The sequence below is a fragment of the Micromys minutus genome, assembly GCF_963924665.1.
Source record: "Micromys minutus genome assembly, chromosome: 29".
Lineage (NCBI taxonomy): Eukaryota > Metazoa > Chordata > Mammalia > Rodentia > Muridae > Micromys > Micromys minutus.
The window spans coordinates 249,359-375,000 of NC_137964.1; the positions used below are offsets into that span (position 1 = coordinate 249,359).

Sequence of the window (125,642 nt, forward strand, 5' to 3'; positions counted from 1 at the left end):
TATGTGGATCCTTGAGGTCAAACTCCGGGCCTCATGCTTGCACTTTTCTGGCTGAGGAATCTCCCCAGATCTCTCTTTGTTATTATTATTTTTTATCTTCTCACAGGACTAGAAATGCCAGTGATAGAATTTGAAAGGATCTCTGTAGGAGCAGTGGAGTGCGCTTCTCAGAACGCCCCACCCCATGCCTGTTCTTGAACACAGTGACTAGGCAGGAAGCAGTCGATTTAGGACGTTTATTGTTACATTTAAATTTTTTTTTTTTTTTTTTTTTTTTTTTTTTTTTTTTTTTTTTGCAGTAATAGATGGGGCACAAACACCTCCTGCTCCTCCAACACTGCAACAAAATAGTCATGGGTAACAGTGAAATTAAAAAAGAAAAAAAAAAAAAAGCCTAAGGCCTGGGAGAAAACCGGACTACAATCTACGTGTAGAAACTTGTACATGACTCCAGCCTCGTCTTCCGACTGCACACTTCACAGATCACAGAGTAGGGGTCCTTACAGAAAGGACACAGCCAGGCTTGGCTCACCAGGGGGTGGGCCTCTGCCCATCCGCCTGCACTCTGCTCAGCAGGCTGGAGTTCACATCTTGCTACTCACATGCTGCCGGCTCTCAAAGTGATTATTACACATGGTCAGGCTGTCAGAGGGACAGTGCTCTCCCTGGCCACCCCACACCCACCTCGGTCACAGCGGCCCCAGCAGCAGCTGGGAACAGGTTGTATCTGGGGTCTCAGCACTGACAGATACATGGGGTACCTGGCAAGGGATGCTCACTGTGTGTGGACCTGAGACCCCCGCAAGGAGCCCTGAAAGGTTGCTGATCCCTGGTACTAGCCTGGCCACATGCCCTCAGCTTGTGAAGACTTGGTGAAGCGGGCAGAGAGGCTAGCGGCAGAGGCGGACGGCTGTCTCCTAGTCAGAGCACCGCAATAACCAGGGCTCCAGGAAGCGGTCCCAGCCCATCTCCTGCTTAGCATCTGCTCCAAGAATCCTATGTGTCTGGTGGCTGAAATGAGCCAAGACCAGGATGCAACGGGGATCAAGTGTCAGGAGCAGTTCAGTTGCCGACAGGGCTCTTGGACGTGTTAGTGAGCCAAAAAACACTCTGGGGAAGTTAGAAGCCACACCCCAGCTCCCAGAAAGTAATTCATGTACAGAGGGGCAGGTCTGGAATGCAGTATACTGTAAAATAGTGTGACACCTGCCAGGAGGCTGGCCAGGTCAGGCCGAGGCTAGGCAGGTTGTGCTGATGTCCCTCGCCTTCTGCACCTCAGGACCAGGGCTAGGAGAGTGCCCACCGGCTTTGTGTGCACAGCTGCTCTGAGAGCAGAGCACACTGGGTGAAGGCAATGGTGAGGGTGGTGTGCAGAGCCCAGGGCTTCTCCTTAAGGGCCAATGGCTGGGGCACCAAACAGCCAAGACGTGAAGATGCTCTAGAGAGGCCGAGCATCTCTGGCTTTCTTTCAGAGCCCATAACAGGGGACGCTATATGCCACCAACTGTCAAGTAAGGCAAACTACAAGGCCACTTGGTTGTGTGTCTTAGCCATGGGCTGTGGAGGGACGGGGGTAAGGAGCAGTGAGCACCACTATGTGTGTACAGGCTGGGCAGAGCTGCTTCCCAGACCACCTTTCCACACTGTGGCCCGCTGGGCACGGAGACACGGTGAGTGGCGCCGGGACAGTAAGGCAGGTTCACAGCTCCACCTTGTTCTCTACAGGAGGGAGTGTGGGCACTGACTTGGCTCCTTTGCTCATCCTGACATGCCTCAGAGTAGAGACTCGGAGGGTGCTGGCACAATTTTAAAGGCAGTGTGTTCACTTTGGGAGGTGGCCCTGTGGCCTGAGCTTGGATACTGAGCATAGCAGCATCGCACACCCCTCCACAGCCTGACATGAGTTAGTGTGTCTCAGTGAGAACCTGCAAGTCAGAGGGAAGAGCTGTCTGCAAGGCTGCTGGGGTTGTGTTTCTGTCATTAATGAGAGCATGTGTGTGTCTGTGCACACCTGAACCTTGGTTAAGTGTGTCAGCAAGGAAAAGTTTCTGTAGGGAGGGAGAAAGCTGTGTTCCCAGGTCTTACAGATCAACACCAGAGCGATGGCGTGGATTCAGTAGTTTCACAGTCCCCGATTCAGTAGCTATCACTGACACTCCCACGTCCTCTTGCCCGGAGCTCGCTGTGTGGATTCGAGGTGCCCACTGCAGGTCCATGCAGGCAGCAGACACTCAGGCCACGGAGGCCGTGAGAGGACGGCACAGGGGCTGTCTCTCACTGCAGCATGATGTCTTTCAGGTTCTCCTGCAGGATCGTGTCCTTCACAGCATGAAACACGAAACGGATGTTCTCGGTGTCGATGGCGGTGGTGAAGTGGTGGAACAGGGGCTTGCTGCGGTTCCTGCGCTTCCTGTCAAAGCACTGCACCAGGTAGCGCTGCACGTCCTCCAGCCGGTGCGGGTCACCCTTGAAATCTGGGAAGTGCTTCTTGATGCTCACCGACTTCACCTTCTCCACCAGGAGGTCCATCTTGTTGAGGAAGAGGATGATGGAGACGTTGAAGAAGAGCTTGTTGTTGACGATGGTCTCGAAGATGTTCATAGACTCCACCAGCCGGTTGGTGCGCCTGTCCTCCATGAGGACCTGGTCATACTCACTCGAGGACACCATGAACAGGATCGATGTGATCCCGTCAAAGCACTGGAACCACTTCTGGCGCTGCGACCTCTGGCCGCCCACATCTACCATCTTAAACGGGATTTTCTTTATCACGAAGTCATGTTCCACGATTCCCTTGGTGGCCTTTCTAGCCAGCAGGATGTCTTGCTTACTGGGGAAGTAGTTCTGGAAACCATGAGGAAAGGAGACATTTGAGAAGGAGGGAGACCAGGAAAGGGCGTGCATAGGAAGCTGGCAGAGAGGCAGCTGCAGGACAAAGATACAGGGCTTCTCTGCAGGAACATCTAACCAAAGGAAAAGCAAGCCGCACCACAGAACTTTAAATCCATCTTGCAACAAAGTAACAGGATCGAACTCCTCATTTCTTAACTAACACAAGCTCGCTGGCTGGAGACAGAATGGCTCGAACCTGCAGTTGGAAAATGTAAAATCTTGTCCAGTTTTCTTCAGTAGAAGAGATTAAAGACTTCAATTGTTTCTACAACATAAATATCATTTGTTTTCCAGCTTCCAGAGCAAGTATGCTCTAAAGCCTTCCCACTGACTAATCTAGGTTGTGTAATGTGATCGGATGTGATCTAAGTGAAGCCTATGCAGATATTTAGTGTGTTTGCCTTGGAGACTTTACTTTTTTGGTGCTGAAGATAAAACACAGAGTCTCTTGCATGCTCTCCACCGAGCCACTCCCCAACCCCCCTGGGGTTTGCAGGCAGGTGCTCTCCCACAGAGCCACTCCCCAAGGTCCTAACCATGGCAATTCTCAAGGCCCTTTAATTCTGCATTTTGAAGGCCTCAGGGATTTGTCCACTCATGTCACAGGGGACAGAAGGTATCTGTCTATCTGTCCACCACACTATGAGGTTAGAACAGTGAGATCGGGAGAGACACTCGGACGGACGAGTACTTCAATCAATAAATCAAAAGGAGGAAAAACAGCAGGCAGGAAACAATCTGCAGACAGACAGACACTGTGATGACACTACCCAGTGATGACTGGGGCTCATTAGGATGTCAGTTCAAAATGTTACAAAAGCAACAACACCACCAAGGCAAATTCACCAGGTGATGGGGAAGTCTCCAAACTGCCTGGTGCTGGGGGGCACTGGGGCTCTGCTAGTCTTTCAGGAGCACCATGGTAGTGATGAGCTTCTGGTTCTGTCAGCCATATGCACTCTCCTTACGTGTATGTTTTACTGAGACAGGTCTCCCAGGCTGGCCTCTAAGCCTCACTCCTCCTGCGAAGGCCTGCGGAGTGCTGGGCTCCCAGTGCAGCCTTGGCATATGCTAGAATTTCTCTACCACAAGTGACAGGAAAGCCTCCTTTGGCCCTAGTCAGGGCTCCCGTGTTTCTCACAGGGACTGGGGTGAATGAAGCCATTCTCACATCGGTAATTTCTTCCCTAAGCACAGGTGTGTAGAACTGAGCAGGACCATGACAGATGTCACAATTTGCAGGAGTCATGTGATGAGCTGGCTACAGTACCGCCGGAGCCCCTCCTCTGCTTTAGTTTCCATATCAGGTTTTCTAACCCTGGACTGGTAATGGAGAGGTGGGTTACTCACCAGCTGGCCAATCCGGTCTAAGTTATCCAGGAAGTACTTCACTGACTCACCCTGTGGTGAAGAAAAACAGTCACAGCTCAGGCTTGGCGAGGACACCATAGTAATGTGAAGGGACTGGGGGGGGGGGGGGGGGCAGAAGGGGGCGGGGCTGTTCTGCTGTGTAAACAGGAAAACAGAGACTAAGAAGGCAGAGACTGGCCGGTGATGCTTTATTTTCTGGTTAACTCACCCAGGAAGAGGGACTATCAATTAGGAAGTCTCCTCCGCCAGGTTGGCATACAGGCATTTTCTTGATTAATGACTGGTGTGGGGGGTGCTGGGCCCACTGTGGGTGACGCCACCCCTGGGGAGGTGGTCCTTCGGTTGTACAAAGGAGGAGAAGTGAGGCGGTGGGCAGTGCTCCTCCATGGCCTCTGCATTCGGTCCTGCCCTGCTGCTCAGGGACGGACGGTGTAAGCCAGAAAACCCTTTCCTTCCTCAAGCTGCTGTGGGTCAGAGCAGTGGAGAGCACAACAGGACAGTCCTTGTCAGTTAAAAAGAACCCCACACAGGTGTGGCAGTCACATCTTAAGGCCAGCTTTTGGGAAGCTGGGAGGATTACCAGTTCTCGGCCACCTCGGGCCAGAGTGAATACAGTCCAGGCAGGCTTACAGTGCAACACTCTAGTTTGGAGAAACCAAACAACCAAGCGAAAACAACTCCCAAACTCCACACTTTAAAAAAAGAAAGAGAAAGGGAAAAAAAAGCTGTTTGAGGCCTGAGCTGTGGCTCAGTTGCTAGTGTTTGTCCAGCACGCAGGCCGAAGCCCCCAGAGCACTACACAAATTGGCTGTGGTGTGCACACCTGTGATCCTAGCACATGAGAAGTGAGGCAGGAGGATCAGGATTCAGGGCACTCTGAGCTACAGTGAGGCCAGCCTGTGATAGGAAAGACCCTGTCTGAGAACAAGCAAACCTCAAACCCCATCATTCCCACAGCTCCAGCCCAGATTTAGATCCTCCCTGTGGTGCTTCCTGCTGCCCTCTGGTGTCTCCAGGCCACACCAGCAGCAAGGGCTGGGGCACCACTTTACCTCTGACACACATGGCCCAAGGGACTTCAGGTGCTGTCTGTAAACTAAGTCCTGAGGAGAGGAGACAAGGAAAGATGGGCAATCCAGCTTCTAGAAGCCTCTGTATGACTCATGACACAGAATGAGGAGAATTGTTGGTGATGGGTCTTTCTGTTGGACACACACTGAGCCAGTGCCCGTCCCTGTTGTGCGTCACTCATGGCCCTCCCTCTAGGCATGGTGGGTAACTGAATGCAATGGTACTCACAGGGCCAGAGAGGAGCCAGAGGCTTCTAAGCCTTGACCAATGGGAGCGACATGAAGTGCTTCCTTTATAAATCAAAGGCTGAGCTGGCAAGATAGCTCAATGGTAAGAGCACTTGCTACCAAGGCCGATATTTGATACCTGAATCCTATGAAGGCAGAAACTGAGAACCGACTCCACAAACTTGTCCTCTGACCTCTACATGTGTGTCATAGCATGAATGTGTGTATATGCATCCACACACAAAATAAATGTAACAAGAAGAGGGAGGAGGAGGAAGAAAAGGAGGAGAAGGAAGAGGAGGAGAAAAAAAGAAAAGAAGAAGTAGGAGGAGAAGGAAGAAAGCAAGTAAGCTGAAGGCTAGCAAGCAATTCCTCCAAGAATCCCAAAGAATGTAGCTCTCTAAATTCCACGAGAACCGTAGTCTCAAAGATGACAGTAGGCTGGGTTCACCTGCTGTCTTCACCGTGTACAAAGAGGGTCACACATATGTGCAACAAGATGGCATTAAAACAAAAATTATTTTCTTTGATGTGTGTATGTTGTGCATGCATGCATGTGCCTACATGCCTCTGTGTGTGTGTGTGTGTGTGTGTGTGTGTGTGTACATGCTCGAAGACAGTCTGGGGTGTCATCCTATGACACAGGGCTCCTTAGTAGTCTGGAGATATCAACTAGGTTAACTGGCCAATGAGCCCCAGAGTTCCTCCAGTCTTTGCTGCAGATGCTGGGATTAAGAACACGTACCACCACTCTCAGTTTCCTGCGTGGGTTCTGGGGCTCAAACTCAGGTTGGAGTGCTTGTGAGGCAAATACACTGCCACCCAAGCCATCTCCCAAGTGACATTATAGGTCTTGGGGAAGGATAGGCCATGACAGGGCAGCCATTATAGCTTGTGATTTTCTCACAAAAAATTGAGAACAGGGACCATCAGCCTCTAAGTGTGTTGTTTTTGTTGTTTTAGTTTTTAAACCTTTGAAATAGGAAATTATGAAGCAGCCTAGGCTATCCTGAACTAATAATCCTCTTGCCCCAGCCTTCTCTGTGCTGAGACGGCAGATGTATACACAAAGCCTAGCTCATTTGTCTGTCTCTCTGTCCCTTGTCCCAGATGGCCCAGAGGAAGAGGTGAACAGTCACTTCCTTCCTGCTGTGGAGGGAAGGTCATAGGGATAATTCAAAGGAGAGGATTTTGTTCTAGAGACAGCAGTATTGATGGTTCCCTGCATCAGCCCCCACGATAAGAAGCCAAGGCATCCCTGGTGGTTGGCAGCCAGGCTAAGGTGGGAGAGGCACCTGAGGCCCAGGACAAGCTCTCACAGCTGTGCTCCTGTGCTCCTCACACAGCTGTCCCACCATGCTTGCCAGGAAGACATTTTAAGAGACTAAGTGGGTCAGCTCCTGTGCTGACTTCCCCCTCTCCTGGTCCTGCCTCCTCCTGCAACACAAAGGCAGGAAGCTGCCTGATCACAGTGGCTCGACCATGTCATCCCAGCAGGCTGGGCAGGGGTGACAGCTCACAGCCTGGGCCACTCCTTCTTGGTTCTACTCAGAGAGTAGTATAAGCAGAAGGAAGGAGAAGTCCTTATATGGGGCTTTATGTGCATGTGTGTGTGCATGTGTACTTGTGTGTGTGTGCATGTGCATACGCCAAGTAGGCTAAAAGACAGTCTTGGGTGTCATCCTCAGGAACACCGTCCCCCTCCTCTGACCAGTGTGTCTCAATGGTCTGGAGCAGTGTATGTTTTCAAGGCTGACTAGTGTTGGACATTTCCCTGTTTGCTAGTTTAGGTGGTGGCATCAGCAGAAGAAGGGGAGTCCGACTCAGGGTTGGTGAGAACACAGAGGTGTGCGCAGGGGCTTTGGCCAGCATCAAGGGTGGTGGGTAACAAGGAAGAACTGAGAAAGGTCTTTACTGGCAGCTACAAGAAAATGGTGCCATCAGTCACACACCTAGATAAGGGCACAGAGGACACACGGAGGATGTGAGAGCACTGAGAGTCCCTGACTGTAAGCTCACATGTCCTGCCTGTGTGCTGGGCATCTGTGGCCTTCAGTTGCTACACTGGCTGTTTGCTCTCCAGCTATAGAGAGGAGTACTTTAGGGGTAAAAGAAAACGTCATGCTCCCTAGTGTGCTCTCAGCACAGCAGTCCTTCGAGCCTCAGAGGTCCTGGTTACTGCACAAAGATATACATCTTTCCCCTTAAAACCCTTTAGAGATTCTTTGTTGTTGTTTTGTGAGACAGGTCTCACCATACAGCTCTGGCGTCTGGAATTCACTCTGTAGACCAGACTGACCTTAAATTCAGAGATCTACTTGCTTCTGCCTCCTGAAGGCTGGATCAAAGGTGTGGTCACACACTTGCACACATGCATGCACGCACGCAGGGATGGGAGGAGGGTGGAGGAAGAAAGACAACATGCAGGGATAGCTCCAGGGGCTGACTAGCACCTTTATCTGCTGAGCCATTTCGTCAGCTCAGTGTACACTTTCAAGGCTGATTACTCTAGACATTTCCTACTTTGTGACCCCTTGACTGTCCGCTGTCTAGTACTGGTGTGGACTTGCCCCAAGCAGTGAGGAGAAGGACCTAACACCCACTGACAGAGCTCCTAATAAACAATCAGAAACTCTATCGCCTGCTGGGAAGTTCTAGCCTTGAAAACGGATGAGTCAGCACCTGTTCCTCAGCTCCTTCTGGAAAGCCCCTGGATTTTTTACTTCATTCCCAAATAAAGCAAAGACTTGAAACCAAAACACTCAGTATTTCATGCTTCCAGTAACCCACTGAGCTGGGCAGTGATGACTCACACTCCCAGCACTTGGGAGGCAGAGGCAGGTGGATCTCTGAATTTGAGGCCAACCTGGTCTACAGAGTGAGTTCCAGGACAGTCAAAACTACATAGAGAAACCTTGTTTCAAACACACACACACACACACACACACACACACACACACACACACACACACACACACACAAGAGAGAGAGAGAGAGAGAGAGAGAGAGAGAGAGAGAGAAATGAAAACAGAGTAAGCTCCCCACCTCCACCCCCAGCTGGGCATTGGACCTAGAGCCTCATATTTGAATGCTAGGCAAGGATCTACCACTAAGCCCCAACCAGAGCCTTCTATATTTTTCATTTTGAGATGGGCTCCAGGCAAATTACCCAGGCTAGCCTTGATCTTGCAAACATCCTGTCTCAGCTTCCAGAGTAGCTAGGATAACAGGCCTGTGCTACCAGGCTTAGCTCTGAGAACATTTTCAAAGCCAGTAATATACATATACATGCATATATACACATATGTATATAATATAGGTAATGCCCCCCCCCCCCCCGTATGGTCATCAGAGCAAAAACATCCTGACACTCTTCACAAGTGAGAGGTGATGAGCCAAAGATGTCTTGCGTGTTATTGTGGGAAGGGAATTTTGACCCTGAGGAAGTCTCAGAAACAACGAGGCTGGTGCAGGTGGCCCAGCGTGAAGGTGGCCACCATCCACTCTAAGTTCAGTGGACATCTTGCTTATCCCTGCCATTAACATAACCCATCTCAAAAAAAAATTAATGTTTGACTGACAAGTCAGGGTAATAATTTCTTTTTTGGGAAGCGTGGTGGTGGCAGGCTGGCTTCACACTCACAAAAACACATGACCACACCCAGCTAGTAACATTTCTCTTTCTCTTTTTTTTTCCTTCAGGGTCATATGTGGCTTCCAATTCACAGAGTACTGGGGTCACAAGCACGTGCCGTCATGTATTTACAGGTGCCTTACAAGTATTTATACACATAAAGTTAAAACACAGGCAGAACTAAACATAACACTAGTTATAAAAATTAGTAGATAAGCCAGGCATGGTGGTGGCACACATCTACAATGTCAGCTCTTAGAAAGACTGAGACAGGGGCATCCCAACCCAGCCTGGGATACACAGAGAGGCCCAGCTGCAAAGACAGCAATAAGCGAAACCAAGCCTCCCTAGTGCATACGCCTTGCTTCCTATGAGCCACAACCAGTCGAGGCCTTCGGCTGCCAACAACCTGCTGCAACAGGAGAGGCAGGTGCCACTGTTTTCCAGCTACAGATGCCAGAATAAGCTGGAGGTTAAGGGGCTGGCCCAGGTGCAAGCTGTATGTTTCTGCAGTTTGACAGTTAGCAATACTTAGGTGACAAACACAAGAAAGATAAAGGAGTCAGTGCTCCACTCAGGACAGAGGCTCTGCAGGCTAGAGGCTGTGGTATTTACGAGTTTAAGTCTTCACTAGTATTTTTAGTATCAGTGATGGTGCAGAACTACTTGGCTGTTTCTAAAATGTATACATGCCTTCAGGCCAAATCTTGCATTTGTCAAGGATGTGAGAGGTTTGTTTTATTATTGTTGTTGTTGTGTGTTCATGCATATGCAGGTGCATAAAGTTTAGATGAGTTGGTTCTCTCTCCTGTGAGTTCCAGATCACACTCAGATCACACAGCTTGCAGGGCAAGCTTTTTTAACCTACTTAGTCAGCTCTTCAGCTCCTATATTAACTTTTCAATATTAGGTCACCTTACTTTCCTGGAACAAGCTCAGTTTAACCGGGACTCACTGTATGTACATGTGTGTGTGTGCAGACGTGTACATTGTGTGGAAGCCAAAGAGCAACTCTGGCTATCTTCTATTGTTTCTGACCTTACTTTTTCCTTTTCTTTCTTCTTTTTTTGTTCCACATTATTTTTTAAGACAAAGTCTCTCACTGAACCTAGAGCTCACCAACTGGGCTAGACGGCTAGCAAGCTCCCTGTCTGCCCAATCCTGCCAGTGCTGGGATCTGAACTCAGGTCCCCACACTTGTGCAGCACCCCTGCACCCACCGAACCACCTCCCCAACCCCTATTCTGATTAGGCCTTTTTCTGGAATAAGGTTTTACTATACAGCCCAGGTTGGCCTGGGTCTAGTGATCCTCCTCCCTCAACTTTCTGAGTGCATGTACCACCATGCTTCGTTGAGGTTGTTTTTAACCAAAATCAAACGACTCGGGTCTACTCTGAGAAGATTTTTTTTTTTTTTTTTTTTGGCAGCACTACGCCATTCCTGTCCTCCTGCCTGAGTGGGTCCAAATACTCTTATGATTTGACCTGCAACACGGACGGTATGACCTGGCTCAGGACTGGTTCCACAGTAAATCAGGGTGACCAATCCCAGTGGGCAGTGGTGGGGAGCTCCAGATGCCCCTCCAGCATCTATTCAGACAACACTGGTGCTACCTCTTTCTGCACATGACTGTGAAGACATCTCTGATGAGCCCTGTGGAGGTGCAGTCACAAACACACCCTAAACCAGGACAGTCTGCCTGTCCTCTGTCCTGGGTCTTCCTAGCCACCCCCCCCCCCACCCTCACTTCTTTCCCCAGGCCGGTTGTGTGGAAAGCTTACTCTTTCCCTCAGGGATGCAGCAGCTGGCTCCCTCAGAACATAGTTTTCTCCTTCCTACCCCAGCACATTCTGGCCTGGACCTCAAGACTCCCCAGTTTTCTGCAGACCCTGTTGCTGCAGGCCCCATGACAGCTTGGCTCTGCTGCCTCTCCAGATCTCAGTTTCTCCCCTGATCCCTTTGCTGACTTTAGGCTGACAAGGATGAATGTTTGTTTGGGGGTGGCTGATATGACGGTAGGATTTATGACATTGCAGAAGGAAAGAAGGAAAACCTATACAAGTTTCCTCATTTTATCGGATGCCACTGAGTTCCATAGAAAGAGAAAGCTAAGAAAGGCATGCTTCCTGCAGGTCAGCCAAGGCTACTGCCATCTCCTCTAGTTAACTTATCAGCAGACGTTAATTTGTCAGGCATCCTATTTCACAAATGGCGTGCCTTTATCATGTGTATGTATTTTGCCTGCAGGTATGTATGTGCTCTGTGTATGTGCCTGGTGTCTGTGGTGGCCAGAAGATGTGCCAGATCCACTGGAACGAGACTTAAGGATGGCTGTAAGCCATCCTGTAGGTGCTGGTCATCAAACCTGAGTCCTCTGTGAGAGCAGTAAGTGTGCAAGTATACCTTCAAACCAGTCTCTCAGCTTAAAGTTCCAACTGAACGTTACTTGATTTATACCTTTTGGTTACTGGTTTCTTATTTATTTACAAACAGAGTCACATGTAGCCTCAGCTGGCCTCAAAGTTGCTTTGAAGCCTAAGCTGACCTTGAACTTCTGATGTCAGGCATGAGGATGAAATCAGGTGTCATGCTTTACCACTCTCTGCCTCACTCCTTTGGGACGGGATCTCCTATTGAGCTGAAAGCTGGTCTGGCAGTTAACAAGCCCCAGCCATCTGCCCGTCTTGGCCTGGGTAATGCTGGGGTCACAGGTATGTGCACAGGCACACCTGGCTTTTTATATGGGTGCCAGAGATGTGAACCCAGTTCCTCATGCTCGCACAGCAAGTGCTTTAGCAACTGTGCCATCTCTGTGGCTCTTCAGTTTTTTTTGTCTTTGATTTTTAAAGTCCAACAACAAGCATTTGTCACTACAGTGGGCGACTGGAAAAGAAAACAATGCTGGTAAAATGAAAAGCAATAGCTACTCAGGAGGTTGAGGTAGGAAGAACACGTGAACTAACCTGGGCCAGCAACAGCCCAAACAAATGAAAAGCTGGGGCTGCTAACAGAAGTGGTGGCCACTGCATAAGGGAGGCTGAAGTAGGAGGATCAAGACTACTCTGAGCTACACAGGGAGACTGTCTCAAAAGCCATGACTGAAAATTCAGGTTAGTGGTAGAATGCTTGTCTAGAATGCCAAGCCCTAGACCCTATTCCCTAGGGTACCAACACACACACACACACACACACACACACACACACACACACACACACACACACACGCACGCACGCCTGAACTCTTCAGGGCCTCACTATGTGCATGCCTGAGAGAACAGAAGTATGGACTACGAAAGGTGGCTGCACAGACTCTGCCTGCACATCAAGTGTAACTGTGTCTTCCACAGACTCCACTAGGCCATCTAAACAAGGGCAGTAGCTCCTCTCTGAAAAGAACAGGGACACAGAGCAGAAAGACAATGAGGGGCCAGGCATATGAAGTCCCTCCCATTTGGTGGTGGAAGCTTGCCAAAGGGAAGGGGTCACAGTATCTTCCTGACAAGGCCTTGACCCCCCCCACCTCCAGGCTGAACAAAGGGGAAAGAAAAAGGCTCAAAGCAGCTTCTGCCTGCCAGACACTGAGTCATCCCTGATGTGGGGGCAGTGGGCTCTCTGAAGCAAGGAGAGGCAAGCTCTGCCATGTAGCCCAGGCGCTGTGGCCAGCTGGGAGGCCAGGCTGAGGGCAGGGAGGCCCAGGCTCCCTTGTAGGGCCTGTCCAGGCCTCCTACTCTTCATAAAGAGCCCTTGTGCTGTGTCTCTTGTCTGATGCTCTGGCTCCTGGGCCTGTGTCCCCAGGACCACTGACTCAGCAAGCCATCCCTTCAACTAGCACTCTTGACTTGGGACAAGGAGCTGAGATCTCCTTCCTGGCTTCTGACCAGAGATAACAAACAGAAGCTGCCTTCTCCTCTCATCTCAGAGGTTCTCACTTCTTGAATGTTCTGTTGATGAGAGGGTATCAGGATTTTATGAGACCCTACCCTAACACACACACACACACACACACACACACATACACACACACACACACACACACACACACACACATACACACACACACACACACACACACACAGTGGTGTAAATAGTGGAGTTGCTGTTCCTGTGTCCCTCTTGGGATGTAGACACAGAATGACCTCATCTGACCATGAATGGCAGCACACAGTTGCCAACTTGCCACTGTGACAGCTTTACATGGCAGATGCTCAGCTCCAGCACAAGTGGCCCTCTGAGAGATGCTTCCCTTGTTTGGCTCACGATGAGTCAAGGCCTTGTCTGACACAGCAAACTCCCTTCATCCACTCCTGCTAGTGTGTGAGGCTAACACTGTGACACACCTGCCACTCACAGACCAGATCCATGTGTACCAGGAGGGGTCTGATACCAAAAGGCCCAGAGTCTAAGGCTGGCTCAAAGAAGAAGAGGAGGAAGAGGAGAAGGAATAGAAGGGGGGAGGAAGAGGAGTAGAAAGGGGGTGGAGAAAGAAAAGGAAGGGGACAGAGATGAAGATGAAGAAGAAGAAAGCAGCAGCAGCAGGCTGAGGCAAGAGGACCCTAAGCTCAAAGTCAGCCTGTGCCTCAAAATACAAAGCAAACTGAGGGTAGGATAGAGCTCAGGTGGAGCACTTGCCCAGCATGTATAAGGTCTGGATTTGACTCCCAGCACCACCCTTCCACAAAAGAAACAAAGTTCTGCTCATTTGTCACCAGCAGACAGCTTCCACACAGATCCCTGTGGAGGGAGTGCACAGGCCCAGGCAGGAAGGACTCAATGAATGAATGAATGAATAAAACTAATTACAGGAAACCAACTTGCCCAACAACCAGAGTACAAACCGTCACTAACATTTAAATTTCCTGATTATCCCTGCCTTTCCCCTTTATGGATGTGAAGCAAACACCCCACCTAGCTTTTCATCTTCTAGAACTGGTGTTAGCCAGGAATGGTAGTACACATGTGTAATCCCAGTACTTGAAGGGGGGAGGGCTGAGGCAGGGAGATCCTGAGTTGGAGGCTGGCCTGAGTGATGGAGGGACAAGTCTGAACCAAACTGAACCAATGTTCCAGCCATTCGAGAATGGAGACCTAGGGCTCCTCTGACAGTAGCACCACTAAGAAGGCTGTTCCCAGAACAGTCTGGAATGCTCAGAAGCCAATGCCAGGCCACCTCGGGGTACCTCCTTGGAGCAACATTAGGCATTTACGCAGGAATAGTGCCAGGTGAAGTGTCATCTTCCCATAGCCTGAGCAGCAGGGACTTTTTGGACAAAGAGGACATTTGAAAGGTGTCAATGACTTGTCTCTCAAAGCGACATATTTTCCACATTTTGGAGAATTTAACTTGATTTTTTTGAAAAATGTCAAAGCTTGGTAAATAGAAGTACAACACAGAGTTTGGCTTCTTGAAGCGGCTGGGGAAGATACACTATTTTATCCCATTCTACCCTAGCCGGTGAATTCCTTTTAGAAGAGAATGTTCATTAAGAAACTGGGAGGTGGGAGTGGCGGCTAGAGCACTTTACTGCTCTTACAGAGGACCAGAGTTTGGTTGTCAGCACCCATATCAGATGACTACTCATAACTGTCTGTAACTCTAGCTACAGGGAATCCAACATCCTCTCTGGCCTCTGAGGGTAGCCACAAGCAAGTGTACATGCACACACATGTGTGAGCATGCTTGCTCTCTCTCTCTCTCTCTCTCTCTCTCTCTCTCTCTCTCTCTCTCTCTCTCTCTCTGAAAAAAGTAGTTTTCAGGTTCAGTGTCTGCAATAGCAAGGATAGAAGGGACATCACCGCAGGCCTGTTTGTGGCTCATTATTCACAGCCCTCTAAATGTTTACCTAGAAAGACAAAGTCCTCCCCAGAGAGCAACCCCACCTGGACAATCAGCAAAGTTGCCATTACCAAGGGATCCCAGTTCTCAGAGAAAACAAGATAATGTTGGAGAATTATTGATCCAGCCTAAAAGAATCAAGCCCAGCCCTTAGTGAGCACTGTCCACATTTATTCCCCATTTACAAGTTTTCTAATAATATGGTCTGGTGGTTTAGGCCTGCAATCCTAGCCACTAGGAAGGCTGACACAGGGAGATCTCAAGTTCATGGCCAGCCTGGGCATCTGAGTGAGACTGTCCAAGAAGAGGGCTGGGATGGGCTCAGCTGTATTCCTGCCCAGCACAAAGACCCAGGTCCGAGCTTCAGTACAGAGCTGCTCATAGCAGCAGCATCCTTAGTAGATAAATCATTGTTCATTCATACAGTGCAATACAGCAGCAAAATAACCTGAGAGAATCTGAACCATGTTAATGCTAAGTCAAAGCAGTCATCTATGGCCTGGGATGGCTCAGCAGGGAGTGTCCTCAGAACTCGCAGAAAAGCCAGGACATGGAAGCGTGAGTCTGAAATACCAGCACTGGGAGTGGTGGTGGTTAATAGTCAGTCAGTCTGACTATTGGTGAGCTCCAGGTTTAGTGAGAGACCCTTCCTCAAAATTTAAGATAGAGAGAGCTGGAGTTGACTCAGCTGCTCAGAGCACTGGCATCTTTTGCAGAGCACTCGTGGTTCATTCCTAGCACCTATGTGGTACCTCACAGCCCTCTCTCTGCAACTCCAGTTCCTGGGGGGATCCAATGGTCTCTTCTAGCATCTTTTGGGTACCAGGTATACACACGATGCACAGATACACATGAAAGCAAAACACCCCCCCCCACACAAAAAAAAGTAAGACAGAGAAATCAGGTATAGTGACATACTCCTTTAATGTCAGCACTCAAGATGCATCTCTGTGAGTTCAAGATCAGCCTGGTCTACTTAGTGAGACCAGGGCTACATGAGACCCTGTCTCAAAACAATACAAAGCAAAGATGAAGAGCTGACAGAAGATAGTGACATTAATCTCTGGCCCCTATCTGTACATACACTGTGAGTCCTCCTCCTCCTGCCCCACAACGGCACAATGAAACAACAACAGAAAGAAGCCAGTGATTGTATGACTGCATTATAGGAAACACCCAGCCATTTGCAGGCAGAGGCTGGCTGAGGAGCTGTCTGGGCTGGGAGGGCCAGTGAGCATGGGTGGGATGGATTTCACTGGCGTGATGGAAATGTTTTAAAAATGGTTTTAGGGGGATGTTTGCACAACTTGGGGAAATTTACTGAAAAGTGCTTGAATTATACACTTCTTAAAAAAACTGGAGAGAAAGAGCAGTTTCCACAAAGCCAGCTTATTTATTTACGACAGCTCCTGCCTTGCTTGTGAGGAGGATTAATCATCTCTGTTTAATAATTCTGAGTAGCTCAGTGCGGGTTCAGGGCTAAGATCTACTTCAGAGCCTCAGCTTGCAGGGCAGGAACACTCCAATTATACAGCGTTACAGGCCCTGTGCATCTTTATTAAACCACAGCTATTGACAAAATAGGAGCAGGAAGTTAAACAGACCCCGAATGTCAAATAAAAGGAAACTAGGTAAGAGCTCTAAATGGAACTACAAGCTCCAGCAAGTTCCCTTCAAAGGTCCTCAGAGGAGAATGGCCACCTCCCCCCCCCCCCCCCCCCCCCGCCTCTAGGAAGGAAGGTGGGGGAAAGATGCAGCCTGTGCTGCTGGAAGGGGATTTCCAAAGTGGATCCCCATTCTTCCATTCCTCAAGGCAGTGAGGAAATGAAGCCTGTTCCATAGAGAACTGGCATTTTCTGTAAGAGCAGCAGGTGCTCTAAAGCACCAAGCCATCTCCCCAGCCCCACAGAATTCTTTCTTATGTAAGGTAGAGTCTTCCCCTAGATGAAGATAGAGTCAGATGTGGTGGCCAGCCTAGTCTGTAATCCCAGCACTCACTGGCCCAGCCAAACCAAATTAAAAAAAAAAAATCACTAGGGTTCAAGACCAGTCTGGGCTTTGGAGTGTGACAGTTTCTGAGACAAAATAAAAAAGTGGGAGGGAAGAAAAAAAGCAACATTTACAACATGTATCACAAGAAAGGGAAATCGGGGTAGAATTACTACAACCTTGCTGCCTGTTAGAAGTCTATCAAGATCTTAACTCGATCCTTATAGCTGTAAGGTGGGAGGCCGCAAAGTTAGGAAACACCAATGAGAAAACATGACAAGGGAAAGATGGGAGAGAGATGAAGGGGGCAGGGAGAAAGGAAGAGAGTGGCCCAGACAGCTGGTCCACGGGAGATCTCAAAACAGCCCTTGCAGCTCTTCTCCAGACCTAACATTAACTCAAAATAAAAAGCTACCCCTTCCCCCAAAACCCAACCAACCAACCAACCCACTCACCCACAGGAAATGATAATAGAGACATTTCGACTTCATGAACATCAGCATAAGAACAACCAAAAAACCACTGGACAGTGCTTTCAAGCAGGAGTCACCCTAGTTTCCAAACCAGAGAAGTAAATAGGGAACACCCAGGGACTGTACCTTCAGAGTGGCTTTCCCATCCAACCTCTGGCCCTCCCCAGCCAAGCAGGGCCTTGTCAACAAGGTCACTAGCACCTCCTAACTGATGGACAGATGAGCAGCTGACTTCAGCCCTGCTATGAAGACAACCAGAGGATGAGCACAACTTCCCCTCTGAGGCTGGCCTGCACTTTCTAGAGAGCTTAGGTCCCTGGGACTATCCTAACTCTCATGGCAGTTGACATGCTGTGTGGTTATGGCTCAAGAGCATGACTTCCACATCATTCCAATGACACTTTTCACAATTTGCTGTGCTGGGGCTCAGTGTTGACTTCAGGATGCCCTGCTGGTATCATGGCAGCAGCGTTTGGCCTTGTCTCTGTGCCACGTCTTGGGGACTTCAGAGACTATCAGCTAGCCTGGTCAAAGCCATGGCCTGCTCAATATGTTGGATTCCACTTGAGTGTGCTTGGGGTTTTCTCAGATTCTGAGCATGTGTTAGTGGGTCTTGTAGAGATTGGTTACAGCTGGACCGGTCTCAACCCTCTCCTCTTAGTTGATGAAATCCTTAGGAAGCATTAATTATGTTAAATGCCAATCTAGGCTGGGTGCACAGTGCTGAGGTAGGAGGACTGGAAAGCAATAACCAACTGTGTCACAAAGCAAATGACCTTTCTTTAAAAGAGAAGCATTTGGATCCCAGAAACCTAAGTGACTCTCTCAAACTACAGCTTCTGATACCTATAACCATTTGTGTTCAGGCTTAAGGAAAAAAAGGTTGTCCCCCACTCCCCAGGATGATGGCAAACAGTCTCAGTGTAAGATCTGCCAACTGCCTGATCGGGCAGAGAAGCCTGTGCAGACTGGTCAGTGTTCTTAGACTTCCTCCATGGGGAGGATGGAAGTAGTGAGCCAGACTGTTGAAAACCACAGGACAGAACCAGAGTGACGAAGAACTCAGTAGCTGTCACATGCAAATTTAGTTTTCAAATAAAAATTGCCCTATACTTTAGTTTTATATGCATGGGTATTTTGCCTGCACCTTTATCTGTGTACCACATGTGTGCCTGGTGCCCACTGAGGCCAGAGGCAGGCATTAGATTTCTTGGGACTGGAGTTATAGTGTTGAGAATTGAACTATGATCTTCTGGAAAAGCATCTGAACCATCTCTCCAGTCTGTCACTTAGCTTTCTAAACATGTAAAACAAGTTCCCTTCTAATCAGTTTCTTGGGTGTCTAAGTTTATTCTAGTAGACATGCCTGTTGGGATGTAGCTTTGCTACTAGAAAGCATTTTTCTCTGTAGCCCAGGCTGGCCTCAAAGTTGCAATCCTCCAAACTTTGGCCCCTTTACTGCTGGGATTATAGACACGCATGGCAGAACGCAGTCTTCTATTTTATAGCCTTAATCTGCCTGAAATCTCACAAAGACTGGACTGAAATGAGACAAGGGTCAGCTTGAGCTGCTCTGGGAGACAGAAAAGTAAGTGATGGGGCCTGAAGACATTTTGGATAAAGATCAGTAAGGAGAGACAGAGGTGGGACTCGATGTGAGCATCAAGGCTGGAGGCCCCACTGTGACTCGTGTCCATAATTCTAGCACTCTGGAGACAGAGGCAAGATCACGAGTCCAAGGCCAATACCATGAAACTCTGCTCAAAAGGGAGACATGGTTTAGGGGATTGATTTCCATCCTTTTGAGTCATGAAAGCCTACGATCCCGATCCCTGTGCCCAGTGTCTTAGCTGGTAGTTGGAGGCCTCTGCTAGCTCTATCAATAAACATAGCAGAGAAACAGAACTGCCTGGTCTTTGTGCATCTGAAGAAGCCTGGGTACCAACTGTTGGATAAGTTAGATCACTTGTTCTAAGTGGTGGGCTTTCCTACCGTGATGCCTGGGAACTATGGTAGGCATGGTGGAGACGGCAGGGTGTTCGAGATGCCCGAGGAGCGTCCTACAGATAAGCTGAGTCCTAACTCAGCCCCCAGACTTGATCCAGGGGTGAAGGGCCCAGACTGCACTCTGAGAAGATTCGGACAACTAGCATGGCAACATATTCTCTGCCAGCAAGAGAGACAAACGCAGTGGTGGTGGCGCAGTCCTTATGGGGGACACGGACTGGAATGTGAGCTGGACAGTACAAATGGGTCTCCACAGGCATGGGCACTGACTCTGCACAGGACTTGCTCATGTTCATGGTGCCAGAAAAGAAAAAAAAAAAAAGGAAGGTGCTGGTGTGGGGAGGGTGGCTAGGGAGATGTCTCAGTAGGCAAAGTGTTTCTATGCAAAAACACCTGGACTCTGTAAAGAGTTGCCATCACTGGTAAGCTCAGCCCTGGAAGGTAGAGACAGGCAGATCCCAGAGACTGGCTAGCTTGATAGTCTAACCCAAACGCAGTGAGACCTTGTTTTAAAAAACAAGGTGGAGAGTAGAATTGGTGGGGGTAAAAGTCCAAGTCTAATGAGCTGAGTTTGATTGCCTAAACTCACAGCAGAGAGAACTGACTCCTCAGAGTTGTCCTCTGTCCTTCACAAGTGCACGGTGGCATGTGTGTTCCTTGCTGGCCCAATGACGAGATTCTGAGTTGGCATTAGTATGATATATTAGTATGATATCTGATCTGACCGATTTTATGGTAGACAGTGATATCCAGTGGCACTCAACAGGCCCCAACAGCAGAGGTGTGCACACCTTGACCTGTACTTTGTAAGACTGTTCAGCTAGGAAGAGTTGGTGTCAAGCGACTGCAGAAATAGAAAAGCACATTACACTACAATTTAAAACAAAGACAAAAGGCACCACGAGCAGGTAAGTCAAGCATCTCCCTGTTCTAAGGATGGCCACCTGGACCAGGGCAGCAGACCTTGCTTTTCTGGAGTGATTATTACCCAGGCTTTATTAAGGACAGTGTTCCCTTTCTCACTTCTTTGGAGAATCTTTAACCTCCTTGAAAGGATAAAGCCCCACTTCCTCCTGTGATCTGACCTACAGTTTCCCTCGCATGGAGCTGTGAGGAATACGGGCTGCTGCAGGCTCCACTGTACGTTCAACTCCAACACTCTCTGGGAAGCCTTCCTTCCAGAATTCATCTCCCAGGCTGGAGCACAATGGGAAATCTGAAGGAGGGATTCCAAGGAGGTGCTGGACATGTCTATACATCTCCCAGAATTTACCTTAAAGAGACCGCTGCCCCACACAGCCAGGCCCATGGTGGCTTCAATGATGGGCACAGACTTGGAGGGCACAGGCTTACTTCCTACCTGCGGAACTGGGCAAATGGAGGTGGGACTTCCACACAGCACGTTACAGCTAGTCAAAGGGAGCTAAACCCAAAGCCTACTTTTGTAAATGCTACATGGACTTCATAAAACATGTTTCTGCAGGGTCTGATTTTTACAGTCCATCCTAAAATGTCTCATGGCTTTTATGATTAAAAAAATAATATGCTTTGAGCATAATTAAAAATAAAAATAATTCAGGGACTGATGAGAAGGCTGAGTGAGTAAAGTACTTGCCATCGAGCCAGATGGCCTGGGTTTGAATTCCCAGACCAACAGCAGGAGAGAACTGATTCCCAATTATCTTCTGAGCTCCACATGCCTTTCTCAGCATATGAACACGTACACAGGAACAATAAAGAAATAAAACAGAACTAATTTAGAGCTGGGTACGGCAGTGCACGTGTGCATTCCCTATTCCCTTAGGGGCTAAGGCAGGAAGATCATTTGAGCCCCTGAGAACTGGAGATGAGCCCAGGCAACTCTTTTTCTGCGACAACAGTCAGGTTTTATGGCTGCGGCATACACAACGAGATGGGAGCAGAGGCAGTCCAGCCACACCAGGCTGTGCTTGTCAGTTGTCGGGGACAGGAAAGACAGATGTGTTCTGCTTCCTGCCACATTAGCACCCACTGCCCGCTGCTCTTCTGCCCTTCACAGTGCTCGAGCACTCAGAGCTCTAATCTGGCTAACCAGATCCTCGGAAGTGTTTGGGTTACCTCCTTTCTGTTTGCTTTCCCTTTATAAACAACACAACTCATCTCCTTACAAATCCACTTTGCATATTCAGCTCATCACTTTCCTTTTTAGTTCTTAACATTGGGAATCATGACAGACAGAGAAAGTAAATAGAAGATACTAATACACCAGATACAACAGAACTCACGGGGCCAGGGGACGTGGTGCACCCTTTAATCCCAGCATTCCAGAGGAACAGGCATGCGAGTGTCTGAGTTCCAGGCCAGCCAGGGCTACAGAGTGAGAACCTGTCTAAACAAGCTACAAAGTGGGACATGACTTGAACCCCAGATGTGGCCTCATAAAATCCTCACTTTAAAAGGTAACCTGTGTCAACACTAGGAATCTTTCTTTTTACTTCTGTGTAGCTGTGTGTGTGTGCGCGCGCGCAGAAGCTAATGGTGCTCCACGTGCTCCAGTCATCCATTCACGTAGGCCGGCAAGTCCCAGAGACACTGTCTCTATCTCTATAGGAAGCTTACAGGCGTTTGTTGCTGTTCAGACATCTCTTCGTTTTTGTCTCTGTATGCCTTTAATCAAGCCTCATTACGCACTGCTCCACAGTGCGGTCAATTTGTACCATCTGACCTTTAGACTGGAGCTCAGGTGGGCAGAGTGTCTGTGTGGTAAGCCCTGAGTCCATACCCAACACAAATGGTTGTGGTGGAGTACACCTGAAATACCAGCATTTAGGCAGGAGGACCAGGAACTTAAGGCCAGCATGGGCACATTAGACTGTCTAAAAAAGAAAAGAAAAGAAGGAAGAAAAAGAAAGAAAAATGAGAGATGCTGTGGGAAATTCATACGATAGCATGAACGTAAGTATCGGAATCGTCTGTGGGACTCTGGCAGTGAGTTCGCCATCATGATGAATTCTAAGAACATCGGGGCATCTGTGACTATTTAGCAACACCGCTGTACACCTTCTCTTATACTTTTCTATACTTTGTGCACACACCCTCACTTCAGAAACACAACCTGTCTTGTAGACTGGGGTGCACCAGTGTGGAGAGCTGCAGGATGCCATGCCCTACTGCACTTTAGAATCCTCAGATGTCTTGGTGCCTGCAGTCCTGGCAGGCGCCTGTTTGAGGCTTTACCTAGTTTTCCTACGGAGCTGCCTGTTTCTTGATGATACAGTGTGGAAGTTCCTAAAATGGCCTAGGCACTTGCACCTGAGCTCACAATTGTAGACAATCTCACTTCCATGGCTGCGGTGCCTCTGAAGGCTGAGAGGGCTTAGTTTAATGGTACGTACCTTACTAATCTTTCCTTCTTGAGTTCGCATGTTTGTTGTTGCTTTCAGACAGGGTCTCAGATAGCCTAGGCTGGTCTCAAACTTCACATTCAGGTTAGGCTGGTCTTGAGTTCCTGATCCTGCTATGTCTACCTCCCAAGTGTTAGAATAAAAAGTGTGCAATTCTTTGCCTGCCTAGACGTGTCTTTTAAAATTCTCCTGGGGCCAGATGTTATCCCACACATCTGCATTCCCAGCACCCAGAAGATGTCCATGAGCTACAGGTTAGCCTGGGCTACTGAGCAAGAGCTTATCTTAAAATGAGGGCAGAGGCAGAGGTTTGTGTGTGTGTGTGTGTGTGTGTGAGACACAGAGAGAGAGACAGACAGACAGAGACAGAGAGGGAGAGACAGAGACAGAGAACGAACAGAAAGAGTGAGCTGAGTTTAGGAAGATCCTCTGGCAAGGCTTGCCTCTGCTCTTTCTGTGCTAGTCTGTGGTCTTCTTGGAGCTGGGTGCCGCTGTGAGTTCACAGAGACCACAATGTTCTGCCCATCTCCATCTCCATCAGCACCCCTGCTGCCCTGATTAGTAAAGATATTTTAAAACACATCTTTATATCTGGTCAACAAAAATCTTTGATAAAGAACCACTTATTCTAGACTTTGTGGGCTACAAACTTTTTTATTTTTATTTTTTAAGCAGGGGTGGTGAACATACTAAAATGACATTATCCTGCAGGCTGTAGTTTGCTGATCCCTGTGACTGGTCCATCCTTGTGTGTCTGTGATGTTAAGAACAGAATTCAGATGCTAGGCAGGGGCTCTACTACTGAGGTATGCTATCACTGCACCGCAATTCTGCCTCTCATTTTAGCCTTCTTAATGAATAACTTGCTGGGTGTAGTGTTCTTTTCCATAATTCCTGCACTGAGGAAGCAGAGGCAGGTGGACCCTGTTTCAACAACTCCTCCCAAACAATAAATAAGTAAACAAGAACAGCAGCAACAACAAAACCCCTGACATCACTATCCTCTAAGGAAACTAAATGGAAGCCATAATAAGAGGAAACTAAAGTTGGAGACTCACTTGAACATTTCAAAACTCCAAACTCACTACACAGCCTTGATCCCAAGTGTGGATCTCCAAAAGATGGGTGCACAGGCCAGTGAGCAGAACCGAGTGTCTCAAAACAAGTCTAAGCTTCTGGGGCTGCTTTTCAACAAGAGTGCCATGGCCCTTCAATGGAAGAAACACAGCTGTCAACACCCTCTGTTGATACTCACAGTCCACACACACAGAACAATGAGCTTGGGCCTCGCTGCACACAAAACCAACACAAATGCGTCAATATCCTACAACAGGATAACCCAGCTCTAAGAAGAAAGCCTTGGATTTGGCAAGGACACCAAGATGAAGGACAAAAGAAATAACAGATAAGCCATTATCACTGTTCCCGAGGCCTCAGACGTCATTATGGAATCTCTTTCCTCTACAGATCCTTTCTGAGTTCTTTCCTGAAGTCTGCTATTGGCCAGGCTCCTGATGTAGTCTGAGACAATCTTCAGTCTCGGAACAGGCCGGAAGTCTCTCTCAGACTCACCTGGAGGTATGATTCCTTGAAGCTCTCGACAAGTGTCAGCCTGTCACCTTAAGTTATAGCTGCCCCAACACTTTTTAAATGTCACTTTCAATACTGCTCAGTTTTAATCCCAGCACTTAAGAGGCAGAGGCAGGTACAGCTCTTGAGTTTAAGGCCAGTTAAGACTACATATTGAGATTCTGCCTAAAAACAAAAAAGCACTCAGTCCCCTCTAAAGTTGTTTGTTATCAGTCCTGTAATCACCATGCCCAGGAGTGGCATCTATTCAGTGCATGTTTCTGGCACCCAAGACTTCATGTCTCTGTGAGCTGGTCTTGGCTCATTACAGGGGAGTCTCTGGTGAGATCCCTAGTGCTGACAATCTGAAATTGCCATTCCCCACACTAGAGCCATGGTCTTGACCTTGTAATCGTCCTGCTTCAGTGTCCCAGGTGTCAGCAGACATGTACCACCATACCTATCAATTCCCTTTCAAGACTCTAGCTTAGAGGGTGATTCAGACTCTAAACATCTCAAGAAGAGCAGTTAGCTGCCAGGGACTACCACCTCCTAGGCTCTCATCTCTCAATTCCTTAGCACTTAGAATTTCATAAAATGATTTACTGATTTATTTAACGTATATTTATTTAATGTATGTGTCTGGAGGTCAGAGGGCAACTTTTGGGAGTTGGTTCTACCACATTTCCCAGGGGATCAAACTCAGGGTCTCAGGCTTGATGAAAGTACCTTCACCTACTGAGCCATCTTGCTGGCCCTCATAAAATTAGTTTCAATCTTCTGTCTAGCAATAAAAATTATCCTAAGGTCTTTGGATAATTATCTCATTCTAAGCCTGAAACCTTAGAATGATCATTTTAGGATAAATCTCTTGGGTGAGGTATAGGCACAGAGCAGAACATGCTGTTTTACTATAAGCAGAGAAGGATACCACTCTATACGCCCATCACTTGTGTAGGACAGTGGCCATTCCCTGCAAACCCCGTCAGCCCTCAGCTGTATTGTATAAGTTTACTAGGGCTGGGGCTGGTGGTCAGTGGCAGAGCCTGGCACACCTTCCCCAACACTACAATAAAAAGTTACACTACCAATATAATTGAAAATCAATTTAAAAACTATTTTGTGCATGTGTATGGGCATGCACATGCTATGGTATGAATGTAGATGTCAAGGGACAACTTATGAGAGTTGGTTCTCTCTTTCTCCCATGTGGATCCCAGGGGATCAACTCAGGTTGTCAAACTTAGCAGGAAGCACCTTTACCTGCTGAGGCATCTTGCTTGGCTCTCTGGCTGTAAGTTTTTTTTTTTTTTTTTTTACTATTGCTTTATTTTCTATTTTTAGACCTTATAGGAAATAAGGTTGGGAACTTTATTTCTTCTTTGCCTATTTTATATGGGGTGAAGGGGACAGACACTAGATTCTGCTGTCTGTGTCTTCAAGGTGCTGGAATGGCAGACATGTCAATGTGCTATAATGTCAGGCCCCAAAGTACCTTTTGTGTGTTGCATGGTGCATGCAGGCATGTAACAGGATGCACACCAAGTATGTGTCTACTCAGTGGCCAAAGCAGGAGGCTGGGCATCCTCTTCATTGTTTTCATCCAGTTGCCTAGAGACAGGGTCTCTCACCAAACTGGAAACTTGCTGGCTGACTGCTTCTTAGGACCTGCTTGTCTCTGTGCCCTAATACTGGGGTTAGAGGCATGCAAGGCCATGTCTGGCTTTCATGAAGTCCCGGGGTTCTGAATTCAGGTCTTCATACTTAGAGTGAACATGTGTTCACTGAGCCACCTCTCCAGCCCCACAAGGCACCTTTTGTGTATTACATTTCCCTGAATTGAGCATCTGTTAGTTTTCTTCATGCTGACTTACACCATATAAAAGCCGAGACTGTTCCCATCTACCCCATTACTCATTCTCCTTGAGATTTCTGTTCTCGCTGTGCACACTCTACGTCTACACTGTATCGTGAGCTGACGAACCCTTCAGAGGTAAAGACTCTGACGGCATATTCCACAAGGATCTGTGGTGAAGCACGAGACATGTGTATCCTTCCCACAGTGGTGGGTTTCTAAAAGTTTCCACACTTGTGCTATCTGTGGTCAACGAAATGCAGGGAACCATGTGCACCAGAGCAGGTAGCAGGTTCTTAGCAGCTTGAGACCCAAGAACTCATAACCCAGCTTTCTGCAGCCTTGTCCCCAGGAAGAGCCACCTCAGAGAAAAGCTGCAAGTCCTATCCTGCTAGTGTAAGCTGAAGCCACCAGTGTTTCCATTTCCCATTCCCTGTGACAGGACATTAGAAGGCTGTGTCCTTCCAGGACTGAGATGTTCTGCAAATGCAGGACTAAGTCAGTGAGCTTTTAAAGTCCCAACAATGTGTTCTAGAACAATATATTTTAGAAAGCCAATCTTCTGAGCTGGGTGTGGTGACATACCTGTAATCTTCCATTTAGGAATGGCTACCACAGATGGGCTAGGGCCTTCTCATTGCCTTCACCTCCTCTTACCCAGGTGACTCCCCCCTCATTTTATTTAACCTGGACACCCTCTGCTACAGCCAAGTCTTTCCAGGGCCTTTGTGTATTGCCACAACAGCTGCCTGCCGCCTTGACACCTTTCACTACACCACCTGAGGTTCTATCTTACCTGTCTGCTTCCCTGCTGCTCTCTGCACACCTCTACCCCTGACCACCCCTGAATGTCACAACCCCTTCATCTTTCTGGGAAGCTGTTCTAGTTAGGGTTAGGGCAAGGTCAGAGGCTGGGGCACCATGGCTCCAGTGCTGTCAGATCCCTGACTGGGTCAGCCAGTGGGCAGGAACAGAGGCTAGGCGAATGCTCAGTGATTTATAGAGTAGTAAGCACATAGTCCCATGGCTGCACCAAACCAGAGTAGGACAGTCTATTTACTGTCTCTTCCTGCGGACGACAGTCAGATTCTCTAAGAGATGGGTCTTGGCTGCTACAATTCCCAACCCTCCTAAGAACACTAGATCCTCAGTGGCTCATCTTGGAGCATCAATGGGATGACTGAAAGAGATGGACAAGATTTCAAGTCACCTGTGCTGAGCTCCATCAGCCTTCAACCTACTTCACAGGCTGCGCTAGACACAGAGATAGTAGAATAACTCAGCAGAGTCCAACTGTGTTCTCTGTAGTTTGGGCTCAGCAAGTCACACTGACTTCCCAGGCCTCAGATTAGATATGAAAGGCCCCAAAGGGACAATGGCTGACGTTACCAGGCACCTTCTCCATTGTAGTCTGCCTTGGTGACAATTTGCCAACTGAGGTCAACTGCATTGCCAGTGGGTCCAGATGATGTGACTTTTCAAGGGCTCTTGTTGGATAGGGCTTCTGGGAAGTCACCAGGAGAGCAGATGGTAGATGCCTGTCCTTTTCTCATTCTGTCTGTCTGGAGTACAGTGTCATGGTTATGCCTTAAAGCAGGATTCTGAGATTTTTATTATAATAGGGAGAAGATATTAAAGCTCAAGTCAAGTTTTTGAGGACAGCAACCAGCTTGAATAACGAGTACTGGCCCCAGGACGACTCATTCCCTACTGGCAGCAGGGCTGTGCAGATTCTGCACAATATTCTCTGAACATACAAGAAACATCAAGGCCCGGGCTGTGCTCACCAGCTCTCCAGCCTCTTCCTCTAGTTCAGAGCCTGAACTATGTTAGAGAAAATCAAGCCTGTGGACTACCTACATGGCAGAGGAAAAAACAAATGACCCCACCTACAGACAGTGATGCTGACCACTGGATGGTCAAAACTAACAGTCCACAGGGAGCTTGTTGTTTCTCATGGAAATGCGGCTACTTTAAGGCGTCCTAGTGCTCCAGCTACATGGAGAGTCTCCGTTAAGTCACTGCCAAGTCAATCCCAGCTCTTTCCTGTGCACAGCCATGAGCAGTGAAGACACTTTCTTCCTGTGGCTTCACACCCATTACAGAAAGCTGCTACCTGTAACTCCAGCTCCAGGAAATCCAATGTCCTCTTCCGGACTGTGAGGGCACCTGCATGCACATGGTACACACATGCTCAAAAATAATAAATAAATCTTAAAAACTTTAGAGAAAAACACTTGTTTACTTACTTAGTGTATCTATGATGTATATGTGTAGGAGTGTGAGTGTGTGTGATCAGAGGACAGCCTGTAGTGTCCGATCTCACCTTCTAACTAGTTTTGAGACAGTCTCTTGTTCACCGATGTGTACTCCAGGCCAGCCAGCCTCGGGGTTTTGGGGACTCCCTGTCTGCACACCATCTCACTGGAGTGCGGAGATTACAGATTACCATGCCTGCTTTCTGTGGCTTTTTGGGTTTCAAACTCAGGTTCCCATAGTTGCTTGCCAAATGCTTTATCCATTGAGCTCCCACCCCCACCCCACCCCTGCAGAAAACATTTTGAGAGTTAATTAAAATAGTACTGATCTGCTTGGTGTGGTGTTTTATGCCTGCAACCCCAGCTTGGGGAGTGGCTAGAGTAGGAACATTATAGGCTAGAGGGAGGAGTGGGAGACAGGGACGGACAGGCCCGGTGTGCTCATGTCACTCAGCTGGGGGTCCTGTGACTTTCAGAGCAGGATGTCATCTGTGCTTAGCACTGCTCCTGGTGCTGTGTGTCTCCATCTCACACTGCTGAGTCTTAAGGCCACACAACCACACTCTTCCCACACCTGAGATCCACCAGAGCCAGGTGAGGTAGTGCAGGCATGGCATCCCAGCACACAGGAAGCAGAGGAGGAGGAGCATGAGCTCTATGCCAGCCCGGGCGACTCTGTGAGAGGCTCTCGGGGCAGGGTGCTTGCCTAGCATATGCAAGGCTCTAGAGTTCCAGCCTTAGCACCAGACACATGGACGGATGGACACACACAAAGCCCCATGCTGTGACACCAGCTCACCCCTGTGAATGGAGTCCCCTACTCACACCTTCCAACATCAACAATGCAGACCCTGCAAAAATGCTCAGGACCTTGCCACTCTGAAATAAGAACTGACTGGGGTGAATGACTCCCAGTTCAGTGACTTCTCTCAATGTTCAAGAAGAAGAAAGCAGCAGGAGTACTCAAGGAGAACACAGGAAAAACCAGCCTTCTTGTATGAAGCATGTCTACTGGTGAGGCCTGTCCAGCTTCTGACACAAACTGCCTGGCTGGAAACAGTCATGGAGAAGTCCAGAGAAGACACAGACACATGTGCAAACTCCTGGGCTAACTGCCCTGGCCCGTGAGAGTGAAATGTCCACCTAACTTCTGGAGCTAAATCAGTCATTTCATTTACTTGGTTTTCATGATTTCTGGGGCACATTCTGAATTAACAGCTGATGAATGCTGTACCTAGTCATACTTGCTCTCAGGACCTGTTTTGGGGAAGTACAGAATGGAACATGCCAGTTAACTAGACTGAAAGCAAAGGACATGGCTGAGCTAGCCTAGAGACTGCACAGACACAGTGTGAGCAGTCAAACTGCTGCTGCAGCTGCGGCTCTCCCACCAGCATGGCTGCCATCGCTGTCTGCCGTCACTTCAATACCTCAGCCTCCTGGCTGCTATGAGTCCACATTGCTTAGTGTGATCTCCATGGTCACAGCAGAAGGCCACCCTCCTCCCCCACTAGTCTGAGTCTGAACTCATAATTAGTGGTGCATACATATCAGACGGTCCTGCTGACACTATGAGATGTCACAGACACCAGTCCAAAACAAGTCAGCCCTGTGGAGTGAGGGACAGACCTGGGAACAGTCTAGATACACCCATGCCCCTAGGCTTCTTCTCCTTTGAGCTCTGTCAGCTTCTAGCCAAAGGTCTTTCTGTGGATATGCCTGGGAGACAGCCCAGTAGGTAGGAGGAGGTAAGCTATGTAAGCACAAGGGCCTGGGTTAAAGCCCCAGCGCGTCTGCAAAATGAGAAGGTGTACATGCCTGTAAGCCCAGCACTGCGGGTGGGGGAACAGGGGCATGGGGCTTGAGGCCGCCAGGTTCAATGAGACACCCTATTTGAAGGAAATACGGCTGAGAGTAACAGAGCTAGACACATGTCGTCTTTTTGTGGCCTACATGGGCACATATAGCCACACACATGTATATATATACACATACCACACACACAGAACACAGGTATGATCACATCCATAGCCAGTGTACTTACGACAAAAACCTTCTGTTCAATGTCATGTTATGCTTCCTCTGTTCCTGTGTTTTATTTTTTAAAAAATTTAAAAGCCCCCCCCCCCGTGCGTGTGTGTGTGTGTGTGTGTGTGTGTGTGTGTGTGTGTGTGTGTGTACATGGCAAACCTTGTGGTCAGAGAAGCACTTTCAGAAGTTGGTTCTCTTCTTTCCACACATGGGACCAGGGACAGAACTCTGGCTGAGCCACTTTGCAGGCAGGCGCCTTCCTTGTGCTTTAAGAAGTGAGATGCCACTTAGAAAGGTCATCTTCCTGACACTGAGGCACAGGCACATTCACGTCAGTGGATCATTGTGGCACTAGGGACGGGGACAAATTCACACTGACTCAAGTGTGGAGAGGGAAGATCCCTCTTCTCAGAGGAGAAAAGATGTGCCAGGATGGTCAACAGACTCATCCCTCTCTCCTCGGTGCAGCAAAACATCTGAGAGGGCAAAGGACAAGGAAGCTGTCACTTGGCAGAGTTCTCAGAGCAGCAGGCATGGAAAGAGCCCAAAACACAAATGGCTGGAATATGGCCAGGGACTATGCTCTGCAAGTCACCACTTGATGACAAGTACAGCTCAGCACCAGTGGTCAGCCACTTTCCTAGAAGAAAACTACAGAAATGTGCCAAGCTTAGGGATGAAACACGCATGTACCTGCAATCTAGTAAACAGGAAGTCAACCCTGCCTCACTGGTCTGTAGTTAACTTTGTCTCTGAAGTCACAAGGCGACTTGAAGCTTCAGCTGAAGCAGATGATGGAATAGGAGATGGCTGTTGTCCCTTGTGAGGGGAAGCCTTACCCTGAATGTTAGCCATGCTATGACTGCATTGGGAGCGTTATGGACAGACATAATTTTGGTCTACCTGCTGTGTCTCTAGCACCTGGTTCAATCCCCAGCCCTGTACTTGGGAGCCCACATCACAATGGGCACACAGTCAGTGTTGAGTACTTAAATTTGTACAGGGATGAGTAAGCAGATGGGAATCGGAAGCTCTAGTTTCTCAGTGACTACCAAGAAGTGTCCTTAACCATCCTGCCACCTTTCTGGGCTTTATTTCCATGCTGCCTGTCCAGGCCAGGGACCCATCCCAGCTCTACAACACTGTACCCAGAGGGACAAGGCAGGCAACATCTGATCAGAAAACTCCACTCTAACATCTAACAAGATGAGGAACTTGTCGAGCAGCCATTGGAAATAAGAACTCTGGAGGGTCATTACTCCTTCCCTGGTGTACCCTCCACAACTGGACTAACTTCCACTTCAGTGTCAGGTCTGAACCTCCTTTCCCAGCCCAGAGGACTTGATGGGGAAAGGCCAACAGTCAGTTCCACATCAAAGAATAACTTCTACTCGACTCCTAGGCCTTTCTCACATTCCTATCCTGTGAAGAGGTTTTCCCTAAGGCAATGGATGGCATCCTCTGTTCTTGGTTCTCTCCATAGCAGCTAGCGTGAGGAAGCACATGCAGATGAGAGGGCTGGTTAAAGCGTCATCTTTACCTGGCTCAGTGTGTGCACCTGCACCTGGAAGCAGAGGCACGAGGATCTATTTGAAGCCAGCCTTCAGCTACCGTAGTGCTCTGCAGATGGCCTTTAGAATAGTGTGTAAAGGTTGAAGGCAGGGCTGGGAGGTGACTCACTGGATGAGGTACTTGTGTGAGGACTGGACCCCATGGATACTGCACAGGCGTGGTGACCCAATGGCAATCCCTGAAAGGCAGAGATGGGGTCCCAGGAACAAGGGGACTTGCTAACGTAAGTCACACCAGTAAACTCTGCCTCAATGTATAAGGCTAACAATCGAGGGCGATAGAGATATCAGGTTCTAGCGTTTGCAAATGTGTGTGAAAACACACACACATACACACACACACACACACACTCGAAGAAAAAGAAGATACACACAGTCTCGTAGTGTCTCCAGAGATATGCATGAGGAAAGAACACAGAGAAAATAACTCTCCAGGAGACAAAGGCTGTTAGACAGTGCTGTAACCAAGTAACTGAGCACCTTGGTATCACATGCCCTGGGACATGGTGTCTGGGCACAAGGCCAGATCTTTGGCTTTCCTGCCCAAAAATGCATTATTATTCTTTTAACCAGATACATTGCATTTACTATGTGTGTGTGAATGTGTCTGTGAACACATACATACATGTATGCCTATGCGTGCATGGAGGCCAGAAGAGGGCAACGGATCGCTCAAAGGTAGAGTTTCGGGTGTTTGTAGGATGCTGGGGTCTGACCTCTAGTTCTCACAGTTCCTCAGCAAACATTCTAAACTACGGGGCTGTCTCTCCAGCCACTAACCTCATCCTCTTCTTTAAAACCCAGGCTGCCCTTAAGCTCACAATCCTCCTGTCCTGAGTTTCCCCTCACACCTCCTTTCAGTGATGAAGAGACACTGGACATACACGGACATTCTACAAACAACTGGCCAGTGGCCTTCAGGTGTCTAGGCCCTAACAGACAGGGAGGATGGAAGAGATCAAGGGTGAGAAAGCGCCACACAATTGGCATCCAGGGCTAGGGTGCCCCGGTGTGAACTGGCACTGATGTGAACAATGTGAAGGCGTTGGTTGGTTCTGACCACTGTAGCACAGCTGTGGGAGATGTCACTGTAGGGACTGAGCTGGAGGGAGTGTCAGTGGACTGTGAGCAGCACCTCTCAGATGACCGAGGAAGCAAAGGCATGACAAGAGACAGAAGCAGACACTTGGATGAAGAGAAAGCAGCCGTCACAGACGGATTGAGCAACTTCAAATGAACCCTAAGGAGATGAGCCAATCCCCAGGCTTGTCGACAGTGGATGCCACTTGTATGTGAACAGTGGGGTCCCTCTCTACCTCCAGAAGCAGCACAACCAGTACAACTGCTGCTCCGGAAAGAGTGTGTCACAGTGTCTATCTGGAGGCAGATATGCCTGTGACCTCCGGTTATATTCTGAGGTGGACATCCTAGAGCAGCCTTGAGCATGTATACCTGGAGATAGTTAAGGAGGTAACAGCACTTTCTGAAACAAAACAAAAACATACAGAAAGACACCAGTGAGAAGCCACAGACTTCTTGCACAATGGAACAGTAGAAAGCAGTGGAAGGAAACCACGGAGGGTAATCTGAATGGGAAAAAAACAAGTTACCAAAAAAAAAAAAAAAAAAAAAAAAAAAAAAAAAAAAAGCCTTATGAAACTACTGATAGAAAGTCTGAAAACTCTCAAAAGCTTAAGACTGCATTGCTTTAAAATAAGAAACTATTACAGCAAAAGCACAGAAAAGGGCTAGGCACCAAGGAGGTGGAACAGGACCCTGTTTGCCCAGAGCAAAGATATAAGGATACTGAGGCGCAGAAACACGAGCATAGCGACCGGCCACACACATCTGGCTACTGGACAGATCAGCATACCTCTCTGAAAACTGTCAATGCTGAAGGGTTGCTGCCCCCCTGCAAAGCAAGCAGGCAAAATACTCCACATTTTCTGCTATGTCCTTAGCAGCTGAAAGAGCTACAGTGATTGGCCTTTCTGAGATTCTAGGCCATCAGTGGGAAGAACAAAGCTGTAGAGGTTAGACAGCTGCCAAGGGGATCAGAGAATACCTGTGACCCATGGCTGCCCCACTTCCTGGAGGAGAAGCTGCTTTAAGGGTAGACAAGGTAGTCCAAACACGGAGTCCCGGCACTCCCGGTCTGGACTGTTAAGAATCCTTAGCTCTTTGTGTCACAAGAAGTATGCCCTCTCTGGGACCAATGAGATGACCAGGTCTCTGCTGTGTGTTTTGTTTAATATTAGGGTTTGTAGTAAAATACAGATCACTCCTGTTAATGCATTGTTTCCTGTTTGTCTGATGGGCCCCCTATAAAAGCCAGGCTGTCCTTGAGCATGAGGTCCTATTGCCCCAGCCTCCTGAGTGAGTATGGGAATGTCAGGACTGGGTTTTAAAGGAATTCTCGGGGGAGGGGGACAGGACCAGCATGTGCAAGTCAAAGGCTCCCTCACCAGCTGGAACTCGCTTCTGCGGCTGAAGGCTTCCCTGATCCCGGAGTCTCTCCAGAGTGCACTCAGGGCTGGCACGTAGAGCTGGAAGGTGGCAGGCTCCACAGGCAGCCCTGCCTTGTTCTCGAAGGCCATCAGAAACATCCCGTGCTTCTCATTCTCAGAGTGCTGCCAGGGAATGCCGAGCTTGTCCCGAGCATCCACAAGCACCCTGGAGCCCTGGAAGAGAGTGAGAACAGAAGAAGTTTAATTGTGCTGAGCCCACAGTAGAGACCCTTAACACTGGCTGCCACAGCAGGACACTCACATGCCATCGAGCTTACAGCCAGTGCAGTCTCCTTGTCTGCCCTGGCACAAGCGTCTCAATTCGCAGGCCACAGCTAGAATCCTGAGAGGAAAGCCTCAACTGGGCAATTGCAGAGATCAAAGTAATTTGTGGGGGATTTTGTTGGTTAATCAATGTAGGAGAGCCTACTGTGGGCAGCACCACCCTGGGCAAGGTGCTGTTTTAGAAAGCTAGCTGAAAGAGCCCAAGAGTGAACCAGCCAGCCATATTCCTTTATGGATTCTGCTTCAAGTTCCTGCCCCGACTTGCTCAAAGATGCACTGTGACCTTCAAGTGTAGGATGAAATAAACCCTTTATTCCCCAGATTGCTTTGGTCAGAGCATTTTATCACAATTAGTGGAGAGGAAACTAGAACAGCCTATAACTACAAGCAGAGGTTCTCCTGCAGTGTCTCCCTCCCCTCCTGCCAAGGAGCTGGGCTGGAACAGCTGCATGGGAAGGAGTGCCAGCACATTTAGCCACACTGTCCTAGGGCTGTCAACTCCTAACAAGATATAACTGCTTGTCCAAACTGAAAACAGGCAGGAAGTCATGAACACAGGCAGTGAGCCACCCCAAGACAGGAAAAGACGGAGCTGCTGTGCGCTGAGCCCATCCCGCAGGAGCCAAAGTCCCATGCACTGTTCCTGTGTGCTGCCGGCAGAAACTGCTGCCCATTCTTGCTCTCGCTTCCTCTGTTAAAAATACACTGTGCTTTCCTGACCTTTCCTCCCCTTGCAGACAGGGCCGAGAGGATGGAGCCTAAATCAAACCATGCTAGGGGACACCTGGCCTGGAAGAACTCCATTTCAGCAGAGGCTTCTGGTCACCCACCTTCCAGACCACTACTTCAAGATTGGCCAGGCAGAGCTTGTGAGGTCTGCACTGAGTGCCCAAGGAGCTCTCTCTCAGCTCTCAGGAGGGTTGGGACAGTGTAGAGTAGTGGAGTCACCAAGAAGGCTGTGGTGGGAAAGACTTTGCCTTGCCTGCCTGCCAGTCTACAAATCACCAGTTCCTTTCCTGTCCATGTGATATTTTACCTGTTTTTATTGTTGTATTTGTGTGGTGTATGTGCATGCGGGTGCACACACCTGTGTTCTCATGTGGAGGCTCTATTGCTCTCCATCTTACTTCTGTATCTCACTGAACCTGGAGGAAGGCTTGCAGCAGTAAGCCCCAGAATCCTCTTGTGTCCATCAGCACAGGCCCAGTTACAGGCCCAGTTTTCATGTGGGTGCAGGCGATAAAAACTCAGACCCTCACACATGCGCAGCAAGAGCTCTTACCCACCAAGCCAACCACCTGGATCTACTTACTTACTGACTTAACTAATTTATCAGACAAGGACTCAGGCAGTATAGGCTGCTCTTGAACTGTGTAGCCTCCTATGTCCACCTACTGAGTGCTGGGGTGACAGGCATGTATCACCCCATTCCACACACTGACATACAGCTTTGTTGTGCTATACGCATTAGCTGCCTGGTTTGCCCACGAGAAGTGCACGGCTCCATGGTTTCAGCTGTCCTTTATCCTAAATTACCTCACCCTATCCCTAGGCAGGCCTTCATCAGCTATGTGCCTTCACAGTCGTAGCTCAGCTGCAGCTTTAGCTTCTGCTCTTACCTTGACCCACTGAGGCAATGCAGTGATACCTCAGTCTTCACCGCACCTCTAACTGACAGGAACCACTTGTGGAGGTATTTCCTCCTTGGAGTTGGGGTGATCGCATTCACATTATCATTCACTCAGCATTGGGAGAAAATTTTTGCCAAGCACACAGCTGACAACAGAGTTAGAAACGAGGTGAAGAACATCAAGGGATGTCAGAAGAGCAGGCCCAGCCAGTGAGTCAGCAGATGCCCACTATGGCCAGCCTGGGAAAGTGGGGCAAGGCTTTGGCTAAAGACACTCCCACTTACACAGGGAAGACTGGGTGAGGGTGAAGGTGCTGGGAGATTCAGAAGCATCTCAGAAAACTAAACACATTGGGACACAGCCCAGAAAACTCCCTCTCTATCATCCACCCTGAAACCAAAACTTGTTCACAAAAACCTTCGCAAGAAGGTGCATATGGTATGGATGGTGGAACATTCATGCCATGGAATACTACTTGGCAATTTAAAAGGAATGGCCAGTGGTAGTGTGTGGCTTATGGGTGGAGTGTTTGCTTAGCATGCAGAAACCCTCGTGTTCTATTCTCAGTATTGCAGGAAAAAAAAGCAATGGGTTTAACTCTGGAACCCATCAGTGGCCATGGTAACCTGGAAGGACTTCAGGTACACTACTCTAAGAGGTCAAGTTACACTACAGTTCATATGATGGTTTCTTCTCCCTCTCCAGGCGATGACGTAAGGATGGATAGTGTATGGTGGCTGAGGAGGTTGGTGATGGGAGGAAAGAATGCTGATGACAAGGGACAGCACAGGACCTCTGTGATCCTGACTGTGATGGTCATGCAGCCACCATACCCATGTTCATTTCCTGGCTCTGCTATTGTACTGTAATTATGTGTGTCACAACATTGGAGAGCACTGGCTGACACTGCTCAGACTAGCTAGGCAACTTCCTACAAACCCGTCATTATTTAAAATAAAAAGGCTTTAGAAAGTTCCCCGGCAACCATAGCAATTTATGCTCCAATGATGGGTCAGGGGACAGGAATAGAGAAGTCAAAGCAGAGCACAGGAAAAGGTGAGGCTCCTGAGGTTCTAAAGCTCTAACAGGAGCTGGGTCTTCAGCAGACATTGAGTGTCTGAGGAAGCCCTTTACTCGCCTACCTTACTGCTCAGCTCACCACTGCCTCTGGGCCCTCCCTGTCTCTGCTTTCTCAGATCACACCATCTTGTCTCCACCTTTCCCAAAGGACAGAGCCTGGAGGATGAGAATGGAGCAGAGATGACCCCTCCTTTGCACATTATTTACAACATAACTTAACCTGAGCATGCACAGAGGCCCTTCTGCTGAAACCTGCCAGGCAATGGCAGCCTGAACCTGGCAGAATAAGAAAGCAAAGAAAACCTAAAAGCTCGAATACACCTAAAGGAGAAAGAAAGAGAGAGAGAGGGAGGGAGGGAGGGAGGGAGGGAGGGAGGAAAAAGCCAGAAGTTGACAGACTGAGAGTCTTTAACAGCCAAAGAAAAGCCCCAAGTGACTCTTACTGCAGATTTAGTCTGTAGACAGCTGTACATTTCGGTCAGTTGTGAAAACATAAATAAGGTCATAAGCAGTTTGATGACTTCATCTTACAACAACGGAGCATTTTAAACTGTTCAAAGGGCACCTTCAAGACAATTTATAAATTTAGCCATTTAAATGTTGAGAACAGAGCCCCTGTCTGCTGGGCATGTAGATTTGCCCCCCACCCCCTTTTTAAAGATGAGGATGCAAACTTGAAAATCCTAGTCTCATTTCCAGTGGAATTTTAGTCCCTGGTCACCCAGTCTTTTTAGAGTAGTGAGTCCTGAATGAAGTCTTTCCAGAAAACACACTTATGCTACGCTGGACATCGAGGGCTGGCAAGGGGACTTGGCTACGGTGGTGCACAAAGGCCATGCTGGGTTTGGATGTGCTCTCACAGCGCATGTACACTTGGAAAGCTGTTGGTTAAAAACCCACAAGGGCTGAGCGGCTAGCTGTTGGCCACCATCCAAATCAATGAGAGACTGCCAGAAATGTAAACAGGATGCGTTTCTGTAAGTTGATGAATCCGGCAGGCAGAGGCAGTGCCTCTCAGTTCTCTCTGGAACAAGCAACAGGACTGTTTCCATTTGAAGGCCAGGGTGATGAGAGAGTAAAGGCAGCCAGGACACCCCAGCCACCCATTTACAAGAAGTGGATGGGACCCCTGATGGCTCTGTGCACTGCCTCTCTCTGGGATACACAAGCACATTATTCTGCTAGGAAAGCCACCCACAGAGTTCTACCAGCAGCCCAAGGCAAAGAAAAGTGCCAGGCAATGGGAAAAGATCCAAAAGGCTAGAATGTGCTCCTGCTCCCAGGGTGCTTTCAAAGACTCTCAGAGCAGGACAGAGCAGGGCCCTCAGATGGAGTCTAGAGATAAAGCTACAAAGGAAGGTCAGAACAATGGAGGGATAGCCAGAAATGTCACAGATGGTGGGAGGCGAGGTTTAAAGATAGATGATGGGCCAGCTAAAAAATCTGGAACCTCTTTGGTAAGAAATGGAGACAAACAAAGGTTTTGGAAAAGGGGACATGAGGCCTAGCTCTGCCTCCAGATCTGTGGAAGGAGAGGCTTCCAAGAAGGAGGGACAGAAGGCTGGGCAGACACAGGAGGTGGTCAACTGCCCCAACTGTGAGCCAAACAAAGGAGAGGAGCAACCACTAAGAGAACTCAGAACAAGCTGGGGTGCAGAGGGGTGATGAGGTTTGGCAAACTTAAATTAGTGGGTCAGTGGGAAATTCTAATCAAAGTTTTGAGAAAATAGATGGAACTAGAGGCCGAACGGGACTTTGCTGAGTGAGGCGGGACATGCCTGTGAGCCCCACACTGGGGAGGAGAAGGCAGGAAGATCAGGCTACATAATAAAGTGGCTGCCAGGCTGCAACACATGAGACCCTCAAACCCAAAACAAAACTTATAAACTGACATAACCTTTAAGGTTTATGACATGCAAAGAAACAGGGCATCACCACCCATCTTCAACTGCCTACCACAGGGTTTTCTGAAAGTTAAAGGAAGGGGGGAAAAGAGAATTCCCTGCCTGCTCAGGTTTCCTCAGTTCTCCCCAAGCAGTGTGTGAAAAGCTGGGTGAGAGCTCAGGCTCCATCCGGAGGCTTCCGAAAACCACCACCTGCAGCAGGCCAAGGCCCTCCTTGCTGTTCTCCCAGGTGTCAGGCCAGAAACCCCGGAATCTTCTAAACATTTTGCCAAATGTTATAAAGACAAACACAGAGGGAAAGGAGGCTTTCCTGTTAATGCGCTTAGCACTGACAAGCAAGAGTAAACAAACACCCAGCCACTCCAGCCCCATGTGCTCATTCCATGTTTTCTGATTCAAGCCTGTGAAATAATCTCCGTGGCATTTTAAAGGAAGGAAATACGATGCAATAGTAAATACTGGAATAAACTGTTCATAGGATTTTTTGTTCACAGTGAAACAGCCATATGGAGCATCAAACCTCAGTGAATATATACAAGTGTTCTCTCTCCAGGCTGAGCTGTGTGACAAGCTCTTCTGTAGGCCCCACAGGGGCAGGGCCTTGCTGGTATGCGGCATCTCCCAGCAGGGTTAGGGGCAAGTTTTAGGAAGAATGAGAACAGGCTGTGAGCAGTACAGACAGAAAAGTAAGTAGTTTGGGGTTATCCTCAGCACAGTGAATTTGAGGCTAGCCTAGGATGTAGGAGATCCTGTCTCAAAACTCAACAAACGTACACTCAATCAAACAACCCAGAATCATTTCCAGTGGATGAAGAGTTGACAAACTGTTCAGGAATCCTCTTGATACTGGCACTCATCTAACTTTCTTTGAGAAAAATTACAGCTAGTTAAATTATGGAATTTCTGGGTTGAAATTTATGCAAAAAAGCTGGAAAAATGGCTCGCTGTTAAGAGTGCTTACTGATGTTGCAGTTCAGTTCTCCACACCCAGGTAGGGGACTCAACCACCTGCCACTCCAGTCCTCCTGCCTCTCTTAAACACACACACACACACACACACACACACACACACACACACACACACACACACACACAGCATATTATGGAGAGATGGCCCAAGCCACCTGAGTTGGACTGAGCTCTGACCTCTCTCTCCACATCCACTGCAGCAGGTGCACGCCCCTCCACACAGGCAGTTACTAATGTTCAAAAATCCTTAAAAAATAAAACAATATGCCCATTTGACACTTGACAAGTAGTTCTAAAGTACTCTCCAAAAAGATTATAACAATTTATATATTGACACTCTGTAGTTTTTTTCTACTGTCTAATTTTCCCAAATTAAGATTTTTTTTCTTTTTCTTTTTTGGAGACAAGGTTTCTCTGTGTAATAATCCTGGCTGCCCTGGAACTCCCTCTATAGACCAGGCTGGCCTCAAATTCACAGAGTCCCCCTGCCTCTGCCTCCCAGTGCCACCATGTCTGGATCCAAATTGTTGTTTATTAAATTTGTTTTACTGAAATTGTCTATCAATATCCATAAAGTCATCTTCAAACCACAGGCCAGAAAACCCACAGCAGAACTGAAAATGCAGCAGGCCCACTAACCCTATCCTGACTGTACAAAGTAGAAAAGCCAGAAAAATAGCAGATATTTGGGTTCTATCCGTTAGACAGATGCTCACGTTCAATCTTTATCTCCGCAGTAAGTGGCCATTACTAAGTAATAAAGTGATGCTTAAAGTAATAAGGTCTCTACTTAGTAATCAAAATGCCCACTGTTGGGAGGCCCAGCCAACATTTCCAACAGAACAATTGTGTCAAGGCATAAAGTGAAATGAAAAACATTCAGTCTGATTCCAGGGAAGCCTTGATGGGCAAGCTACCAATAATGACTGTCTATGTGAAACCCTGACACATTTAAGTAAGTCTAAGGGGGAATGAGCTTGCTCACAGTCCTATCCCTTGCCTCTGGAACTATGTAGCACAGAGTGGGGAAGGTAGGTGAAGCTCCGTCCAGCAGCTATGAAACCCCAAGTTCCAGCCTCAGTCCTTTAAAACCCAATCTGATAAAACTCTATGAACTAGAGAAAAACTCACAGAAGATAAAATGATGAACACAGAAAATAAACTCAATGCTAACATAACATCAGCAAAAATGTACTAGGGCATGTCAGTAAACTTAGGATCAGCACTAAGTGGCCTCTTGCTGAACTATCACACTGAGCAGCATTTCAAGTTAAGTGGCAGGTTTCAGACATAAACAGACTTGGGAGTGTGGCTGCTTGGCTCCTAGGAAAAAACTCGGGGGAACATAATACCACCTTGGCCATGGCAGAGCCACTGTACATAATTAGATGGGACAGGACTACTGGCACCCAACTTCCACCTCAGCACTCCAGAGCCTGAACCACCAGGAGCCAGAGTTGAAGGCCAGCCTGGGCTATAGAGTAAGGTCCTGTCTCATGCTACCTTCGCTCATCTACTCTGTCTGGTTTGTTTATGGCTATTTCCTGCAGTTTAGGACTTCAGCAGTAACTCGCACACCTGCCTTCCATGGACTGGATGGTACCAGCCCAGGCAGCTGAGAACCAAAGTCTTAAGCTGTACCTAATTAGCACTTATGGAAGGGCAGGGTTGGTCCCTGCAGTTCCAACATCTGTTTCAGGAATCTGCTGATGTATTTTCTTTCCACTGAGCCTCTCCTCCCATCTTTACAGTGATTTCCAATTTTCTACACACCTCAGTCCATGGAAGGCTCAGGCTGGGCTCCATCTGAAAGTCTAGGTCCCTGCCATCAGTATGTGTTTGAAAGAAAAAAATTACTCCAGGGCTCTCTGTAGATTGCCAAAAACAAGCTGCCAAAAGGCTAGTCCCCAAAGCACATGCTTCCCCTGTAGGCTAAATGGGCTGCAGGGAGTTCCTAGCATTCAAGTTAGGAGACTACATGTACTTAGAGGGCTGCAGTGACTACAGGTGGGACTAACACAATCCTTATGTCTCCTGTCTAGCTGTTGGCAAACTACAGCCTCGCAGCAGGATGGCTGGAAGGCTGGTGTCCTTGTAGCCACATTTGTCCCATCTTTCTACTTTCAAAACCAGCAAATTGAACCAAGTCAGTTTAACAACTCATCTGTTCAAACCCCCACAAGGTTCCAATCCATTGGATTCAGAGCAAAGCCAAGGGGCTTTTGACCTCACTTCCTTCTACTTAACCAAGTGGCCTGCTCTTTCTGTCTGGAGGCCTTAGGCTAAGACCCCCTCATTCATTTTCCACATACCTTTGCTTTGTTTTTCTCTTTAGCTAAACTTATTAGCTTACTCATTTATCTTTACTAAGTTACTATCTTCCCCTATTATCCTACTGGGATGTCAGCCCCAGTAGGACAGGATTATTTGCCATGTCCCCTCCCATGTCCCTTGGCCTATCACACTCAGCAGATGCCCTTGTGAGAGGAAGAATGAAAGGTTCTTAGGGTTATCACTTGCAAAACAGTATCAACCGTCCTTTTGTCTCACAGGCTGCAGAGAGGAATGTCCTAAGCTGTCGTTCTTGAGACAGTCATCTTGTAGCCTAGGCTGGTTCTGGATCACAGGAGTGCACCACCACACTACAGTTATTCCCCAGTATTTATATGAACAGATGTGCAATATGCCAACAATGGTCAACAGTATACACATAACACACAAAAATATCATCAGCCAGTTTTCCAGAGGGAGGCCCACCACATAAGCACTCATCAGTGAGGTCAACAAATGCATACTAGCTCATCCAGTATTTAAAAAAAAAAAGCTCTACAATCTTTACATTCTTTTAAATGAATATATCATTTTCATATGTCAAAGGAAAAAAGGTGCCAACTGACAGAAGAGTTCAACCAAAAGGCCAGCAGCTAGTTCCTGACACAAGTCCAGAGAAGCAAGGGACTGGTGGTACTTGCAAGCGGAGCTTCCCACTCTGCTTCACTTGTTTTCAGAGTTTACAACTGCTCTTCTGGCTCACAGATACTGACACTCCTTCACAGGTACTAATGAGCCTGGGGCCTGGTCTACTGAGAAAGATTCTGATGCTTTCCAAGAGGTCTTTCTGGGAGGGGAGGGTGCTAATGAAGCATCAACTTAATAATATTTTTTCAGGGTTTGCTGCATGCCTTCTGTTTGGACTACAGTAAACAGAACTTTTCTAAGCTGGTGGCTTAGAAAGAGTAGAAATCTGGACATCTCAGTTCTGGGACTGAGGATCTTAGATTCAAACATCAGCTGAGCTGTACCGTGGTCAGATACTTTCTGGTTCACAGGAAAGGCCTTCTAGCCATTTCCTCATGGGGTGAAAGCTCTCTGGGACTCCTTTTTATAAGACCCTGAACCCATTCATGATTTTGTGCTTGTGACCGGATGGATCACCACCACCTAAAGTCCTCATATCTTAACACCACCACATTGCAGGTAGAATTCAGTACATGGATCTGGGCTGCCATGATACCACAGTACCACAGATGGGATGAAATAATAACACAAGTTCTTACACAACCATTACCAACCATGGCATGTCTTTTAGGACTGAATTAGGTTTGTGGTGTCTTTAGTGTATGTGCATGTACAAGGCTGTGTGGGGGTACACTTACCTGTGCATGTGCTGTGTATGTGTGTGTGGAGGTCAGAGGTCAACATCAAGTATCTTCCTCAATGGCTTCTTCACCTTATTTTATTTACTCATTTACTTTTCTGAGACAGGGTCTCACTATATAGCTCTAGCTGGCCTGGAACTCATTATGTAGATCAGGTTGGCCTTATAGAGTGAACTTATAGAGTGCTTCTATCTCAAGTGCCTGTACTACAACTTAATTTTTAAAGATGTATTTTATGTGTATGTGTTTTGTGTGTGCATGTATGTATGTTCATGCACATGAGTGCATGAAGAGGGTGATGAATCCCTGACTGTAAACTGCCACGTGGGCACTGGGAACTGAACCCAGGTCCTCTGCGAGATCATTTAGCACTCTTTAACTGCTTAACGACCTCTCCAGCCACTCCTCTCATTTTTGCTCAGCGTTTCTCATTGAACGTGGAGCTCACAGTTTTGGTTAGACTGGCTGCGAGCAAGTCCCCAGATAGCCTTATCTCCCCTAGAGCTGGGACTACAGAAACAGGACACTGTACACAGCTTTCTTGTGGGCGTTGGGCATTTGAAACAGGCTGTTCATTCTTGCACAGCAAATACTTCCCAGACTCATAACTCAGCTTTGGATTGTGGTCACAACAACAAGGCAGAGAAACAGCCTGGGTACAGGTTCAATGAGGCCTCATTTCAAGTGAAGGAGGAAGGACACATCCTCTTCCATCTCCATACACTGGTACATGGGTGTACACACCTGCACATGTGTGCATATATACCCTCCATACAGACAGCAAATGTGTGTGTGAGGGAAGGGAAGTGCTCTACCTATAACTCCAAGTAAAGGAAATATGGTTACTTCTTAAAGATAAATACATCTATGAACTCATTGAGAATGACCTACAGTTGAAATATAATCACTTTACCCTTAATACTAAGATGGTGGTGCACATTTTATAGCTCAAGAACAAAACAAAGTTTCAAAAGTGCAAATATTTGTAAGCGTTGATAAGACAAAAGTAATGTTTGTGTTTTCTAAGTCCAGGGCATGCATGTGGTACAAACTCTATCAGATGCAACTGGTTCAGGAAGGAAATGGAGGCTTCCTGTCAGCAATGTTTGCTGACAGTGCTAATGGCACCAAGGAGTCATGAGTAGACTTGGGGTCAGAGGGACATGTGGGAATTGGATGATGCTGTCTCTGGACTTGGGATTAACGCTGAAGACAAAGACAGGCATTCCAGGATAACGCTAATGCACTGGAGTCAGAGATGAGGCAAGTGTCTCTGGTGAGACGTAAGACTGTGACTGCTGAATATGTACGTGGAGTGACCAGATAAGCCAGTGTTCCTGGGTATTTCCGAGAAGGCTCTGAGGCTCAGTAGAACACAGCTAGCTGTTCCCAGTGCTGGTGAGCACCTTCTTGACCCTGACAGCCTGGACAGAAAAAAGGCCCAGGACAGACAGACCTGCCTTTTCCCTGCCTAGCTGCTTGAGCCAGGATACCTTGCTGGTCTCCTGCTCTCTCTCAGATTGGGGCTTTCATTGCCAGCTCTCCATGTTCTCAAGCTTTAGGACTTTGTCTGGATTTTACCCTGGCTTCCCCAGCTCTTCAGGCTGGCATATCACTGACTGCTCAGTTTCCATAATCATGGAGCCAACGCCGCACATGAAATCTCCTTTCACACAGATATGTATCCTCTCGGCCATTTATTTCCCTGGAGAGCCCAGTCCAGGCAGAGATTAGGAGGCTCTGACTCTGGGAGCTGAACTCACTGTGCCTGCGCCCAGAAGAACTCCAAGCAGCAGCACTTTCACTTTGCAGCTGCACTAGTTCTGACCACTAGTTCTGAGGGTAGAACTCCAGTAACCTGGGTCAGGCAGGCATGGCAGTGCAAGCCTAAGACCGGAGCACACAAGGAGGCTGAAATAAATCTGCAAGCTTGAGGCCAGTATGGACTACAGAGTGGTAACCTCTCAAGATGGGAGTTGGGGGTAGCATTAGGGGTGGTGGTGGGGGGTAACATAATAGGCAAGCATGAAGACCTGGGTTCCCAGTTTCTGTTAAAAATTCCCAGCACATGTGTTTTAACTGGCTGGATGCGCTAGCACCATACTTATAAGCCCAGCACTAGGCACACACACTTCTCTAATAGTGTCAAAGACAATTTCAGACAGCAGAATAAACTACCTTTCAATTTCACCCAAACTGAAAATCACACACTAAGCTCTGGGGGACTTCCTTTGCACCCATAAAGTTCTGCCACTAGGGCCTTCTGCATGCTCACTCCCCCTCCCCGCCAGCTCCTTGTTCTACCTTCTGCCTAACTGCTTGTCATGACACAGAATTCAGAGCTGAGTTTATCAGCCTGTGTCTGACACCACCTCAAGTCACTGAATCCCCTGTTCTCCCCACACTTTCCTCTTTGTATGCTGTACCACAGAAGTCTATAGTGGTTGGCTGGCCTCCCTGCTAGGCTGCACTATGCACAGGACCTAGGACACACACACATTTTATTTCTAGAGACAAAGGACATTATTTCTGCCCTGTAGCAGTCCACTGAACCTAATTTTCTTGGCCCCCAGAGTTGCTGTGTGCCTGGTTCTGTGGCTGGGTCCCTGAGAAGGTGACCTGCAGAGGAAGAACATGGACAAGTGAATGGAAAGGCAGGCCAGGCCTGCAGCACCACACTTGTGTTCTGCTCCATGGAAGTCAGCTGTCTGTGGGAAGGAACTGTCAAAAACAAGCTGCCAGAAGGCCACAAAGAGAGTGGCACTGAAGCTGACCGTAAGATGAAGAGCCAGCAGTGGAAGAAGCTGTGGCAGTTTCCCCAGTAGAAGAAATCTCACGGGCAAAGGCCCTGAGCTTTGCAGTTTTAAAAAATGAAACAAAACACTGGAGAGGTCATGACTATGTGAAGGGCAGGTATCACAGTGGTGGTGGGCACTGGGCTAAAGCTGTGTCCTAGGCTTAAATGGGCCTTTCAGATTTTTCCTTGACTACTTTTTGAAAGTGAGTAAAATTATTTGTGACTAGAAGAAACTTAATGTCAAGGTTGTTGTTTTATGTGATTGACAAAGCTTCTACACAGTACACAAGAAATTCTCTCTGTAGTTTTATTTAAAAAAAAAAGTTACGCTTTTCGGCTTTTGGCTCGGAGGAGGCAACGGTGCAACTTTCTTTGGTCGTCCCGAATCCGGGTTCATCCGACACCAGCCGCCTCCACCATGCCGCCCAAGTTTGACCCCAACGAGATCAAAGTTGTGTACTTGAGGTGCACCGGAGGTGAGGTCGGCGCCACATCCGCCTTGGCCCCTAAGATCGGTCCTCTGGGTCTGTCTCCAAAGAAAGTCGGTGATGACATTGCCAAGGCTACCGGGGACTGGAAAGGCCTCAGGATTACAGTGAAACTGACCATCCAGAACAGACAGGCCCAGATTGAGGTGGTGCCCTCTGCCTCTGCCCTGATCATCAAAGCCCTCAAGGAGCCACCATGAGACAGGAAGAAGCAGAAAAATATCAAACACAGTGGGAACATCACTTTTGATGAGATTGTCAACATTGCCCGGCAGATGCGACACCGGTCCTTGGCCAGAGAGCTTTCTGGAACTATCAAGGAGATCCTGGGGACCGCAGTCTGTGGGCTGCAATGTGGATGGCCGCCACCCTCATGACATCATTGATGACATCAACAGTGGTGCCGTGGAGTGCCCGGCTAGTTAAGAAGTAACAAGAAAATATTTCAATAAAAGACTTATCTGATAAAAAAAAAAAAGTTACAGGGGATGAAGAGCTCACTTAGTGGCTAAATCGTATGTCATACAAATATGAGGACAGAACTGGGAAGGCATGGCTACTGGACTAACCATTTGGAAGCTCTGTGGTCACGAGAGACTGTGCCTCTTTAAAGTGGAGGAAGATACACACTGTCAACTTAAGTGTCCACACTCACACACACATCCACATACGTGTGTCCTCACATATGCATGCATCACACACACACACACACACACACACACACACACACGTAAAATTTTTTGCTTAAGGAGGGTAGGATAGTGCTTGCCTGTAAGCTTAAAGGCCTGAGTTTAACCCCCAGAGCCACACTAAAAACAAAACTTGGGAATAGTAATGTATTTGTAATCTCAGTGGTGGAAAGGTTGACATGAGTTTCACTAGTCTGACTGGCCAGCCAGCCTTATCTCAAATCACAAGGTGGCCAGCACATGAGAAACATCAAAAGTTGTACACACACACTCACACACCATTCTTTGAGGACTGCAGTATAATTTAGTGGTAAAATGTTTGTTTCACATGCATGAAGCCCCTGGGTTACATCAATAGCACCTAAAAGAAAAATTCTTTGTTAGTTTGTCAAAATAGATTTGGAGACCGCCCATTTCGGAGCTTGGACTTCTGTCACACATTTATCCATGTGTGGACAACAAAGCCACTCTCAGATTTGTTCACTACTGGTCAGGATGCCAATGAAACTGAGGACACTGCTTGCCTTACCCTGACCACAGCACCAGGCCTAGGGGAAAGCCAGGACTGTAAGAAGCTGTGTTTGCCTGCTTACTCTGAGGTCATCAGAGACTGCCTTCTCCAGGGCTAGGCAGTACTAAGAAGCCTGTAATTCAGTCTGCATCCACAAGGAAGCCCAAACCTCAAAGCCTTAGGAGCAGGCTAACATCAGACTGTCAAAACCAAAGGATAGAATTAAGGTCTCTCTCCACACTGTCCGCAGTCAGGAACTATGGGTTGTATGATAGAGAGGGGGTGAGCTATGGTGACTTGAGTTCAAACCAGGACAGACACTTCTGCATCTCAAGTGGAATGTCCCCCAGAAGGCCCAAGCCCTCCTCCTTAGCAAACTACTATATAAACGCTGTTGTCACTGTATGGTGGATCCCATCCATAACTGCAGACTGGCGTTTGCTTCTTCTGTTCCACAGGCCATCTATATACTGCTTTCTGGATGCCATGTTCTTTTCAGCTGACCCCAGGAGCAGGCTGAATCCATGCTCTCAGCCTCAGAATCACCTGGGGAATTTGAGCCTCCAGAATCCAGGCTGAATATTTCTGAAGGCCTGTCCTGTAGTTCCTCAGGCTGCTGCCTGCCTAACTAGGACAGGACAATAGTGGGTTTCACATTCCTTGGCACCCAAGAACCAGACGCAAATCCATTTTCTGCATCTCTGGTGTTATGACATCTGAAGCCTTGCTGATGGGAGAGACATGGACCTTTCCAAGACACACTCCCCTGTGATAACACTTCATGGATGAGCAGCCAACACAGAGCACAGGCTCAGAGGTACCTTTTTGAAGCTCCCCTGGCTTTTCCCTGCTTGATGTTTATTCCTCTGCCCTAGGGAATCTCCCAGGGCCAGGTGCTTGACAAGCAGGGACTACTCGGTAGCCCCAACAAGATTTAAACTGTCTATCCTAAACCTATTATCTGACTTTGCTTGTTTCTTTTCACAGAAACCACAATGGAGGACAGGCACAATATGCCAGCTCCTGCTTCCCAGACCAGTGAGCACTAAGCCCTTTCTCTAGATGAATGTCTCCCTTCCTGCTGGAGACAGATTCTGGTGCTCCTCCATCACCCTTTCCTTCTTTTTGCAGCACACACATTCAGTAAGACTCAATGATACATTTACTGTGCATTGTTCATTAATCTAAAATAAGCTGTGTGGTTTTCCAGACCTTGGATAAGTCCCTTGAGAAGCAGTGTTGACGGCATCTGGTGGAGTCAGCCTGGACTGCAACCGCCCCTCGACCCACATCTAAGTCTGCTCTAGGGCAGTTCTGGCCACCACACACTAGGGACAGGGGCAAGGACATACAGTGAGGCACTGTAGGGCACAGGGGGAAATGGTAAACAACCTGCCTGCACATCAAGAGGGAAACAGATCACCACTGTGGCAAGCCATATGAGGTTAGAAGGAACAGACAGAGCTCCACATACCAGCACAGCAGGAACAAAAACGGAAGAGTGAACAATTTTATTTTTCAAACAATGTGTTCAAAGTGGCATAATTTCTTTAAATTTCTAACACACACACACACACACACACACACACACACACACACACACACTCATGGGCGCGCTCATTAATAGAGGTATAAGACTGAGCTGAACAAATCCAGTTGTTATCTCTGGGCCAAGGGCAGCAGCTATAGGAAGAATAACTATGAAGCTAACAAAATGTCATCTAGTTGTGTCAAGACACAAGTCAGGTGTGCACTGAACCCTTTCCCCCCCAGAGCAACCATGAGATGGGAATAATCATATCCCAGTTCATAGGTGAGGAAACTGGCTCACAAACTGTGAAAAACAGGTGCCTTCCAGTGAGGGCACCACACACACTGCATGGCCCTCTTTCTCCTCCAAGTAGGCACTTCCCTCTTCTTGCCCTTCCTGCACCCTATACCCACCTGTTGCTCTTGGCAAGGTCCCACTCAGCATGCAGCATGGCAATTACAGGTTGTATCATCTGTCTCTTCCAATCAAGGCAACGATGTCCACCATACTCACTTTTACTTGTGTGTATGTCCATGTACAGCAGGTATGCTCACACATGTGTCTGTGGAGGCCAGGGGCTGACCTTAGATGTTCAAACTCAGACGTCATCTTTCTTGGGTTTTGGCTGTTTTTGTTTTGAAACAGGCTCTCAATGGAACCCAGGGCTCACTGACTAGGCTAAGGCTGGCTGGTGAGTAAGCCCTAGGAATCTCCCGTCTCTGCCTCCCAGAATTGGGACTGTAGCCAGACAGCTCCTCACCTGTTCTTATGGGGTGCTGGGACCTGAACTCAGGTCCTCATGCTTGCATGAGTTAGCACTTTACTGACTGGGCTATCTTCTTAGTTCTTTTCATTGTAATTAACTGTTTGTGCAACCCAGTGGATGAAGCTCAGGGATGATCTCCAGTTATTGATTTTCTGGAGACTTACTAGACAACAGCCCAGGGTAGCCTGAAACTATGCATACCAGGCTGGCTTTAAACTCCTGGTCCTCCTGCCTCAGCTGGGTTTATAGGTATGTATGCCATGAGAAGTAAAGAATGTTTACCATTCTTCTCCTCACCCCCATGTCTACTGGCTGCTGTGCTCTGCCCATCCTTATTGGCTTTGGTTGTCTACAGTCCCCAGGTATGACCCCTCCTGAGTATCATTCCCTGTACCCTCAGACTTCTGCTACTTTGTTTCTTTTGCAAGTCTTAGCTCAGCATCCATGAGTCAGGAAGCTCCCTACAAATCAGTAGCTGTCTCCTTCCTCAGTGGGCTTTACTCTTTACCTCTTATCACACATACCTCTTTCTCCATAAAAAATTACTTATCTCAGTGTATGGGTATTTTGCATATGTATGTTTGTATGTGTGTATGCCCACAGAGGCCAGGCATTGGATTCCTTGTAACTGGAGTTATAAACAGTTGTGAGTTGCCTCTCGGTCCTGGGAACTGAATTGAGGTCCTCTGGAAGAATAGACAGTGCTCTTAACTGCAAAGCCAAGTCTCCACCCCACTTTATGGTTTTTGCTTGTTTTAAGAGGAATATCATTAATATTGTATTATTATTTTTTTTAGCATAATCTGTTTCGGAGCTTGCAATCTTTCTGCCTCAAACTTCTGGATTCTGGAACTACAGGTACATGTTACTATGCCTAGATCATGTATTTCTTAATTTACCATTTGTTCCTAGGCTGCCCAACCCCAAGAATACAGCTTTCATGTTGCAAGGGCTGAGTCTATTTGACTACTGCTGTCTTCCCAATGCTGTTTAGCCCTTAGCACCAGGAGCTTCTGGAATGAATGAATGCATGAAGGAGAGATAGAGATGGAACTGGTGAAGACTCCAGTCCTGGCCGTGTGGGTTCAGTTCCAGAGGGGGAAGAAGAAATTTCCCAGTGAGGAAGTGGAAGAAGACACATCTAAAGTAGGAATGTCGTCGTCTTCGACTGTCGGCTGTGAGTGATGGGCACTTGGAATGTTTTGTCCCTTTCTGCCTCCCTTCCTGGGTCTTTCCCACTTGCAAACCTCTCTTCTCAGTTTTATTTTTAAGTCTCTGTGCAGACACTGCACACTAATCACTAGTTTAAAAGGCACTAGAACACCATGAAATTACTGTTAACATTTCAAATGGCACTAATGCTCAGTACAGTACATTAAAGTTAGTTTACTGAATGGACAGTGACCATGGAATGGCTGAAAGGCACATTAGGGCTTGGAAGTTACTGGAGAATTGCCATTAAGAAGACTAATTAGACACCGAGCAAAGCCTTCTGCACAGCAAAGAAAACAGTGAGCTGGGTGAAGACACCTTACAGTATGGTAGAACATCTTTGATAGCTACATAACTAACAGGATTAACATCTAGATTATATAAAGAACAAGCCAAAAAATTAACCCGTTAGTAACTGAGCAAGTAAGATGGACATACAGTCCCTGAGACGTGGAATACAAATGGCAAATAAACCTGAGAAAATGTTTGGCACCCTCAGCTGTCAGAGGAAAAGGCACATTAAAATGACATGAAGATTCCATCTCACCCCAGCCAGAACAGCCAATATGAGAAAACAAGTGCTGGTGAGGAGGGGCCCTCATACACTGTTGGTGGAAATGTAACCGGGCACAGTCACCATGTGCCCTAATCCAGCCACCAGTCCTGTACCACAAGGACAGCGCTGTTTCCAACAGTGATGTTATAGACCCTGTTACAGACCCTGCCAGGTACCCATCAACTGACGAGAGGATAAAGAAAATGTGGGACATAAACACAACAGGTTTTTGTTTTTCAGTTGTAAAGAAGAAAATCAGACTGGGGGAATGGTTCAGCAGGCAAGAACATATGTTATGTGAACATGAGGACCTGAGTTTTTATCTCCAGAGCCTATGTAGAAAGGGTGGTGTGGTAGTACATGCCTGAGACCCCAGTGCTTGCTTATGTTCTCTCTCTCTCTGTCTCTCTCTCTCTCTCTCTCTCTCTCTCTCTCTGTCTGTCTTTCTGTCTCTCTCTCTCTCTGTCTTTCTCTCTCTCTCTCTCTCTCTGTGTATGTGTGTGTGTGTGTGTGTGTGTGTGTGTGTGTGTAGGTAAGAGAATCACTGGGGTTTGCTTGTGCTGAAGTCCAGGATCATCAAGAGCCTGTCTCAAAGAACAAAGTGGAGAGTGACAGTGCAGGACACTCAATGTCCTCCTTGGTATCTGTGTGTATGCACAGGCATATGGAACTGTACACACAAGCACACATACCACATACATAAATACCAACACCTAAATACTAATACATACATACCACATACATAAATACCAATACACATACATAAATACCCCATGTCCACTGTCTAAAGAATGGATCAATAACATGTCTATCAGAATACTACTCGGCCATCTGAGGAGACAGCTTTTCAATTGGAAACACCACACTAAGAGTTATAACTTAAGTCTGAGGTGCTCCTGAAGAGCTCAGGCACCACCAGACCTGGCTGTAATTTAAGGTGGAAAATCTTAGCTGGTTATAGTCGCTCATGCCAGTAATCCCAGCACTAGAAAGACAAGGCAAAATCAAAATTACAAATCTGAGGCCAACTAGCACTATAATAGTGAGAGAGAAAGAAAAAAAAATGTCTGGGGTTGTAACTGGGGTAGAAACATTTGCCTAACATGTGCAAGGTCCTAGGTTCAATTCTCAGTACAAGTGAAGGGGAAAAGAGAGGTGAAGCAGGGCCTGCCAGCTGCAGGCTTCCTGGTCCTACGCCATCTACACAGTACAATCTGTGGGTCAGGTAGCAAACTGTGGTCTCTGCCTTAACACCTCATAAAGATGACCTTCTAATTTACACAGACAACACCCTATAGGAGCCATTTTCACTCTGTTAAGATACTAAGCAAAAGAGGCCAATCAAGGATTTTTCTGATGAGCCTATTTTAGGTTTATGAAGTCCTGAAGCAGCGTGGACTACGCCTGCTCTATGAAGGCCACTGAGAAGTGGAGTACTCTTCTCAACAGTGGGACCATAGCTTCCTGCTGTGAGGTCTTGGGATCTTGTAGGAAGCCTGCATTCCCTTCAGTAGTAACTATGGTCCTCAGGGGATGTCAGAGCAACTGCATCCTTATATCACCAGCTCCAGAGCACGAATACAGAACTGCTTTCACCATCTGCTCACAAGACTAATGAATCCTACCAATGACTCTATATAAGGAAAGGAGCCTTGCAAATCCCCACTAACTCCCTGGGTGGCCCCAGGCAAAACAATCCACCCTGAGCCAGTCTCCCAAAGGACAATGAAAACCTCTAATTCTATATTCTGAGCTCTCTGCCTCACTGTCCCCTCCACTTTAGAAGACTGTCATACTCTAGAACCCCTGAACTATTCCCCTCCCTCAATAGGTTTGCCAGCCAGGGGCAAGCTATCAGGAAACATGAGGTTATACTAAGTTCTTGCTCACAGGATCGAAATCTTGTTACTGAAACAGGTAAACATCTCGTCTGTAAACAAGATCAGCAATATTGAAATCTGGGTTTCAAGTTCTCAGACTTTCTTTGCTCTAAAGGTATTTATTTATATATCCAACAAACATTCGAGTACCTACTATGTGTCAGCAGTGTGCCAGGCCTAGAGAGACAGGGGACTCAAACCAGGTTCTTGAAGGCTGCCTAGGACATTCTGGGATCCACTACCCGGAATTATCTGCAGCATCATGTGCACATAAACAAGTGGGATTCACACTGACACTGATATTCTTGATAAAGTCAGTCCAAAGTATAAGAATCAGTGCTTCCAACTACTATTTCCTAACTTTTGGCTGGACTGGAATATACAGCTCAGTGGCACGTGCTTTGTTAGCATATACACGACCCTGGATCTCATGTTGGAAAAAGAAAACAAAACCATCAGAATAAACCTGGCCATCCTGGAACTACTGCCAGAAGGAATTTTTTGAGATGCATCCTTGAAGGCTTTTCTGTTTTATCTCCCAGGTTTGCTTGCTCAGGGTCAGTTGCACATTCTCCCTTTATAAGTTCCTCCTCCCTCTATATGAGTCTGTGTGTCTGAGACAAGGAGTTACCTTGTCCTACCTCCGGAGTGCTAGGATTACAGGTGTGCATGAGCACACAGGGGCAGCGTCTTCAAAATTCAAAGACTTATTTGTTGGCACTAGATCTGCAGACTGTCTAATAAACAGGGATGTAACACGTTCCTTCCTATCTCATTACCCTATGAGAAATGAAGAGAGGGACTTGCAGAAGAGTCAAACAACACCAACATTCTTAGGTCTCCAGTCTAAGACAGTCAATGAAAATCCCTCGAGCACCACCTAAAGATGCTCTATGGATTTGTCACTGAGATCCTCTGCTACTCTCAGTGACCTCAAATTTGCTGGAATTCAATATGGTGTAGAGAGTAAATACAGAAAGTGCTTTGATGACAGTAGTCTGATGGCCACCGTTCTCGGGGTATGGAACATAGAGGTGGGACCCAAGATATTTCCTGCAGCCTTTGATCATGGGGCCTTCTGCACACTTCAGGTGCAGCATGGTAGTGACCAGATCCTCAGAACACTCCTCTACACTTCACATAATGTACACACAAGCCCAAGAGACCAGTTTCCTAACTGCAGAGATAAAAGGAAACTATTTCTAGAAAAAGCTAATTACTGGACTGAGGAATCGCAGCAGTATGAGACAAAAGTGGCTTCTGGCATTTCAGCTTCTACAGTAATACTTGTTTTTTATTACATGTATGTAGGTGGGTGTGTGCATGCACCTAAGGATACCCTCGAGTTGTTAAATACCCTAGAGTTCCAGATATGAGTTCTGGGAACTGAACTCGGATCCTCTGAAAGACCACCAAGCTCTTAACTACTGAGCCATCTCTCCAGCCCCAAATTCAGAACTTTGGGATGGCATCGGGAAGAGTCCCTAGGCCAGGTAAAAGGCATAGAGCCTGGATGTGGACCTTCTAAAGAATCAGATGATTGCCCCTTATGCTCACAGCCATCCTAATAATAAACCTCTGCAGGCTTAGAAAAATGAGGCTGTCTTGAAGCAGGTATGACACATAGACTGAAAACAATTCACTCATCAAGCACTTAGGAAGGATCTGTCACTCCCTGGACAGGGAAAACCATCATAGCCCTGGACGTCAAAAGATCCTGTATTCTAGTTGGTTAGACAAACAAAATTAACAGAATGAAATTTAAAAGGCATGCTGCAGACATAACAAAGTAAAGCCACATACTCAGAGCTATTAAATGTGCCAGGTGTGGTCAGACACTTGTAACCCCAGTACTTGGGAGTATGAAGCAGGGGATTGTTGGTTCCAGATCATCCTGACTATACAGTGAGTTTCACATGGCTTGAGCTGCAGAGTAAAACTAAAACCTTGTCTCAAAAAAAAATTTACATGAATTTATATTCAAAATGTCAAATTTTAAAAAGGAGCTGGTGAAGCTAAGGAGATTGCTCAGAGGGTAAGAGTGCTTGCTGCAAAAACATGAGGATCTGAGTTCAGGTTCCCCAATATCCGAATAATCAGACATGGACGCAGCACTGTGTGAAGGAATACCATGTTAGTTTGAGGTTCAGTAAGAAACCCTGCCTCAAAGGAATAAGGTGACGAGATAAAGCAGCACACCTGATATCTTTTATATACAACACTCTCGCGAGCGTGCGCGCACACACATACACACACACACACACACACACACACACACACTCTCACCCCACACAAACATCACCCATACCCCACAACACCCCAACTAAATACCACCTCTCCACACAAATATACACACACTCAGTTTCCACATTCACACACACAAAAACAAAACAAAACAAGTTTGCTCTTTTCCCAGTTAAACATGGCACAATGGCATTTTTCAGAACACCACCTTTAGTCCTAATGCCCTGGAAATACTTCCAGACTCCAGGCATGGTGCCTTTCCCCATTCCCATTGTCATACCGCCACCGGAAGCCCTGTGACCTCTGGCCTTTCTTCAGGGTCGGCTGTCAGAACAAGCTTCAAGTGGCATTCCTTTTCTTAAGACTAAGTCCCAAATGGCTCACAAGGCCCACCGAGGTTGCAGCTATCTGTGCCCACACCCTAAGCTGACCACATGCCTTCCATGTCTTTCCACAGTGTCCCAGCCCTGCATTGGCAGCAAGTCCCCTGCCCTCAGAAGACAGCTAATAGCAGTCTATACTCTAACTTCCTCTGGTACCCACGAGAAAGCAAAGAACATATGCAGACTGGTAAATCCGAAGCGGAGGCTTGGGAACCACAACAAATAATAGCGGAAGAAATCCTTCTCTTTTCCCTCTGATCCCTTGCCAGTGTTCCCCACCACTACCCAGCAGCCAGAGGAGGAAAACTGCAGCTCTCGTCAACCAGTTGAGCTGTGTCCAGGGCACTGGGAGAGGAAGAAGAGAACAAGAGAGAGGCAGTCAGAAGGTGCTGTGCACCCTAGCCAAGCAGTGTATCAGCAACAGGAAGCTCTCTACTTTTCCCAAAAGAGTAGTTTCACTTGACTTGATGATGTTTAGAAGTGGAAAAGGCATAGGAAGACAACAGATAGGAGGGGCCTAGCAAGGAAGAGGAGTGCTTTGTACTGATGGACTCTGGTCATTTCTGCCTTACAAGCAATGGGTGCAGGGCTGGGAAGCTGTCTCACTGAGAAAAGGGCTTTCACTGAAAACACAGGCCTTGCACTTTTGACCCCCAAGAACTCATGTGAAAAAAATAAAGAAAAGCTTTGCTCTGTGTGCCTAAAATCCCAGCACTAGAAAAGCAGAGAAGGAGATTCTGGGGGCTCACTGGCCAGTCTAACCAAAGTGAACAACAGGAGTAGTGAGAGACTTGTGGCGGATAACACCTAATGGCATCTCTGGTCACTTACACACACGTGCAGCCCCAGCCCTCCAAACTCCAGAGGCTGAACCAGCCTTCTGAAGACCTTCGGAGGACAGGTGTGCAGAAGATACCCAGGGAGGAAAATCAGAGACAACCACCCTCAGAATGGGGGAAGTGGATAAGGTAATGAAAACAGCTCAAAACGTATGTCTTAGGGAATCCTGATTCTAGTCATATGTTCCCAACATTTTCTTCAAAACAATGACAATGTAACACTTTAAATCACTGCATACTTTTAATTCTTTAATGTATGACTGTCCCAAATTGCTATAGGTCCCTCCCTCCTTCCCTCCATATGTACAAGAGAGTCATTAGGAAAACAGGATGAGTTACCCGCCAGGTCTTAGGAAATAAAAAGAAGCAAATGATAAGAAGTCAAAAACCAAGTCTAGGCATGGGACTCAGCCCAGGGGCAGTTCCCTTGACTAGTGTGTGCGAGGCTCTAGGTTCAATCCCCATGCCCAGCAAAAAGAAACAACTAAACAATAAAATGTTCTTAAAGGCAGAATACAGCAAATAAGCAGATGGAAAGACCTTAGCATCACAAGGGAAATGCAAATCAAACCCACAATGGCTACACCAAGAAAACAGGCAACAGTGAGTGTTGGCCAGGGTCTGGAGAACAGTGGGGCCTAACAGGGCTGGAGCACACATGAAGTGAGAAGCTGCTTTACCCTGCTTTGGGAAGCAGCCTAGTAGCTCCTCAGAATGTCAGCCATGGGGTTACCACCTGTCCAGATGATTCCAGTCTTACGGAGCCTTTAAAACCCAGACCCAGACAGAGGGGCTGGTGGGACCTTTAGGACACTGGCAGTGTGCCCACAAAGTGAGATGTGGGCTCTCTTACCTCCCACTCCTTGATAGGTTGACTCACCAAGGCCTACATACAGGCAATGTGGCCAACCAGCCATGAACTGAGACTCTGGGCCAAATTTAACTGTATCTTTCCCAAGTTTATTAAGACAATTTTATAGCAATAAAAAGCCAACATCACATACATCCAGTGAATAAAGATCTGTTTATACAAGGCACATGTCCACACATTAATGTTCAGAGAAGTCTTGTCTGTACTAATCAAAAGGTGGGAACAGCCCCAAATGTCCGTCAACTGACTGATAAACACAATGGAATATTATTTGGCCATGAGAAGAGTGAAGTACTGTGTGGTCTCACGCATATAATCTCAGCACTGAAAACAACCCCAAACAAACAAAGCCTTGAACCCACAGCAAATGAGCTAGCACTACACACCTATTAGCACACCTAAATCCAAAGCACAAATGTGGACCAACAGGCACTTGTCAGTCCCTGCTACTGGAAATGCAAAGCACTCAAGACCAAAATGGGTTCCATGCTGGTGTGTGCTATAAAAGCCTGCACTCAAGTGTTTTTAGCAGTTTGAGTCTTAACTGTCCAAACTTGGGGAATATCTAGATATATTTTTTTAAACAAGCAAGGTCACATAAAAAAATCCAGAGAACCTCAGTTCCACACTGACAAGTGAGACAAGCCAAATCTACAGAGGCTCTTATTCATAGGTAAGCCTTTCTAGAGAAGGTGAAAGAGGAGGCAATGAGACCGTGGCCAGCAGCTGGGGGAGGGAGAAAGTAGGGCAGAGGGGACTTCGGCCAGTGAACCTTTACTTCATGTACATTTGCCAAAACTCGCAGAACCACATGACACAGAGAGTGGACCCTAATGTAAACCGTGGACTTTGGTTCCTAAGGATACCTCAGTACTGGCCCATCAACTGTAACAAACACACAGGTCACAGGAGAAACTGGGGGAGGATGGGAACTCAGGCAAGTCACCAAGAATTAAAACAAGTTTCCAATTAAAAAGAAAATGCTGAAGATGCTGTGGTCTGTTTGGCAAATATTTACACATTCTGAAAATAGTCTAGATGACAGAAATTCTAACACAAGATTCTAACCAGAAATTAAAACACCTACAATTCAAAAATCAGTTTCTGGGCAACTACAGAGGAGCTTGAGGAGAGCAAAGGCTTCAGTAGGGAAGTAGCAAAGGGAAGGTTATCCTCCTTGGGATTCACGCGGAGTTCCTAAAATAACACTTAGTGTGGAAAATATAATTTAGAGCTAACATGTTCACAATTATAAAAATACACGATTATGCATTTTAAAAATAGGATCCTAGTACTTACACTATTGTGCTTACATTTGAGTGTTGGCATGTATGCATGCATGCTCACACATGACAAGGGCACTAAGAGAGATGGTGGGTGCTAGTGTGAGGTGAGTGAATGTGAACAGTGAGAAGGTGAGTGTGAGCAAAGACAGCAGTGTAGGAAAGTGAGCTTGTCAGAGGGGTGAGCATTTATCCTCCCACACCAGGCCTGGGGTGGTATGTTCACAGGTAGCAATTCTCACACCATCTTCCTGCTTCTATTAGAGAAGCTCACGGTACTGTACCCACCTTTCCAACAGCCCACCAGGCAGTCAGGTTTCAACAAGGGCTAGTGGCTCTGCTTTTCTATCTGGAACAGGAAATATAAGTACTGCTTTGCCTCTCTCCAGTAATCATGGGCTGCTACCACTGGTAAGGGACCTATGTGAAAGGAGGGGTTGAGAACTATGCGGACAAACACCTTCATAATGCCAAGCCAGCGTGGCCTGCTACATCTGGTGTTGAGTGCCTGCTACTTTTCCAGGTTCCCAGCACCCACAAAAGACAACGCTAGACTACCTGTAACTCTAGCTCCAGGGATCCAACAACCCCTTATTACCTCTGCAAGCACCAACATGCATGTGGCAACCAACCAACTAACCAACCAACCAACCAACCAACCAACCAACCAACCAGTAATTGATAAATGATCTCTAGGGCTAAAGAGATGGCTCAGTAGGTAAAGTACTTGCTGTGCAAATGTGAAGTCCTGAGTTCAATCAGCAGAACCCACATACTGGGCAAGTATCTGGGCCGAATCCCAGAACTCTGCTACTAGAAAACTCCTAGGTCAGCAAGCCTGGGGTGCATGTCAGCAAACAACAAGACCCTGTTACAAAAAAAGGTAGAAACGGGGAACCAAGAACTCAGAGCTGGGGTGGACGGATGGATGGACAGACGGATGGATACACATGGTTTGCAAGCCCATGGCTGAGGAATGAGACTTAGAAAGTTGAATGCCAGTCTGGGCTGAACTCTGTTCTCTATCTTGCCTTAAGGTTCTAGGACTTAGGCTTACCCCATGTACAGCCCCCCCCAACCCCCATTTCTGTCTCTGCCACAGTCCTTTGCATCTTGGGTCCCTAGGTCCCCAGACTGGAGCTCATTAGCTAGCATGCTCAGAAGATGACTCCACCCCCATGTTGTCTTCATTTTTTTTTTGTCTTTCCCTCTGCCTGCTTCTTTCTTGCAATTCCAGTGCTAGAATTGTGCCTTAGTTACAACACTCACACTCACACCAGTCTTTACTACTAAGTTCTGGACTCAAAACAAGAATCAGGACTTCGTGTGGTTGGCACAAACAACTGTAATTCCAGCACTTGGAAGGCTGAGACAGGAGGACTGTGAGTTCAAGATCAGCTTGAGCTACATAGTGAAACCCTGTCTCAAAATAGCAATAGAAAACAAGTAGGACCAGGCAAATGGAGATCAAAATGCTGACTGTGTTCCTAAGAGTTTGGCTTGAGGGCAGGTAGACTCACTCACTAGAGCAGGCCAGTGGACAGAGGCACCCAGAAAAGGGAGTATGTGCTCTGAGAGCAGGGCTGCTAAGCCCAGTCCGCCCAATGGTCTCCCAGACTCACCAGCATAGCTAGCTCTTCCTCCTTCCTGGCACATGGGCTAAGAGGTAGTGGGAGAAGGTACCAGGATCACAGTGGCTAGGGCTAGGAAGACTAAGATCTTGTCCTTCAGGAACTCCAGCCTACACAGACAGTGAGGCCCTGACACTGTGACAGTAAGGTGTTGAGAGATAAACACCCCCCAAACCCCCCCTCCACTCTCTTCCCTTTTAGGCAGACGCCTTGGCCATTTGCAGCTGTGGCAGTGTTTGGCTTATAGTTAGGGACTTGTCGACTCAGCTTCCCCAGATGATTACTTTTAATGAGACACCTGCTCTAACTAGTCGCTGACAGTTCTGGTATGTCTGCTTAAAGTGTCTCAGAACTTTACAGTCCCACTAAATGTGTACTGATAAGGAGGTAAATGACCAGGTCTCCATTTCTCCATTCTGACCAAGCTTCCACAGTTTCTCTTCTTAAACACTCCATACCACTTTTAACAAGTCTTCTAGCTCTCCCGACTCCCCATTTTTGTTTTGTTTTGAGACAGATATTTATTACATGGGTCCTGTACTTCAACTCCCAGAGTCCCACCAGCCTCTGCCTCCGAGTGCTAGGATTAAGTGTCTGGAGTAGATCAGGTTGGCCTCAAATTCAGTACATAGCTGAAGATTTCCACTGTTCTTCCCCGTGCGCCCCCTGCAAGGAAGGGCATGGTTTTCATTGAGAAAACATATGTGGCCACGAAAAATATACAGTCACTGGCTACTTGTGTGAGACAAGATTTGCAGATAAAAATGTGAGTGCAAAGTGAAAATCTTATTACAACAAAGAAAAGCTTTTCAAAGCTCGCCTTCTGCATATGTCCTTGAGTATTGAAGGGACGGATTGTGTGTACATGTGGAGGTCAGAGGACAGGCTACCCCTGTCTTTTTGAGATAGGGTTTTACCAAGTAGGCTCAACAAGATAGCTAGAGAGCCCTAGAAATCTTGGTTTTGATTCCCCATGCTGGGATCACAGACATGCACTATCACACAAAGATTTTTAACATGCATTCTTGGTCTCAAACTACGGTCTTCCATAATTTTCCTAACTAAGCCATCTCTCCAGCCCTGTTTTATGTGCTTGTGTGCCTGCCTGCCTGCCTGCCTGCCTGCCTTCTGTCCATCCTTCCTTTTAGATAAGGTATCACTCTGTAGACCAGACTGACTTTGAATTTGGGAGCCTCTTGCCTCAGCATCCTGAGTGCAAGAATGCAGGCATGCACCACCCTGCTGGGCTAAAAGCACTCTTTTCAAGGGAAGGGATCTGGAAGGGAGCAAGTAACATCATTTTTGGGTTAACAGGGCTTTCTCTCAGAGCTATCTGCATCGTGCCTACAAAGATGAGTAGAATTTCACCCTAAAAATTCTTGTCATCTTTGTGTCTCTTGGTGCTGTTGGTGGCTGTGGAGGTGTGTGTCCACCTTAACCCTGGCCCTGATGAAAATTTCCCACCTGTGGGACCCTCAGGCCCTAGCACTGTTCAGGATTAGTCAAGCAAATCTCATCAGATGCCCACTAGAAGGATAGAGTGGCCTAAAGCCAGGCAAGGTCTCCTGAGTGGCATTCTCTCAGCCTCTTGAGCATTGATATCCTGCCTCCTATTTAGTCTTTCCTTTGTCTTTCTAGTCCCAGAGATAAGCACCTAAAAGATAAGCCAGACTTAGGGCATGGCTCTGACTAGGCTCTGAGGGGTGGAACAGGTCTTCCTGCAGACCTGGAAGATGCCTGACCCCTGCCCTACTGCCCCAAACAGACCCTACTAGCTAGCTCATCCCTAGCAGACACAGTCGCAATACTTTCCATATATCCGCTCTCCACACCTGTATACTCCTCCACCCACAGTTCTGCTTGACTGGGTTCAATAGCTGATGGGCACCTTCTGCCACCTGCAAGAGCACAGGCTAGCCCCAGTGATGGCCATTACCACTGTCTTGGCTGCAGCAGTCTGACTCTACAGGGTAAGTGGTGCCCAGGGAAAGCTGCCAGCCATGAGGCCTCTGGAGCTGTATAGAGCAGAGGGCAAGGATGTTTGTAACTCCTGACTGCTCCTCTGAGGCGCCCCCCAAGAGGAAGGAGTATGCTCTGCCATATGGATGGTATGTATCCAAAGTTCAAGTTTCAGATTAGCTCAAGGAACCCATCCAGGAACAGCGGCTCCAAAAAATATACTAATGCAGAGTGAAAAGTATGTCAGTGCACCAGGACAGTCAAACACTTCCTTGGACACCTTCCTGTGAATGGTGCTGGAAATCAAACACAGAGCCTCATGTATCCAAGCCCACGTTTTCTACTGAACCACATTCTCTCCCCCTAAACAGAGGTCTTATTTTCTGGGTCTGTGTGCTTCAGTGTGTGTGTGCTCTCCATGTACATGCAAGTGTTTCCGGAGACCAGCCGAGTATCAGGTACCCTAGAACTAGAGCTAAAGCACTTAAGCCTCCATGCAGGTGCTGGGAACTGAACACAGGTCCTCTGCAACAGCGGCAATGCTCTTATCACTGAGCCATCTCTCCAGCCCAAGATAGACTTCTTTTTATTGACTATTTTATGTTTTTCTATTTCAAATGTCATCCCCTTCCCCCCACACCCCCCTCAAGATAGACTTAATTGGCAAATGAAGCACACAGAAAGACTATCACCCAGGCCAGCAATAATTATTCCCGATGTTTACTCTACAACTGAATCAGGTGACACTGAGTGACAGCGTTGACAGCCCACTGCAGCTCTTTTGATTTTTGTTTTCAAACCTTGATTTTATTTATTGTTTGTGCATGAACATACACATGTACTTGATATGTGTATGCAGGCACATGAGTACCACAGTGCACATATGGAGATCAGAGGGCAACTCCATGAAGTCGGTTTTCTCTTTTAGCCTTTACATATGTTCTGGAGACTCAACTCAGGCTGTGAAGTCTCTTGGTTTCCTTAGAGAGGGTCTCCCTATGTTGTCCTTACTGCACAGACCAAGGTGGTTGCAAGCTTGCAGTGGCTCTCCTGCTTCTGCTTCCCAATAGGTGAGCTCAGAGAGGCACCTCATCAGCCTCACAGGCTCTGACCCTTTTGTCTAGATGCAATCAATCTATGGTTAGGAAGAATGCTGCCCTTCAGGTAGTGAGAGAAGTACCAGGCCCATTATATGAGCTACTTTGATAATCATCCTGTAATTATAGGTCTAAATAAATTTTGTATCTTCATCTATCAGTGATGGGCTCCATGGCTCATTCTTGGCTTTGCCATTAAAAAGAAAAATTGCTCTATGAGTTGACTCTGAACACCTGCCAGCACCAGTGCAGCCCTGTTCCCAATGAACATTCTGACAGACGATGAAGGTCAAACGCTGCTCCTCTCACACAAGAACATGGGAACCTGAGAGGTGTGGAGCTCTAAATCCCTATCGGTAGCTACAAAGATCTTACTGGCTTTCCCCCTACAACTAATGGAAAGATGCTTTTGTTTTTGGGTGTTTCAAAAGAACCAACCATATGTGTCCAAGTGTAAGAGAAAAATCTGTTTACTCAGTGCAACTTGCCAACAAGGCAGTAAAAACCCAACTGTGCTCCAGACCTAGAAAGCTGACTTCCTCCTCAGCACCCCTGCCAGCCCACCCACCGTGGGAGGCACTGAGCCCTAAGCAAGGCTTCTGAGTTCAAGAAACACTATCAGAGGCCAGGAGTTTCAACCTGATTAAAAACACAAATGGATAATGGAGGCATCTCCAGAGTCCCAGACTCCTTAGCCTCAGCTTCTAAATAACAAATCCCAAGCAATTCCTTTGGGTTGGGGGGGTGCATGCATGTGTGCACATGTGTGTACACATGTGTGTGCAGGTGCACTTGCCTGTCTTCTATTGCTCTCCACCTAAGTTTTGGAGACAGGGCTTCCTCATTGAACATGGAACTCACCGTGCTGGCAACTCTGGCTGGCCAACAGGTCCTAGCACCTTCACCAGTGCTGTGGCCATAGGCACACACTGCTGTGCTCAGCTTTTTATATGGGAGTTAAGGATCAATCACTTTAAACTTGAGCTATGCTTCAATTCTTAAAACCCCCACTGTTTTTCCAGTTTACAATAAAAGTTAAATTTGTAGTTCATGAATACCCTTGAAACGACATGCTTTGTGTATGGACTTTCCATCATGACTGTGGCGGTGTGCATAGCAAACGTCCACATTTAAAGCACTCCTGTATATTACAGAGCCCAGCTCCTACCTGTGCGGACTGTCTCCATAGCCCTACCTGTTGTATCTGTCCAAATGGTTCCTGCTTGTGCATCTTTCTTCTCTGCCTGCTGGACTCTTCCAGAGTCTTCAAAGGCTGATGTATCCACACTTCCTGGACAGGGCCTCTCTGCCTCTGCCAGGGTTAATTTTCCCTTCTCCCATTGAGTCACCTCTCCGCCTCCACAGCTGCATTTAGTGTGGTATACAATCATACGCTACTTACTTGTGTAATATCTCTGCAGGCACAACAGATGCCCAAGGCTAGGAATAATTGGTATTCATGAAGTGCCCCTCCCCCAGCAAGCACCCAGTGGAGTGCTTTGTACATTCTAAACTTAAACAATTTTTTTAAAAAATTAATTTTATTTACGTGTGGAATGTACACTACGTGTGTGCAGTTGCCCAAGGAGACCAAAAGAAGTGGGTCACTTGAGCTGGAGTTATAGATGGCCTTGAGCCACCAGACGTGGGTGCAGGGAATTTAATTTCTGTCCCTTGGAGAAGTGAAACATATTCTTAACTGCTGAGCCATCTCTTCAGCCCTGAACATTCTGAATTTAATTATTTTACTTCAGCATCAACATGCCCATCCCCCCACTCAAATAGTACAAATTTCCCAGAAGTTTCTAAAGCAATACAAACACATGTAAGACAGGTCTGAGCTGAAGTAGTTCAATAAGACACTGATACAATCATGTAGATGATGTAACAAAGACCCTCCAATAATTAACAACTGTCTTAACATTAAACATATCGAAAGATGGAAACACTGGTCGATGACTCCAAGCTGGGCTTCAGTGTAGAGGCCATTCTATTTCCGAAAGTGTCAGTTTTACATCATTTCCAAAATACCAAATACATGAGCTCTGACGGAGCCCTGCTAGGAATCAAGAGAGTTATCTAATCAAGATTAGAGAGAGAATACACGGGGCAGTCTTACTGGGATTATTTGCGGTAAATCAAAGCAACAAGTAGGCCTAAATATTTAGTTCACCAGAGTGGAGAGGGAAGCTAATTTTTGTATTCCTGCCCCAAGGAACCAGGAAACAGGCATGTTCCAAGTGGCCCAGCGGAGAGATGTGGCAGGGCCACAGAAGGATCTAATCTTCCACCCTCTGCCTGGCAGGGATGTTTCCATTTGTCCACTGGATAGAGTCAGGGCTCTCATAGAGGACCAAGGACGCAGGAGGTGGGGGCCTGGGCTGATGTTGCTGTTACCCAGACCCAGGGGCTGATGTTACAGCCTCATTTGACAAGGAAGCAGATTCAGAGGTCAAGAACAAAAGTGCAGCTGGGCAACAGCTGAGTGTTACAGGGGCTGCCTGGCTAGAGGGTGGCATTCAGCTTAATCCCAAGTCCAGGAAAACTCAGAATAAGACAGAACAACAAAAAGAAGTGGGTAGCTCTGTCACCGGAGTCTCACATTAAGAAGAAAACGTGCATGGGAATGAAAAGTATTTGACACAACAGTCCTGGATGCCTCCTACTCCCCGCCTCTAAAATCTGTCAAAAGACATAAATGTGCAAATTTGAGATGAGCAAGACTCAATCAGAATAAACACAGAGAAATCTATGCTGAGCCAAATCATACTTAAATTTCTGGATACTAAAGAAAGGAAAAAGAAATCCACAAAAGCACCTGGAGAAAAATGAAGCAGTGACAACGACAGCAAGTCACACGGCAGGGAAGGAGGAAGGCAGCGTGTTTTTCTAAGCACTGAAGTGTCCAGCTGGGGACTGTAGCTCACTCAATAGAGAACCCCTCTGGGTTCCATCACCAGCATGACATAAACTGGATGTGGTAGTGCATGCTTGTAATCGCAGTACCAGGGCGTGAAGGCAGGAGGATCATAATTCAAGGTTATCCTTTGTTACAGAACAAGTTTGAGGCCAGACCAGGCTATAGAAGATGCTGACTCAAAGTAACTAGGTAAACGTTAAGTATGAATTCTACAGCTGGTGATGGCAGAGCACTAGGGCTCAGTTGGTAGAGTATTTACTTAGAATGTATGAAGCCCTGGGATGGACCCTCAGAACTACACAAACTGGATGTGGTCATACAAGCCTGTAATCCCAGTCTGGGATGCTAAGGAAGGAGGGGTCACAAGTTAGAGACTGGCCTGGGATACATATGAAGGCCCTTTTTCAAAAACCAGGTGAGATGGCTCAGTGGGCAAGAGCTGTACAAGCTTGAGGACTTCAGTTCAATTCCTGGACCCCACTATAGAAGAGAACAGATTTCTACAAACTGTTCTTTGACCTTTATCTACCCCCGTGCCATGGCTCAAGCACCCCCCCCCACACACACACACCAGACACCATGAGTGGATGAAAAGTGAAAGGATGGAGAGAGTGGACACCATGGAATCAGCAATGGAAAGAAGTGAACAATGGCCATTAAAGGTACCAAGGCTAGGAGACCAGCCAGCTCCCACACTGCCCATGACTTGACGTACACATCTTGACTTCATGCAAAGGCCACATTCAGTAGAAACATGCTTCAAATTGTGAATGTTTATGCATCACAAAACAGAGCTTCAAAATACACAAAGCAAACAGACAGAGCAACAGGCAAAACAGATCCCATGATTACTGTTGGGGATGTAAACACTCCACTGTCTGCACTGATGAAAGCACTGGGTAGCTCAGTAAGGATACTGTGCTCACCACTGTCAGCCAGTATCAGCTGATGTGCAGAACACCCCAGCAAACAGCAGGCTAAGCATCTTCTCAAGTGCCAACAGAATATTCAGACAGGACCACAGAACGCAGGCTGAGGAGATTGTGATTCAAGCTGTATGACAATCTTCAAGAAACAAACAAACAGAACCATACAGTGTGTCCTCCGACCACAATGGACACCAACAGTACTCAACACCAGACAGACAACAGTCAGAAAGTACATCACACATATGAATTATGAGTCAAAAATAAAGACAAGACAGAATAAAAACAAGAGATTTCAAGATGTGTGGCTATTGAGGCAGCACTGAGGTGGTTTAAAGCACTTGAGACAGAAAAAAAGATGCCAGGGCAGTGAGATGGCTCAAGGGGAAAGGTGCTTGACTCAGAAGCTCGACAACCTGAAAAGCCTCTAAACCCATCTACAAAGCCAGATGTAGATGCGGTGGTGTGCATGTGGACCCAGAATCCCAGTTCTAAGAGTGAAATGAAGCCAGAGATAGCAAGAAGCATCACCTGCGAGTTCAGAGCAGGGCAGAAACAAGAAAGACTCTGCTTCAACGAGGTAAAGAATCCCAGCACTTGGGAGGTAGAGAGAGGAGGACTACAAGCTCCAGGCCAGCCTCACAGAGGAGGCCAGTCTGGTTCTAGGATATCTGCAAACAGCAGAAAGGGAAGGAGCAGAGCATGGTGGCTTACACCTTTAATTGCAGCTCTTGGGAGACTTTCTCTCTCTCTAAACCAGAAGCAAGGGAGAACAAATTAAATCCACAATAAACAGAAGAAAAGTCAAGAGCTGGGAGTGAGGCATAGCAGTAGAGCATTTGCCCAGAATGTGTAGCATCCCTGAGCTCCACCTCCTAAACCACTAAAAAAAAAAAGTGTGTGTGTGTGCTGTAAAAAACAAAACAAACAAACAAACAAAAAACATCAGTCAGTTGGGGAGATGGTTCAGTTGGTAGAATGCTTACAGGAAAACAGTGAGACCTGAGTTCGATGCCCAGAACTAGCATAAAAAGTTGGACTGGGTGGTTATACTTGTAAGCCCAACAGTGGGGAGGAGGAGGCAGGTGAATCCCTGGGGCTCCTTAGCTAGCCATTCTAGCTTAATCAGTAAACTTCAAGCAAGCAATGACATCCAAGGCTGACCTCTGACCTCCACATGAACAAAGGCGCAGTCACACATACATAAAGACAGAAGACACTGTCAGCAGAATTCTTAGCACTCTCACTTAATACAGCATTCCAAGTTGTAGCCATTGCAATAGGCAAAGAAAAAGAAATGAAAGATATTCTCTTTACTTTCAGAAGTACTCCCAGCTTAAAAAAAAAATGTAAATCTATTTCTTGATCATTCTCTATTCTCTGCATGTATACAGTGCAGTAAGATGAAGCCACCCCCTGCTCCCTCTGTGCCCTCACCAGACCTCTTCTTCGTTTTTAAATACTCCAGTGAGTCTACTGCTGCTGCCATATGTGCACAGGCACACTCACAGAAGGAGGATTAAAACAATCTCTACTTGCAGATAACACAAGTCTGGTAGAAAACGGCAAGTGATTTACCAGAAAGCTTTTACAACCACTATGCTCAGCACAGTCACCAAATACATTGTTATCACTAGCAGTTACATGTGGGTTGAAGGGAAAGCTCAGGGGCAATTATTAGGAAATAAAGGAAAAGGCTGCTCTGGGGCATAAATTTCATAAAGCATGTTTAGGATCCACGGGAAGTGGAACCGGTTGGTGGGGGGAAAAAAACCGACTTAAATGAAGGTGCTCTTGTTTGGGAATTAGAAAACTCAACACAGGCGTGAGGTCAGTTCTTTCCAAGCTGATGTTGTGGTTTAAAGCAATTGCATCCACTTCCCAACAAGGTGTTTACAGATATCAGTCAGTTGAAAAAGTTACATGGGGACTGACCAAAAGGATGTTCAGGGAATGAGTGTGTACTGCTCTTGTAGAGGACCTTAGGCTCCCAGACCCATGCCAGATGGCTTACAACTGCAGTTAACTTCAGATCCAGGAGGTCCATCTTCCTCTTCTGGCTTCCAAGGGCACTGCACTCCTGTGCACACCCATGATCAGGCATGAGAATGCACATGATTCTTTTTCAAGTTAAAAGGAAAAAGACACATGCCCTGGAATAGCTAAAACCCAGAAAAAGACAATACAGGAGAAATACTGAAGCTCACATATAGAGTTACAGTAACCAACACTTGTGATGGATGCTAGCACATGAAACTCAGATATACATATACAGACCAACTGATTACCCTTCTTATAAAGGCATAAAAGCAGTTCAATCAGAAAATAAGTAATAGTTCTGAAGCAACTGGATAGTCACAGACAGAAAAAAATGAACTTCAATCTATACCACATACTTAAGTATAAGATATAAAACCATAAAACTTAGAGAAAATCTTTGGGGCCAAGCAAAAAGTTCTTTAAGACATGATACCAAAGCATGATCCATAAAAGAAAACATGAATAAGCTGGACTTTACTGAAATTAAAGTGTTTACTTTGTAAAAGACCTAGTGTAGAGAACAGAAGGACAGACCACATGTGCAATCCTTATGTGGGATAAAGAACCAGTATCCAGCATATATAAAGAGTTCCTCGAACTCAACAACAAAGCACAAGGAACCTAATTAGAAGAGGGACAAATATAAAGAAACTTTCCCCCAAAGTGAAAGCAAAAATAAGATTTCCAGCATCATCAGTAGTAGGGAAATGCAAATTAACATCGCAAGAAGACACAACATATACCTCTAAGAACAGCTGAAGGAAGACAGTGGTTGACATCTAATGCCACCAGAGATGCAGAGAAACTGATGTGTGCACAAGAACCTCTGGAAAACAGCTAGGCAGCTTCTTATCAGGACAAACACGTCACTACAGTATGACCCTGCTACTGCACTATTGAATATTCATTCCAGACACATGAAAGCATATAGATGGAGCATAGCATCCTATGCCTCATCATCCCAGCACCTGGAAGGGAGAATCAGGAAGATCAGTTTAATGCCAGCCTCAGCAACATTCAAGTTTGAGGCTAGCATGAGACTGTTTCATGACTAACCAATCAACCAACCAACCTAAAATAATGCACATGAATGTTTGCAGAAGACCTGTCTGTAGTGATCGGAAGGTGGGCAGAGCCTAGATACCCCTCATCAGGTGATTAGAAAGGTGGCACATTACTCAGCAGCATAAGGCTGGAATTTACTGCCATGTGGAGCTGCTTACATAGGGATTGGCACAGAAATGTTCTGATAAAAGTCAACTCCAAAAGCTCACACTGCGCAAATTCTGTTGATAGAATATTACATGTGGTGCATAGCACACACTCATGAGTGTGTGGGTATGTACACAGAGACCAGAACAGGACATGAGGTGTCTTCCTCTATCACTTCTGCCAGATTGCCTTAATAAACGGTCTCCACTCTATAGGAAGCTCATTCCTGCTTTCTGTCTCTGTTGCCTCAATGCAGGGGTTTATAGGCCCTGCGCAGCATTTTACTTGGGTGCAGGGGATTTGAATCCCAGGGGCCTCACCCACTGGACCATTTCCTCAGCTGCTATGCAACAGTCCTGAGATGACAAACGGACAGACCTGGACGAGCCGAGTGACACTGCCAGGATGGAGAGAAGGCCAGGGGTGAGGGTGGAGTATTAAAGTTGGAAATAAATGTAAACGAGTTACAGTTGAAACACGGTCAATACAGAATAACAAGTAGAGGAGTAGGAGAAAAGGATGAAATGGAGAAGGAGGGCTTGAAAGAAGGGGCTCAGTGGGACTAGGAGGGAAATGGAAGACACTGATAGGGTTGAAAAATAAGCAAAAGACATCTTATACATGTATGGAATTGTAAATAACTAACAATTTTTAATTACTACTAAAAATATCCAGTTTAAAGAAAGGCATTGTATAAAACCAAACAAGCAGACTCCTTATTAACAAGTCTTGCTTCTGTTGCTAAGGAAGACAGTGAAGGATTGTTTGGCCCATGGCTTTCCCTCTGTCCTGCTCCCTACCCCAACATCTGAGGGGGGGGCACAGAAACACCCAGCTTAGAACCCTCCCCACTAATCCCCTGGGTCCACCTGGGGGCACAGCCAGCAGAGGTAAGCAGTGTCCTGTTTCCTGGTATCTACTCTCAGGCTCTGCCTGCCTCCCCAGGAGTCCTGCTAGCATCAAGAACATCCAGCCAACACCAGGGACAACCAGTTAGTTGTTACACTAAAGGACAGTGTAAGAACTCAGTCAACAAAAGCCAGGGCCACATGGCACCACCAGAGCCCAGCTATCCTGCTACAACAAATCCTGGATATCCCAACACATCCAAAGTACAAGAAGATGACCTTAAATCCAATCTTATAAAGATGACAGAGTCTTTAGAGAGGAATTAAATCCCTTAAGGAAAATACAATCTAACCAAACTCTTGGAAATGAATAAAACTGTCCAAGAGCTGACAATGGAAACAGAAGCAATAAAGAAAACACAGACTGAAGGAATCCGGGAGATGGGAAACCTCGGGAAGAGGTTTTGTGTCAAAGAAAATGCTAAATCAAAAAAGTTCATGACATAGAACACCCAAGAAATCTGGGACAGGAAAAGACCAAATTTAAGAATAACAGAAACAGAAGAAGGATTCCCAGCTACAAGACCCAGAAAATATTTTTTAACAGAATCAGAGGAGGCCAGCAAAAGCGGGTGGTGATGAGCACAGGGAAACGGAGGCCCGACTTCTCTAACATGCATTCAATAGAGCAAAGCAGACTTGAGAGCCATGTTCCTAAAGATTTGTTTCTGCCTCCCAAGTTGAAAGAAACTGAGCCCTCCAAGACTACCTGGTTCTGGAGTTCAGAAAAGCAGCAAAAATAATTCCAGGCTACTTAGAGGAGATGTTGGAAAACAGGCCCGAGTGACATTCAAGTGCGTTTTACAAAACTCTTGAAGATGTGGGGGAATTCTGAACAACTACACCCATCCCTTTAAGGTGCCTGCCTTAATGTTTATGAAGTGCTTGGCCAGAGCCCCTTCCTTCTCCGAGGCTCTGAAAGGTGAAAAGTGTGTGATTTATCCTTTATAGAATTTTCTTCCCATCTTGAACCCAGAAGAGTTACTTCTATTAAAATGAAACATTTAGTAACAAACATGTTGAGTGTGGGAGTGTTGGCCCGGAAGTCTGGCTCCCAGGATCCCAGCCCAACCGCCCTACACCAAAGTTTCTCAAGGCTGAACTGAAAGACGTGTCCCAGATGGGCTTCTGCATCCCCTTGCTAACTTAAAAACCCATCAGCTCTCTGTAAAATCTAGTCTCGTAGGTAGATGTTCTGATACAAAGCTCTCTACCTGCTTGCAACAGCTTTTTCCAGACCTTCCTCCCTGTTTAGGAAGAATCAAGAAGAAAAAGAGATGAGAGAACTTCAGGAGTAAACTAATCTAGGTGCAGAACAGACTGTGTCTAGACTTGGCTATATCTTTCTTCCTGTGTTGAGACAGGCTCTCACATAGTCCAGGCTAGCTTCAAACCTATGTAGCTAAGCCTTGAACTTAAATCCTCCTGCTTGTACCTCCACAGTGCTGGAATTACAGGAGTAGGCCACCTTGACCAGTTCATTCTGCACTCAACCCTGGTGCATGTCAGTAGAGACCAAGAGATTTACAGGCCCCGCTCTCCAGAGCTTTCTTCTGCTCCTTCTGCAAAGACTCCCAGCACTGACACTGGTCCTAGGCTGTCAACACGACTGTTGACGTATATGGCACACAATATAAAGGGTGCTAGGGACAGGTCCTTGAGTTCATCCCCCACTGAGGATTACTGCATCTGGTTCACACAAAACAGCTTTGCAACAATGAAGGAATGTGGACCCTGAATTACACGAGTAGGCTTTAGGGAGGCTCTTTGTTTTTATGTTTTGCAGTGCGGAGGTTGGACGCCATGGGCTTGTACATGCTAGACTGGTGCTTTACCACTGAATCACGTCCCCAGGCCTCCTTTTTTCTTAGTTCCATAATAGTCATGTGCTTTTAAAACAGGTTTAGTGTCACATACCAAAATGTTTTCTAATGCATATGTCTAGAATTAACTTGGAGACCGAGGTGGGGCTGGGGTGGGAGTAGAGGTGGGCAGGGGTGAACGAGACTGGCATAAAATTGACCTTTGTTTTAAAGCCGGGTAGTGGGTGTCTGACACCTCCTAACATCTCTAACTTGGTATATCCGTTAAACCACCGTATTAAAAAGTTTAAGTAACTTTTTTAAGGAGCTCAAGGTCATCCTTGGCTACATCGCAAGGCCTCTCAAAAATACAAAACAAACACTGGCAAGGTAGTGTAGTTAGTAATGTCCTACCTAGCACTCAAGAAGTCCTGGATTCAATCCTCAGCACTGCATGAACAAAATATGGTGACACAGCGACCCCACCCCATATTCCAGTATTTGAGAGTTCAAGGTCATCCTTGGCTACACAGTGAGTTCAAGGCCAGCCTAGGATATTTGAGATAATGTGTTGGAAAACAATAACGAATAAAACGGTCAATTATCATTTACAAATAAAAAACGAAGACCTGAGTCCTCCACCCTACACTATAAACTTTGAATGCTGGAGGGACAGGGAGAGTTGGTGACTCTTAATCCACGTGTCCAGCCCTAACACCCCATTCGGAATCCAAGTTCCTGAGAGTGGTCCAGCTTGCGTTCTCACGGTCCCCAAGCGTCCAGGGCTTTGCAAACCTATCGCGCCCCTGGAGGTCACCAGAGTAACCCCGGCTGGCATGGCCTGAGGTCCCTATTGGAAGAGAGAGGGGCCCGGTGGCAGAGTCGCCGGTCTCTAGAGGACAAAGGGGGCGGGGTCGCAACCACCTGGACCAGGTGTGTGTGGGCGGGGCCGCGCGTCACCTTAAGGATGTTGTCGAAGATGGTGTCGCGGAACTCCAGCAGCGCCTTCTGGTCGAACTCCCGGCCGTGAATGATGCGCATCTGCTTGAGAAAGGTAGACTTGCCGCTCTCGCCGGCGCCCAACAGTAGGATCTTGACCAGCCGCCGCACCGCCCGCCGCTCGCGGGCCAGCAGCGCGTCGATGTCGCGGCTGCGCCGTCGGGCCTCACGCTCCGCGTCGCGCGCCGCGCCCGCCCTGCGCTCGCGGGCTCCGGCCTCAGCCGGCAGCAAGCAGCGGCTGAGGGTCCGCACCACCCCGGACATGGCCGCCCTCAGGCCGCGGCCGCGCCCCGCCGGGGCCCGCGCGCCATGGACGCCCCTCAGCCGGCGCGGCCCTGCCGGGCCAGGCGCCGCCCCGCCCGCCGCTCCCTCAGGCTGCGTCCGCCGCCGCCGCCCCAAGGCCCTCACTCGCCGGGCCGGCTGAGGGGCGGAGGGGAAGGCGCGGAGGGCGGGGCGGCGCCGCGCAGAAACTCTTTTATTGGTTGAGAAGTCTTCAGTCTTGTGGAGCACGCCTTTTTATTGGACAAGCTTGCTCTGGAGGAGGCGGGCACGCCTGTGGTCCTTGGGGCGGAGCCGGCGACGAAAGAGGCGGGATTTTTGCGGCGAGGGAGCTTCTTATTGGACTCCCGAGCAAACTTCTTTCTTTCAGAATGAAAGGGAGGTGGGACCATTGAGGAGGAGGAGCTGAAGTCCTCTGCGGCCAATTACAAGTGCTCTGAATGTCTGTCAATCACATTCACTACGCTTGGGATTGGAAGTTGTAAAAAACGGGGCGTGGCCAAAAGTGCCAGGTGTACAGAGTGACTTTCTGCCTTGATGCCTAGGTTGGTCTGGCTGTGAGCCCTAGACGTGGCTGCAAAGTAGGGAAATAGCAATGAGGTCCTCCTGCTCTTAAGTTTAAGGAGAAAGCAAAACTATTTTCCTTTCAATAACATTGGAGCAGGGTGGGTCATCTTTTTCAAACAAAAGCTGCTTTGAGTGTTCCATGGGCCCCCAAATAAGGAGAAAACAAACAAACAAAACAAAGTTGTATGGGCTTCCCTAGGCACTTTATTAAAATGTGACTAAGGGGAGATGGTTCATTGGGAAAGAACTGTAACCGCAGCTTTGGAGAAACCAAGATAAAGACTAATTCCAGTAACTTATTTGGCAGCTATCTATCCTAGCCCCAATGATAAGCTTAAAGTTCAGTGACAGAAGCTGTTTGAAACGTTACAGAGAGGAGGCAGTAGAGTGACCTTTTGGCCTTTGCAAGTCTGTGCACTAGCACACACACACACACACACACACACACACACACACGCAGGCACGCGCGCACACACACACACACACACGCAGGCACACACGCATCCATGTTTGTCATAATCATTCATAGGCAGTTTGATGTGCATCAAAGCATGGTGTCTGGTGGGTGTTGGTGCAAATCATTACAGAAACAAGAGAACTGAGCCGAGTTTGAAGCCAGCCAGGGCTAATTAGTAACTCTTGTCATCTTGGCTAAAAATGCTGCCTGAGGAGGTCAGGCTTGTGTGATATAATCCTAGTATTGGGAGATCCTGAGACAGGAAAATATGGAATTTGAGGCCAGCCTGGACTAAAGCCGGACTCTGTGTCAAAAAAATAAGTTTGTTTTTATTTTTATTTTGTTTGTTGTAAGTGTTACCTGTTCCAGATCCAACTTTTCCATTACGAACAGAGGACAACCTTTGGTATTGGCCCTTGCCTTCCATCTAGTTTGAGGCCGGATTTCTCAATGTTTGCCATTACAAATGCTGGGCTAGCTGGCTCATAAACTAAAGACAGCCTGTCTCCACTTCCTATCTTGCTTGGAGTATAGATGCTTTCGACTGTATCTGGCTATAGGCAGATCCTAGGGATTTGAACACAGATCCTCACTCCTTTGAAGCAAATACCTTACCCACTGAGCCATCTCCTAAGCCCACACTTTATATTTTAAGTGGAGTCTCACATATCTCAGGGTGATCAAACAGTAGCCCAGAATGACTTTGAACTCCTGATCTTCCCACCTTTGCTTCCTAAATGCTAGAATCACAGGTGTGCACCGTGACACCTAAGAATAGGTTTCTAGGACAGAAAATAGAGGAATCTGAACCCATGGACTAGAGTTCATACCTTATTCGGTTTTTAAAAACTAAATTAATTCACAGTTTTCAGCAAATGCTCCAGACATTTACAAATAACTTGATAAATTGCTTGATGTCAGTGTTTATAAAATCATTAACTATTTTAAAGGACCACTTAGCTTTTTTTTTTTTTTTTTTTTTTTTTTTTTTTTTTTTTGGTGACACATTGTGGTGTTTTATGGGAGAATTTGTATACTGTTGATAGTATCTAATTTGGGACATTGATGAGGGTTCTGGTCATATCCTTCCCATTTGCTAAAAGGCTAAAGTGCTTGAAATAAACACGTGTATCTATGCGTTCCACAATAGTCTCTTAATTGCCCCTAGCATTTATACGGCATGCTGTAATTTCTAAAGTGCTTCTACATACATTATCTGATGTTACCTGTTCTCTCCACACTGTGGGAGAGAGGCGAGTACCAACAGCTGGAATAAAACAATCTGAGGGCTGGAGAGATGGCTCAGTAAAGAGCCTGCAGAGCAAGCATGAAGTCCTGAGTTCAGATCCCCAGAACCTATATAAAATGTCAGAAGTGGTAGTGTGTTGCTCCATCCCTCAGAGGAAGGCAGAGAGAGAGAGAGAGAGAGAGAGAGAGAGAGAGAGAGAGAGAGAGAGAGAGAGAGACAGGGAGGGAGGGAGGGAGGGAGGGAAGGAGGGAGGGAGAGAGAGAGAGATCTCAGGAGCTTACTGGCCAGCCAGACCAACTGAATCAATGAGTTTTAGGTTCCCTGGTGTCTAATTTGCTTTTCTGTAGTCGTGTTAAACACCATGACCAAAAGCAACTCAGAGAGGAAAGGGTTTATTTTAGCTTATGGGTTATAGTTTACCACTACTGGAGGCCAAGGCAGGAGCTTGAAGCAGAGTCTGAAATACTACTGCTCACTGGCTTGCTGCCCCTGGCTCAATCTCAGCTAGCTTTCTTATAAAAAACCCAGGACCACCTGCCCAGGGCTGGCGTCACCCACAGTGGGCTGGGCCCTCCTACATTGCATTAATAATCAGAAGATGGCCACAGGCCAATCTGATTCCTTTTCCCCCAAATCTGTCAAATGACAACTGAAGCTAACCATAAGAGACCCTGTATCAGAAAGAAAGAAAGGGACATGTTTGAAGAGAGCTTTAGAGTTGTTCTCAGAACTCCACATACCCACATTCACATGTGCATGTGTGTATGCACATTAAGTACATGTTCACACACACACTCAGACATACCATACCCTCTCTCAAAGGCTGTTGAGCTCCAAGCACTGCCAGCAATTAAGTGTAAGTATGTCCGTTGATAGCAGGACCTGGGCAGGAAGCCTCTCCTGCTGTCTGCTTCATACACTCTGTGGATTCAGGGCAAGCATGAGAGTTTGGAAGCTGTGCTTTACCATTTAGGGATGTGTGACTTGAAATGAGTCATTTAACATCTCTGAAACATGCTTTTCTTATCTGTAAGTCAAGACAAAACTGGAGCCTTGGGGTTGGGGAGATGGCACAATAGGTAAGAAAACTGGCTGTTCTTTCCTCTGGACCCAGGTTCTGTTCCAAGCACCCATACGGCAGCTCATAACTATCTGTAACTCCAGTTTTATGGGATCTGATGCTCTATTTTGGCCTCAGCTGGCGCCAGGCATGCACATAGTTCATAGACACACATGTAGGCAAAACACATGTACACATAAGAAGAAAATAAAGAAAGAATATGTATCACTGTTGCAGAAAATCTAAATTCAGTTTCTAGCACTCACATTGGGTAGCACAAAACTGCCTGTTACTGCATATCCAAAGGACCCGACACCAGCTTCTGGCTTCTATGGGCACACACACATACACATACACACATAAACATATGTGAACACACATGTACACACACATATATACACACAGACATATACATATGCACTAAATAAAAATAAGAAATGGACATTGATAAATCTTGAACATATTTGCAAAGAGAAAGGTTTAGGTTGGGGTGGTCCAGCGGATAAAGTGTTTGCTGTATATCTTAGTCAGGGTTTCTATTCCTGCACAAACATCATGACCAAGAAGCAAGTTGGGGAGGAAAGGCTTTGTTCAGCATATACTGTCTACATCACTGTTCATCTCCAAAGGAAGTCAGGCCTGGAACTCAAGCAGGTCAGAAAGCAGGAGCTGATGCAGAGGCCATGGAGGGATGTCACTTACTGGCTTCCTTCCCCTGGCTTGCTCAGCCTGCTTTTTTATAGGACCCAGGTCTACCAGCCCAGGGATGGCACCACCCAAAATGGGCTGGACCCTCCCCCTTGATCACTAGTTGAGAAAATACCTTACAGCTGGATCTCATGGAAGCATTTCCTCAAGGGAGGCTCCTTTCTCTGTGACAACTCTAGCTGTGTCAAGTTGACACAAAACCAGCCAGTATATTGTACAAGCGTGAGGACCTGAATTTGGATTTTGGTGTCCATGACATGTCAGAAAGCCAGAGGCAGCAGCACAAACCTGTAATCTCAGCACTTCCAAGGTAGAGGCCAGAGGATTAGCAGGTGGTGATGGTGATGTGACAATGGTGATGGTGGTGGTGGTGACAGTGATGGTGGTGGTGGTGGTGATGGTGACAGTGGTAATGATGGTGGTGACAGTGATAGTGGTGGTGATAGTGGTAATAATGGTGACAAAGGTGATGGTGATGGTGACAGTGGTGATGGTAATGATGGTGACAGTGGTGATGATGGTGGTGACAGTGATAGTGGTGGTTATGGTGGCAATAATGGTGACAAAGGTGATGGTGGTGGTGATGGTAATGATGGTGACAGTGGTGATGATGGTGGTGACAGTGATGGTGGTGGTGACAGTGATGGTGGTGGTGGTGACTGATGGTGGTGGTGGTGGTGACAGTGGTGATGGTGGTGACAGTGGTGATGGTGGTGACAGAGGTGATGGTGACAATAGTAACTGTAGTGGTGACAGTGAGGATGGTGGTGAAGTTGGTAATGAAGGTAGAATCAAAAATGTTGCACAAAGAAATCTGAATTGTCACTGATGGAAGTAAGGAAGCCTCAAAGGCCAAAATGAAAGATAAACAAGAGTGTGAAAGTTAACCTGCCCAGTTAGTTCAGCTGCCCTCAGACACCCGCCAAAGCCTCATAGGTGTGTCTTCCTGTGCTCAGATGAGAGCCAGTGAAGCCCAGGAACATCTGGTAGACTGCCTCACAAGGCCAGGACTGCAGTCCTCAAAAGAATGAACTAGCAAGATTGTGTGGTGGTGTAATCAGTTGTCAGCACAGTAAGTCCCGAGGAAAGACATGCTCAGTGTCACTGTGTTGTTGGCACTTCATTATTTTGAGGCAAGAACTCACAGTGTAACCTGTTGGTTCTAAAGCTTTGGCTTAATTGGGAATCTGTGCGTCCAAATACTGAAGGTCTTTGTTCCCACCTGGTTTTTGATCAAACAATAACAATGTCAGTAGCCAGTAGTTGGGCAGAGGGACAAAGGGTGGAACTGTTAGATTTTCGCAGGCTAGGAACTGGAAAAAAGGAGAGACGTGATCACCATGATGCAGTGGGAGACAGATTAGATTTAGAGCTGCAGGAAAGAGAGCCAGTGAGCCATGTGAGATTTCAGGTAAGTGGCCACTGGCCACTTCCCCAGCTGGGCCTGGGGTAGCAGGGGAAGGCTTGGGAGTGTCCAACCTTTGAGGTAGACAGCATGTTAAAAATTATTAGCTAATAGGTGTCTGTCTTTCATTTGTGGGTCCAGAGATTCCCTGGCCGGGTGGCTGGAAGGATGGCCCACTGGGAGCATAGAGCAGAGTAGCTACAAACTCACGCTACAGTAGCCAAGGCAACTCTTATAAAAAAGACATTTGGTTGGTAGGTACTGGGCTTACAGTTCAGAGATTTAGTCCATTGTCATCATGGCGGGAAACCTGGCAGCATCCAGGCAGACATGGTGCTGGAGAAGGAGCTGAGAGTTCCACATCTGGATCCACAGGCAGCAGAAAGAAAACTAAGCCACTGGATATAACTTGAGCTTCTGGGACGTCGAAGTCCACCCTGTAGTGATGTTGTTTCTCCAACAAAGCTACACTTCCTAGTAGTGCCAGCCCCTATAAACCTATGTGGGCCATTTTATTCAAGCCAACACAAGATCCATGGGACCATTTACCAAGATCAGTTGCTACATCAGAATGTCAGCTGCGTTGGTTCCCACCACACTGGCAGCTGCCCAAGTGGTTCATCACAGAGCCAGGTCTGAAAGCAAGAAGCAGAAAGAAACCTACAGAGTTCTGGACACTGCCCGCTCTCTCAAAGTCCCATGTAAAAAGGAGATTCTATGTCCTTATCTGTAAGATCCAAACCCCTTGAATCTCACCTGGCATCTCTTGGCAGGCACGGGCTGTTGTGTTGGATATTTGGTCCCCAGCTGGTTGGGCCATTTGGGGAGGTTATGAAACCCTTGCTGGAGGGAAAACATCACTGGACACGGCACTGAGGGTTTATGGCCTGGTTCCACTTCTCTTTCTGTCTCCTGTGTGTGGACGCAGGATGACCAACCAGCTTCTGCTCTGGATGACGTGTCTTCCTGGCCATGATGGTCTTCACCTGGACGATGAATCCTTTCTCCCTTGAGTAGCTTTTGGTCGTGGTATTTCATCACAGCAGCAGACAAGAAGCAAGGATGCAGGCATCGGCAGTGGGCTCAGTGGGCTTGGTGCTCCTGGGCAAAGGCAAGAACCGCTCAGGGACATGTTCCTGCTCCTGTTGTCAGAAAGGCACTGGGAGACTGTTCTTTTAGATTTTTAGAAAATGAGTTTATGTTCAGGCTGAGTGCTGGCATGCTCAGGTAGCCTGAGCACCATGGAGACAGAGGCAGCCAGCACTCTGCGCCTTGGAGGATAATTCGACCTATAGTGAGTCTTCAGTTCGTCCTGAGCTACACAGTGAGACCCTGTCTCAAAAAGAAACAACTTACGTGTGTCTTACAAAGCAAAGGAAATCTCTGTGACATTTGAACATGGTTTCATGTCCTTTGCTCATATTCACCCCATATAACCCCAACTGTGCTTCTCCCACCTCCTGTTGATCATTTTAAATAACTTGCTTATTCTACCCCAACACACACATTCACAGACACACAGACACACAGAAATACAGAGACACACTGACACATAGACACAGACACTGACATATAGACACACAGACACACACATACAGACATACACAGAGACAGATACACTGACATATAGACACACAGACACACAGATTGACTTACTAACATACAGACACACAAACACGCACACACTGTGTAGGTTAGTACACAAAGTAATGGGTTTCATTGTGACATCCTCATGTTGTAACTGCGTTTTTGTTCTAATTAGATCCCTTCTCCACTTTTCCTCCTTGTGCTCCTCATTTCCCTCCTTCCCAGATTGTAGCCCCTGTATCCTTGTAGTATTCTGTTACTGTATGTGTACTGTGCAGCGTTCTGTTACTGTATACAGTGTTGTGTTCTGTTACTGTATCTATACAGTGTTGTGTTCTGTTACTGTATGTATACAGTGTCCTATTCTGTTACTGTATGTATATCGTGCAGTGTTCTGTTACTGTATGTATACCATGCAGTGTTCTGTTACTGTATGTATACTGTGCAGTGTTCTGTTACTGTATGTATACTGTGCAGTGTTCTGTTACTGTATGTATACAGTGCAGTGTTCTGTTACTGTATACTGTGCAGTGTTCTGTTACTGTATGTATACAGTGCAGTGTTCTGTTACTGTATACAGTGTTGTGTTCTGTTACTGTATGTATACAGTGTTGTGTTCTGTTACTGTATGTATACAGTGCAGTGTTCTGTTACTGTATGTATACCGTGCAGTGTTCTGTTACTGTATGTATACCGTGCAGTGTTCTGTTACTGTATACAGTGTTGTGTTCTGTTACTGTATGTATACAGTGTTGTGTTCTGTTACTGTATGTATACAGTGCAGTGTTCTGTTACTGTATGTATACAGTGCAGTGTTCTGTTACTGTATGTATACCATGCAGTGTTCTGTTACTGTATGTATACAGTGCAGTGTTCTGTTACTGTATACTGTGCAGTGTTCTGTTACTGTATGTATACCATGCAGTGTTCTGTTACTGTATGTATACTGTGCAGTGTTCTGTAACTGTATGTATACAGTGCAGTGTTCTGTTACTGTATACAGTGTTGTGTTCTGTTACTGTATGTATACAGTGTTGTGTTCTGTTACTGTATGTATACCATGCAGTGTTCTGTTACTGTATGTGTACCGTGCAGTGTTCTGTTACTGTATGTATACAGTGTCCTATTCTGTTACTGTATGTATACAGTGTCCTATTCTGTTACTGTATGTATACAGTGTCCTATTCTGTTACTGTATGTATACAGTGTCCTATTCTGTTACTGTATGTATACAGTGTCCTATTCTGTTACTGTATGTGTATTGTGCAGTGTTCTGTTACTGTTTTGTCAATGTCTCTTAAGATAGATCTCCTCATTTGCTCTTTCCAGTTCTCTCTCTCTCTCTCTCTCTCTCTCTCTCTCTCTTTCTCTCTCTCTCTCCTTCTCTTTCTCACACACACACACACCATTTAAAATCTAGACTCCACATATAAGAGAATACGGCCCGTTTTCCCCCAAGTCTGGCTTATTTTGCTTAACATAATGATCTCCAGTTTCAACCATTTTCCTGCAAACGTCTTGATTTTATTCTCTTTGCAAGTGTGTAAAATTTCCCTGTGCACATGAGCCACATATTCCTTATTCACTCATCTGTTGGTAGACATCTAGACTGACTCCATATCTTTCCTAAAGTGTGAATCATGCAGCAGCGAGCATGGATATAAAAATTGTTCTGTAGTACTTTGAGTCTATCCTTAGATGTGGTACAACTGAGCTCATGGTAGTTCTAACTTTTGAGGAACCACCATACTGATGTTAATAGTGGCTACCTCATCTTACAGTCCCACCAACAGTGAATCAAGACTTACCTCTTCTATCGTAGTTACTTTTCTGTTGTGATAAAACATCATGGCCAAAGCAGATTATAGAAGGTTTTTTTTTTTTTTTTTTTTGAGGGGGCGTGGTGCTTGTAGTTCTGCTGGGTTAGGTCCTTGGCAGCAAGCAGCAGATGTGGCAGCTGGAGCTGGGAGCTAACTGCAGGCTCACACCTCCAACCACAGAGACAGCAAACTAGCAGTGGAATAAAAGTTTAAACTCTCAAAGCTGGCCCTAGTAACATATTTCTTCCAGCAAGGCCATATCTTTTAAACTGTCCTAACAGTGCCAGCAACTGGGGACCAAGCATTAAAATTTCCAAGACTATGGTGAGCGTCTCATCCAAATACCACACCACACCACACTTGCCAGCATTTTCTCTTCCCTCTGTCCCTTTCTTTCCATTTTTGAGTCAGGGCTTCTCTACGTAGCCTGTTTCCCCCTCCCCAATGCTGTGACCACAGGCATGTGCTTCCACAACCCCTGTGTTCTCACATGGTAGAAAGATGGGGAGGGCAAAAGGGAGCAGCACCTACTCTTTGAAACAACCTTAGTACCAGCTGTGGAGGCAGAGACTTCACAGCCAAACCATGCATCCACAGCCCTAACACTACTAAATGGCCATGAAATGGTACCATGCGCTTTGCAGGGAACACTAGGTTCTAAGCTCCCCCGGCCCCCGGCTTCCCTGCATCTAAGGAGTATTTGCCTAGGATGGGTGAAAATGGTTAATATATGATGTATAACACGTATACTGTATTAAACTTTCAAAGAATGGCAAATACCACAACAATGGGGCTGGAAATATGATTTTTCTGTTGAGAGTACTTGTTGCTTTACCAGAGAAGCTGAATTTGTTTTTCAGCTTTTCTGAGTTTGTTTTCCAGTATTAGGTGGCTAACAAACCACTGGTAATTCTATCTCCAAGAGATCCAATGCCCTCATTTGAGCATTGAGCATCCATCCATCCATCCATCCATCCATCCATCCATCCATCATTCATCCATCCATCCATCATCCATCCATCCATCATCCATCATCCACCATCCATCCATCCATCCATCCATCCATCCATCCATCCATCCATCATCTATCCATCCATCCATCATCCATCCATCTATCCAGCAACCAATCCATTGCCTATTCATCTATTTGCTCCTCTAAACATCCCTCTATCTAGCCAATCTACTCACACATAGTGGGCTGCCCTGGTGCTGTTTGTATTTTGATGTTAATTCCACTTTCTCAAGAGGGGCTGCCCTGATGAGGAGTGGTTTGCATACTCAGGTGAATTCATGTGAATCTTCTCCTCATTTTAATTGGTCAGATAAAGGCTAGAGCCTGTGATTGGGCAGTGGAAGGGAAAGGTGTGGCTGGAGGTTTTAGTGCAGGGGAAAAGAGAAAGGAAAGAGACAGATGAGGAGACAGACAAGGAGACAGAGGAAGTTGGAGGAAGAGGAGATGGTAGGAAGATGGAGCAGAGAACCTCAAGTAGCAAGGGCTCCCATAGATGGGGAATAGAGTAGTGTAGTGGTAGATCTGCCCAATCTAGATATGCAGCTTATAAATATTCTAACTGAGTGGTGTTTTCCTTACATGGGCTTATTGGGATTGGAGATTTACTGCAACATTATCCCACCATATATTGTGTATCTACTCATCTACCTCCTATCTGCCCACCCATTCATCCATCCACCATTACTTTTACCAGTTCATTCACCCAGTCACTCATTTAACCACTGTCCATCCTCCCACCCACCTGTCTATCCACCAGAGCATGCAGGCATCCATCCATTTATCCATCTATGTACTCCACTACCTACCCATCCATCCACTTACCCACACTAAATACCCACACATAAAACAATCAGCTTCCTGACCCCTTCCTGTATGCCCTGTTTTCTGTTGGATGTGAAGCAAAAAGTTTGGAAACAATCAAGCCCATGGGGCCTAGTAAAAATGTACCAAACCCACTGATTCCATGAGCCCAAATGAACCTTTCTTCTCTTACGTTGTTCCTTAAGGTCTTTTGACACAAAAATAACTAATACACAGTCTGATGATGGGGCCGGTTAGAGATCTCTGGGATCTGAAATAAATTCCTGCCTTAGGTGGAGTTCTTTAAGGAAATGTACAAGAGAGGGAGAGTGTGTGCATGCAAAAAGGGATTTATTTTTAAGGCATTAATTTATACAGTTGTGGAGGCCGTGAGGTCCAGCATCTGCAGTGTGGGCCAGCAGGGTGGAGATCCGGGAGAGCAGATGTTATAGGTCAAGACCAAAAGCATCTGTGGGAGAAACTGTCCTTTCTCATGGAAGTTAGTCTGCTCTGTCCAAGCTTTCAGCTGTCCGGATGTGGTCCACCCACAGGATGGGCACTGTGCCCTCTCTAAGTTCATTGATTTAAATGCGTGTCTCATCCAGATACACCCCCACAGAAGCAACAGAAGCATCAGAGTCATGTTAGATGGCTGGATACAGGGTGATGTCAGTGGGGTGCCATGACTCAGCTAAACCAACATGTAAAATGGGACATATCAATCTGTATTAGAACACCTTCTGGGTTGGGAGATGGCTCAGTCAACAGAGTACTTGTCTCTGAAGCATGGGGATCTGAGTGTCACTCTTCAGACCCCATGTGAAAAGCTGGACATGGTGGCATGTGCCTCAGATTCTTGCTTTGACAAGGTGGGAGAGGTAGACAGGCTGATGGGTCCCTTCCGCTTACTGGTGAGCTAGCTTGCCTGTGTGGCCTACTTCTGGGCCAGTGAGAGCTCCTGCCTCAAATGAAAGGTGGAAGGCACCAGGGGAATGACCTCTGAAGTTGTCTTCTGACCTCTGTATACATGCCATGCACGCATGTAGTCCACATTTATGCAAATGCATGTGTTTCTGCATGTGCATCCACACAAAGGTACATACATACACACACAGACAGAGAGGGAGAGGTTGACAGAGACCTGACTCGGGATTTCTTCAGCATTCCCAAAGAACACCAAAGACTCCATCTGTAGCCTGCTGTTAAACGTTCTATGGAAGTTTCTATCCACAGTAACTGACCCACAGTAAGACAGTAACTTAGAGCAGTGTATGATGTTTGAGCCTTGCTCAGAGCCTGAGATGAAGTCACATTGCTTTCAAAATCTGCTGAATTGCTACTCAAAACTGTCTCTAATTTCTATAAATATTCTCTTCCTCGAGTCAGGAGACAAGTGATTGGAACCCAGATTCAAATAGGGAAGCATGGCCGGGGGTAGAGGCCATCACAGAACACATGCTTTGCATGCAGGAAGCCACAGTACCCAAGCAATAGAACAGAAACAGACAGGGAAGTGCTTCTGAGTGTGGGGCCCAGGTTTCATGACCAACCCTTCCTTAAAAAATGTGCTGACTTTAGAACAAGCGAAGCAGTGACTATCTCTCCCAAATATGTTGGCAGTGCTTCATAATGTCCTCATGTTCTGTTCTAAAATTAGACCCATCTACCATCCATCTATCCATCCATCCATCTATCCATCCACCCATCCATCCATCCATCCATCCATCCATCCATCCATCCATCCATCCAATTACTCACTCATTCTTCTACTGATTCATCTATCTACCCACCAAGCCATCTACAGATCTATCTGTTCATCCAACCACTTAGTCAGTGAGTCAGTCAGTCACTAATTCACACACCTGCCTACCCACCCATCTATCTTCCCATTCACTCATATGTGGCCATTTCTTCCTAGGATGCAGGACACTTGTAACACTCAGATTTTACTACCCCCAGGAAGCTTCTGAAATCTAGAAGATTTCTAACACTCCCACCACCAATATTATACAAACAGTACTAACTCCTGGAGAGGAGACTTCAACATGCCTGGCTGCCTTCAAGTCATGCAGGCAACTCTAATGATGTGGTTTTTGTGAGTCTTCATCTGTGTTGAGGTGGTCTTTTAAGTGATCAGCTCCCTGAGTCACTCACACTTCTCCAAGTAAAGTAATCCCTCTCCCTCATTCTCGTAAGTAACCCTGAATATACACATTGGTTTACCATGATAGGGTTGGGTGGACCAGTTTCTTTGGCTTGTCATCAGTTCCTTCTCTGATATGAAGGAATGTTGTTAGTTCATGTCTCCCCAGGAAAAGTCACATAGCACTGTCCATCCATTCTTTCCTCCAGTATCTATTTATCCATCCATCTTTTCCTTCCTCCCTCCTCCCCTCCCTCCATTTTCCAACTGATCCATCCCTCTACCCACCACTCACTAATTCTTCCGTCCACCCACTCATTCCTTTAGCCTCCATCCTTCAACCATCTTCCATGCAGTGATGGAATTCAGGGACACCACCCTCACCTTGATGCACAGTCTCTCCCTCATGGATGAACTCAGGTAGACAGACAAAATACACTCAAGTTTGCTACGAACCAAGAATGGGAATCCTGGAAGTCCATCCACCTATCCATCCATCAACTCCCTCTCTCCCTCCCTCACTCACTCATTCACTCATCCATCTACCTGGATGGATGATCATGGTAGTTGGGTCCAGTTTCATGGTATGGGATCAAGTAATGCTTCTTTAGAGAAGCTGAGTTTGAAGGCAGGGAATTGGAGGAAGATGGTGTCTTAATTTTATTTATGTTTTTATGATAAAATACCTTGATGAAAACACATTAGAGAAGAAAAGGGTTTCTTTCAGTTTATAATCTTAGGCCATAGTCCATCATTGTGGGTAAGTCAAAGCAGGATGTCAAGATGTCCAGAGTCAAGAGCAGAGAGAAATGAATCCAGGCATGGTTACTTGCTTGCTTGTTTGTGCTAGCTTGGTTTCTCTACTCTTATATACTTCAGGGACCCTGCCTAGGGAATGGTGCTGCCCATAGTGGGTGGGTTTTTCCATATCAATCAAGACAATCCCCTATAGACATGGCCACAGGCCACCCAGTGTAGATAGTCTCTCAATTTAGGTGTGTTAAGTTGACAATTAAGACCATCACAGATGGTTTTCAGGCCTAGGAAACAACAGTAGCCAAGGTCAAGAGCAACCACTGGCTCAGTTGTGAGCTGGGCTGAAAGACTGGAGAGCCTGGCCTCACATGGAGGCAGAAAAAAGGATGAAGAAGAAATTGTGGTTTAGAGGAACACCGTACTTGGAAGGAATACTGAGGGTTTTAGGATCAGAAGATGGTTTCGGTCTTGTTCTGTGGACAGTGTTTTGTTTTGACTGAGAGGTTACATTATTGAGCATTGGTTTTTTTCTTATACAACAGGAAGGAAATATATCAGTGCTTTAATGTGTCTGTGCATGTGCACGCACGTGTTCGCATGTGTACATGTGTGCCTGCATATGGTGGTCAGAAGACAACTGTGTAGAATTTTCTTCTGCTGTGGGTTCTAGGGATCAAATTCAGGTCATCTTTTTTGTAAAGCAAGTTTTTTCCCACGGAGCCATCTCACCGGCCCTATGTGCCATGTTTACTGTTCCTGTATTGTGGTCGTACTGTTCCCACTTTTGAGACAAGGAACAGGAAAACAGTGAGGTTTGGTCATGTGCTAGAGAGCCCACAGCTAGGAGCTGGTGGAGCCAGGATACTAATGCAGACAGCCGGGTCCTCAAGCCCAGACCCTTAGACATTGCTCCAGGAAGTTGCACCGGCAAGGATGAATTAAGTTACAGCTCAGAAAAACAAAAGAAAATAAAAACCAAAACAAACAACAAAAACAAAAAACACAAAACAACAACAACAATAACAAAACCCCAGAAAAAAACAACAATAACAACAAAAACCCAAAGCCTTTGTCCGTCTGTTTCTTTTTGTGGTGCTGGATTGGAATCCAGATTCATGCACATTCTAACTACGGACTAATAGTTTATTATTATTATTATTATTTTACAGTCCAGTCATTGCCCCTCCCTATCTGTCCTTCCACAGTTCCTCATCCCATTCCTCCTCCCCCTCTCTCCAAGAGGACGCCCACCCGCCAGGCCTCCTCACTCCCTGGAGCCTCAAGTCTCCGTTGTCTCCCACTGAGGCCAGCCCTGTCCGTTCTCTGCTGTAGATGTGTTCAGGGCCTCAGACCAGCTCAGTGTCTGAGAGATCTCAGGGGTCTGGGTCAACTGAGACTGCTGGTCTTCCTATGGCGTCACCCTCCTCCCCAGCTTCTTCCAGCCTTTCCCTAATTCAACTTCAGGGGTCCCTGACCTCAGTCCAGTGGTTGGCTGTAAGTATCTACATCTGTCTCAGCCAACTGTTTATTGGGATTCTCCGAGGACAGCCATGCTAGGCTCCTGTTTGTGAGTACATCACAGCATCAGTACTTGAGATGGATCCTAAGTTGGGACTGTCACCGGACTACCTTTCCCTCAGTCTCTTCTCCATTTTTGTCCCTGAAGTTCTTTTAGACAGGAACAATCCTGGGTCAGAGTTTATGACTGTGGGATGGCAGCCCCATCCCTCCACTTGATGCCCCGTCTTTCTATTGGAGGTGGGTTCTACAAGTTTCCTATCCCCACTGTAGGGCATTTCATCTAAGGTGCCCCAACTTTGAGTCTTAAGATTCTCTTACCTCCCAGGTCTCTGGTACATTCTAGAGGATCCCCCACCTCCTACCTCCCTAGGTTGCATATTTTCATTTATCTTGCTGGCCCTCAAGGCTTCTCTCCCCAATCTCACTTCATATACCTGATCATGATCCCCCTTTCTCCTCCTCCTCCCATCTCCCACCCAGGTCTCTCCCTTCCTGTGCCTCCCGTGATTATTTTTTTTCTCTCTCCCAAGTGGAATTGAAGTATCCTCACTTGAGCCCTTCCACATGGTAGCCTTCTTGAGTTCTGTGGATTATATCCTGGGAATTCTGTACTTTTTTGGCTAATATCCACTTATTAGTGGGTGTACCATGCATGCCCTGTTGGGTCTGAGTTACCTCACTCAGGATATTTTCTAGCTCCATCCATTTGCTTGGAAAACTCGTGATGTCCTTGTTCTTAATAGCTGAATAGTATCCCATTGTGTAGATGAACCACACTTTCTGTATATATTTCTCCATTGTGGGGCATCTGGGTCGTTTTCATCTTCTGGCTATCACAGATAAAGCTGCTATGAACATAGCGGACATGTGCCCCTATGCTGTGGTAGGGTATCTTTTTGGGTATATGCCCAAGAGTTGTATAGCTGGGTCTTCAGAAAATTCCCAATTTTTCTGAGGAAACCGCAGATTGATTATCAGAGTGGTTGTACATTTTGCAATCCCACCAGCAATGGAGGAGTGTTCCTCTTTTTCTACATCCTCGCCAGCATGTGCTGTCACCTGAGTGTCTGACCTTAGCCATTCTGATTGGTGTAAGGTGGAGTCTCAGTTTTGATTTGCATTTCCCTGATGACTAAGGACTTTGAACATTTCTGTATGTGCTTCACAGCCATTTGAGATTCCTCTGTTGTGAATTCCCTGTTTAGCTCTATACCCTATTTTTTTTTTTTTTTTAATTGGGTTGTTTGGTTTTTGGAGGTTAGCTTCTTGAGTTCTTTATATATTTTGAATATTAGCCCTTTGTTGAGTTTAGGGTTAGTGAAGGTTTTTTCCCAATCCGTAGGTTGCCAATTTGTCTTACTGATAGTGTCCTTTGTCATTTATCAATTCTTGATCTTAGAGCTTGAGTTACTGGAGTTCTGTTTAGGAAATTCCCCCCATGCCAATGAGCTCGAGGCTCTTTGTCTGTAGCTTTGAAGCAGCAAAGTTGTGTTTTACTTCCCCCTGTTTTGGCTGAGGCCTCCGCTTTGGGTCATCTCCCTGGGGATCCAAGCTATGTCAACAGCGCTCATCTTGAATTTGCTGAAGTGCAGAATTCTGTCCAGTAGGAATCACCACCTTGAGGTTAAGGCCACATCGTACACATAGTAACGTCACAGGGAATCAAATGTACCCTGGTCTCCCTGATCCCTGCTACCTACTAGTGCTAAGGACAGGTTGTACTCTGAGCTCGTCTCGAGAGATAGGGACAACTGGTGACATCAAGGACATGACACCCACTTGAAGCAGTGCCTGGAGGCAACACCGAGTATGTTGAGAGGGGGCGAAAGTCCAGGTTCTCTTGTTCAGAGGAGTTGAGAACTGGGGCATTTGCATAAACCACTGGAGTATTCTGAAAAATGGGTCTCTGGGCAGAGCTGGGTGCCGAGGCCAGCCCATCCTACTGATACTGGGAATGCAAGTGACCTGGGCAGAGGGCCTGCTCCTGGCAACGCTGGCTGGGCAGTGAGACGTTTCAGGGCCCAAGGACAAATATGCTATGTGTTTACCACGCTGGCCTCTGTGGGACACATAGCAAATGGTTTTCCTTTCCCAGATGGTGACTCACTTGCCTTTTAGCCTTGTCCCCTTGTCCTTTCCAATCCAGGCCTCCCATCCCTTTCCTGAGGCCTGGACATTTTTGGGCAATAAAAAGGTTGGTTTAGTTGATTCACAATCAGTTGGAGTGGGGGAAGTCACTGGCTGTAATTCCACTTGTGACCTCCAGAGGTCGCTCACGCCACATTCAGAAACTGCTAAGCGCTGGTGTGTCCTGGGCACTGGGAGAAATGGTTTCTGAATTCTGCATGCAGCCTGCTGTTTGTTCTCATTAGCACCTACCTAGGTTTGCTCCCCCAGAACCTGACAGGTGTGCAGGAGCTTGAGCACTGGGCTAGACAGCTGTAGATGAGAACGCTGCAGTGTCTCTCTCCCCCCCGCCCCCGTGAGTGTGTGTGTGTGTGTGTGAGTGTGTGTGTGAGTGTGTGTATGTGTGTGTGTGTGAGTGTGTGTGTGAGTGTGTGTGTGTGAGTGTGTGTGTGTGTGTGTGTGTGTGTGTGTGTGCGTGTGTGTGTGTGTGTGTGTGAGAGAGAGAGAGAGAGAGAGAGAGAGAGAGAGAGCCTGGGCCTCCTGTAAGGCCAGCAGCGCAGGGCCTTTCAACATCAGCAACCTCCCAGATTGCAGGCTGGACAGGAGTGCTCAGGTGGCCCTGGGCAGCAAACCCCTCTCACTCCCACCTCTCTCAGGGCCCTAGCCCAGCTCCTGGTGCTAGAGTTCAGGCTTCAAGCCTCAGGAGTCCCCTCCAGAAATTACTCTGGCTAGGTTGTCCTATCCAGTCTGGAGCCCATCTAACTGAGTTTTAGAATGTATTCCAACAGCCGGGGAGAATTCAGAACTCTGTCAGTCACTCAACCCCTGGGCTGGTGTTTCTCATATCCTGCCTTAGTAAAGCAGAGTTATGTATGTATGTATGTATGTATGTATGTATGTATGTATGTATCATCTGTTGGTCTGTCAGTCAGTCAGTCAGCCTGTCTGTCTGTCTATGTTTTATTTGTTTTTATAACTAACCCTTCTGTCCATGTCTCACCCCCTCTTTGGATATAAAGGCAACACCTATTTTCTGGGGTCATCCTGACCCCACCCCTGTCTCCCTGCCCATCACAGAGCTCAGTGGCCAGGCCTGGCTTTGCCAAGTGTAGGCCAGGCAGGGACACAAACTAACTTCTTATCCTTATTTTACGCCACAAATGGTTGTGATGTGATGTCTTGCAAGTCTCTGTCTCAGCTTGCTCGTCTGTAAAAAAATGGTCTTTAGCTCTCAAGATGGTGTTTACCATGGACTGGAAGGTGGGACTCTGAGGTCTGGGAAGGCCAGGAGGGAGGTCTGTGTAAGCTCTGTGATGGTGTGTGAGGCAGGCAGAATTTAGACCCCCTAGTTAGTTTCACTAAACTGTGCAGCTGGAGAAACTGAGCGTGGGAGCCCGAGGAGAGAGGACATGCCCACGATTACCATATCCATCGTTACCAGGCCGGGAACTGGGTACTCTGTGGCTTTTCCCTAGACTATATTGCTTCTGAGTGTGTGTGTATATATTGCAATTAATTTATGTGTTTTTCATGTCTGAGTGTTCTATCTTTGTGTATACCTGCAGGCCAGAAGAGGGCATAAGATCCCATTACAGGTGGTTGTGAGCCACCATGTGGTTACTGGGAATTGACTCAGGACCCCTGGGAGAGCAGTCAGTGCTCTTAACCACTGAGCCATCTCTCCAGTCCTGTGTTGTTTATGTTTAAAGCCTGTCACCGGCTCAGCCAGGCAGGCCGAGGACCACAGGCTGCTTTGAGAATGCTGTCCAAGCTTTCGCTGGCCTTCTGACCCTTGTGCTTAGACTGGCTGGCTTCATGTTCCTGGACAGGCTTGTAGTCAGAGCTTAATCAGTCGGCCAGCACCTCCTGAATGCCTAGCAGAGACTTGGATTCTGGGCCTGGGGAGGTAGCTTGGTCAATAAAGTACTTGCCTCACAGGCATGAGGACTGAGTTTGATTTCTAGACCTCGTGTAAAAAGCAGGTGTCATGGGGAACACTTGTAATCCCGGCACTGAGGAGGTAGAGACAAGGCAGTTCTAGGAACAGTGAGAGACCCCATCTCAATAAAACAAGGTGGGTAGCTCCTAAGAAAAGACACCCGATGTTATCTTTGATCTCCACACACCTTCATGACACACAACCCCCACCTCACCACATCCATATTTACATATAAGAAATGCAGAGTCTCAGGATCACCAGCACCTTCATATTCAGAACATCTGGAGGAAGAGTCTGAGACTACACATGTTCCAAGCTTGCCCTCTGTCCTCCTGCCCACTCAAGCCTGAGCAGCATTATCAGCCACGTGTGACCTCTCACTCTACATGAGTAAGACTCCAGTCAAGGTTTGTTTTTGGTGTCACAGTGGGGCCTGCCATGATTAATTTTGATCGTCAGCTTGAGGGAACCAACTAAGAGACTCTCGTTGGGTGAGCCTCTGAGGGTGTTACCATGGTAGATTAACAGATAGGAGGCACGCCTTCTGGGGGTCAGAGGGGAAAGCAGTGCTTTGCCCATCTGCCTTTCCTCTTAGCTTTTGAGTATATCTACTCTGCTGTTGCTACTACAGCCACCCTTTACAGACCCCAAAATCTAGCTTTCTTAGCCTTGCAAAATGGACTGAAGACTCACAGCTTACCAGTATTAGGTCAGCCTTCATCACCAGGTTGGGAATGCTGAAGCACTCAGTTGTGTGCTTTGAAGAGCTACCAAGTTCCCAAACTTTGCAGCATACAGACAACCACTGTTGGACTACCTATCATGAAAGCCAATTTAAAAAATTCTCCTGTAACATATATTCATTCTTTTGGTTCTGGTCCACAAGGGAACCCTGAGCAATGGTTAGAGAGATGGCCCAGCAGTTAAGAGGTTTTTTTCTGCTCTCCAGAGAACCCAAGTTCAGTACTTGGCACCCATTTTGAATGACTTATTACCATCTGTAATGCCCACTTCAGGGGAATTGACACACTCATCTAGCCTCCTAGGACACCTGTACCCACATGACACATACTCACATAAACACAGACACATACATATAAATAAAGTTAAAATAATTATATTAATAAAGAACCCTTAATAATACAGAGACATAGCTCATGAGGCCTTTAGTCTGCAAAGCATGTGGCAAAGCTTTTAGTACAGAAGAAATCTGAGGACTTAATTTAGAGTATGTCAAAAACCACCCAGGCAACCATCATCATGAATTAGGGCTCATTCTTCTGGAAAAGAAATACAGCCATCTGTTGTGGCCAGAGGAGGCTGTTCTAGCCATTGAGAGGCAGTGCTGGGTGCCATGGTAACAATGCACTATAATTAATGTGATCTTACCTGCATGAATTCTCTAAAATATACCTGGTACTTACTTTTCTCCCTACTGTGTCAAATACCTAACAAATCAGCTTAGGGTGAGTTTGACTCATGGTTTGAGTGGGTTTAGTTTATTGTGGTAGGGGAAGTGTGGTGGAGTTGATGGTAGTAGGAGCATTGACTGGGGTTCCTCAGATTTTGGTGTACCAGGAAGCAGGAAACCTGGGCTGGAACTGGGGCTAGGCTATAACCATCAAGCCTTCCAACGTGAGATATACTTCTCCTTGTTAGGCTCTACTTTCTAAAGTTCCCCACATCTCTAATTAGCTTCATAGTGTTTTATGAAGTCTGTGGAGAAAGGATACTTCATACTCAAACCAAACTTCTAAAATTGGTCCCAAAATTACCCATGTTCAGGTCTTGTTCCTATTGTCCTTGAATATGTCTTTATGTTCCCTTTCTCTTCTGCCTACCAAGCTTCTATTAATCCTTTGATACCCAGCTCAAGTGTCTCCTGGTCACCCTTTGATACCCAGCCCAAATACCTCCTGCTTACCCTTTGATACTTAGGCCAAATGTCCCTTTTTTCCCATTTACACTCCCTAACTTTCTTATGCTGTCTTTAAGTGTCTGATACAAATACAAATGACTTTTTTAAAGCTGGTTTTGTTCTTGCAAGGTTATGAAGGTTCACCTGTCATTTTACCTATGATGAGCTATGACTATTTTGATCACAGGTACTAGTAAATAGGACTCATATTTCTCTCTTTGAAAGACAGTGTAACTGACAACACAAAGGGTTATAGTTATTGGCAGTTGAGGACTTAACTTGTTAGTATTTGTCCTACCTAGGAGGGGCTTTGATTCCCTCCCACTGTGGTATGGTGATATACTGGAGTCATCTCAGATTAGCTGGCAAGATGTTTAAATGATGTCTCTTCTCAGCTTTGAATTCAATGGCATCATGTTGCTGGTCAAAAATTTGCGATGGTGGGATATTTACACCAGAGAGAAATTGGTGAATGCTATCAATTAGGCTTTTTGATCCCCTTGTCTTTGTATGTGTAATTTTTCTGACACAAATACTTGAGCCAATCAACCTAAAAAAGGAGAAAAGGTTTGGATCTTGTATGCTTTGTTTTATGATCACTGAGGTCCTGTTATGATGGGTATGTAATAGCATATTGGGGTGGAACTGCAGGGCAGAGCAAGTTACTCACCCAATAGTGATCACAAAGATGGGTATGTAATAGCATATTGGGGTGGAACTGCAGGGCAGAGCAAGTTAATCACCCAATAGTGATCACAAAGATGGGTATGTAATAGCATATTGGGGTGGAACTGCAGGGCAGAACAAGTTACTCACCTAATAGTGATCATAAAGCAGAGAGAGAAGAAGAAAGGACAGGTTGCTAGGATCCTTCTAGCATTGAGGATATTGAGGTCATTTGCTCAATGATAAAACATCCTTCGATAAACCTTACCTTCAAAAAGTTCCATCACTCTTCAATAGCAATGTGGACTGGTGGCCTAGCCATGGAAGTTTGGGATTTCTTGTCCAAACCACAGTATCTCCACTATCTCCATCATTTATCATCTCCAAAGTTTCCAGCTTTCCTTGGTACCTGGGCTGCCTGGTGGATGGGTAAGTGTGCTCCCGGCTAGTGGATATTCCCCAGAAACACACGAGGATTACCTGCACGTGGGTTTGGCTGAGGGGGTACTGGCAGAAATTCCACTACACGGGGCCATGGAGGTAGACAGTTTAAAATTCCAGTTTCCCTGTTGACTAAATGGCCAGGATCTGTCCAAGGCTGGGTTTGCCTGCATGAGTGAGCTACTGATGTTGGCTCAGCAAATAGAGTCCCAAACCTGCTGACAGGTGTGGCCAAAGGTCGAAGGGCATTGTGATAAAGGAGAGTCTGCATGATTTACAGCCACAGCCTGGACAGCAGATCTATGGATAGCAGGAAGATGGAGGAGCACCAGTAAGACAGTCCCGGGTGAGGGATCTGCATTTCATTGAGACACTGCTGGAGTCTACACAGTGGAGATTAAATAGCCCCTTGCCTGAATGCAAAAAGGCGGAAATAAATCAGCCTTTACTGCAAGCAGGGTGGCAGGGAGTTAATTAGGAAAAGGAAAAAAATACATTTCAACTTACAAAGAGCCTGGGTGAGCATGCAGAGGATGAATGGGATTCCTTACTCTTCCCATCAGCGGCATGCGTGGCCCGGAAGGATGACCCTCAGGCATGCCCTGGCTGGAAAGGTGGAGGCTGCCTGCTTCTGCCCATGGAGCTGAGTCAGGCCTTGCTTCAGGATGAATTTTCAGGCTGGGAACCTGGTGTCTGGGATTATCACAGTGCAGGGAAGGAACTATGGGTCTTGCTCAGTTACATCTTTGTATTGCACCAAGGAGGGGGTTGCCTTGAATCTCCCACGCATCTCTTTCTGCTTCCCAACCAGGCAGGCTTTCTGCTGGCTCTTTGTCCCTCACCTCAGTCTCCTTTCTACCTCAGTGTTGTTTACAGAAGGCTCTGCCCTGGAATGCCTCTTCACTTCCTTTTCATAGCTGACCACGCCAGCATTCTTACAAACACAGCTGGATCATCAGCATCCAGTCAGTGATGTTAAGTGAGCATGGTGGCACAGGCCTGCCATCTCAGCTACTTCGAGGCTGAGGCAGGAAGATGGACATCCAGGGACAGTACACACAACTTAGAACCCATTTCCAAATAGAAGTTTAAAAGACACTGGGGGATGGGGGTTTGGGGATAGAGCGATGGGTAGAGGGGTGGGGTGGGGACTGGCTAGATGTTTCTGAGCAAAGATGTTTGCTGTCAAGCCTGATGATCTGGGTTTGATTCCCAGGACTCACATAGTGGTAACCTCCACAAATATCTCACACACATACACACACACAGACAGTCACACACACACACACACACACACACACACACACACACCAATCTTCTTGTTATAGGGGAGGTAGCGCAATGAAGAGAGCCCTCAGAGACAGGAGGAGACCTTTGCTGTGGTCCATGGGAGGTGACAGCGGACTGGCCTGGAGAATCACTGCTATGATGAAGAGGTGACAGACTGGTTGGACGGCAGCCCAGGCTGGCCCGTCTCACTTTGCTATGCTTGCATCTCTGCTGCTAAAATTCCTTCCCCAGGAGAGGCATAAACATCCTTTCTCTCTCCTAAGGTCCCAGCAACACACAGAGGTACAGTATCACCAAAGTTTACTCTGGAAACAGTTAATTAGACTGACAGCGCAATAGTAAGGAATTATGGCCAAGAGCATGGGTCACCTTAAAGCAGCCACACGGGAAGGTCTTTAGCCAGCATGGAGGACAACTTTTCATGGCTGTCTTGCTGGAGTCCCCTGCCCTCTTTCTTTCCCACCTGTAGCCTGTAGCCCTTCCCAGAGACACCCCCAAGGAGAACCCACAAAGCAAGGAGGAAGCTGCCTTTGCTGGGTCTCAACTATGCTGGGGGTGAGGTCCGATCTTCTGCTGGGATCCAAGACACTCTCTCAATGATAGTCCACACTCAGCCACATTTCATGGACACTGTGGGTTTATCTGGGGGTCCATGCCAGATAGCCAGACCTGAACTGGCTCAGGTGGCCCCGTCTGCTCCTCCTCTGTAAGAGGCTTGGGGTGGCAGGGGTAGGTGGTGACGTGATGCTACCTGAACACTGGCTTTACATCTGCCTTTCTATTACCAACGTCTAATCTTTACAGGCTGCTTCTCCCCAAGGCCAGACAAAGAGGTGAGAAGTCAGAGTCTGGACAGCGGCCCAGTTCTAATGAAAGTCACTCAGGGTCCCTAGAGGTCATTCTCTGTGCATAGATGCAGGATCATAGACTGCCTGTTCTCTGGACCAGTAATCAGCCTCTGATCTCTCTGATGGGGAGGTAGAAATTTTTACATGTAGCCAGATGTCCCGAAGGGAGAACATTGCATCTTAAAGCAAATCTTTGGGCTAATGGTAAAATGTGAGGGGTGTGGCTCAGTGGTAGAGCCCCTGCCTAGAATCCCCCAGTGAGGGGCTGGGGTGTGGCTCAGTGGTAGAGCCCCTGCCTAGAATCCCCAGTGAGGGGCTGGGGTGTGGCTCAGTGGTAGAGCCCCTGCCTAGAATCCCCCAGTGAGGGGCTGGGGTGTGGCTCAGTGGTAGAGCATTTTCTTAGCATGTGTGAGGCCTTGGGTTCAATCAGGATCTTTGCCATAAAAAAATAAAAAGAGGGGACTGGAGAAATGGCTCAGTAGTTAAGAAAACTGACTGCTCTTCAGAGGACCAGGGTTCAATTCCCAGTACCCACATGGTAACTCACAACTGTCTGTAATTCCAGCTCCAGGGGTTTTAACACTCTCTCATCGTGCAGGCAAAATACAGTGTACATAAAAATGAGTAAACGAATAAACAAAGTTGGAAAATAAATAGGAAGCAAGCTTTTCTTTTCTGGCTGTGATGGCTCCCCTCTATAATTTCAGCATTTGTAGGGCTGAGGAAGTGGGGATAATATAAATTCTGGGCTATGTTGAGCGACAGAGACTCTTTCTCAAGGGAATAAAGGCAGAGTGTAATCAAGCAATATACCAATGTCCTCCTTTAGCCTGTATGTACACCTATGTACATACACACACACACACACACACACGTAAACACACACATGCACACACACACATATACACGTGCACACGTGCACACACGCACACACACGGCTGGGGGAGTGTCAGAAAACCAGAGATTCCTGTATTCCCTTGCTCTGTGATATCTGGGCAGTTATTTGGTTTGGGGCTATTGTTGGCAGTGCTGTAATGGGACCTGAGGACACGGTCTCTGCATTTTTGGTAAGTATTTCTGTGATGCCCAGGCTTGGAGTCCACTTGCTGAACCTTCAAGTGACCTCTCCATGCCTTAGTTTATGGCTCTGTGATATGGGATTCTATTTCTCTTTCCCTTTTAGATCTCAATGTAGCCAGCACTGCCAGGCAGATGTCAGCACAGATGTGGCTGAGCTTTGTGACCACAGCTGTCCTGTGTGAGTGTGTATGGCTTGGGGCCCAGGCATGTGACCTCTTGGCCTCCACCAGAACCAGGCTGGCCAGAGGACAATGCTTAGCTTGGGACAACAGTAGGCCTTTCCCTGGCTGTCAGGAGGAAGGATTAGATGCGGAATAATGCAGTCCCCGATCAAACCTGCAGCTGTAACTCAGGCCCCAGACGCTGCCAGGACCATAAATTTGGTTGGAAAGTGCAGCTCTAGCAGATTGGGAACAAGAGCGGGGGAGGCAGTGAGGCCCCCTGCCCCGCATTGTTAGCCCAGCCAGGGATTGATTGCTTACTGGCTCTAATGAAATTGAATTTTAATTTATATCCTAGCCCACAGTGGGGGGCCAGGGCCGGCCCTAGGAAAGGTGGGCTTCTTCTCCTGGAGGGGTGCTCTTCTGACAAGAGGGCTTGTAGTCAGGTCCTACAAGAGAGAGGAGTGGTCTTCCTGGGGTCACCAGCACCCTAAAATTCCTTTGGAGGTTGTGTGCTGTATGTGTTTGTGTGTTTATGTATATACACATGCATGTGGAAGCCGGAGGTCAAAGTTTCATAACTGCCTTAATTGATCTTTAGCTGATTGTTTTAAATTTCTAAGTGTGTGGTGTGTGTATGCATATGTATGTATGTATTATATGTGTGTGCGTGTGGTATGTATATAACACAGTGAGTATGTAGTGGTCAGAGGACATCCTGGAGTGTAGGTTCTTGCCTTCCTATTGGTTTGAGAAGGGCCTTGCTACTGTGTATGCCAAACTAATTGGCCCATAAGTCTCTGGATTCTTCTATTTCCACTGCCCTATCTCTACTCCACTTTTCCGTGAGGACTTGCCTGTCTCATCTCGGGAGCCCTGGGATTGTAGATAGCTACACTAATGTGCAGTTTTTAATATGAATTCTTGGGATTCGAACTCAGGTCCTTATGCTTGTTTGGCAAGCACTTTTTCACTAAGCCATATGTTCAAGTCATCTCTAATTGGGGGTGGGCAGTGTCTCCCTGGGAGCTCAGTTTTGGCTAGGCTGGCTGAGCACTGAGTTCTGCAGGAGCCATGCCTTCCCATCGCTAGGATAACAGGCATAAGCTGCCACACCCAGCTTCCCATGAGATGATGGGGATCCAAACTCAGGTCCTTCCTTATGCTTTTATTACAAATATTCCACCAGCTGAGCCAGTTCTCCACCCCTTCTTTGGTAGGTTTGAGATGGTCTAAGTACATAGTCTTGGGTGGTCTAGCATTTGCTATGTAGCACAGGCTGACAACCTCAACCTTGCAGTTCTTATGCCCCAGCTGCCTGGGATAGCAGGTGTACACTACCATGCCTAGCTTCACCCCCAGATTTCAAGGTCCCACAGGCTCTGGTCAGGTACTGTCGTCAGCTCATTCCTGTCTCCCCCAGCTGAAGAACTGCAGAAGCTCAGCTGAGGGGTCCACATCCTTCTCTTTGTAGAAACTGTTTTGCAGGCACCGGTGCAACAAGGAAATAGAAATGGTTTTGGGGGCTCACTGGAGTCCCCCAACTCTTTCATCTTTCCCACGTGTCTCCAAAGATGGCACACTGGAGCCCCTGTGTGGCCAGGGGTAGGAGTATACATTTGGAATCCCAGCACTCAATTGAACAAGTTTCAGCTGGTTCAAGGCTAGCCAGGGCTATATAGCCAGTTCTAGGCCAGCCTGAGCTATCTAGTGGGACATGTTATAACCAAACCCAAGTACATCACATCACAGCAAACCCTTGCTGTTCCCGGGGTTATTTAGAATAGGCCATCCCAGGGCATGCTGCGTGTTGGGCATGGTTTCCCATGGGTGTCTGCACAGCTCCACCCCATCTTGGCATGTGCAGTAGTAATCACTGGGTGTCAGCCTCCCTGGGTCCAGTGATTCATTCAGTTCTGAAGCCCAGCTGCTGGTTTGGGCTGGGGGAAGTCCCATGTAATCTCTGGGCCTCAGTTTCCTCTATGATGTGTTAGAGAAGACGTATGCATATCTTAGGACCTCTTAAAGACTGAATGGTCAAGCCCCGATTCCAGGGAGACAAAAAAGTTGACAGAGCCCACTTTTTTGTGGTGGTTTTCTATTCCGCGAGGCCCTCACTACGCAGTGCCCACAGAACCCACTCCACTGCCAAGGGGGGCTTCTTTTCTTTGGACAGGGTTTCACTATGTAGCCCCTGGTTGGCCTAGAACTCCCTCTATAGACCAGGCTGGCCTTGAACTCAGATCCACCCTTCTCTGTCTCCTCAGTTCGGAGATAAAGACGTGCACCACCATCCCCAGGAGACGAGGTTTCTCTAGAGCCTGGTGAAGGGGGCTGAGGGGTACACGGGCCTCTTGGGAGCAGGGATCCTGGTTGGGGCATGGGGCAGAAAGGAATCTGAAGTGAAGCAGGAAGGAGGGTAAACGACTCTGGTCCTACCGTGACCTGCAGGGAAGGTGACTAGGACCTGTGCTTTGCTGACTCCTGCTGGTAGAACCGTGGGAATCCCCAGAGGCCCATCTTAGGCTACTCTCCACAAGTGGCTTCAAGCTCTAAGAGAAAAGCTAGCCTTTGATTTGAAGCCCGAGTCCCTTCCCTTGACCACCTGCGTCCTGTGGCATGAGTTCCCAGCTATGGCTCTGGTGTATCTGGGCTCCTTCTACCCAGAGTGCAGTGTGGGGGCCGCACCACCGCCTTCAGGTGGCAGTTGATCTGGCTTGGCCAGTGGTTCTCAAACTGTGGGCTGCAACTCCTGTAGGGGTCAGCTTAGACCATTGGAAAACACAGATGTTTACATTATGATTCGTAACAGTAGCAACAGTACAGTTATGAAGTAGCAATGGAATACTTTATGGTTGGGGTCAGCACAACACGAGGAGCTGTATTAAAGGGTCACAGCATTAGGAAGGTTGAAAACCATCGGGCTAAGCCATGGCTGATAAACAGAGGTAAATTCATAGGTTCAAGGTGGGATTTTCTGCTGTTGGCATCTGTCAGTTGTTACCATTGGTTAGACATAGGGCCTGCGTGTGGAAAAGAAAACTGAACAAACAGTCCCAGACTGTGCTGAAAACATCTTCAGAAAATACTAGTATCCTGAGAGATTCTAGGCAGGGGCTCTACTACTGAGCCACACCCCAGCCCCTCACTGGGGGATTCTAGGCAGGGGCCCTACCACTGAGCCACACCCCAACCCCTCACTGGGGGATTCTAGGCAGGGGCCCTACCACTGAGTCACACTCCAGGTCACCTTTTGATTTGGCTGGTAGACCCAGGTAGAAGGAGGCATTTGTCTGATGTTACACAGCTAATTAATGTGAGGTGGAGCTAGTGGAGGACCCTGGTGGGGGAGATCTGTGGGTACTTTGGAGTGAAGGGGATGTGAGAAAGGGAGGGAGGAATGTTGCCTCTGAGATTTCAGAGGAGGGGAGAGGTTGGAGGTCCTATTATCCATATCTGCTTATCTTCTAGTTCCACCTGCACAATATTTAGTATGCACATGGTCCCTTGGTGTATGGGAAAAAATGTTCCAGGTGGCCCAGTTAGCACTGGAATATGTCCCAGGGGCAGCACATGTACGTTTCAGGGTCAGACGCCTGACTGGGGAAAATCGCTTCCTTCAGCACCATATGCCGTCCCTACCATGATTCGTCTTTGAGTGTAATCATTTCTTTTGGGATGTACCACTACATGTTTGTGGGTATGTGTTTTTGTGTGGAGACCAGAACCTTACTTCTAGTACTACCCCTCAGGAGCTGTAATTATGTACATATGTATATGTATATAAATATATACGTGTGTATGTTTATTTGTGTATATGTATATATGTACATGTTTATATGTATATACATATGTATACACACATGTCTTTATATGTGTTTATTTTGTGTGAGCCTATGGGCACCTATGGCACAGTATGCATACGGAGATTAGAGGAAAACTTTGTGAAATCATTTCTCTCCATGCTCCTTTTCATGGGATCTGGGGCTCGAATTCAGATCAGCAGACTTGTGTGTCAAGGGCACCTTTATAAATACTGAGCTATCTTCTCCCAAAAGATTTACTTATTTTAATTTTTATATGTGTAGATAGATGTCTGTGAACTACTTGGGTGCAGTGCTCACAGACGCCAGAAGAGGGCGTCAGAGGCTCTGGCATCGGAGTTATAGACGAGCCACCTTTCTTGACTTTTTCCATGAGTTGTAGGGGGCGCAGGTCCCCATGCTTGTGCATTAAGTACCTACGGAAGGAACTGTCTGCCCGTTGTCCCCTCACTTTCATCATTAATTCCAGTAATTGGATCATAAGATGAAACTTTGTAAATCAATTGTGGTGGCTCACACCCGAAATCCTGCCACTCAGAAGGTGGAAGCAGGAAGATCCAGGCTGCCTGGATTTCATAGAGAACCTGTTTTTTTTTTTTTTTTTTTTTTTTTTCAAACAGAATGGGGGGAGGGTGGGTAGAGAGAGGGGTATACATCACCATAATTTATGAACTTATGGGAAACCTGCACTGCTTGCTAATGATAGATGATAACAGAAAATCAAGATCATCCTCATATATCACACACGTCATCCTTAGCATGTGCTAACTTACCTCCTAAACCACCTCACGCATTGCATGTTAGGGGCTCCCTGGACCCTGCCTTTGATGGCCTCGAGGTTGTAGGCTGCGGTTAGAGTTCACATCTCTGGTCTGAGCAGAGCCCCTCAAGTGAGTTAAACACTGAATATTGGAAAGAGGCAGAGATTCCCTAGGGCTTGATGAAGACAGTGGGTCAGGACAGATGGGGGCATCACACAGCAGGTGCAGGGACAGAAGAAATGAACATCCGACATCCACTCTCCTGGCAGCCTTGAAGGAGTCGGAGTCTCCTTTGTAGGCTAATGTCACATCAATTTGTCTGTCTGTCTGTCTATCCATCCATCCATCCATCCATCCACCCACCCACCCACCCACCCATCCACCCATCTATCTATCTATCTATCTATTATTTTAAAGCATGCCCAGGAACTCCTGATACTCTTACCTCACCCACAAAATCCTCAGATAGTGGGTGTGTACCACCCTACCTGGCTGTACTGTCTCTGCATGAATCAGTTCAAGCACGCCAAAACCTGCAGAGGTGTAGATTGAACCTGTGTTGTTCATGGCTTCCAGCTCTACAGAATTCTAATACTCTCTATGCAGGTTCTTCTTTGGTACGTATTATGTATATAAGAGTGGTAAGTATGTATGTGTTTGTAGCCTGTATATGTTTGCATGTGTGTGGGTGGGTGTGGGTGCACATGGACATGTGTATGCATGTAGAGGTCTGAGGTTGACATTAAGAGCATCTCTGTGACCACCCTCCCTTTATTTACTGAGGCAGGGCCTCTCAGTCAAACCCAGAGCTTGCTGATGGAATAGTTGCTAGCCATCTTGCTCAGGTGCTTTTCCTGTCTCCACCTCCCAACAGCTGGGATTGTATTATGCCCGTTGGCCTTCGTGTGGGTTCTGCGGATCAAAACTCTAGTCCTCATCCTTCTGTGGCAAATGCCTTATTTATCAGGCACGAAGCCCAGCCCTTTCCCTCGAGGTTTAGAAGTAGATTGTGATAAATGTTATAGGAGTGCCTCTCACCATGTGTCACACCTCTGTGCCTTCTCCTTCCTGGCTGATAGAGAAAGTCACATTTGACAGGCTAATTTTTCCACGTAATGAAGATACACACGTGCTGTGATGTGTACACTATAGTTACATGTGCAGTGCTGTGATCCAGTTCCATAATGTTGAGCCCATTTTACAGCTGAAAACCTAGAGGCACACTGGAACTATGTAAGTGGTGTAATTAGTCAGGAGCAGCCAGGGACTCTAGAATTCATCTTGTGAGACCACTCTGGGCCTCCGTAGTTTCTCCTCTGTACACAGCACCCTGAGTTGGAATTGAGTATGGTAGGTGTCTTACTTCTATTGATGTGAAGAGAGACCATGACCACAGCAACTCTTCTAAAGGGAAACATTTCACTGGGGCTGGCTCACAGCTCAGAGGTGTAGTCCATTATGGCCATGGCAGGAAGCGTGGAAGAGTGTCCACAGCCACATACACACTGGAACACACATATGCGTATACACCCACAAACACCACATGTCCATATGCTCAAATGTTCACACACATGTATCTGCTGTAATATGCACAGAAACACGTGCACCTTAACAGCTCATATGTACATATACTTTTAAATAAGCTCTTGTACACACACCTAGGTACACAGAGGGCACAGTGATGCCATTCCTACCACTAGAGGGTGCTAGAAGTCTTCCTAGTTTGATTTTGATCTCTCTCTCTCTCTCTCTCTCTCTCTCTCTCTCTCTCTCTCTCTCTCTCTCTCTCTCTCTCTTCCCTGCATCAAAAAGACAGCAAAAGAAAAGAGAGCCCTTGGAAAGTGCCACACGGATGGGAATTTTGGTCAAGCATGAAGGATTGACAGACATAGGAATCGAATAAGTGTTTCCTAGATCAGCTGAGGGTTTCCTACCACCTGAGGCTCCTATCTCCAGGTCTGTGGGCACTGGGTATGCTTCCTCCCTAGTTTAGGGTTCTGCTTTCTGTCTGCAGCAGCAGGAGCTTCCCAGGGTGGATTTCCCAAACCACCCTTGAGTGATGTAGCTTATTGACCTCAGCTCCAAATGCAGCTGAACCAAGTTCTGAAAACGGCAGTGCCAGGTAGGTAAGGTGGCTCTACTATCTCTCTGTTGGGCCGGGTACATTGTTGGCACTGACTTTGGCTTCAGGAGAGCTGGTGTTTTCTCCCTTTGGACATCCTCCTCAATCCTGGAAGGGACAACTACAGCCAAGGGATCTGGCATGAGAGAGGCAGGCCCAGGCTCAGCTGTTCACACCACAACACTCTTCCTCTCCACCCATGGCTAATGCATGGCCGGTGCGTTTGCTCATTTTTAGAAGTCAGCGTCTCTAAGGACAGAATGACATAAACTCTCTCAGAGGTGAGTTCTGGGCCAGGTATACAAGGCTCCAAGTTTGTGGTGTGTGTGTGTGTGTGTGTGTGATCAAACTCAGGAACTCATGTATGTAAAGCCCTCTATCCACTGAGCCACACACCCCAATTCTTCAAGGTCTGTTTTCGATCTTTACTTAACTCACTTACTAACTAGATCGGGTCTCAGATAGCCCAGGATGCACCCTTAAACATCTGACCTTCCTGCCTCCACCCCACTGAGTGCTGGGATTTCGGGCAAATAACTCCCCCAACTGAGCCATATCCTCAACTCCTTGGGCTCTAGTTTTGGTTGTGAGATCTGCAGTGCTAACCTTTTAGGTTGCTAAACATGCCCAGGGTCAGGGCTACTGTTGTAAGATAGCAGAACGGATCTGGGACGCTGGACTCTCTAGCTTTTGCCGGCATTAAGTCTGCAGCTTTTAAAGTGTTGCTTGGAATGTTTGCAAACACAGGATGTTGGCCTTCTTCTCTGAGTGGGGGAAGCACATTGGTCTGAGCTACATGCACTGACCCTGCACCGTGGCCTTGTAGGATATGACCACTTGATACTTCTTCCTACAGGCTCTGGGCTCTATTGTGTTTGCAGGGAGGAGGGACAGAGATTCAGGAGGAGTGTCCCCTGGAGTGGGGATAGCAGAGCCATCCTGATGGAGTAGACAAGCCACAGGCAAGGGTCAGCAGTGATGCTCCGAGGATAAAATGTCAGCGAGATGGTCCAGCAGGCAAAGCCTGACAACATGAGTTTGGTCCCCGAGAACCACATAGTGGAAAGAGAGAAGAGAGACTTTTGTAATCTGTCCTCTGGTTTCCCAACGTGTGCTGTGACTCTCTCTCTCTCTCTCTCTCTCTCTCTCTCTCTCTCTCTCTCTCTCTCTCTCTCTCCCCCCCTTTCTCCCCCTCCCTCCCCTCTCTCTCTATCTCTCTCTAAGTGTTAAAATAAATATATACATTTTTAAAGTGACACTTTGACAGGCTTTCATGGCTACAATTCTCAGAGTTTCATTACTCACAATTGGGTTAGTTGATGGCTCAGTTGGTAAAGTACTTACAGAACAAGCTTGGGGACCTGAGTTCAATCCCCAGCACTCGCATAAACAAACCAGGGATGGCAGCATCCAGGGATTCTTGTGGCTTACTGGCCAGCAAGTACTGTGCAGCTCCATTTTGTCATTCTTCCTTTCTGGCTCTTCCCTCCTCCTCTCCCTCCTCCCCTTCCTCCTCCTTCAGATATAAACTTACAGGTGAGTGCAATTTTTCCAGTCTGGTCCCCCACCTCCTTCTCCCATCACTGCCCATCAGACATGAGGGGAGAAGCTCAGAATGGAACCTGAATTTGACACAGTGTTAGAAAAACAAATTCCCACAGGGGGGTCACTTCCAGCCACCCAGCCAGTGTGGAAACTTTCAATACGATTTTGAACCAGGCACCCAGTGGCTTCAAAGAAGCCCCGGAGTAGGGTGGGGCGGGGCACCAGCACCCCTGTCTTCACTCATGACTTTCATGTCCAAATACTACAGAAAACACCCTTCTCCGGCCTCCTCACACCCCCTTTCCTGTGCAGCTTTTGGGTTCTACCCACATGTGAGCATTCCTTCTATAGAGGCCCTGGGGAGCCTGTGGGAGCCCGGTGTGGGGAGGGTTGGCAAGCCTGTAGTGGCCCTAAGTGAGGGAAGATGAGAGCCAGGAGCCTGGGGGCTTGAGGCGGGGTTCACTTGAGGTCAGTGTAGAGAGTGTGGGGTGTTAGAGGGGGCGTCCTTCCATCTCTCCCTGCCATCTCCACCCTTGTCACTCTGGACCTGCCTCTCAGTCTTGCATGCTTGGAGCTTGGCCATTCCCGGAGGGAGGGTCATCTAGACACGCATTCCTTCCCAGGTCTCCACTCTGCACCCCTCCCTGCAACTCTGTGCAAGTGCATTTGGCTTTTCAGGCCAGCCAGCCTGAGGTTTCTGAACTTAAATAAATAAATAGAAATAAATCAGTAGACTTTTTATCCGAGGCTCCTTTCCGGTCACGTCTGTCCCCTTGGCAAGACTTCTAAGTGGAAGTGAGACGGCCTCTGCTTGAAGGAAATTTACCGTCACTTCAGGCTTTATCGAGGTGGGAGCATTGGCCCTGCAGCCCCTCGGCTCCTCACCAGGCGCTTTATCGCAACTTAAATGGCTGCAGCTGGACCTTGGCAGGCCCAGAGCAGTTAACTTGTTTCCGTGGGCTGTTCTGGAAAAAGAAGGCTCCATGCTTGTTGGCTCTGCCAGGAGTGTTGATTTGAAAGTGGTCTGGCTCCTTGGCAGACTAGAGCTGAGTCATGAGGCAGAAAGGACAGAAGCAGTGGTCTCTGGGTCCCCTGACCATCCGCTCCCAGCTGTCTAGCTAGCACTTTTGCTATCTTTTTAAAATGGCGGAAGCTGCTACAGGCTTCACTATGCTGTTTTTTTTTTTTTTCTCTTTTAAATGAGAACAAAGATGGGACAATTATTGCCTTGATAACATGACAAAGCCATGAAGATTCAACCTGTGACATTTGCCATAACATACCCACAGAGGTGTGACGCTTTCAACATGGGTTGGAGAGGCTCCTGTGTGCCTTGGGACAGAGCTTACTGCAGAGGCTGGTAACTGGTCAGGATGCTCAGGATAAGTGGCTGAGAGGGCTCAGCTGCAGATGGAACATCTGTCTTAACCCTCCCACCCCACGAGTGTGTACGGAAAGATTGCAAAAGTCTGAGGATGGTGGGGGGAGACATGAAGTGCTGTTCTCCAGACAGGCAGGGCGTTGTGCTCACAGACCCACAGCTGCTGTGGTTTTCCCTACAGGATCAAACTAGTAAACACTCTAGCAGGGCTTGCAGGGGTAGATATGGCTCCCGAAGTCCCACCCCTAGCTGAGAAACTATACGGTTAGCATCTGGTTGGGTAGAAAGGGTCTTACCTCACCTCCTTTCAGAGCATACATTCATGGTGGAAACCTCAGCCCATTCCCACTTTGACTGAGTTGCTTGAAGGAACCCCAGCTAGTGGGACTGTGGGATACAAACCTCCTCAAAGGACTAGATCAGTGGCAGAGAACTGGAGAGATTTTAATGCAAGAAAAAGAACGGCATAGGAGGAGTCCTGTCTCCCTAGACCCAGCCTGCCTGAGATGCGCGCTTTGTGCTTCCTTTAGGGCTAGCAGCCACTCTGGCTGTTGGAGAGACTGTCCCATGTCCCATGCATTTACATTCAACCGCTGCTCTGGCCTCGGAGAGACTGCTGGCCTTGGGCCCCAGGTCTGTGATTGCTCATCTCTCTTCACACCAGCAGAGCCTGACCTTCCACCAGGTGACTTCGTTGCCAGAGGCTCAGGACCCCCGTGTGTCTGTGTCCAGCCGGTCAGACTCAGACATGCTCACAGCTGGTCCTCGTCCACCCAGATGGTCTTGCGCTGTTCCTCTACAATCTTGTCTTTGAGGACACGCAGCAGCTCCTCCACACTGCTCCACATTTCAGCTTCCACCGTGGCGTAGAGGCAGGGCAGCGCCTCCAGCTCCTTCTCCTTGAGTCTGCACACACGCAGGAATTCCTCTTCCGTCTCTGGCCGTGGTAGCAGCTTCCTGGTAGTGGCAGGGTGGGCAGGGAGAGACAGCAGGGGAAGAAAGGCATGGGGAGGCTGCACGGGTTGATGCTCACACTGTGAGCGAGAAGCCTGGGTTACACTGTTGCCTGTGGGGGTCAAAGTTCATATGTGCCCTGCCTGGGATCTGCTTCCTCCACCTCCCTAGGGCTAGAATTATAGGATTAGAGTCTACTTAGAGTTTGATGACAGTTTGGGCTAACATGAAAATTCAAGGCTAGCCTGGACTACACGGTAAGAACCTTTATTCCAGAATCAGGTCATTGTTCCAAATGGAAACTCTGTCCTCAACTAAGCACACATTCCACCCCACCCCCTTCAGCTTTGCTCTGACATTTCTGCTTCCTGTCTCTATGAGTCTGATACTTTGAGGACTTCCTGTAAGTGGAACCGTATGGTGTCTGTCCTCCTGGCTGATTTCATGGCAGCCTATCCTCCAGAGTCAACCATCTTGTGGCAGGTGTTGGAATACTCCTTTTCAAGGTTAAATACTATTCCGCAAGGCTGATCTCGAACCTGTGGTCCTCCTGAATGGCTGGGATATAGGCCTGTGCCACCACATCTGGCCACTTCCCTCTTTGAATTCGGTTCTCATATGTACAGGAACAGGAAGTCGATGGACTCTCTCCCAACGCCACATTCACCCCATTGTGTCTTACACATGTGCACCAGCATCTGCCCTGCTTGGGGCATGTGTGGGGACTGGGTGTCCCTACCTGAACCGTTTGATGTTCTTCTCACTCACGCGGATGAGCAGCACTATGGGGTACACCTTGCACTTGATCAGGTCTCGCACGCAGCTGATCCCAGCCTCCAGCAAGCAATGTTTATTCTGCAAGCATAGCAGTCACTGTTGGTAGGGCGCCCTCCGTTGGCAGAGGCACCACATTACCTGCCCTTGTAGGCGCCAGGTCGTTCTAGGGAGCACCAAAGTTGGCCTCAGTGAGGTCATAGACCCTGAGTACTGCTCCACCTGGCTGAACACAATGACACGGGCCATCTAGGTCAAGCCCAAGAGGACCTTGCAATGGTCACTCACCCCTGCAGCTTTCCAGGGCAATCCTGGTAATAACGGTAGGAGAACAGAAACTACCAGGAAGGGAGGCTGGCTGAGGCGTCCTGGGGCTACCTGCTTAACCAGGAGCTTGTTAATTGTGGCAAAGGATGATTCCCACGTGACTGAGGAATCACTTAAAGAACAAACAAAAAACCAAGCAAACACCAAACTTTATGTCAAAGAGAAAAAAATGCAATTACCATCCCAGCCCTAGGGAGGCTGAGGCTGGAAGGTTGATAATTTTAGCTCAGCCTGGGCTACATGGTGAGACCCCGTCTAAATGACCAAACCAAACAAGAAAAAGAACATAGAAATCTGGGTGTGGCAATGTGTGTCTGTAATTCCAGCATGTTGGAAGCTGAGGCAGGAGCATCATCATGAGTTTCAGATCAGCCTGGGCTACCTAGCAAGAGTCAAAAAATAAAAAGAAAGAAAGATATCAGAAGAAAAGAAGGAAGCAGTATAAAAAGGCAGGTGTGTGCTAAGCACCTATGATCCTAGCACCTGGGAGGCGGAGAGAGGAAGATAGCAACTGGAGGGCAGCCAGTCCCACATGGCTGGTTCCAGGCTAGCCTGGGCACATAGTGAGAGCTTATCCAAAAACAAGCAGAGGCTGGAGAGATAGCTCAGTGGTGAAGGACATGTTCTGCTCTTGTGGAGGACCTGGGTTCAGATCCCAGCACCCAGGTGGCAGCTCACACCACTTGAAACTTTCTAGCTCCAGGAGATGTAATGCCCTCTTCTGACCTCTGTGGGCATTACACTGAAGTGCGCGTGCGCATGTGTGCATAAACATGTGGACACACACACACACACAAACACACACACATAAAAAAATCAAACAAAAATATCTTTTAAAAACCAGCCAAACAATAAACTATATATATATATTCTTGAATATATACATGTGTGTGTCTATTTATATGTATATATGTACATGTATATGTGTATATATATGTATATGTATGTATACATATATGTATGTAAATGTATAACCAAGGGTGCAGCACATGATTGTAATTTTGTCACTTAAGATGTGAGAGATAGGAGCCTGTTTTTAGGCCAGTCTTATCTACACAGTAAGACCCTTTCAAAAAACTAGAGAAGGAGGAGGAGGGAGAGGAGGATGGAGAAGAGGAGGACAGGGGGAGGGGAGGGAAGAGAGAGGGAGGAAGGGGCAGAGAAGAGGGAGAGAGAATATAGTATTACCACCACCTTATGAATTTCTCTCTGTGGACCTGGAATTCAGGTCTCGGGGAGACACGTCTTGGAAATCCCTGCCCCTCTGGACTTTCTCCCCACCTGATTGCTCCCTGCCTCCCTTAACCCTGGCTGGTGGGCTCCACCCTCCCAGTACAATGCACCTTGTCTGTGGTCCACTCACTTTATCTTCTCTGTGATCAGACCTCCCTAATAGAACCTGGCTTTCTTTTTCGAAAGGATCACAGGTAGCCCAGGATGGTTTCTAATTTCCTATGTATATGTTTCAGGTGAGTGTGTGTGTGTGTGTGTGTGTGTGTGAATGTGGATGCAAGGCAAGAAAAGCCAACCATAATGTCAGTCACGGGGCAGGCCTCTTTGTTTCTTTTGAGCCAGGACCTCTTTCTTGGCCTGGGCCTCACTGATTTGTTTAAGCTAGTTGGTGTTGGTCAGTGGGCCTCAAGGACCTTTCCATTTTAGTCTGTGTCACTGTTGCTGTGATAAATCATGACCAAACAAACCTATTGATAGGGATTGCTTATGTGTCTACATCATTGTCCATCATCGAAGGAAGTCACGGCAGGAACTCAGGCAGGGCAGGAACCTGGTGCAGAGACCATGGAGGAGTGCTGCTTACTTGCTTGCTCCTCATGGCTTGCTCAGCCTGTTTTCCTGTAGAACCTAGGACCATCAGCCCAAGGATAGATAGCACCATCCACAATAGGCTGGGCCCTCCCCCATTGATCACTAATTAAGAAAATGCCCTATAACTTGATTTTAGGGAGACATTTTCTTAGCTGAGGTCCCTTCCTCTCAGGTAACTCTAGCTTGTGTCAAGTTGGCATAAAGTCAGCTGACACGTCTCCTCTCTCCTTCTCCAGTGCTGGAATGCAGTATTTGCCACCATGCTTGGGTCTTCATGTGGGTTCTGAGGATTAAATTCAGCTCCTTCTTCTTGCATGGTTGTAATCCATCTACTCAGCCATCACCTCTGTGTCTGGGGAATGACACCCAAGGCTGTCCTCTGATCTCACACACACATGTACATATATACACATGCCCTTTCTCACTTATGAACACACACACACACACATACACACGTGTACACACACACTCACACACGCACACACATTCCCTTAGCTGATATGAACCAACACCAGTACACTGGCAGAAACAGAAGAGAGTCCCAAAATACAAGCCCACCTCAGAGATTTGGGAATCAAGAGTGGAGGCTGGGCCTGAGGAGAGAAAGGATGGGCACAGCTGTAGCCACTCACCCTTGCCCATGGTTGGGTAGGGTCTTAGTCTGGCCAGTATCCAGTGTCCCTCACCTTGGCTGCCACAGCCTCAATGTTGGCAGGGACGATGCATTCAAAGGTGTTGGGGTTCTTTTCCCGGGAGTAGATGATGGTCTCTGTCTTCTGCTTCCGGAGGAACTCGTCCCTTGTGACAATATCTGCAGAGAGGGGAGTTAGTGCGCAGGGTGGCAAGTGCTATTTGTGGTGTGTTGTCTCTTTTAGGCTCTACCTGTCCCCTCCTGGGTACCACATAATAGTCATGTGGCCCTTTCTCACTATGGTTAAATAGAATTTCATCTTCCTACTAGCTAGGGAAGTCCCTGGCAATTGGGGTCAAGGTCATGGTTCATGACCTTTATGCCAGATTGAGCAGCAGGGGCTTAGTGGATACTCATGCTCTGGCTTTCCAGCTGTGAGTGTCATTGGACAAAGTAGCCCAGGCATTGTGGGGCAATGTATGAGTCAATAATGAAACTCACCCATGGAGTCAACCATATATATATATAATATATATATATGTATATATATATATGCATGTATGTATATATATTCACTCATTTGTTTATCCATCTGTCTATCTAACCATCCACCCATCCATCCATCCACCCATCCATCCATCCACCCATCCATCCATCCAACCATCCACCCATCCATCCATCTGCCTATTAATCATCCCTCCTATACATTAGCCAACTATTCACCATCCATTCATCTGCTTACTCACCCAACCATTCATCATTTACACCATCTACCTATTCATCATAACCTGTTGATTCATTCATTCATTCATTGATTCATTCACCCATATCCCAAGTGTCTACCATCCATCTGCCTACTATACATCCCTAGCCACTCATCAATCCACCATTCAACTATCCATCTACCTGTCCATCATCTACCACCCACCCATTTACCCATCTACCTACTACCATTCCCATCTATCATTCACCCCCTGTCCATCCATTATCCATCCGTCTGTCTATCCACCCATCTGTCCATTCATCCACCTGTCCATCCATCCATCCATCAATCCATCCATCCGTCTGTCTGTCCTTCCATCAATCCGTCCATCCATCCATCCATCCATCCATCCATCCATCCATCCATCCATCCATCAATCCATCTATCCGTCTGTCTGTCCTTCCATCAATTCCTCCATCCATCCATCCATCCATCCATCCATCCATCCATCCATCCATCCATCCATCCATCCATGTATCTAACCACTCACTCACCCATCTATCCACCCACCATACATCTACATACTACCTACAGAATCTTACTCACGGTCAAGCATTAGGATTAAAAACGTGATGAAACACATTGCTACACCCAAGGAGCCATGTTCTAGCTGGAGATGATGATGTAGGTTACAGATAATTACCAAGTGGCTGAGCGGGTAGAGTGAAGGGTGCTTTTGTAAGAACACTGAGAAGGAGTGGAGTGGCGGGGGTGGGGGGTGGAGGGTGGGATACTTCCTGCCACAGATGGAGGGAGAGGAGGAGGAGCCACAGAAGAAAGGGGAAGGAAAAAGGGGGGCTGGAGGGGGGCTGAGTCACTCTTATGATGGGCTCTGGAAGCTTGTGTCCCACTGTCTGTCATCTGGCCATGCTTACCTGACTTGCAGATGGTGAATTCCATGGCACCCCCCGAGTTGAGCAGCTTCTGCACCAGCGTCTTGGCCAGCATGGTGGGCGTGAAGAGCACTGGCCTGCGGCGCTCGCAGTGGAAGGCACGCACCAGGCTGTAGGGGATCAGGGTGAGGTTCCGGCTGAGCTCGTTCTCAGGGTCCAGTTCTAACGGAGAACAGAAACGGGGCTGTCAGAGCCTGCCTTGCCCCAGGGCACACTCAGGCTATGGAGACCTTGGCCACCCTTGTGGCCCCATAAGGACCTCTGGTGGTAGGGAAAGGGACAGGGGTATTTTGGAGCTGCTCTGGCACCCTTAGAAGAGACACAGAGGAGCCTTGATGGGTTCTGAAGTCCGGGCCACCTCAGTAGACTAAGGACAGCTTCTTAGAATAGGGGCGTGCTCTGAGGAGTACAGCTAGGTAGGCAGCAGTGTCTTTTTCCTGGCGGGGGTCCAGGGATCACTAGGGACTAATGACTCAGGAAACCTGCTGAACTGAAGGGCTGGGGCTGGCTCAGTGGGCACAGTACTTGCTGGGAAAGTGTGTGAAGACCCACACTAGTCTCCGGAACCCATGTAAATAATCTGCATGTTGTGCGCACTTCCAATCCCAGCGCTGTGGGGCATAGACTGGTGGATCGGGTCCCTGGGGACTTGCTGGTCAGTCAGTCTGGCCTCATCGGGGTGGCTAGGCCAATGAGAGAGCTTGTCTTAAAAACAGGATGGGGGCTGAGGAGATGATTGGCTCAGTGGTTAAGAGCACTTCCGGCTCTGGCGGAGGAGCAGAGTGACTCACGGCTCCCTGCGACTCCAGGGTTCATTGCCATCTTCTGGTCCCTGTGGGAACTGCACTCATGTGGCAAGCATGTGTATACACATACATGAAAAGTAAAACAAAACAATCTTAGCCAAAACTACAACAGTAACAACAGCAAAACCATCAAGGTAGATGATAACTGAAGAACAGCAGCTGGGGTATTCTGACCGCTATGGCCACAAAAGTGTCCATGTGGTTACAGAGGCAGTAAACCATTGTTAGGAATGAGACGCTGCAGTGGAGCTGTCTCAAGTTGTGCCACCTTTGTGAGTCATCACCGCGCCGAGGCGGGACCGTTCTGAAGATGCTGTGGCCTGAGGAACGCACGCTCCAGACACCAGCCCCAGACAACCCACTGGTTCTCCAAGGTGGATTCGGCTGGACGTGTTCCTTTGGTCGGTGTTGCTCTATGAGGTGTGAACAGATAGATAGGTGTGAACAGATAGGGACTCCCCCAGGAAAAACATGCAGCGTGAGGGTTCAGGCAGACAGATGGCTGAGTACAAGACAGTGAAGGGTGGCAGAGAGACCAGGTGAAGATGGCAAAGCTCTCGGTCTGTCACGGAAGGCAGACTCCTCCCTTCTCCTGAGTCCCAGGGCTATGGGACCTGCTAAGGCCTGGTATCTAGGGACCCATTTCCCAGGACCAGGGCCTGCCCCCTTTCCTTTGCTCCTGGCCTGCCCAGCCTGGGCACAAAGAACATTTCCTAGTTATCCATGTTCAAGGTCTGCCTCTTCTCTGTTTCCAAGAGAGCTCAGCCTGGGTGGTGAAGGCAGGGAGGACTCGCCACCATCTGGGAGACAGGGTGTGAGTGACTTTTTGCCAGCCAGGTAAACAGTAAAAGTTACTTAGTGGGGGAGATAAATCAAATACAAGAGCCTTGGCACATGGCTTCAGTCAATGTGGGCATCTGGGCCTAAGGGGACGATGACAGGTGTCAGAAAAGAGCTGGGTGAGGATATCACCCTGGGGAGTCTCGAGGGATAGGGATATGACAAGATTGCAGGGTGGCAGGGCTTGGAGGGGTCTTCCTACACACCCTTTTGCTCTTTTCTTCTGCTTGAGATAGGGTCTCACTATGTAGCCCAAACTGGCCTTAACTCTTGGCAATTCTACTTCAGCTGACTAAGTCCTGGGATTACAGATGCATGCTACTATGCCTGTCTTTCCCCCTCCAACTGTGTGTGTGTGTGTGTATGTGTGTGTATGTGCAAGTGTGTGTGCACGCATGTGTGTGAATGTCTGTTGTGTTCAAGTATTGTGTGCACTCGGGTGCATGTATGTGTGCATGCTCTAGAATGTATGTACTCACACACGCATGTGCTTGTGAACACAGACCAGAGGCAGAAATTGGGTGTCTCACTGGGTGTCTCTCTCAATCCCTCTCTAGCTCAGTTTTTCAGACCCTCTCATGAAGTCAGAAGCTTAACAGTAACCAGAATGGCCGGACAGTGGACTCCAGGCATCCCCGTCTCTGCCTCCCCTAGCTGGGGTTGTAAGTTCAAACTAGAAGGATGGGGTAAGCCCATTACTGACCATCTTCAGCCCCTCCCTTGTCTGCTCATCCTGCTAAGCCTGTTTCAGGGACAGTTGTGGCTCCATGGAGGGGTGGGGCGTGTGCTAGATGTAGGGAGGGGCCAGGAGGCCCTCACACACCTTCATGCTTCTCACTCAGGAGTTTGGTGGCATCCAGCGAGGACCGGGAGAGGTTCCCCAGGGGACTTCCAGAGATGATTCTCACGCGCTCATTGCTGTTCATTCTTTTGTACTTGTTTTCTGACCGACTGACAAACTGTGGGTAGAAGGGTGTGGCAGGAGGGCGGGGCTTAATCTCTTGGTTTGCTCTGAGATTGACTTGCATCAGGCAGACAAAGTCTTTGTTCAGACCTTGACTCTACGCTTCGGGGTGCCCAGGGCAGATCCCCTCCGCTGTAAAAAGCCAGTCCCTGCTTAGACTCTGAAACATTCTAGCTACTGTTCCCTGAAGACCCCATGTTCTAGCTGGTGAGGACTCTGGCTAGCAGCCCCTGGGAACATGCTGGAAACCCCAGTCCCCCACATTGTTCCCATGACCCTCTTGGTTTTGGGATCATGGTTTCTTACACAGTTCACAGATACTTCTCTGGCCCAGAGTCCAGGTTCCCTCAGAGCTCTCTGGGCACATTTGAGTCTCTCTCCACCTCAGAAGAGACTGCCCAGTCCTAGTTTGTGCCAGCCTCATGCTTTTATTGTTATATATTTTGGAGACAGGATCTCATGGAGCCCAGGCTAGCCAGAACCTCACTATGTAGAGCCCAGGTGGACTTTGAACCTTGGATCCCCCTGCCTCTACTTCCTGAGAGCTGGGATTGCAAGCCTGTCCCACTGTGCCAGGTTTATGTGGTGCTCGGGAAGGAGCCCAGGACTCCATGCATGGCAGGTAAGCATTTAAGCAACTGAGCCATGGTCCTAGCTTAGCCTCGAGTCTTTGGCTGAAACCCGATGGCTTAAGCTTGACACATGGGCCTGACAGTGTCCTGACAGATGGGTGGCTCTGCCTTCCAGAGGCCTTATACTCTGCAGGTCTCCTCCACCAGGTGGTCTCTGTCACAGAACTGTATCTATCTGGGATTTGGGGGTCAAGGTGTTAGTTATTTTTTGCTGCATTGGAGTGTAATTAATGCAGCACCCATACAGGGAAGGTGTCTGTCTGGGACTCACACTCTTTGTTTCTCTCAGCAATCTCCTATCAATACCAGAAGCTATGGCTATAGTCACTGAATCTGTACCCATATGAAATTGTCAACGGCCCTCGTATTACCCACCCCCCAAATATCTGCTTTTTCTTTAGAAGTTAAGTACATGGAGAATAAAATTCCTTCCCAGTCTTGAAGAGCTAAATTGTTTCCACAGACAGTTAAGAGCCAAGGAGCCTGCTGGGTTTCCCTTATCTCCTTGGCTGTTAGGATGCTCAGTTAACTTTAATGTTCCCCCAGAGAGAATAAACTGGCCTACATATGTGGAGGGTTTGTTTTTTTTCTCCCCAACACAGCACATCTGATTTTTAAAATCATATTTTAGCAGCAGAGTTGTTGAAGTTCTTTTGGCCTAAACTTTCTTCAAATCTTTTATGAAAGTGAGACTGGTTTCCAGCAGGTGTGGAGTCTGTCTACAGACTGGTCACTGTGAGGACAAAATGGGACAGGAGAAGCCAGGCGCTTTGAGAAGTCACGGGGGCACCTGAAATACAACGCCTTGTTTTGTCCCACTGGCCTCTCTTCTTGGTAGGCAGAGGGAGGAGCCCCTGCAAATTGTGCTTGGGAAGTCAGCGGGCATCTGATCAATCAGGACCTTACCTGCAGGAGCTGGCCGAAGAAGAAACTCGCTCTGGAAAGGCGGGGACTGACCCGGGGGTCGCTGGTCGAAAGTGCCTCTTCGGGCTGCAGGGTGTTCTGGAATGATTTTTTCAGTCAGCTCAGGGCTCCTGAGTGTGACATTGCAGTACAGAGATGTACACAGGGCCCCAAGTCCCCTCTGGCCGGGCACAACATCAAAGCTCTGCAGCCTGGCAGCAGCAGAGGCTGGGATACAGCAACTGCTTGCATCTGAGACCAGAGTCGGGAGGGCTGAGAAGCATCTGTGAATCTCCCAGGTCACAGCTGGGGGGCTCACAGGAGCTCCCCGTCCTTGCAATGCATCTTCCCAATGATGACAGTGACGTGGTGACATGGCTTCTTACAGAGAGCTGCAGGACCCCTGTCCCTACCACCCACTGGTGTGTGTGTGTGTGTGTGTGTGTGTGTGTATGTGTGTGTGCATGTGTGTATGTGTATGTGTGTGTGTATGTGTGTATATGTGTGTGTGTATGTGTGTGTATATGTGTGTATGTGTGTATGTTTGTGTATGTGTGTATGTGTGTATGTGTGTGTGTGTATGTGTGTGTGTGTATGTGTGTGTATATGTGTGTATGTGAGTGTGCATGTGTGTATGTGTATGTGTGTGTGTATGTGTGTGTGTGTCTGTGTGTGTATGTATGTGTATGTGTATATGTGTGTGTGCATGTGTGTATGTGTATGTGTGTGTGTGTATGTGTGTATGTGTATGTGTGTGTATGTGTGTGTATATGTGTGTGTGTATGTGTGTGCATGTGTGTAAGTGTATATGTGTGTGTGTATGTGTGTGTATGTGTGTGTATGTTTGTGTATGTGTGTGTGTGTATGTGTGTGTATGTATGTGTGTGTGTGTGTGTGTGTGTGTGTACCTACCCGGAGGCTGCGCAGGGTGTGGTGAGCGCTGTCTGCCTCTTCCCGACTGCCTCTGTGAACCAGTCGCTGGAGCTTCACTAGGAGAAGCTGTTGAGCCCTGTGGAGGGGATATGGGAGCAGCCTCAGGGCTATGACTTGTCAAGAAAGTGGGCCTGAGGGTTTCCCAAGAAACACATGGTTCCCCCTTTGGGGTTGGGATCCAGACACTTGCAGGACAGCTGCAGGGTCATACCCTTGCACCTGGGTTTCTTCACTGACCATATGACTGGCTGAGATCCACTGCCTGTGACTGGCTAAGCAGCCTCGAGGGCCCAGAAGATCAGGTGTCACTGTGGAAGAATGGGCACCCGATAGCCCTGGCACCACTGAAGGACTGGGACATGACTCAGAGTCAGGGCATTTGCCCAATATGCCTCAGGGTTCTGGATTCCATCCCCTCCCACCTTGACCCTGAACCTCAGATTAAAAGAAAGAGACGAGGCAGGACCGGCATCCCAGCTGCCTTGGGAGGAGAAGGGCTGAGGGCAGGACTGTAAATTCTACTCCAGGCTGAGTGATTCAGTCAAACTCTATTGCAAATTAAAAAAAAAAAAAGTAAAACCTGTTGGGGGTGTGGCTCAGTGGTAGAGCCCCTGCCTAGAATCCCCAGTGAGGGGCTGGGGTGTGGCTCAGTGGTAGAGCCCCTGCCTAGAATCCCCCAGTGAAGGGCTGGGGGTATGGCTCCTGGTAGAGAGATTTCCAGCCTGCTTGGTAGCTTTGGATGGAATGAGGGTGCTAGGAGATTTTGTGAGGACATTGTATCGTCCTTACAAGAGCAAGGAAGCCTTTCACAGAAGGAGGTGCCAGTATCTTCCAGTTCCCCAGGCTGAGGGAGCTGCTGGCCTGGGGTGGCCTGGGAGCCCATCTCCCAGCTCACCGGCTATAGCTGGGGATGGTGCCCATGTCCAGGTCTTGGTCAGTGAAGGGGTCGACTCGTGCACACAGCCATTCGTGCCTGTCCTGGTACATGGTATCTAAGACATGCACCACGTCGTCACACTTGAGGGACATGGAGCAGGCATCCAGCTGGCTGGAGATGTTCAGGTTCAAGCGGATGTAGAACGAGTCCCCTGATGTGATCAGACCTTCCTCCATCTCCTTCAGCAGCTTCCGGTATCCTGAGGAGAACATAATCCAAACGTTTGAGCACCTTGGACAGACCTCGTCCTTTTTCACATCAGCTTCCAGGAAAGTTTGGGGGCTGAGATCTGTGCTGAGCCACAGTGTCTGACTTACTGGCATCTGCACTGTGGTCCCATGCCTTTTCTGCATGCTTGCCAAGTGGTACTTAACATGCAGTAGGCTATATGCAATTTTCAACTCAATGAATTTTTGCAAATGCACACACGTGCATAGCTCCTACTCTAAACCAGTAGGCTCTCTCAGGCTAACCTTATCCAGATTGCTGTAGTCCTAGCTGTACCTCATATTACAAAATGGAAGCAAGCTCCTTTGCTTCTGGCCGATACTGCGCAACATTATGTTTATAAGGCACAGCACTGTGGTACACATTCCTTTTCATCGCTGTATAGTACTCCACACTGGTGTACGTTACTCACATATGTTATTTTTGGTGGACAGATGTGCTCGTTTGTCTTGGATACAGACGCAGAAGTTGAGTCACCAAGTTACTGCAAATCTGTGTGGAAGCTTTGGTAGCTACTGCCAAATGCCGCAGGCGTGATTACGGCTAAGTGTGGCTAGTCTTCTCAGTAAAATTTGCAAGTAACTGCTACAATCTGTCAGCGAACATCCATGGCATACACCTATAATTTATATCCCCAAATAGCCCCAATGACAGAGGGTTGTGGGTCAAAGGGGGAGTTGTAACAAGCAGGGCCCTAGTCATTCCAGGCAGCTGAGTTGTTGTGAAGAAACGGATTCCACACCGGGTCCTTCAGGGCTGTCCTAGATTTGCCCTTACTTTAGGGCTGGAGGTCTTTCCCAGAAATTCTGCCTGGAGAGCTATGCTGCCATTCACCTCTAGGGGCGCAACTCACACTGCAGCCCTGTAGCTCATGGGTCAAGATGTCCCCTAGAGATTTACTTATTTCTGTGCAGGGCTGGGAAGCCCAGCCCCGGGAGCTGGTAGGAGCAAATCCCACGAGTGGGGGTGACTGGGCTCCATAGTGCCATCCTCTGCAGCAGGGTGCTGCTGGGAAGGGGCAGGAGAGAGGCTGGAGAAGCTGGCTGGCTATTTATGCTCTGCTCAAATATTCATGATTACTATGGTTAAAAATAAGACCCAGCTGCAGAGGCAATCACGCAGGAAAACCCAGAGGTGACAATGAGAATCCAAGTCATCACCCAGGCGGGGCGGCAGGGCTGCCTGCCTGTCAGCAGGCTTGGCCCAGACTCTCTGCCTGTGGTGGGCTGGGAAGCATGACCGAGGAGACAGATGTCATCCGTGCAGGGAGAGGAGCGAGCCAGGCTGCTGGAGCCGTGTCCTCTGTTTCCCTAGGAGGTTTGTGGATTTGGCTCAGGGTGACACAGAGCATCTTCAACCCCACCTGTTATTCTCTTGGCTTGAGACTCGGCTCAACTCTCATGGGTCACAGATGGAGCAGGGGAGAGGCTCAGGGTATGCGTCCTGTATCCTACCCTTGTGTGGCACAGGTCCACCTCAGGCCTTACCTTCATGGTTGACCTTGTAGTGCAGGGTGACGGGGCCACTACACCTCTGGATGGTCCAGCGGGCCTCTTCCTTTGTGCATGCATCCAGTGGAACGCTCTGCCTTTCGCCTCGGATGCACCCTTCCAGCTACAGGGCAAGAACAAACAGTTAATTTTCTTTGGCTCTGTAGATGGGCGGGGCTAACGCTGCTTCCCACAGGAGCATCTTTCTTCAGACACAAGGGCATCTTATGCTACTGGGATGCATGCGTCTCTAAGTGCACATGCGTGTGTATAAAAGAGAAGGGCCCGGAGATACCCCACAGCTTCTTTATGTCTCACCAGCAGAAGTTGGTGACCCTCACGCAGCCCGGCCCTCTCAGCCAGTGAACCTGGCTTGACGGAGTGAATGAAGCTCCCGTGTGCGTTGCCGCCCAGCAGAGTGAGCTGCGTGATGAGCCCATCGCCATTCAGAGTTGTGTGCTGGACCAAGGGGCCAGTGCCCCGCACGTGACCCCCAGATGTGACCGACGGCCGGAAGGGCCTGAGTTGGGA

The 125,642-nt window shown here is 47.5% G+C and overlaps 2 protein-coding genes and 1 pseudogene across 3 annotated transcripts in view; 1 reads left to right on the forward strand and 2 right to left on the reverse strand.

The window, feature by feature from the left end:
* Positions 1-313: 313 nt before the first annotated feature.
* On the reverse strand, positions 314-76,107 carry GNA12 (G protein subunit alpha 12). Its single transcript, XM_080940663.1, has 4 exons — positions 75,706-76,107; positions 34,631-34,846; positions 4,243-4,293; positions 314-2,844 (listed from the first exon to the last, which is right to left on the reverse strand). The coding sequence occupies exons 1-4, from the start codon at positions 76,006-76,008 to the stop codon at positions 2,275-2,277; spliced, it is 1,140 nt and encodes a 379-aa protein (XP_080796789.1). The 5' UTR covers positions 76,009-76,107; the 3' UTR covers positions 314-2,274.
* On the forward strand, positions 47,343-47,963 carry LOC308439153 (large ribosomal subunit protein uL11-like; annotated as a pseudogene). Its single transcript has one exon. The product of its transcript is annotated as a large ribosomal subunit protein uL11-like (transcript).
* Positions 76,108-111,964: 35,857 nt separating the features above from the next.
* The window catches only part of CARD11 (caspase recruitment domain family member 11), a gene marked incomplete at its 3' end in the record, with an annotated part of 38,221 nt that continues 24,543 nt past the window's right edge, over positions 111,965-125,642 (reverse strand). The window contains exons 14-23 of the mRNA XM_080940864.1: positions 125,430-125,631; positions 125,109-125,235; positions 123,352-123,592; positions 122,436-122,532; positions 121,527-121,622; positions 119,848-119,983; positions 117,361-117,540; positions 115,778-115,902; positions 112,906-113,021; positions 111,965-112,169 (exon numbers count right to left, since the gene is read on the reverse strand). Of these exons, the coding sequence (XP_080796990.1) occupies positions 111,965-112,169; positions 112,906-113,021; positions 115,778-115,902; positions 117,361-117,540; positions 119,848-119,983; positions 121,527-121,622; positions 122,436-122,532; positions 123,352-123,592; positions 125,109-125,235; positions 125,430-125,631 (1,525 nt within the window). The remainder of the gene's footprint in view (positions 112,170-112,905; positions 113,022-115,777; positions 115,903-117,360; positions 117,541-119,847; positions 119,984-121,526; positions 121,623-122,435; positions 122,533-123,351; positions 123,593-125,108; positions 125,236-125,429; positions 125,632-125,642) is intronic.

Coding starts and splice junctions, on each gene's coding strand:
- GNA12 (XM_080940663.1), bottom strand. CDS start 76,008: ATGTCCGGGGTGGTGCGGACCCTCAGCCGCTGCTTGCTGCCGGCTGAG. Junction 34,847..75,705: donor TCTTCGACAACATCCTTAAG/GTGACGCGCGGC, acceptor ACTCTCTTCCAG/GGCTCCAGGGTGCTTGTGGA. Junction 4,294..34,630: donor GCAGAAGCGAGTTCCAGCTG/GTGAGGGAGCCT, acceptor TCTTCACCACAG/GGTGAGTCAGTGAAGTACTT.